The sequence below is a fragment of the Amphiura filiformis genome, chromosome 2, assembly GCF_039555335.1.
Source record: "Amphiura filiformis chromosome 2, Afil_fr2py, whole genome shotgun sequence".
NCBI classification, from domain to species: Eukaryota; Metazoa; Echinodermata; class Ophiuroidea; order Amphilepidida; family Amphiuridae; genus Amphiura; species Amphiura filiformis.
This window is the reverse complement of record NC_092629.1, coordinates 25,496,713-25,609,301: the sequence shown is the minus strand read 5'-3', so window position 1 is coordinate 25,609,301 and position 112,589 is coordinate 25,496,713. Positions and strand designations below refer to the sequence as shown.

Below are 112,589 nucleotides of genomic sequence, written 5' to 3'. Positions count from 1 at the left end.
TTTATGTGGTATCTCTCCAGTATGAATCATTTCATGATGAAGTTTCTCTCTCGTATGGATTCTTTCATGTCGTATCTTGTTTTCCAATATGCCAAATGATTGGTTGCAGTGTTTACATTTATCGGGCTTCTCTTTCGTATGAATACTTTCATGCTGTTTCTTGTTTCCCAATATGCTAAATGATTGGTTGAAGTTTCTACATTTAATGGGTTTCTCTGTTGTATGTGTTAGTTCATGTATAAGCTTGGTAGATATAAAATTAGATTTTTTTGTATCACAATCACGAGTACCTGTACGCATGTTATGTTCTTTTGAGTCCTGATGATGTGAATTCCTCTGATGTACACCGCCATCTTCACTTCTCTTTCGCACACTGTTGATTCGTAGCTGGACAAAACCAGCTTTTGATTTTATACCTGGGCTTTTGTACCAGTAAGGTTTAATATTTAACTCATGGTTGCGAAGATGTGATTTATAACGAGGAATATTGTCGATAAATCTTCTTTTACAATACTTGCAAACAGGATCTAGCAGTAAATCCCATCATAGGGCCTGCACTTTGGCTCGACATTTGAAAGGGGCGTGAATTCATTTTTGGATACGCCCCTATTATAATTAGGTAATACCATAGATGAACTCCTGGATGGGGCAGCTTTAATTAGCATGAGGCCACATTGATATGTAAATAGCGTATTGTTATTTAAATTTGCGCCCAGACGTATTGAGGGCGACAGTCAGGTTATCCAGACGGAGAATGGCTGCATATGCCGGGCATGTCAATTTGCTGAGTGAAGGCTGATAATCACCTTTCTGTATAGGTAATAAGCTAGTATATTTCGTGTACCAGTTGGTTATGACAAAAATTAGTATCATATTAAATATATTAAATGTATAAACTTTGAAATTTACATGAATTTGAAGAGCAGAGCTTCGAAATGTAGCTAAGTCAGGTGATGTGAAATTCTGCTGCGTGACCCCCTCTGCGTGGTAGAATTATATTCATAAAACATTGAATTTAACAGATATCATGGGTAGCCAACCACGATTTATCAGCATTTAAAATATATGTTAATTAACAAAGATAAATAATAAAGAGTACAAATGGCAATTAACTAGTAAACAAGCCTGAAATCTTAAAATGTTGCCACGTGATTTCCGGAACACATGATATGTTAACATGTGACCACTATTCAGATTTACCGTAAATATTTGGAGTATGCTTGCACATCATGCACATACACTGTGCATTTCTTTACTTCCGTATAAAATCAATAATTCGTGCTGGGAGCCAAGTAACATTGTCTGCTCAGAGCAGATTGGTATTTTATTTTACTTGAGAGCATAATAGAAATACATAAAGACGAATAAGGCGCCATGATGGAAGGTCAGGTCGGGTATCAAAGGTTATTATAACTTAAATACTACTTGTATTTCTCACCTTGCCTCTGTCACATATTTCCTTCATATTATTGACAGCAAGTCCTAATTTTGACTTTGCTATTGCAAAATGTCATTTCATATCAAATTAGTAGACTTTCTTTGAAAAAACATATAACTGGTGCCTGATGGGAATACCCGTCCGCCATTTCATTAAACTGGATCGTTTTCGCCTGTTTTGCGCCCAGATGTATTGGGGGCGCGCTATACTCTCATTGAACAGGCAAAGTTCGCAAAACTAACAACGTTGTTATTTGCCAAACTCAATTAACATGATCCAAGGGGTCGAACATGAATTATTCATAACGAGCTATAACGGATCGATAACTGGCCTCACTTTCTAGCTAGTAAACCAGCTGAATTTTTCATAGATTTTGCGTTGCTAATAGAACAACCGTGAATTTAGTGTCACCCCTTGGTAATACTCGACTCACACACATTCCCTATATTAATATGTTTATACATGTACCACATGTAGTCAATCTGTCTGCTTTATCTGTATTGTGCCGTTCTTAAGCAAATACGGTAGTTAAACACGATTTCATCAAACATTATAACAATAGCTCTTTTACAGTGTGCAATCATCCCGGGCAATAATTGGGCAATAATAGAGGATGTGCGTGAAATTATTGATTGGCTCCATACAAAGGAATTGAACCGGTGTCCTTCACCGTAATCATGGCACAATGCAGTGCATTCAATCAAACGTTGTCGTCAACCTATTTGATCGTATTTGTGCATTTGTTATGTGTGTGAGACGAGCTGTCGCGGTAGATTGCAATAGCTTGTAATCATGCTTTTGTTGAATGAATTTGAGTACTCCGCCATATTTACGGTATGATACGTCATAATCTAGGTGATTATTTGCATTGGATGGCTTGTATACGCTGGCGAGGTTGTGTAATAATCGGATTAATGCTATAACAGTAGGTGAATACAAGTTTTGAATATATCGCGTTGCAAAGCCCCATTCAGTGATCCCAGCGAAAGTGAAAAAAAAAAATCAAATTGTTACTTTTATAAAAATTTTAATGAAAAAATTGGCACAAAACCCAAGAAAACGGCAGTATTGACGAAGTTGAAGCCCCATTCAAATACATGTAGCTAATTTATATACTGTCAGTACCGGTATATAAATTACAGACTCACGTAAATGCATTATTTTTTGTCTTAGACACACGGTTTTCGGCTGAACCACTGCACTAGAAAGCTATGTTAGCACATCTATGACAATGACGAAAGGTACAAAATCAGCCATAGGCCTTTAGATAGCAGAAGACACAAAAGTGGTGTTTTATGACCTTTGACATTCTTTTGTGGCGAGTGACATGGCCTTTCAATTCACGCCGAGTGTCCTTGACAGGTTTAACTCTGCTTCGGTGGTCATGAAAGAATTCAAAAGATAACCTCTGCCCCACCAATCCCAAGCAATTGTCTGAAACTGCTCTTCGGATGATGTATCATAAGAACTCAGTCGTCAAATGATGATAGTCATATAATGACCAAAAGATTATTACTGACTATATCATTGAAGACTGAGTTCCGCAGTCTTGTACAAAATTTGAATTTTGATGATTTTTACGATCGTCCGGATGAAAAAAAATCACTCAATGGGCCGTTAGTTCCCTCCTCTCCTTACACTGGCAATATGGATCAAAGAAAAAAAAAAGAAAAAAAGAAAGAAAACAAGAAAAAAAAAAAGACAAAGAAAAGAAACAATAAAAGAAAAACAAATATGAAAAGTTCGAACAATATTTGGTTTATAAAATTAATGTGACCGTGATGAGGCTCGAACTCACCACCTTCCGATTTAAAGTTTGAAGCGCTAGTGTACCAAATTCTGATGCCTTACCAAGTGAGCTGTGCTCCTGAGATACGAAATAAATATAAAATAATACACTGTATACCTGCTTGTGTCGGTAATTGATTTGCTCAAATTCCATAATGGTACAGTGCAACAGAGCAAAAATGCCCAAAATTTAAAAGCTATATAATTTATGACCACTATACACTACACATAAAAATACTAATACAAGGGAATTTCAACGTAAGAATCCAAACAATTAAGTACCAACATGCACAGCTTTGTCCTTATATCACATTTGGGTTTTTAACAAAATGTTATCAAACCTCTACTGTGATTGGCAGCTGCACAAGGCATCTCTTTGATAGCTGATCATGGCCATCCATTCAGCAAGTGGCTACTAACTGACCTTGACAGGCTTGAATGAGCACTGTCATCTGCTACAAAACCATCACACTCTAGGACCTGGTCACTCCATAATGCTACAGCTACAGGGAGCACAGTACTTTGACAATGGAGTGAAAGACTATTATTATTGATTAGGCGCGGATTTTAAAAGTACAGCTCCTATGCGTGTATAGCAAAAAAATTGGAATAGAATGTTTGGAATCATGTAACTAAAGTACTAAATGCATTCTGCAAAATGCGCTCTGACCAATTTATAAAGCATTTCATTAGCTTTAATTTGACATATTGTTTGACATATTTGGAATTATGGTAAATCATTAAATGAAATATTAATTAATTAATCAATTATGTCAATTAATCAAAAATTTAATGCAAATGTGCATATTTTCTCTGACAGAATTGTAGGATTTGACAAGAGCCATCTTTCTTGTAAGTTTGATTCTTATAACATACCGGTATCGTATTGCGTCCCGTTATAGTTGCAGAAAAAAATACGCGTGCAGGACACACATACGCACACACACACCCAGAGGATCGTACCGTTTTACAATCGTATAACATTCATTGGCGCTAGTAGTAGTAAAGTTCAATTTTCTTTGCTTTACCTCACTTGTTCTGCTCAAAATTAAAAGGGGAACATATCTAGCTGACAGTAAAAGCTTACATTTTATGGAAATTATGTTTAACTATTTGCTTAAACAGCACAAAACAGATAAAGCAGACAAATTTACTATACATAGGCCTATACATGTATGGTATCATGCCAGGGACTGTTTAAGAATATAACATTAGAGTTATGATATTTACTTCGAGGACTGTTATTTATCAAAAATGTGAAAAATATCAAATTTTAATAATTTGTCATAAAATTTGTATTATATCGTGAATTTCAAACAATGAAATTTATTTGATATCAGAAAGACATTCTTCGTATTCTGAATGCAATTCGATATGTCTGATGTGCTCTCATGTCCCACAAAAAATACTATCGAAACGCTCATTCCAGATCCCTTAATTTGGTTAATTTTCTTTTCTTGTTTTCTTTCTTTATTTTTCTTTGATTTATATTGCCAGGGTAAGGAGAGGGAACTAAAGGCCCATTCAGTGATTTTTTGATTTTTTTCATCCCGACGATCGTAAAAATCATCAAAATTTTGGACATTATTATGACTATCATTTGAGGACTGAGTTCTTATGATCCGAGGAGCAGTTTCAGACAATTGCTTGGGATTATTGGGGCAGAGGTTATCTTTTGAATTCTTTCATGACCACTGAAGCATAGTCAAACCTGTCAAGGACACTCGGCGTGAATTGAAAGGCCATGTCACTCGCCACAAAAGAATGTCAAAGGTCATAAAACACCACTTTTGTGTCTTCTGCTATCTAAAGGCCTATGGCTGATTTTGTACCTTTCGTCATTGTCATAGATGTGCTAACATAGCTTGCTAGTGCAGTGGTTCAGCCGAAAACCGTGTGTCTAAGACAAAAAATAATGCATTTACGTGAGTCTGTAATTTATATACCGGTACTGACAGTATATAAATTAGCTACATGTATTTGAATGGGGCTTCAACTTCGTCAATACTGTCGTTTTCCTGTTTTGTTTTTTTGCCATTTGTTTTTCATCAAAAAAATTTATAAACGTAACAATTCGATTTTTTTTTCACTTTCGCTGGGATCACTGAATGGGACTTTATAGCGCGGATTATTCAAAACTTGTTTTTACCTACTGCTATATAGTATTAATCCGATTATTACATAACTTTGCCAGCGTATTCAAGACATAGGTTATGTAGGGATAAACTGTACATGGGTATAGAAGCCCTGCATGCTTTTATCGATTGGCTCCAAACAAAGGATTTGAACCGGTGTCCTTCACCGTAATCACGGTGCAGTAGCCTACAGTCCATTCAATCAAATGTTGTCAGTGTGCGAGACGAACGATGTATAAATCTGGAGGTCACATCATCACTTATCATGCTTATTGTAAAAAGTTTGTCCAATGCATATACTGTGCGTACGGGTCACGGTATTGTCAATACAGTCAAGCAAACAGGTATTATATTTTGAAAAGGCCGCTATAGTATATTCACAGGGGTGTCTTGAATGGCCAATCATATGGGACATAATCAAATTGCAGTGACTGCTTCCTTTGTTACCACATGTCAGTCATCTTGTGATTATTGGACCATGTAAACCTGCAAAAAACGAGCCAAAGTGCAGGCCCTATGTGTCGCTTAGGTCTAGTCATGGTGTCTGAAAAAGAATATTGCATTACGTACACCGTAAAAACTCTATAGTTAACATATGTTCTTACTATCGAGCGCGTTTGAAAACATGAAATTGTACCTAAGTCCGGCGCTTTACTAACTGAGCTAATGGGGTTGAGACACACATTTGCAGGTTTACTTGTTCGTGATAATCGATGATTTGCTTAAAACCCTTTACACTTTTGTGGATGGGGCTCTTCATGTTTGCATGTTTTAAAAGCGCTCGATAGTAAGCATATATGCTAACTATCAAGTTTATACGGATGTTTGAAATTTTACTGAGCAATTGTTACACGGGACCCTATGTACCGTCAGAAAGTGGTTTATCTATTTTTTTTTAATTTGCTCTCATGTTGATCATTGTTTCTTGTGTCCCTAGTATAATCCGATTGCCTTGTGGCAGGCAGTAGACACATTATTGAGGTTTCTCAGCCTTGTGAATCTTTTCATGCCGTTTCTTGTGTTCCATTCGAATGAACGATTTGTTGCAATAGCTACATTTATGAGGTTTCTCACCCGTATGAATCTTTTCATGACGTTTCTTGTTTCTCACTTTGCTGAATGATTTGTTGCAGTAGCCACATTGATGACGTTTTTCTCCCCTATGAATCATTTCGTGCAATTTCTTGTGCCCCATTTTGCCGAATGATTCATTGCAGTATCTACATTGATGAGGTTTTTCTCTCGTATGAATAATTTCATGTCTCTTCTTGACACGTTTTGTGATGAATGATTTATTGCAGTAGCTACATTTATGAGGTTTCTCTCTCGTATGAATCTTTTCATGTCCTTTCTTGTTTGCCAATTGGGTGAATGATTTGTTGCAATAGCTACATTTATGAGGTTTCTCTCCCGTATGAATCATTTCATGTTCTTTCTTGTTTCCCATTTGGCGGAATGATTTATTGCAATAGCTGCATTTATAAGGTTTCTCGCCTATATGTATCATTTCATGCTGTTTCTTGTGTCCCAATTGGCTGAATGATTTGTTGCAGTAGCTACATTTATGAGGTTTCTCTCCTTTATGAATCATTTCATGCTTTTTCTTGTTTCCCAAATGACTGAATGACTTGCTACAATACCTACATATATGAGGTTTCTCACCCTGATGTGTCATTTCATGTTCTTTCTTGTTTCCTGATTGGCTGAATGATTTGTTGCAGTAGCTACATTTATGAGGTTTCTCTCCTTATGAATCTTTTCATGATTTTTCTTATTTCCCAAATGTCTGAATGACTTGTTACAATAGCTACATTTATGAGGTTTTTCACCCGTATGAATCATTTCATGCCGTTTCTTGTTTCCCGATTCGCTGAATGATTTGTTGCAGTAGCTACATTTATCGGGCTTCTCTTTCGTATGAATACTTTCATGCTGTTTCTTGTTTCCCAATATGCTAAATGATTGGTTGAAGTTTCTACATTTAATGGGTTTCTCTGTTGTATGTGTTAGTTCATGTATAAGCTTGGTAGATATAAAATTAGATTTTTTATCAAAATCACGAGTACCTGTACGCATGTTATGTTCTTTTGAGTCCTGATGATGTGAATTCCTCTGATGTACACCGCAATCTTCACTTCTCCTCTTTCGCACCCTGTTGATTCGTAGCTGGACAAAATCAGCTTTTGATTTTAGACCTGGGCTTTTGTACCAGTAAGGTTTAATACTTAACTCATGGTTGCGAAGATGTGATTTATAACGAGGAATATTGTCGATAAATCTTCTTTTACAATACTTGCAAACAGGATCTAGCAGTAAATCCCATTGTCGCTTAGGTCTAGTCATGGTGTCTGAAAAAGAATATCAGAAAAGTAAATGTTAGGTTCAGCATGTTTGTGTTCAGAAAAAAAAGAACATTATACGATAGATGGTCAATATCCCGCAACTATTATGTATTTCCTCTCATGCATGACTTTGATGACGGTTACTTACGATAGATACCTTTAATTACTTAATCTCACTTGCATAAAGCCAGTGCTAGGAGCGATTACCGAATAGGGTCCAACTCTACTAGACTGCCCTACCCCAACCCGAAACCCTAACCTTAAAGTTCGTAAAGGAGGAGGACTGGACTCAAGTCTAGCAAGTGACACCTTGTTCGGTAATTGTACCCATGATTGCTATATGTACACTAAGAATTGTCAACATTGGCGGGAAATTTGAATTGTAGTTAAGGGCTGTGGTATGAACGTTTGGACAGTATTTATTTTGGGACATTAGAGCACATCAGACATATCGAATTGCATTCTGAATACGAAAAATGTCATTTTGATATCAAATAATTTTGATTTTTGAAATTCGCAATTTAATACACATTTTATGGCAAATCATTAAAATTGATATTTTTGATATTTAACAGTACTTGAAGTAAACTTTATAAATCTGATTATTTATACTTAAAGTGTATGTAGGTGGGATAAAAAGCCGACGATCAATTGAAAATTTTGACCTTTCGTATTGAAGATATGGATTTTTTTCCCCAAAACACCAAACAAAAATAAGGTCTTTTTGGGAAAAAATCCATATCTTCAATATGAAAGGTCAAAATTTTCAATTGACCGTCGGCTTTTCCTCCTGCTACATACACTTTAAGAATATATCATTAGATTTATATAATTTACTTCGAGGACTGTTATATATCAAAAATTTGAAAAATATCAAATTTTTATAATTTGTCATAAAATTTGTATTATATTGTGATTTTCAAAAATGAAAATTATTTGATATCAGAAAGACATGCTTCGTATTCAGAATGCTATTCAATAGGTCTGAGGTGCTCTCATGTCCCACAGAAAATACTGTCGAAACGCAATAAACGCTCATTTTAGATCCCTTAAGGAACGTGTAATAAAAAAAGAAGCAGAAGTATGTACCAAAATGATCAGTTTATTTGGTATGAGGTAATCTGAATAATATTCAATTGATAGCAAAGAATAAATGTATCCATCAACATTTACTGAAAGTGAAACAAAACAAATATAATTATTGCCTCTTACTTCCATGGTATGAGAGATCATAGCATGGAAGACAGCTCTTTCTTTCATGATCATAGGCAGGACAATAGCAATTGTTGCAATAAAAATAGAAATATGCGCATGCATTGATGGTATGCGTGATTAAAAGTACCAAAATGTATGAAAAAGAAAAATTTCATCAAAGAATTTGGCGCGGGATTTTCTTGACTACTTTTCACCATAAATCAGGCAGTGTCCATACGCTATTTAGTTTATGCTAATCAAGTATTCAACATCGTTAATACATATTTGTTTTGGAAAAAATGGTATAGGTCTAAAAATAAAAAGAGTATAGCATCAACTCTATGATATCGATATTGTTCTACAAAGTTGCAAAACCGCTCCTTTTATTCTCAAGAAATTTGGAATTATGTAACAATACCTCAATTTCGCGCGAAATTTTCTTGACTACTTTTTACCATAACTCAGGCAGCATACATACGCTATCAAGTTGAGTTTATACTAATTTCCTTACATAATCAAGTATTCAACATCGTTAATACATATTTGTTTTGAAAGACACAAGTACAAACTTGTATCTATCGTAAGTAACAATCATCAAAGCCATGCATGCATGCGTGGTACACCAGAGTTGCGGGAACTTATTGACCGTCCCTCGTAGAGAACAGTGACCAGAGTATAAAAATAAAGATACAGTCAGAAGAATGTTAATAAAAAACGGTAAGGGCTCAGATAGCAACGTGTTCACGTATTTTTGTGGGACCTGCACATCAGACATAATGGGTCTTTTGGGTAAAAAAAAAGAAGGGAATTTTGTGGACTTTGGCGATTTTAGTGGTGAGGGGCGTCCGCCTCCCTCCCCTAGTTACGGGCCAGAGTGTATACAAACTCACCTTGAAGTAAAATGTCTCATAAAAGCCACTCTTTCACTGATATTCGTCCTGAACAGAAGTACAGAACCCGGAAGTACGGAAAGCTTTAAAAAGAAGTCGACGATCTCCCGGGCGACGACTGGTATATATGGTACTCAATATCGAAAACGTCAAGCCTTAGTGGAGTTAGCGCTAGCGGTATATATCAATAGCAAATGATTTTGTAAAACCCTTCTGACGACAGCCCGGTTCGGCAGTCTTAGACCAAAATTATATGACTTTCATTCACCGCAATATCGATGTTAAAGATGTCAATTATAGTATCTAACAATTTTATCGTGGTTGTTTAATACACGAAGATGTCATGCATTACAACAACAAGTCATCACGGTATATGCATAATTGCATATGCCTATTATTAATCATAATGTGCACAGTCAGCAGACGATCGATTACCAAATGATGTAGAACCTCATAACATGACTTGCTTTAATATAAATTATAATCATCATAGATAGTATCTAGGCCTACTATGCTTATATAAATATTTACCTAATGAAACGTGAATATAGTGGCCCTGGTATCAGCTTTTACTGTATAATTATGTAACTTTTATTTACTTAGACCGTACATGTATGTAGACTCCGAGTATTAGACGTGTAATATTTCATGTAACATATCTACGTGATCTAGTCCCATTCTAAGTTCTAACGAATGTTTGATGGCGTAAAATCGATAATATGTTACCATGGTAGCTATGATGTTACGTATACACTGTAATATCTGGTAGCAATATAATTATTATTGATTTTACGTCATCAAACATTCGTTAGAACTTAAACATTACTGGAAATAGAATGGCAATGATAGATTAAATAAAGTAGATATGTTACTTTTTTTTACATGAAATCATATTTTACGTGTGATAAAAAGTCTGCATACGGCCTTAGGCCTACTAACTTAACTGAATAACCGTTTGGTCTGAATACACATCTCGAAATGCGGTATATCCCCCCCCACCCACACACACACCCCCAACACACGAGTTAAATAAAAGAGGAAAAATGAAGATTATAAATCAAGCTGAAAATCATTTCCGCAACCGGGGGTGACACTCCCCGAGTGGTGTCAAATGAAAGAGGAAAAGGTAGCCTATTATAAAAATAATTTCCCCACCGGGGTGATACTTCTCATAAGACCTGGAGCGATATTCGTATTTTGGGTCGTTGTTGGTGAAATGAAAGAGCAAAAGATAAAGAATATAGCATATTAAGGTTAGCAACTATTTCAAACTGTTGGGATTTTGAAGTTCACAGCATCTTGCGAATGGTAGTGAACTTTGGCAACAATTGCATTGATCATATACGGTATGAGCGTATAGAAGAATTCAAATACTAACTTATCACAGATATATACTTTTTTAGGTCCTGTATATAGATCTTGAGTTATCATGGTTATCAGGTTACGTTGTAAAGAGGGCTGAAACAACAACACTTTTGTAAAACGTACATAAATCATTAAATCAAGCAAGTTTTCCAAGCATATGATTATGATTTGTAGAATGAACTTTTGCAAAACATCAAAGTGTTATTTTTATATATACATTAATTTAGATAATGAAAAAAAAAATTGGCCAACAATAGGCCTACCTCGTAATGATTTTAAAACGTTGTAAACATATAAATTATTATATTTTGGGTTTTGGATTAGATAAAAACGTTTCAATAACATTAAATGTCGGGTTATAAAAAGGTCATGGAAGCGTTTTGAAACGTTTTGCATGAAATCACACAACAACGATATTTTTGAAATGTTTACAAAATGTTATTGTAAAATATTTTTTGCAAAAACATTGTTTGCCAAATATTTTGTCAACAATAACATTATGTTAAAATATTTGTTATTTACAGTAGGTTTAAACAAATGTTTTTGAATGTTATGAAAACGTTTTATACCCTTTATATACCTTTTATATAACCCGACATTTAAACGTTTTCTGGCAACCTTTTCTAACCTTTTGCGAATGATGGCGAAAACGTTATGCGTTTGCTGGGATGGTAGAAAACCCATCATCATTCGTATAAAACAAGAAATAATCATGCAGTATTCCTATTCTCGAGTCCAGTGTGTGATGAGCTTGTCTAATTATCAAGTCAGCTAGCAAATTAAGAAGAGACAATATACATGATATAGTATCATGTGTTTGGGTAATATTGCTACATTAGTGTAACCAATGTTTTTTGGTATCCTTATACCTCAAATAATAAAATTAGAATTGATTCCATTTTATATATCCCTATGCTTCCCACGAGGGGTCGAAAAGAAGGTCATAATGGGGCCAAAACTCAAAAACTTGTCCTATAATGTTATAATATATTTACAGGTTATGCATTTCTCAAACAAATAATTTTCCTATTTCGTTTTGAGACAAGTTACGATTCAATCGGTGCTTTTTTGAAAATTGGGCCTCTGTGCAAATATTTAACATTTTACCTATTTTACTCTGTAACTCCCGAACTAATCACCCTAGTGCAAAAGGACAATTGAATTTTGTAAATTGTATTCCTACGAATGCGAGGATCAATTTGAGGTATATTACAACAAAATAATATTAAATTTGGCCCTTCGACCCTAGTGGCCAGTGTGAAGTTTAGGGGGATAGAAAAATGTAGCAAGATACAGATATTACTACACAGTGCCATGTACTATACAATTTAGAATTTCGGTTTGTCAGTGTATCCGGGCTTTGGAAAAACTACTCTAGTGACACCATTGTGTTATTCCATTTAAAATCCCAACTCCCCCTATGGAAGATTTTGGAAATATCCTCCACAGGTGGAGTATAAATTTCAAAGAGAATGAACGCATTATCAGAGTCATTTGAAACTCGCCCTCCCTAAGTGGAAGATTCAGGTTGGATCTTTCTCATATAGGGTGTATGAAATGGAGCTGCTAAAATATGTTCATTCCATTTGAAATTCATACTCCATCCATGAAGGTATTTCCAAAATCTTCCACAAACAGTGGGATTTTAAATGGAATAGCCCATTCGGAAAAGAGAGAAACATTGTTAAAATTTTGCCGTTTTCTTTTGTTTTGTTGTTGAGACTGCTCGAGATTTTAAACACTGTGACTCTACCTCGGAGTTTAACATATTTAAAACAATATTTACAATAATTATGTAGGCCTATATTGTAACAACGTTTTGTCGAGTATATTATCTCGACTCAAATTACTCGACCCACTCTCTCTCTCGACTACCAAGCAAACACAAAACGTTTTTAATACGGGTTACAATTTGGGTTTTGGTAAAAACGTTTTAATAACATTAAATGTCAGGTTATATGAAGGTCCTGAAAATGTTTTAAATGTATGAAAACACACTGCAAAACTATTTTTAAATATTTTCAAAATATTAAATATATTTGCTGCAAACATTTTTTGCCAAATATTTTGTCAACACTTAAATAACGATATGTTAGAATGTTTGCAGTAAATTATCAAAAAATGTTTTTGAATGTTATGAAAACGTTTTATACAACGTTTCCAAATTTGCTGAATGATTTGTTGCAATAGCTTCATTTATGAGGTTTCGGCTCTTCTATATGGAACATTTTTTTAATTTATTTACATAATTGGCTAAAATACATCAAAAATACACAATAAAATAAAAATTATAAAAGATTGTCCCGGTAGGCTAGCCACCCGGACTAGACAGGAGGAGCCAGGAGCGCGAACACTATCACCCGAGGGGGGTGACCCCGCCAACCCACCGAGACAAGTGAACTCAAAACATAAATATTACATATTGCATATTATAATAAAAATAACATATTACATATTACACATATTTCATCAACAATAACATAAAATTTAGGAGTCCAGCTCCAGCTCTTGCATAGTCATTTCATTCAAATGTGTTTTAAGGTGGCTTATGGCCTCAAATTTTTATGCAGAATAAACTGATCCCTGATGGACACTGGAAGTGCATTCCAAAGACGAGGAAAATTGACATGCTGTTTCTTATTGCTTAAGATATTGAATGAATTGTTGCAAATAGCTGCATTTATGAGGTTTCTCGCCCGTATGTATCCCAGATAACATGCATATATTGGCCCAACGTTGGTTTTCGAACGCCAATCTTGGCATCGGCATTATTTTGCTGCCCATATTGGGCCAATCTTGGCTTACCATCGGTAATCTTCATATTGGCATTACAGTGGCAGCCTAAACTGGTCCAATATGCCCAATATTTGGCCCAAGCCCAATCTGGGACCAATCTTGGGCCCATGAGCAAATGATATTGGGCCATTATTAATTGAACATAAATTGGGCCACCATCGGACCAATATCGCCATGTTATGGGTCATTTCATGTTTTTCCATGTCATACAGTCGACTGATTGATTAGTAGCTACATTGATGAGGTTTCTCATCCTTATGAATCATTTTATGTCGTTTCTTGATTTCCAAAAGACTGAGTGATTTGTTGCAATAGGCCTATAGCTACATTATGAGGGATTTCTCCCGTAAGTTTTTTCATGCTAGATGTTTTCTCTTGTTCAAGATGTGGAATGACTTGTTGCAAATACAGGGTTCAAAAGAAATACCCTCATAAAATTACAAAACACAATTTTGCATAACTTGACGTACACTTTGTTGATTTGAAAAATTCAAAACGCTTTGAACATACGAATCATTTTGCTACCCTCTTCAAAAACAATTATTTTGAGAAAAAGAAAAATTATTTTGAGAAAGGAGAATTTTGGGAGGATAGAAAAATGTTTCCGGTATTCACAGGTTTTAAAGTTTTTAAATCAACAAAATGTACGTCATGCTATGCGGAGAAATGTTTTAGGGGGGGGGGAGGGGTTAACCCTTTAGCTACATTGATGAGGTTTCTCTTCCGGATTCCGTACAGGGACGGATTTAAGCAGTGGCCCGGTGGCCCGGGGCCAGTGGATTTTGCGTCGGGCCAGTAAACTTCCAACAACGCTGGCCCGGCGGGCCACTGAATTTTTGAGCCAACACATATGAGACAAGATATAATCAGCCATGGACATTATTTACACAGTTTCTGCTCCGCCTGTCACCTGTAATTTATATCTTTATTCAATGATTTTTCGTATATTTATATTCTTATTCTTGCATTGCTAGCAAGTTGGAAATATACGGGCGCTTTTCAGCACAAAATCAATTGAAAGAACATTTTAAGACGAATATTCAACATCTATTAACCAAAATTAATTAGTGTATAGGCCTTATTTGTTTCAAGAATGTTGCAATTGTTTCAAGAATGGGGGAGCATTATGTATCCTTAGCCCCTGAGCTACGCCACTGCACGCGTCTAAGATATTCTTGGGTGGGGAGGGGGTACGGTGGGGGGCAATTTTGTTTCTTGCCCAGGCGCTACCAACCCTAGTTACGCCACTGGGCAGGACTACTGACTGAACTCGTCTTAGTGACTACTACACTCTCTACATTGAGTACATTCAGTACAAAACAAATGTTAAGGTTTGCTTGACTTTAAGGGCTTGGATAGCGACGTTTCCACATATTTTTTGTGGGACTTGAGAGCACATCAGACATATCAAATTGCATTTTGAAAATGAGGAATGTCCTACTGATATCAAATAATTTTGATTTTTTGAAATTCGTGATATAATAAACATATTTATGGCAAATGATTAAAAATTGATATAGATTTTCCCCCAAAACACCAAGAAAAACATTAGGTTTTTTTTTGCAGTAGAACATATTGAAAAAGCTGGGCCAGTAACTTTATTGCAGGGCCACTAGATCTGCCATTTCACTGGCCCGGAGGGCCAGTAGAAAACTGAAACCTAAGTCTGTCCCTGATTCCGTATGAATCAGTTCATGTCTCTCCATATTATATAATCGATTGAATGATTTGTTGCAGTAGCTACATTGATGAGGTTTCTCTTCCGTATGAATCAGTTCATGTCTCTCCATATTATATAATCGACTGAATGATTTATTGCAGTAGCTACATTGATGAAGCTTTTCTCCTGTATGTAACATTCCGTGTTGTTTCTTGTGTCCCAATTGGCTGAACGACTTGTAGCTGAATTTATGAGATTTCTCTCCTGTATGAATCCTTTCATGTTCTTTCTTGTTTCCTAATTGGCTGAATGATTTATTGCAGAAGCTATATTTATGAGGTTTGTCCGCTGTATGAAGCATTTCATGCTGTTTCTTGTTGCTCAAGTTGTTGAATGATTGGCTGCAATAGCTACATTGATGAGGTTTCTCGCCCGTATGAATCAGTTCATGTCTATTTTTGTTATACATTCGACTGAATAATTTGTTGCAGTAGCTACATTTATGAGGTTTCTCACCGGTATGAATCTTTTCATGTTGTTTCTTGTCTCCCAATTGACTGAATGATTTGTTGCAATAGCTACATTTATGAGGTTTCAAGTTTTCTCCCGTATGCGTCTTTTCATGCTGTTTCTTCTTGCTCAATATGTTGAATGACGTGTGGCAGTAGCTACATTTATGAGGTTTCTCTCCTGTATGAAGCATTTCATGCTGTACCTTGTTGCTCAAGATATTGAATGATCGGTTGCAATAACTACATTGATGAGGTTTCTCACCCGTATGAATCAATTCATGTCGTTTCTTACTACGTAATCGACTGAATGATTTGTTGCAATAGCTACATTGATGAGGTTTCTCTCCTGTATGAATCATTTCATGATCTTTCTTGCTTCCTAATTGGCTGAATGATTTGTTGCAATAGCTACATTTATGAGGTTTGGGCTCTGCTGTATGGAGCATTTCATGATGTTTCATGTTGCTCAAGATGTTGAATGATTTATAGCAATAACTGCATTTATGAGGTTTCTCACCCGTATGAATCATTTCATGTCGCTTCTTATTATATAATCGACTGAATGATTTGTGGCAGTGGCTACACTTATGAGGGTTTTCTTCCGTTATCATTTTCATACTAGCTGTTTCCTGTTGCTCAATATGTTGAGTGAATTGTTGCAAATAGCTGCCTTTATGAGGTTTCTCATCCATATGAATCAGTTCATGTCTCTCCATATTATACAATCGACTGAATGATTTATTGCAGTAGCTACATTGATGAGGTTTCTCTCCTGTATGAATCACTTCATGTCTCGTCATATTATATAATTGATTGAATGATTTGTTGCAGTATCCACGTTGATGAGGTTTGTCTCCTGTATGCGAAAGTCCATGCATAGACTCTGCAGATATATAATTAGACGACTTGTCACAATCACGGGTATCCGTATACACGATATTCTCATGTGAGTCCTGATGATACAAATTCCTCTGTAGTACATCGCCATCTCCACTTCTCCTCTTTCGCACCGTGTTGATCCGTAGCTTGACACAACCAGCTTTGGGTTTTAAATTTGGGTTGTTGTACCAGTAAGGTTTAATGCTTAGCTCATGGCTGCGAAGATGTGATTTATAACGAGGAATATTGTTGATAAATCTTCTTTTACAATATTTGCAGAATGGACGTGGAAGCAAATCCCTTTGTCGCTTGGGTCTAATCATTGTGTCTGAAAATGAATATAAAAAATAAAAAACCCAAATGTTGAAATTAGTACCAATTGAGCTGTGTACAAGTAGACATTATAAGTTAGTTCAACGGCAAGATTAACGTATCGTTGGACTCGAGTACGTTGCCGTTTCTATTCATTGAAAATCATAAACTTAACAATCGGTTACGAAATGCAGAGACCTAACAAAAACAACACCAAACACTACTAAAATGGTAACTGAATTGACTTCAGCATGTATAGATAAATAGTGGATTATAATTTATATAGGCTACTACATTATGTTATTTAAAGCAATAATGTGTGATTTGCATAAAGAATATAGAAAACCATCATTCAAATGTTATTTTTCACTGATTACATTGTCCCCTTTTAATTTTAAGCCAAGCAAATGAAGTAAAACGAAGAAATTTGCTATTTCATTCCAACGCCTAAAATATAGCTCGCCGATCGTATTATTATCATGATTATTGGCGGAGCTTCACACAGCTGGGATGCCGTGATAGTGATATGCACACAGTTTATACGTCATTGCTTCAATGATGCACATGCACGCGGTGTGTTTAGCCATCACTCGATCGGTGAACTCAGGGCCGTCGCTATACCATTTGCTCGGTGGGGGTGTTGAGAAATAAATTTTGCTGGTATGGCCGCACAGATTATAGAAGGAATGTAGGCCTATCTTTTGATGGCCCCTGGGCACGGCAACATGATTGCCATCTCTGGCTCTTCGGATAAAAGACCAGGGGCGTAGCCAGCTTTCTTGGTCGGGGGAGGGAGGAGGGCAAAATAAAATTTCGAGGGCACAGACGAAAAAATTGCAGTTGCATCATACAATACATATACCGGTTTTGTTTTTTAGAGAGATTGCACATGTCTTCGAGACTTTGGGACATGCTCAGGATCATTAATTTTTTTTTTTTGTATTTTACACTATTTTTGCCCAAAATCAGGTTGAATTTTGGTGGAAAAGGGGCTCCTTGCCCCTTTCCTTTTCCTTTGCCCTCCAGATTTTCTCTTTTATTTTTTGTCAGAGGGGCATTCTTTTCTTTCATTTTTTTGTCAGAGTGGCACTGTCCCCCCCCCCCGGCTGGCTACGCTATACTGTAGAAGACACCCTCCCCCACAATTGTAACCCAAGCATATGAAAAGATTTGACTACAAAAACAATTCTCTTATACGTATATGCATCTACTTCTCTTATAAATGCATATATTTCCAAGCTTCTTACGCAGTCTGTGATTATTATAGGCCTAGGCCTACTACACGGTTGAGTCGATAGCATCAGAAGAGCTGTGTGAGATCTAGTGGAAAATGTGCATCTGTGATTGGTTTTTGTCAAAACCTCAAGTGTTCCCTTTATCCAATCAGAAACTTTTTTTTATCGAACGAAAGCTAACACTTCCCCCTAAAAACATTTTTTTCCCATTAAATCAACAGATAACGCAATTCGATGTTTATAGCAACGCGAATGTGGTAAATCTGATGAAAACGACCTATCCCAGCACAATTTTTGACCAAAATGTAGGTTTTAAAAGTCAAAACCTCAAGTGTCCCCTACAATATATTTCAAATTTTATGTCATCAAATGAAAGAGCACACGCTTATATTGTCCATAAACTGTATAGCTTCATTTCAATGAGCAATATGGCCAATTCTCTTTAAATTGCAAATCTTGTGCAAAAAGTTACTATTTTCGCCAGTCTTGTCGTACGGTTGAATGAACTATGACTTTGCTAAAGAGCGCTTATACAAATTGATATGAATAATTGAAAAAAAAAAAAATAATAATGCAATTAAATGAAACACAGGGGTCTAGTAGGCCTAGCCAGCTCTAGCCTACTCCTAATTTAAAGTGAAGCGTGCACTTAGCTGGGCCCACCAATTTGCGGTTCAACCGCTCTTGTTTGTACTGTCATACACAATTTCATTGTTATTAAAAAAATTATATAAAATTTTGGCCTTGGCCTAATGTATCATTGAATGCCTACAATTAAGTTGTACTTAGTCTGGAAGAATATGTTAATAAAAACTATAGGCCCTATGTTGAATCTTGAACACGTTGAATCAAATAATACAAACTCACCTTAAAATGTCTACAGATCCTGGAACTCTTGCACCGATGATATCGGATATTTTGACTGACAGAAGAAGCCGAGTATAGAAAAATGCAACGCTTGAATATTAATATAGGCCTAGCTAAAGCGAATAATGTGGTGTTTTATTATCAGAGTCAGACAGTCTTTTGTGGACTCGTTTCCTGCCCGATGTTCACAGTTCACGCCAAACATAGACCTAGAAAGTAAAACAAAGACCCCGTAGCTCCCCCTGGAGCGGAAGCAGGTCATCATTGATCAATAGCGAAAGATGTACCGGTACCTACTTCCGCCTTAATAAAATTAAAAACAACTTATTTATCGTATTAATCATATTTCCGTATCGATGACCAGATATTAGACCCGTGGCAAAGCAAAATTTTAGTTCCCCCGGTCAACTTTTTATCCCATGCATTTTTAGTCATTTTAGGGAATGTTCATAAATACTTTGGTAGAGGGGGCTGGTTTTCCTCAATTTTTTGCTCGAAAACTTTTTGACCCCTCGATGGACCGCTAAACTTTTTGATCCCCTCTTTTGACAGACCCCCTCAGCATTATAACAAACATACTTTTAAGTATGTTTGTTATAATGCGGTGTTGTTTCCCTTGTTTCCAGTGGTGTGGTATCTGGATCACATGTAGGGAGGAAAATATTTGAAACATTTCCTGTGCATGTGGGACAATTGCGCATGTAAGCACATAATATATTAATACATGTACCGGTATGTGTGCACTAAGTGCCATGCCACCATTTTCTCCAACAAAAGCACTGAAAACCCCAGCTTGTGATATAGAGAGTCTCAATGCGCGAATTTCAGCGTGGATTTTAAAGCGGAAAACTTTTGGCCCCTTTCGAACCACCTAAAACTTTTGGTCCCCCCCTCTTTTAAGGTCCAAAGCCTTTTTGCCCCCCCCCCCCCGTCCCCCTCCCTTTTTACCAGCCCCCCACCAACGTATTTATGAACACTCCCTTAATTAAGGACACTTTATTCTTTGCCGCCCCCATTTTATACCTGAAGATCCCCCACCCGTCTCCTCCTGGCAACGCCCCGGCCCCGTAAATTGTAAACTGAAAACTTTTTTTTTTTTAAATCTTTGGACAGCCATGGTGTTACTGTCTATGGTTTATTAACAAATTTCAGTTCACAAAATAACAAATGGCTGATTTTATGATAAATTTGTATTTTTTAAACACCAAAAAGGACAAAACAAAACAAACACTACAAGACAACAATGACACAGATAAAAGGACAAGTTTCCCGTGTTATTTTCATCAGGCGTATAGTGAGAAAAAAAAGGTTTAAAAAAGAGAAAATGAAAATACAAACAGAATGGCAGGCAAAGTGACCTCAATCCTCATTAAGGGGTATAATCCATACAAGATCCTGCCGAACGATTTTTCTTAAACTTCGTACCAATTAAATTTCATCGATATACTTCGAAAATCTAAAATAAAAAAGAGGGGTCACCGAGTTAGTTTTCGAGAAATAACCATTTTAAAAAGGCTGTTTTTGGGGAAAATTAGTACAGGCGTCCATGGGAAAATGGAAATTTTAGACATGTTTTCGATTATAACAAAAAATCTACCCGAACAATTTTGCTTATTTTTTGATATAATATGCGCACTGATAGGATATTTCATTAAAGCCAATAAAAAATAGGGGTCACGTAGTTACTTTTTTCGCAATTTGAGCATAAATGGCATATTTTTTGGTTCAAAATACCAGCTACGATATCATATATGATAGCGCGCCACTCGCAAAAACTTGTCGCAGCTCATACGCGCTAAATTGTCCGCGTATTGTAGGTGATATCGCAAACACCTGCAACATGACAGTGGGGTGATTTTATTCGGTTTTATTAACCCTCTTGATTCCAAAGTAATCTTTATATAGTTTCACTCAATATGAAGTTCTTCTGTAATTTCAAATTGAATTGAATTTGAACTTTGTCAATACTGCCGTTTTTCTCGTTGTTTTGCATATAGCAAAAATACTGGTAGGCCTACCTGTGACAACTTTAATGACTTATCCTTCACTCCTATGCAATTTATAAACAATGTTCATTTTTTGCAGGGTATCACTGAACATGCTGAATAGGCCTTTAATTATTAACTTAAATATTAGCGGATCCCGTTACAATGTATTTGTCATGTTTAGAATGATATTATATTACTCAAATATCATCTCATTTTAGGCATGTACCCAGCAAACACAAAACATTTTCGACATCATTCGCAAAGGTTAGAAAAGGTTGCAAACGTTTAAATGTCGGGTTATTTAAAGGGTATAAAACGTTTTCAAAACACTCAAAAACGTTATACTGTAAACATTCTAACATTCTAAGTTATTTCAGTGTTGACAAAATAGTTGGCAAAAACTATTTGCAAAACATATTTTTTACAATAACACTTTGAAAACATTTTAGAAATATTATTGTAGTGTGTTTTCATACAAAACGTATTAAAACGTTTTCATAACCTTTATATAACCCGACATTTAATTTACTTAAATCAAAACCCAAATGTTTAAAACGTTTTAACGTTTTTTGTGTTTGCTGGGAAAACATGGTTCTCGTTTTATCATGAAGTTATAAAGTCAGTTACGCGAAGTAAGTCAGATGTGAAAATAGACATTTTATTAAAAAATAAAATTGACTTCATGTGATATGTATTTCAAATTACAGAATTTTACCTTAAAATACTATTGAAATAATTTCATTATATTAATAATCAGTAAAATAAGAAACTACTTATAAGACAAATAAAAAAGGCCGTTTGATAGCCTAGGTCTATTATTTTGTTATCTTGATTATTATTTTATCTTACCTTTCCCTCATTATTTAATTCTATCTTCCTTCTTACTTAACTTTCCTTCTTCTGCATGTCTTTGTATTGTTTTCGTTTCCTTTCTTCTTTTTATTCTTTCTCACTTTCTGTCGTTGTTATTTATTTGATTGATTACATTAATTTTTTCAGTATCCTTTATTCTTAAATTTTCTGTTATTTCACTCTGTCTTTCTTTGTTTATCTTCCTTTTATTCCTTCTCTTTTCTTTCTTCCTTTTCTTCCTTTTATTAGTTTTCTTTCTTTCTTTCTTTCTTTCTTTCTTTCTTTCTTTCTTTCTTTCTTTCTTTCTTTCTTTCTTTCTTTTTCTTTCTTTCACTCCTGAACTTTTTCTTTCTTTATTTATTTCTTTAGTTATTTCTTTCCTTCTTTCCTTCTTTGTTTATCTTTCTTTCTTTTACAAAAATCATTGGTAAATAGCGATGAAAACACGGTACTCTTGCGTAGCTGAACTTCTTACCAGCGCCTGGCGCACACTCCACGCAGTTTTTAGTTTGACGCGCGCGTGACGGCAAGAACTGCGCGGACAAGATTTCACAGAAATATCAGTTAGAAACGAGTGCGTACTAGACGCGTGGATTATACCCCTTAAGGTCAAATGTAAATTTTTTTAAATGTTTGCCCAATTTACCTTTACCTTCAGCAATCCTGTATTCTGTATTAAGTTTCAATCTCACAAAGTTCATAAAAGCTTGGAAATTGGGGGAAGTCTTTTGAAATTTACATCTATGAATATAAAACTTCAAACATAATACAAGAAAATTGATTACAATTCTGTGCTCAGAGTCATTGACATTAATCCCAAACATGTTTTGGTAGTTAGAAATTGTAATATTATCACCAGTTTTGCTTTCAATAAATTGGGTCAGACTGTTCCACAAGCATTTGATTTTATCACAATCACAAAATAAGTGCACCAAAGATTCCTCAGAATTATTACAAAAACCACAAAGTGGGGAATCAATTCTACCAATTTTATGAAGGAACTTGTTTGTGCAAATTGCTCTGTGAAACACTTTAAAGTAAAAAGCCCTAAGTTGAGTTTCAATACTGCAAGAAAAGTTATTATTATGAACTTCATTCCAATCCGTATCCTGATCCATATTTAAAGCATCAATCCAAAAGCTCTCAGTTTTGGTAGGTCCATCCTGTGTTTTCAAAATAGTGTATGAATACTTGGTAATTTTGCCATTTTCAAATAAGCTTTCAACAATCTTATCAAAAATACTTTCTTGAACATTAGGGGGGTTATAAAACCAGTCAATCGAAATTCCTTTCATAAGATAGTTGTACTTTCTTCTGTCTTTAATAGAGATATCAAATTCAAGAACAAGATCTTCAAAAGATTTAATAAAATTATACCCTCTATTAAGATCCTCAAGGGTATGTATACCATGATCAAACCAATCTTGATAAAAGAAGAATTTCTTGGTTTTCAAACGAATATTGCCATTCCACCAAATGGAATCCTGAAGGAAATAATTATTATAACCAAGATTCTCTTTTATTTTCTTCTTATACAGATACCAAACCCTAAGAGTTTCAGCCAGTAGAGTATTTTTTAACATGGCAAGAACACAATTTGGAGCATTTGTTTTCCATAAAGCTGACGTGTCAGTATAAAAATTTGAAAGCACATTTGTTTCCAGATGTTTCCAAAAATCATCACAATTGGGATCCAGCAAATGCTTTGCCCAAACTAATTTTTGAGCTTGGGAAAAAGCCTCAACATCAATCATGCGTAACCCTCCATTGCTGTAATCGTTCAAAAAGTAATTTCGTTTTACCCGGTCATTCCCACCATTCCAAATAAATTTGAAAAACAAAGAATTCAATTTTTTAAAGAATACCTTTGGAATTGGAATACATAAAACTGAAAATAAATAAATAAGCTGTGGTAATAACAAACTCTTAATCACTGCAACTTTACCAACTAAAGACAAATTCCTTGAACGCCAACAATTCAGAATCCGTTGAATTTGAGTAAGTTTGGGGAGAAAATTAAGCTCATACAATGCATTCATATTTAATGAAAAGTGAACACCAAGTGTTTTGAAAGAATTATTTTTCCAGACGAGACCTTTATCACTAAATGGCTTTGAATCATTCCCTTTCAATCTTCCAATGTGAATAGCTTCAGTCTTTGACATATTTATTTTGCACCCAGAGAGTTTGCCAAAATGTTCAAGAGTATCAAATAGGTTCCTAAAAGATTCCAAATCTCCATGTAAAAAACAAGTTGTGTCATCAGCCAAAAGACTAACCTTTTTTTCTTTATCTCCAATCTTAATGCCATTAATTTTGTCATTTCCCCTGATTGAAATACTTAAGAGAGAAAGTCCAGTAATTTCAAATAAAATGAAAAAAACCTGGCCAAATTAAAAATTATCCAATTTCTTTAAAGTTTACCAATGAGTTACACTTTGGTCAAGGGCAACCATGATTATAATAATTTTGGTATTTGTGGCTGGTTACCATGGCAACGACCAAATATGTTATTTTTAATGAATATGGGCAAATTCTTTTAAAAAGTTGGTTGAAAAAAGTCAAAAAGTCAAATGCATGGGTACAAAATTCCATACAACACCCAAACCCTATCTTTTGCCAGATTGGAAGGCAAGGTTAGACCTATCATTTAAGTGTATCATCATTGTAATTGAAGCTTCCATCGTGGCAGATACCATTATTGCAAATAGGGGTGTTTTACTAAAATAAATTCATCTGAAAAAAGGCATACTTTTAAGTTACCCTTTACAATAAAGTAACACATCCTCAAAACTCATACCTGCTCCATGGATGCACTAAGCCTTTGGAAAGTCCTATAGGACAAAATTACTTTGGGACCTTTCATACTTTTTACACAGTGTTTCTAGAAAAAAAACATATTTTTTAAACTAATTTTCGTGTGTGAACGCATTTTTTCTGAATTTTTAAAGCTATGTTTGATCCTTTCACTGAAGGCATATCTATTTTGAGCCTAAAAATTAATATGTCCAGCTTTGGGACCTCAGATACTGTTTACACAGTGTTTCTAGAAAAAACAAACGTATTTTGTAGACTAATTTTCACGTGTAAACACATTTTTTCTGAATTTTTAAAGCTGTGTTTGATCCTTTCACTGAAGGCATACCTATTTTGAGCCTAAAAATTAACATGTCCAACTTTGGGACCTCAGATACTGTTTACACAGTGTTTCTAGAAAAAAACACCGTATTTTGTAGACTAATTTTCGTGTGTAAACGCATTTTTTCTGAATTTTTAAAGCTATGTTTGATCCTTTCACTGAATGCATACCTATTTTGAGACTAACGATTAATATTGAAATTTGGAAACACTAAAAAAATGGTTTTTTTAATCAAGTGTTTCTATATTATAGATAATTATATTTAAAAGTAGGCCTTGCCATAAACTCAATGTATACAATATGAAAAATCAAGATTTGTTCCTTGTGCATAAAATAGACATATAAGCTTTGATTGTGTGCCTTAAGTCATGCTTTTTCTATACTGATAGTTCCCTACCAGTGAAGTTATACTTAGAATTTCTTATAATGGGTTGGGTATTGAAAGTTGTGAAAACATCAGGTAGGTTTACAACTGGACAGACAAACTACTTGAGAGAAAAGTTTCAAACAGGGGAGGAAACTGGCAAAAAGCTAGAAACAAAGGAAGTTGCTAAGCGCATGAGAAAGGCACGGGGTGCAGCTGGTCAGAACCTTTTTTTTGTCCAAGAATACCTGACATGTCAACAGGTTAGCAGTTTCTACTCAAGAGAAGCAGCCAGGAGAAGACCGAAGTGTACAAGTGAAGCATCAGAGCTCATCAGACAATGATATAAACGCTGCAAACAACATTATGCTTGCAACACCCAGTGATGTTTCAAACATAGACATTTGCCATTTTGCTAATGAGGGTACATTATCAAACCTTGCAACAATTGGAGGATATCTGCCAATCATTTCAAATTGATACCACCGATGTTAAGACAAAGAGGAGACAGGCTCCATATATTGAGAAGGTTACCATATTTTCAAAGCAGTGCCCATGCTTTAAATAAGGAACAAGAGTATTTCAATCTGTCTATGCTTCAGGAACATCTGTATAAATACTAACAACACAAAATGAGAAGTAGACAGTGGTTTAACTAAATTTGATCATTCCCTCAAACGTTAAGGGGGTACTACACCCCAGCCCAATTTTGTGCCTATTTTCGCATTTTTTTTCCAAAAATTATAGCGCATTGGTGACAAGTAAGATATGTATATTATAGGGGCAAGGACTACAACTACTGCACTGGAAATTTTATTTCAACACAGCCAACAGTTGTGGAGTTACAATCAAAAATGAGGAAAACCAATATTTGATCAATAAATCAATAGCTACTTGCCTTGAGTTGCTGAATTTTCAGTGCAGTATTTGAAGTCCTTGCCCCTATAATATACATATCTTACTTGTCACCAAGGCGCTATAATTTTTGAGAAAATGCAAAAATAGGCACAAAATTGGCCAGGGTGTAGTACCCCTTAATTGACACGTAACTTCAGTAGAACAGACAAAGGCCTGTATTGGATCCAAATTGTGCCACAGAACTGCTGCATTGCCGGGTTATTTAGTCTGTATTATTTTCAATGCAAAAATTCAGGTTGTAAAATCGGAATAATACACACTTTGAAAAAAAATCAGGGGAACTGGCAACACTTGGGCCCACAGATGAGATTTTAGTGTATGATTTGTTGCATTCTAACTCTATTTACATAAAGGTGTGTTGTTGTATGTTCAATTGTGATGATCGGTAAAAGTATTGTATCTTAATAGTGTATCTTATAATCATGAATTTTCAAAAAATATCAAAGTATCTGGCAACACCCTGTCAAAGAGGATGCAGGTCCCAAGCTGATTTCTTATTTCATTTAACTATCAAGGTCCCTTTTACCTGAATCTATAATTTTAGATCAATCAAAGCGTTACTTTATATATAATGAGCTGCTCAAGTTGGCACTTAATTGACAATCCTGATAAATTGAAAAACACCCCTTTCTAAAAATAATGGTACATCCCAACTCTAGACACCTGGTTATTTTTTTTGATACTATCATGAAGCTGAGACATAATGCTAATACCCCCATGTAAAAATAAATATTCTAAAAACTTTGTTCATGTGCTGCAGATGTCTCAAAATCTTGATATTTTGACCTTTAAAATCTTGAAATGTGCCTAAAAGGGTCTAAATATTGAAATTTGCCTGTTGCCATGGAAACCAAGTGTGAATCAGAAAATTTTTATCACCTACTTTGTTGCTGGTCCATTGACTACTGTTGGGCAAAATATAAGAAAAAGTCATTTTCCAAAGTTGGCCATTGTGTGCTTTATATTTACTGACTTTTGCTCTTAACACTTCAATCGCGCAAAAAAACAATAAAGGGTGAAATCGGGCAACCTTGAAATATACCACGTTCTAAGAAAATCTCATCAGATAAAAACCCATTGTTTGAAATAAACCTTTTTCTATTGCAATAAAATGTTTTCACCCATTGAATAAAATTATTTCCAACATCAAATGCCTCCAAAACCTGAACCTGGAATATTGTTTGAATCACAATAATCAATAATATCAAGAATTGTTCTGATATTACTACCGATATTTCTCCCTTTCATAAAGCCAGTCTGGTCTTCGTGGATAATTTCATGCAAAAATAATTTAAATCGATTTGCCATGCTTTTAGCAATAATTTTATAATCAGTGTTAAGGAGAGAAATAGGCCTGTAATTTCTAACAAAATGGGGATCTTTATCTTTTTTGGGTAATAAAGTCACTACACCAGTACGCTGAGAAATAGGCATGAAACCTTGCTCAAAAGAGTATTGAAAACAATTCATCAACATATCAGAAATATCAGTGAAAAAGACAATGTAAAATTCCACAGGCATCCCATCATATCCAGGAGTTTTATTCAAGTTCATGGTCTTCAAAGATTGAAAAATTTCAGCTTTAGTAATAATTGGTCTATTCAAATTTGTTTTACTGTCACCAGAAAGTTTAGGAATATTCAAATTATCCAAAAATGATCTTACATTATCCTTATTATTTGGAGTAGATTTTGAGGTATATAAGGATTGATAAAAAGATTGAAGATGATTCATAATGTCTTTTTGATCTGAAATAGGGGATCCATTTTCATCTTTTAAGAAATAAATATTTTTCTTTTCATTGGTACGTTTTTCTAGATTATAAAAATATTTGGTACTTCTTTCACCATGTTCAGCCCATCTTATTCTAGATCTAACAATTAAACCTGCAGTTTCATTGTCAATAATTTTGTTTAATTCATCTTGTAATGAATCAAGATTATTAAGCAAATTTGAAAGTTTTTGTGTGTCACCATCATTGAGATTAGAAATATCTTGGTTAATCTGATCAATTTTGTTTTGAATCTCTTGTTTCTTTTTCATTTTCTCTTTTTTCTTTCTACTGCAGTATTGAATGCAATGACCAGTGATAGTACATTTTAAAGCATACCAAACAACATGTGGATTACAAGAAGTATCTTTATGAATGTCCTTAAAGTCTGTAATTTTATCTTTAATAAATGAAATTGTAAACTGAAAACTTGGTTGGGGGCTTTCCATTTTAAATTTGCCACCCTTTACAGATTTGGTGATGTGCGCCCTTGAAATCTCAGTCTGTATTTTCAAGATGGACGACGATATGGAAGAAATGCGTCGTCTGCGAAGTGAGTCATAAATCTTTGAAATTATATGCGTTTTATATTGAGAACGAACATAGCTTCGATGTATTTTCGTCAAATGTAATTGGTTTGATGTAATTTTACTGTTGGGTTCGGGTTTTTGTTTGTTTTTAAAATGTTATGTAAAGAAATAATGGTAAGCTTAATCGAGGTTCCGAATTCTGCAACCTTGGCTGGTTCTGGTTTGTTGTTGACGTTGACAAATTTGCCTATTGTTATTATAATTTCAAGTGGGATTATTTTTTTCTTGATGGCAGGAACTCAGTTGTATAAATATTTTGCAGTTTACATAAACCCTTTTGACGATCGGAGCGCGTACTGACTGCCGTGATCAATCAAGTCACAGAGAAAACAGACATGAGCCCTATATCCAGGCTGGACACATCACACTACCGTGTGATGTGTCCAGTTCGTCGCCGAACTCGCATATAACATGGAGAGCTTAGCATAACGGCCTGCCTATTTACGCTTCCTGAAAACACTCTTGCACATAACATACAAAACCACAAATTCACTAACTTCAACTTGCACTACCGACACCATGAAAAATATTTTAATTATTACCGATCCTTCAGAATACTTGCAAATATTGGCAGTTTCATAAAATCCTGCTGCTGAAAATCGTAAATTCCACAATCTTCTGTCAGATCCAGGTCAGTAATCACAGGTGGGCGAATCTACCAGCGTGACAAGACCAGAGATAATAAAAGGATGAGAGCTGGCCACGCCCGTACAAATAGCTAGCCTGATTGGCAAGCGTAAATCAGCTGGCCAGATCTTCTCGATCGTGTATGATGAGTAGAGACCATAGAGCCCTATATAGGGCTCTGTGGAAGAAACGGTTCTAATTTTGAAGCCATGGATAATATATTCATTTATCACGAGAACCATATTTTTGTACCAATCACAGAACAGAATTTCACTTAACTCACAGCTGTCAATCATTCTTGTGAAACGTAAGCTCCGCCTAGTATCAAGGTCTTCTTCTGCGCATTGGTTGTGCGCATTAACTAGCCTCCAGCACAAATCCTGTGCACACGATCAGGTTGGATGGGCGGTTTACGCCTGGTTTACACAACAGGAACTGCGATGCATCCTAAACTGGATCGTTTCCGTGTATTCGCATTGCATGGTGGGTAATCGCCTGCCAATTTGCGTAGCTCCACGTTCACAACAGTTTAAAATCAACACAGGTAAATCCATATAAAATTAACATGGACACAAAATTGACATAGCTTATGTAATTCAAATAATAAAATAATAAAATGTAATATTATCATGATAGATGAATGTTTTATTAAAACTTGAAAAAGATTATTAAGTCCAATAATTTGTTTGTGTTAGCTTGCACGAGTCACAAAATGGCGACCCATCACGCATTTTCTGCATGTGCCGACATTAGTAACTCATAGTGACTGTCCTCAAACTAGCGCCAGTGTGTCTCAGGCCTGATAACGACCCCAGGTAATTTTATGCAGAAAGTTTTCTTGCGAACAGCTGCAGGTGACAATTAAACAATGAACACGGCTTGTTTATGTACATGCGTGGGGAGGCTTGTACGTCAGCTGACGTGTTTTGGACATGTTCGGCGTAAAAAGTGTTGTTTTTCTTCATGAAAAATACCAGCGATGACCAGTTTTTTGTGGGCTATTTGATTTACAGGTATGTCGGTTCGTCATAGGGTAGAAATGATAGCTGTACAATTTGTATAACATACAGTTTAACATAGGCCTAAACATTTATGGGCACAAATCGACCTTCCGTATTATGCACAAGTATGTGGAAGTGGCAGGCATACATGAGCCCATCGATCCCATCTAATTTCTAAATATACTAGAAGTCATGTATGAAAGTGGATTTCTTATTTTTATAGTTTGGTTGTGCATTCACAAGATGCTAATTTCTATTGTGTTAATTTCTGTTATGACAAACACACACAATGCTAGGCATGATGATCACAAAATTTAAAAAGGTGATCATTTAACTTAAAAACACCTGGGAACCAAGGGAGAACAGTGCCAGTGCATTGATTGGTCACCCCAGGTTAAATAAGAAATAAAAAAATAAATAAAAAAATAAAAAAATGAGGGGTCAACCATGTCTGTACTGTAGCTCAAATATTAACAAAGTTATGGGCAAATGTCTGTTTTTAAAATTTTTCATTTTTCTGCGGCCATCATTGACAATGACTTAGGCTACTATACAAAAGAGCCAGTAATGCATCATTTTTCACCACGATGATCCGTTTTATACAAAGGCAATTTTATTTTATGAAATCACTGCATGATGACTTGTGTATCAAGGATATTGACCAGCACTTTTTAGACTACGTCTCCAAGTTTCTGGTGTCAAATTTTCAAAATTTTGTATTTTCCTATGCTGGGGATTACACAGTTAAGCCATTTACTGTGGTCGCAACTTTTTGAGCTTTTTGAGTTGAACGTCGCCCTCTATAATAAGCAATGTGGACATACCTATCAATGCACAGACGCATCTATGCAATTCTATCTCACTTCAGTTCAATGGACATATTTACCACTAAGAAAAACAGCTGATTATGATCAGCACTTATTCAGCAGGGCATGTCATGTCAGACATTTTTTGAGTTTCAATTTTGATTATTTCCATCTCAATTTTCAGATAATTTTTGAAGATAAAAATGACATACCATACATCTAAAAGCTGCAGAAGCATTTGTAAGAATAAAAACAGTCAATTGAGGCCAATGGAACTTGATTTAGTTTCCGATTGGAGGTTTAAAAATAAACGAGAAGGTCATTAAATTTTTCATTAAATTTGGTCTTGTTTCATTATCCATTTATAAGAAAATTGATGATTTTATGAACAGCATTCCTAAAATTTAGGTACAGGGCCTGTACCCAACCAGGTGGTGTATGACGTGCAGTCTCTAAATTCAGTAAATTTTCATCGTCAACCGTGCACAGTGTATTTTACCCATACGAAAAATCATTCCGTACGGACCGTACCGTGCATGCACGGATCACTGACAGTAACGCAATCAACCAATCAGCAGTTGGAAAATCGTTAACGCAATGACGTCATCGCTGCATTTTCATTGATAAAATTCAAAATCGTTCAAAAACACGAGTTTTTAATTGCAGATATTTAATTTTGTAATCATGAATGTCAATGCCTAACTCAAATTAACATTGTGTATTATCGTAGCGTTGAATGCGCTAAAGCTTGTGAGGCGGATCCTTCGCAAATTTGGCGGATCTTTTGTTTTTTGTGACATTAAAAATCCATCTTTCGCATGGCCGCTGTGTGTGTGTGTGTGTGTGAACGGGGTCAGCTATGCACGCATGGATTCTATTAATAGCGACCTGCATGCATAAACACTAGTATTGCTGACTGAGTGTACCAATCGTAGCAGGGTGTAAAATATATAAAATGTAAGCGCCCTCACATCCATATTTGGACGTAAAACAGCCATTTTAAGAAAACGACAACTCCAATTTTTATGCAACTTTCATAAATGGAATTCTAGACATCAATTACACGTGTATACAAATCAGCACCAACTTTAACATAATTAGGCATATAATAATGATTATTGTCAAAAATATTGATTTACAGACCCCCCCTGTCCAAATTCTTGTTTTTGCCGGCACCAACTCATTTTTTGGCTCGATCATGTCATCCGCCGCCTGTACCCAACCAGAGTACCAAATCACATGTGTGATGTCACCACAGACACCAGATATGAAGTTGGATTGAAATCAAAGGTCACCTAGTTGTCATTTGAGGTAATCTTACAAATGAATGAATTTTGACATTTTTGTACTTTTCAGCTGCTCGTAACTACCGTGCCAGACACCAAGAAGATGAGGATGAGGAGAGAGAAACAGCCAGTAGCAAGCCTCAAACCACCATCAAACCTAAAGCGTCAACTTCATCATCATCAACAGCAGCTGAACCTATGGATATGGCGCTATGATGGGATTTGCTGGGTTTGGTAAGAACTTTCTATTGGAAAAAAAGAGATCAGACCAACCAATGAACCATACAGACAAATTTGCATTTGTCGAACTTGATTTTTTAAGCCTGTAGTGACATACTCCATTTCAATTTCACTCATTTTTTTCCTTAAAGGATGTCTCCGGCAATCACAAGATTATGCCTTATATGTAAGAAAAACAATTATCAAGTACGAATCACACGGTTTTATTTAAAACAAACCCACAGTGACCATAAAAACGAATAAAAACATCCGTCTCTCAACACGCGATATTCAAAATTCCCAGGCGCCGAAATTGTTGAGTGCAATGACGTCCTAGTAATACAATGAAGGCTGACGACAATTGACCGCAAATAACCATGGCGTCATTGCACTTATACAATTTCGGTAGGAATTTTGAATATCGCGTGTTGAGAGCCGACTGTTTTTATTCATTTTATGGTCAATTTGAGTTTGTTTTAAATAAAACCATGTGATTCGTGCTTGATAATTATTTTTCGAACATATGAGGCATTATGTTATGCTTGCCGGAGACTCCCTTTAAGTTTGTTTCCCCATTTTCAGTGCTAATTTGGCAGCTTTTGAAAATTTCAAATGCTGTAAAATTAGCTCTGAAATTGAAAATGGGGAAACAAAGTTAAGAAAAAAATGCAAGTGCTTCATCGTCTGATGTAAACTTAAAATTTTGGAGCTTAATTAAGGAGCAACCAATATAAATAAAAACAGTGATCATACAGCATGAATCAAAATTGATTCTCGCTAATTCTGATGAGAGTGAAGTAAGAATTACTGATTGTTGCAGAGTGCATGCAGAATAGGTAAGAAGTTTGATGAATTCTTGCAAACCAAGTTTAAGAGGTTACAGGCTGATAGTCCAAAGAGTCATTAGTAGACAGGTCAAAATTTGAGAATTTGTGCTTACTGGAGGCATTTCGTGTTAAAAGTGGTTAAACAAGCTTTTTAAGACAATTCGAGGGTGCTGAATTCGAAACTACTGTTTAACCGGTTCAGTTTTGGAGTCTTAACCCTCAAAATTCAAAAAACAAAATGGCCGCCATTTTCAACATATTTTTGATAATAAATTGAATTTTAAACAGCATAGGAGGTCAAAAATGGTGGCAATATTCATGTTGATGATGCAGAGGGATCCAAATTGATTGTTACTGAAGTTTCAACTGGTATGGTTTTGCTGCCATGTTGCATTCCAAAATGGCCGCCATTTTCATCAAGTTTCTGCATTTTCTGCTATAACTTGGATAGTAGGCAGCATAGAAGTTTGAAAATGACGGCAGTACCCATGTTTTTAATACCAAGGATTCCAAATTATCTGTTACCTACTATCTGTTGTAACTAGTTAGGGTTGCCACCATCTAGAATTCCAAGATGGTCGCCATTCTCATCAGGTTTCTGCATTTCCTGTTGTAACTTGGATAGTAGGCAACATAGAAGTTTGAAAATGATGACAGTACCCACGTTTTTGATACAATGGGTTCCAAATTATCTGTTACCTACTACCTGCTGTAACTAGTTAGGGTTGCCACCATTTAGAATTCCAAGATGGCCGCCATTCATTTGGCAATTTCTGGGTGTATTTCAAAAAAGCAAAAATTGTCATCGTTTTCATAAGGGTATATTACTTTCTCTGGCTAAATGTACTTTAAATTTAAATTTAATATTAAATCAGTTTTCCAAGTGCATTTCAAAAGGTTAAAGATTTCCAAATTAGCTATTATATTTTACACTGTACAACTCATGAAACTGTTAACATTGGCACTTAATGTTACTTACGGCTAATTGTTCCCGTTAGGATCTTGGAACTATTGGATTCTTTCTATTTGACCTTTCACTTTGTAGTTCGGTGATTCCTAACTTTGATTGATGCCTTAAGTCTCTTCTGCTTCTGCACTCTTGTTGGCTATTAAATGCACATGCACAACCATCTGTGCATGTTAGCTTAGCTTTCATGCAGCTGCAATTGCCACTTATACATCCATTGGTACATTTGCATGTTGGTGGTAGATTTTCCTGTGGACAACCCTTTGAGAATAGTATCGCCCGTACCGTATCGCATCTGTCCACATCATCTGGCATGCACCTTATACAGACAGCAAACAAACTGTGCCAAGAGCTGTCAACTATTGCTTGAAACACCTTCAAGGCTGCCTTTTTGCCGTAGCCAGCAAACTGTGACACACTCTCAACCAGTTATGAAATAGCAGCAAAGCTTCCATTTGGCAAGGCAGCAGTTCCTGATGGACATTGTGGATTGGGATGTATTTGGGCTTCTTACAAGTTCCTGCCTTCATCCACAGCTTAGTGCATAGCATCTTGTCAAAATGAGCAGCCAGCAATAAAAGTATGTCAGTGTCAGGGCTTTACAATGAATCTGTCACATGGTTGTGATCGGGTCATCATTCAACTTCAAGTTCATCGATTGACCTCATCGAGTTATCATTTTGGACCGTGAACCATGTTCGTTTGAGCTGGGAGTCAAACTAGAAGCAGTGTTGGTACCAGCCGAACAACCCTCCTTCAACAGGAGCGGGGCTTTATAGAGTGAATCTGTCACATGGTTGGGATAGGGTCATCAAGCAACTTCTTCATCGATTGACCCCGGATGACCCTAAATCATCCATGGGGGATAGGAGGTATAAATTTCCCCAATATTTTGACAGGGGGTGGTCCATACAATCATCCCCATCCCGATGTTGACGCCTGTATATGTGTGTTTCCAACCAAATTAACGTGATATTTGGTCATTTAGAGACTAAAAAGTGCAAATTTTCGCGCGTATGTATTCCACTTCTAAACCATATTTCATCACTTTAGCTTAAATATGGCTCAAGTGATCACGCGATCCACGCGCATTTGTACCATACTCTTATTCTATTGCTAAAAGGTGCTGGATTCAGTATAATTTTTCGAACCCCCCAATGTAAAAAAAACCGACACCAGTCACACCACTAGCACTGGCCAAACCTTTGGTTGCAATATTCTACATTACGGGAGATGGAACTCCCTTGCTGAAAACATTGAATCGTCCGAAAGCTGAGACGACTTTCTCTTCATCAAGGTTGTCACGCTCTTTTCTGGATGGTGTAATCTCGTTTTACACATATTCACTTTCCAACTGGAGTATTCCATCATCAGCTATAAGTTTCATTAAATTATGTTTTGGCTTTTATATCTTGTTTCTTCCTGACATATGCAAGAAGAAGAAGCTGTAAGTTATAAGAGAGTACCTTTCTGCCTAATGCAGTGATACTTCTTGTGATACCCACAATCCCACCGCTCCTCTTCCCAGTGCCATTCAAACATTCTTGGCTATGATCAGGGGTTACTTGGTTGAATTTCCGACCGGACTCATTTACAACGAAATTTCCTGTCTGGAATTCAAGGAGGACTTCTGGTGGAAGGCATTTCATTTCTGCCATATGATATAACTGGTACCCCACACAGTGTCGACGCCCTATACGATAAATATAAATTTAATACTCCGTTGGTGAGCGACGGGCGAGTGGTAGTGAGCGACAGGCGAGTGGTATTTCACTGAACGCAAGAAAAGGAGTTCTATCTGATTGGCTAGCAATCGATCGCTTAGGTCGCTCAGTAGTTAACTACAAACTCAAAATGGAGCAAGGTGTTCAATTCGATTGAAATCGATTATTCTATTATTGACGTAGATAAAGAGAGTGATAGTGTGTCAATAATGTACATTGTATTGCACCTGGTTTTACATGCATTCCTTTATATAAATATTTTCTCAAAGAGTTGAATATTATCACATTTTTTACAGCGGATTTCAAATGTTTTACATCAAAATTGCAGTTAAACATGTCCACAGCAAAATACCGGTCCTCACTAATTAGTTAATTTAATTTCCAGGTAGTTAATTTAAACGAAACCTGTGATTTACGTGACAACAAATAAAATTTTCTTGCAATAGAAATATCATATGGGATACTGATATGGTAGGCCGCAACCGCCATTAACGTGGAGCTGCTACGCTGTAGCTGACTTTTTGCTCCGTGGAGCCAAATTGACCAATCATGATCATGTTAAGAGTTTTTCATTACTTGGAGGTAAAACTGACCAATCAAGTACGACTTACTCATTTTTTTTTCATTACGTGAAGCGAATTTATTCATTAAGAATTTGCCAGACGAGCGTCACGTAGTTGCAAGATAAGCCTATCCTCGGTCACGAAAGTTATGATTCAAAAAGTAGTTTATGAAAAGTATGAACCTACTTATTATTAAGATGGACATGCACTCATAAGAAACTCATACCGGGACTCATACAATATTGTACATAACTATATAGCTAGGCAGAGTGGTGGTAAACCATGCACACAGTTCTGCTATCTGCAGTGTATCGCCGGAGCTAATTTGTATAACTTATGCGGTGTGGCCTGGAATTCGACCTTCAGCAAACTGCAAACCAGTTCGGATTTACTTTATATACTAGTAGTAGGCCATACATACTGTAGTTACTGTCCGTTTTCCTATACACAATACTCAGTGCGCTCACCATTGACGCGTGACCTCTACAAATAGTGTATGTTAGAAGTATAGGCCATTGCCTAGTTGACGTCACTGTGTAAAAAATAACCGCCAATATTTAAAGTATTCTCTGAAATTCTAGAAAATATAGTTTTGTAACATGTCCTAAATTTTTAGCTAATTTAGGTGTTTGAAAATATTGGTACTTTTGTACCAAAAAATATGAAGAAATTATTTCTAAACCGTGTTAAGTCATTAAGCTTCTCATTTTCAAGAACGCTGGTTAACAATAAGCAGACTATTGTCTCATTTTGTAAACAAAACCTCACAGTATTGTTACCATGCGTTCGCTTTATAATCGTTCACCCAACTGAAACTATACCAGCTCATTGCTCATTGCACAGGTAAAACAGACACAAGTGCAGTGTGTATTTAACCAGAGAAGATATGATGTAACATTGTTGAGCTGTTTTCATTGAGTGTTATCTTGGTTTAATAGCTTTAATCATGATTATTTTAAAGTCAACAACATTCAACAATATGATCACCGTGATATGAGAGTATCATCAGTACCGTGGGTGTCAGTGATCCTGGCCTGACACAGTAGACAAACAAACAAACAAACACGCCACACACATGACACAAGGTAACATTGACTATACACTAATCAAACAATGGTATTGATCCTGTACAACTGGTCGTGGTTTATTTACAATCGATTCATTTAAAATCCCCATAGTAAACATTAATTTTGGCAAGAGTTTTCTCTCTCTGGAACGAGGATGCATCCACTGGCTCCGCGTTATGAAAAGATCTAACATGATAGGTCAATTTAGCTCCGCGAAGCGAAAAGTAAGCTACGCGTAGCAGCTCCACGTTGTGGCGGTTACGGCCAGCCATATATTGATCATGCGAAAATCGTAAAACATAGAATAGAAACAGTGTGGCAGGCTCTCAAAATCTCAAATTGTATGCTTAGCCTGAGTCGCATGGCCTATCTCGAACAAAATCACCATGCGTAGTTGTTGAAAAACGTGAGGATTCATTGTACTATCACGTCAATTTTTAACACGAAGATATAGGGACGATGACGGTGTGCCCCATCTAGCATAGTGGTATGATCATACCTAAAAAGAAAGGTCGCATTCTTCTGAAGGCATACAAGTGGAGATCCCAGACACCATCACGCTGTGCTCATGTCCGTATACTGCCAGATGTTGTGGACAGATGTGATAAGGCACGGGTGATACTATTTTCAAGGGTTGTCCACAGGATAATCTACCACCAACATCTGATACAGTAAGGCTTCACACAAAGTGTGCACATTTATACCAGGCTTGTATTTAGAAACAAGCAGTCACAATTTCTCCAATTCTACCCCCAAGTAACTGACATGGGACCTACATAGATAGAACCTTGGTTCCACAACTGATAACACTACCTCCAATTCCCAAAGCATGTCGCGAGATTGCAGCTGCAGAAAAGCTAAGCACATTTAACAGCCAACAAGAGTGCAGAAACAGAAGAGACTATAAGACATTAATCAGAGTTAGGAATCACTGTACTACAAAGTGAAATAGAAAAGAATCAAATAGTTGCAAAATCCTAACGGGAACAAAAAGCCGTAAGTAACATAAAGTGTCGATGTTACCAGTTTCATGAGTTGTACGGTGTAAAGTATAGGCCTAGTAGCTAAAAGGCGGCCATTTTGAAATCTTTAACCTTTTAAAATGCACTTGGAACACTAATTCAATATCACTGTTTTTTATCTAAATATATTAAAAGTGCATTTAGCCAGAGAAAGTAATCTACCCTTATGAAAGCGATGACAATTTTGTCTTTTGAAACACACCCCAGAAATTACCTAATGAATGGCGGCCATCTTGGAATTCTAGATGTTAGTTACAACAGACAGTAGGTAACAGATAATTTGGAATCCTTGGTATTAAAAACATGGGTACTGCCATCATTTTGACACTTCTATATTGCCTACTATCCAAGTTATAGCAGAAAATGCAGAAACTTGATGAAAATGGCGGCCATTTTGGAATTCAACATGGCGGCAAAACCATACCAATTAAAACATCAGTAACAATCAAATTAGGTTCTTCTGTATCATAAACATAGATATTGCCACCATTATTATCCTCCTATGTTGTTTAAAATTCAAGTTATTATCAAAAATATGTTGAAAATGGCGGCCATTTTGTTTTTTGAATTTTGAGGGCTAAGACTCCAAAACTGAACCGGTTAAACAGTAGTTTTGAATTCAGCAACCTCGAATTATCTTAAAAAGCTTGTTTAACCACTTTTAACACGAAATGCCTTCAGCATTTTAATAAAGCACAAATTCTCAAATTTTGACCTGTCTATTAGTCCAAAAATTCAGTAACTTAGTTATAAACAGGGACTGTCTTTTAAGGAGAGCGAGAGCAATAGCTCTCTACTGCTCTCCTTAAATATGATATAGGGGAGTGATTTTTCATTTTTAGGTTTTTTTTTCACTCTCCTTAGTTGACCATTGTCTCATTGTATTGTAAAGGCTCTAAACAGCTCTCCTTGAAGGCTCCAGAAGAGCTATTTAATGCTCTCCTGCAAATTTCAAAAGACAGTCCCTGTTATAAACTCTAACCCTTACCCTAATTTAACCAAAAACTTTGCCCTAACCCTATTAAAGACCTATAAGGCCCAATCCTAACCCTAAAAAAAGTTATATTACATATAACCGTCACCTAAACCCAAATCCTAAACCATAAACTAATCCTAACATTTACCCTAACCCAAGGCTAACATCAGTATCCCTAACAATAACCCTAATGCCAACCTAATTTTATCTCTAACCCTTATCCTAACCTAAAATGCCCTAAACCTTGCCCTAACTGTAATCAGGGGTTCAAATTCGCAATCAATTGCGGGAACCTGTTTAGGTTCTTGCAAAGGGCTCCTGCGAGAACCTTTGGTTCTCATCAAAACCAGGCTTCTGATTCCTGCAAAATATTGAGAAAAATAGGTAACCTTAATTTTTTTGCAGTTTTTCTGACAGACAATGCATGTTGCTTTCACTACCCTTTCACAACAATGCTCAAACTTAAAACTAGTTCTAAGTTCATCTGACCAATCGGCCACTGTTGCCTTTGTCACTGATTTAATTTTTGCCTTGGAACAAGGGATAGATTAACTACCAGAGCAATAATTTATGAATACAATTAATGTATATCGCCCTGCACTATCATATTTCTGCTGCAGAAAGGTAAAATATAATACAAAATGCGATCTGAGACTTGGAAGCTTAAGAGAACCAATTTTGGTTCTCCTAGTTGTAATGCAGCGAGAACCTTCAGGAGAACCGGTTCTCGGGTTCTCCTCGAATTTGAAACCCTGGACTAATAACCCTTATTGACCTTCTGACTAACAGGCTGTTCCCATGTCAGATACCGCTACTTAAAAATTGATGATGTACCTGACTAACATTTTACATAAAATGCCCTAAATCCCAACTTTAACCTTTTTGGACTAATGACCCTTCTAACTAACAGGCTGTTCCAATGTAAGTTACTTGATCTGTCACCTGTAGTATATAGTGATATCTGTCCATGGACATTGAATAAAGATGTACATATATATTTACATTATTTCTGAACCAGGCAAGAAGGCACGTACCTTTGATGTATCAGCCATGTTTGAACAGACCAGAAGGACAGCTCAAGAACGCAGTCAGCAACAGACCTCATCATCATCTCCAGAGGTATCAGTTCGAGAATCAGCACCAAGAATGAAGGATAGTGGCAAGAAGGATGAAAGCTCCGACGATGATGAGGATGATGATGATGAAATAGGTAGGTTAACAAATGAAGAGACCATGTGCTGCCTTTTGGGGTTTTATAACAATAATGTATTTGACAGTTTTATGGTGTTTTAGCGTACGGTACAGTTCTTTTTTGATGTACTGTAAAAGTGGAAATTTTCACCCGATTATTTTTTTGCGCTTTGTCAATTTTGAATTATTTCCCTTGTTTTTAAATTCGCAATTCTAAGTTTCCTTACATTAGCCTGTACACAAAAGGAATATAAAGTTTCCTTACATTGGCCCATGCACAAAAGGAATATATTCGCTCATTGTTATTTTTGTGGTAGCAGCTTGGAACGCAAAAATAAATGTAGCCGAAAATTTCCACTTTTACAGCTTTTATTTCAATAAACCATTTCAAATCAAGATCAGAAATATCTTACCCTTCCCAGAATCATTTGCAACATTTGCAAATCATTGCCAACATCTCACAATTACATCACATGACATTCCTATACTGTGTACATGTTCCTCTTTTTAGTTTTCATGTTAAGAATAGACTGGCTAAATATGGGTTGATAGTCAAGAAATATTAAACATAATTTGCAAGATCTAGATGCGTTCTGTTCATTGAGGAACTTTTTGTCACTATTGACTAGGCATGGGAATGTTAAACGCATGTACCGTTAAACGCACGCATGATCCGTTAAACGTTTAGCAATTGTGTGGTAAATGGGTAACACGCACATCATTTTCAACCTTCAATTTTCCATTTTTCAATGCTAATCAACAGTTGAAAGTAACAAAATCTGAAGACGACCTTAATAATTTACATGAAACTTGCTCAAAACATTCATTATTTAATACTGATACGTCAAAATAATGCATAGTTTCTGACATTTTTGGGCTGTTGACTTCGTGAATTTTACCTTATGTACGGCGCCATTGGTATTAACATATTCTGTTAGAAATTCCGGTTTTGTGAGGTGCACCGCACCTATCGTATATTCATGAAATCTTGCCGCCAGACGGGGATGGATCAATGCGTGTTAATACGTTAAAGGCACGCATCACTGATGCCTTAAATGTGTAGGAAAATAAACGGAATAACCCATCCCTACTATTGACCCATGTTGCACTGGATAGCTGAAATGGAAGAAATGCATTGTGGGAAGTGTAAAATATCTTCTCTGGTCAGGACTATTCTAATCTATTTAATTAAAATCTTTATTATATGTGTAGGTCCACCGCTGCCAGCTGGCTTTGTTTTACCATCTTCATCCACATCCAAGAAACAAACAGATGACAAAGATTCGGATTCAGATGGCGACGACGATGATGAAGAGGAGGAGGAGGAACTGGTAGGCAACTACAAACATTATTTTAAAAGTACCATGTTTTAAAAATTCAAAAATTTCAGAATTGTACATTTTCATTTGTACCATATTTGGAATCAGCATGAAAAATGCATTAAAATGAGTACAAACAACCCTAGTATTGGTTCAGTGGTTCTTGAGATAGCTCTTGATATTTTGATGAGATAGCTCTTGATATTTTGAGAAAATAATTATCTCAAAACTTGGGACTTTTTATGTTGATTGTACACATAACACGGGCCACTACTTTGAAAGTTTGTCTGGAATCTTCCAAGACCTTTCCATTGTTTTTGGATGAAAATTGTTGGATCTGGAATGTGTAAAACTGCTGAAGGGGGGGGGGGTGGTTTTCAAATAGCCCATATTTAACAGATGTCACAAATAGCATCCCATATTGTACATTTCACCATTGACCAATATTATTACAGGGCTATTTTCTGCCAGAGAGGGGAAATCACCCTTAATAAGCCCCAGTTTATTTTGAGCCCAGACTGTTTTTAAGCGTTTTTTGCTTTTCTTTTTTCAGAGCCTCAAAGACAGGATCCCTGCTACTCATGAAATTGTTCTTGAACATGGAAACAAGACTGTAAGTATTGAATAAAACTGTCTGATTGTTATCGTTGGGCTATTCTAGTTGAAATCCATACACGCTGTATGAAAGATGTGATCCTTATAATCTCACACACAGGGAGTGTAGATTTCAAATGGAATCTCCCATTCAGGTAACCCCCATTTGAAATTCATACTCTCTGTGTGGAATATTAAGAGCATGCCCAAATTGACCATGTTTATTATTGAACACCACGTTTTTAGAACACAATCTTGTCACAATGATGTGGTACACAGGTGCCGATAGTTGGTCGTGCTATGGTGAACAACCAAAGCCACGCAAGAATATTTTCATTACAAGCATAACATGCACAGTGTAGAAGACTGAAGGAGTTTAGAGGAATTATAGATTATATGATTAGTCACATGTTGCTTCAAAAAAAGTGCAGTGATTTATAGTGCACAGGCATATTACTCACAAACCTCTACACACTTTACAGAAATTTGATAACCACTGTGGTCCAAGGCATACCATATAAACCATTTTACAACAATCAGTGACTTGAAGCTAAAAAGCACACACCCTATGTATACCACAATAAACATGTGTAGGCAGTAGTTCCTTGCTCAGGAGAATGTCAATTTAGCTCAATTATGATAACAAGCAGAGACTGTGCTGGGTTCAAACTTGCATTGCTACACACCAATGCACCCATAGTCTAAGCCTTACCAATTGAGCTAACATGGCAATGAAATACACTGGAAGTAGTAATCTTTTTAAATATCTGAGAATCGGTTAAAATAAGCATAGGGAGAATGTGTGGTGCGCAAACCGTGGATATTAAGATTTTCCCAAAATAGCCATTTGTCAAGTAGCCTTCTCATTTTCCAAAAACCTGAAGTTTTTGCTATCAAAGAATCCATAATGATCTGCATCACAATCCATGCTAAAAAAATATAGAAGAAAAAAAGTAAAATTTGTTTAAATTTTGGAAAAAACTGGGACGAGCATATTGATCTTAAAAAGTTCAAAGTCTTACTGTAGTAAGATAATTTAACAACTTGATATTCTCATCTCCAGGTGTCAGCAGTCAGTTTAGATCCATCAGGGTCAAGATTAGCAACTGGTGGCTTTGACTATGAGCTGAAGCTGTGGGATTTTGCAGCCATGGATGCTTCACTGAGGTCATTCAGATCTATGCAGCCGTGTGAAAAGTAAGTAGGGATGCCAGACCAAGTTCACTTAGTTATATAAATGAGATAATACCTTTTTTAACTTTGCTTATAGAGGCTGTCAGCCTTTCGCCATTTTGTGGGTACAAATGATCTGAGTGTTCATGCGTGACACTACGCGCAGGGCGCAGCTTGCCACACAGCTGTTATCATGCATCAACGCAGTGATTTTGCTGTTCACTCATGGAGACCGAATGCCCATCACAGCGTGTACCCACAAGATGGCGGCATTTGATGTCACGCTGACGGCCTGTATACCATTTGTGTTACTTCCTGCTGGTTGCTGAAATCATGCGAATGTCTTATCCGATTTTGTGTTTACAAGCTACAATCCTGGAACAATATGTGGTCAAACACCTACTGTAATTCCCATGTTCTTCTTAGTAAAGTGCGCAGCCGCGTGCTGTACGAGTCACTGGAAAATGGAAACTAAGAATTAGAATAGTGTTATTGACTAAATGTTCATTTAACACATATCCCCTCCCCTTTCCCCACCTGACAATGTTGGGAGAAGATATGGTGAAGATGAGCACATTTGACATGCCAACATTGTACAGGGGTAGAAAGGGGGACCACGGCCATTAAAGTGTTTGAACAATTATTATTTCTAATATTGCCGACCAGGCCCACTGAACAAGACAGTGACTGGCTTTAAAGTCTTGAAGGCCTTGTTATTGAGACAGATTAGCTGCATGTAACCCTAGTAATAAGTATTTTGTAACCTTTCAGTAAATATTGTAACAAGTATTTTGTAACTTTTTCAACATTCCAGTCATCAGATCAAGACAATACAATACAGTATCACTGGAGACTGTATACTGATAGCAGCAGCAAACTCACAAGCTAAAGTGGTCGACAGAGATGGCTTCCCAGTCATGGAGTGTGTCATGGGTGATCAATACATCGTAGATATGGCAAAAACAAAGGTAGGTACTGGCATATATTGGCAGACTTGGCTATTCCAGTTGAAATCTATACGCCCCCTGTGGAAGATATGACCTTAAGGCCCGGTCACACTATGACGGACGATAAGCAACGGAAGGTGACGAACGTGAAAATCACAAAATGTTGACGGCAAAGCGACGGCAAAAAGAGGAAAAACAAGATTAGCTGACGAGTGGGAACGACCTTCATCGACAACACGACGGCAAGGGACGAAAGGCTGCGGCAGGAAACGGAGACTTGCGACCAAAACCGGACGTTGTCTGGGCGGCGAGTGACGATGTCGCGACGGAGCCCGACAACAAGCAACGAGGTCGGACGGCTGGCAGCGGATTTGCTTGCGGCAAGGAACAGCAGCTGACGGTGGATTGCGGCGATGATGACGTGACTCAGCGGCCGACATCAAAGCCTGTGTGTGTGCGGGTCGTATAGTCCACTTTGGCGTTTCCACTCTTCACAACGTTCTGATCACCCACTCAAAAATATCAATATCAATGATAATCAAAAATATTAACATCAATATGAACAATAATCAAAAATATTAAAATCAATATAAATAATAATCCAAACTATTAATATCTATATCAATAATAATCAAAAATATTAACATTAATATCAATAATAATCAATAATATTACACATATCAATAATAATAAAAAATAGTAAAATTAATATCAATTACAATTAGTGTAGCTCTGACTTCCTCAGGACAAAGTACCTAAGAATGAGACATGTAGACAGCCTCTTGCCTACTGATGACTCTGAAAAGAGCCGTTCACCGAAGACTGCCCCTTGTCTACAGAAACAAGCAGACCTCGCCTATCTGCTGATTTGAAAGGTTTGACGGCTCTGAAAAGAGCCGTTCACCGAAGACTGTCCCTTGTCTACAGAAACAAGTAGACCTCGCCTATCTGCTAAATTGAAAGGTTTTGTGGCTCTGAAAAGAGCCGTTCAATGAAGACTGTCCCTTATCAATAATAATAAAAAACAATATAAATATCAATAATAATCAAAATATTAAAATCAATATCAATAATAATCCAAACTATTATATCAATATCAATAATAATCAAAAATATTAATATCAATATATCAATGATGATCAAAAATATTATCATCAATATCAATAATAATCAAAAATGTTAATATCACTATCAATAATAAATAAAAATATTAATATCAATATCAATAATAATAAAATATCAATATCAATAATAATCAAAAATATTAACATCAATATCAATATTAATATCAATAATAATCAGAAATATTAATATTTTTGATTATTATCGATATTTCTTTTTATATGAACTTCAAAATTGCATCGTGCTATTGAAATCGAACAGACGTCAAAAAATGTCAAAAATCGCACCAAAAAAAAATCGTAAACCCATCACAGACCACCGTTTCAATGCCGCAGGTACTCACAAACGACCCGCCGTCAACAGTCAATATCCGTCACTCTGCGGACAAAATTTGCAAGTCACTGTCGCACCAAGATCGTTACAATTTTGTTACTTGCCGCAAGGTGTCGTCAGGGTTCGAGATGTGACGTCACTTGCCGTTGTTTTTTCGTCAATGGTCGTTGACAACGACTACCAACGAAATTGTGGCGACCTCAAAACGACTAGAGACGGCTTCGCACGGTATGGAAACGTCAAAGAAATGAGGGTTGCGGTCTCACAACTACTTTTTTGTCGTCACAAAATTTTCAACATGTTGAAAATTAGCCGATGAACGCGACAAATAATTTCAGCCGTCTGCAGTCGCTAACGGATTCGTCAGCGACAACTAATGGCAACCCACGATGAGTGACGGTAAATTCAAAATTGCAATTCGCAGCTTAACGTCGCTTGCTGTTCACCCCTATTCGTCATAGTGTGACCGGGTCTTTAATCTTCCACACAGGGAGTGTGAATATCAAATGGAGATACCTGAATGGTTTATTCCATTTGAAATCTACACCCCCTGTGTGAGATATTAAGATCATGTTTTCCATAAGGGGTGTATGGATTTTAACTAGAAAAGCCCAATTCAAGTACTGTCAAAATGGAACAAAGGCACGCTACATTTATTTATTTAAAAAGTGCACACCATGAATCGCCTGTGACATAATATTGAAAAATATTTGTTGGATTGGTCATGTTGGTGCATTGGCGTAGCTGGCAAGTGAGGGCATGTGGGAGCTATCTTAGGGAAGCACCGAATCGACCATTTCAACACCACCTAGATTCTGCACCCTCTCCAAGTGGTGGATGTCAAATTTTTTGTGCGGGGTTCAAGTGTACTTCAACATAAATACCCATTTGAAAGACCATTTGAAGACCAATATTCAACTTGATTATAACAAATTAGTGATATTTGTGCAAATTTTAAGTGTATCAGGAATGAGGGGAGGGGCGCCATTCTGTTTTCCGCCTGCCTGCAGGTGTGTTGATAAACACACCATTTTGCAAAGATATGTCGCACTGTGCGACCGATAGCGAAAAATCATGCCTGTGTCACATGATGCTACCGGCGAATGCCACGATGATGATGTGATTCAATTAGCCAATCAGAACCAGACTTCATGTTTATGCCATTTACTGGGCCAAATCGGGCAGTGTGAAAGATCTTTGTAATTGTTTGATTTTTCCCCATTGTTTATGCAGGGTCATGTTGCCATGTTGAATGGTGCATGCTGGAATCCACGGGTTAAGGAAGATTTTATAACATGTTCAAATGATGGGTAAGCATGAAATTATATCACATTTTAACAAGCTTTAAAATGATATATCACATTGTTATAATAATTGTTTGGGAAATATGTGTTTGAAAAGCAAATTTTGCTCTTGGTTTTTATTGATTGATTGCAATGCATTGTGGGACAGTTTTGCAGTTTTCGGACACTTAGCCCTATTGGGAAAATTGGTTTTTGTGTGTACAAAATACTAAATGTTTTACTAGTCTTATCAAAATTGTTAAAAAAATATGAATATTATATAGATTAATTACTTTAATTAGTTAATGGTAACATTATTACAATAAGAAATGAATGAATAATGATTAGATCAATTTACCCAAAATTGTCCCAAAAAATGCTCTAAAAAACCAGAAGTTACAAATATTAATTAATTATAATTATTGGCCTATCTCTGAATAATACAGGCAACCTTACATTGGGTTTGTGGTGGATGGTCACAAATGTGTTTCATTACCAATTTACCCACTCGATTTTATTTCAATTTTCCACAGGACTGTTCGGATATGGGACTTCAATGTTTCAAAGAGCCAGAAACAGGTTTTAAAGTTCCGTGCACAGAATGGTCAGAAGACTATCCCCACATGCTGTACATATAGTAGGGATGGACAACTGATTGCCGCTGCATGTCAAGATGGCAGTATTCAGATTTGGGACATTAGAAGACCATTTGTAAGTATAATTACTGAGTTGGTTGCCGGGGGGTTGTGGTTGGGGTGTGCGGCATAGCGGGCCAAACTTTGGGAACTAAAGAACTGATTTTTTGGGCAAAAGGGGGGTTTGAAGAACTAAAAAAAAATGGGGGGGGGGTCTAGTGAGCTAAAAAAAGTCTTTTTCCAAATTTGAGCTAAAGAGCTATAATTGTCACAGTTGAGGCTAAGAAACTGGAACATGATCCAAATGTGGGTCTTCAGGAACTGCCTGAGAGCCTGAAAAAGGGACCCTTGACCGCCTCACATACCCGAACCACCTTTACATGTGAGAGGGTTGCCTGGGGTTGGTTGATAAAGGGGTTTTGTCAGGGCCAGATTTACCCTTTTGGAGGTCCTGTGCCAGGCCAAAATTTGGAGGCCCTAAACGCACCGTGAGAAAGGCATGTGCACTTAAGTGTCCAAGTTTTTTGATTTTACTAGGACAGCGAAGGGCAAAAAACTTTTTTAGACTATTTTGGCAAAATTTTGCAATTTTTGTACCCTATTTTGGTCCAAAAAATGGTGTTTTTCGGCTTCAAGTACAATGGAAGATGCACACTGCACAGGGCAATTTTGGGGGCCCTGGGCTCGGGCCCATCCCCTGGCCCTAGGGTAAATCCGGCCCTGGGTTTTGTTTTAAGATAATGACCACCAGAAACTGACAATACTCCATGTCAGGCTGGAAGCATTCAAGCCTGCTGCTTGTCAAGATGGAGGTATTCAGATATAGGACATCAGAAGACCAAGTGTGGGAAAAGTAATATCTCCTGTCAGTCACCAACTCAAGATGGTTATCAGAAGAACAGGGCCGTCTGTTTGCTGCAGTTAAATGCCCCCTCAAATCAACGTTATTGTACGGTACAATATATTAATGATTGAAGTAACTAGACCATAATTTTTTGGGTTACTTCAAAAATGAGTATAAAAACAGGGAAAATCTGTTGCAACTGACCAGCAGGGAACCAAAGGATGGACCCAAAAGGATACAACAGTGTTACACTAGCCATGGATAAAATAAAAATTTAAAAAAATTCACTTTGGAATAATTATCATTACAAGAGTACAGAAATAAATCAAATACTGGAACTTACGTTTCTTTAACACGACATTTTGTCCGAAACCATCGGACATCCTCAGGTGACTGAATTATGTTGGTTGGTCACGTGAGAGACGGCGATCATCATCAATTCCTTTCAGTACCTGGTCCCACGCGTAATTATCATTACATTTCTTTCAGGTAAGACCAACCCACACTCAACGCACAGCTCATGCCAATGGTTCAGAAGCATCTTGTATCAGTTTTTCGTACGACAATAAGGCATTTGCAACAAGGGGTGGTAAGTCATCCTTTTAAATAATAATGAATAATAATTTTGAGGTTTTATAGTACTCAATGCCAACCCACATGCTTGTGTACACTTTTTTTGCATTCTCCTAAACCCACATTTAACCATCACAACCAGCATCAGCTCCCCAAGTAACTTAAGCATATAAACCAAGACTACCGTAAAACCCCGTCTACAAGGATATACCTAAGAAACGCCCTCAATAAAATTGGTTGCTTTTTGTATTTGGAGTTTGAGCAAATATATACTGGCACTGGGTGGCTATGCATTCCATCTAAGTATGTTGTCACACCAATCAATTGTATTGACATAATAACGTCTGTTTCGTATATCAGGATCGTATAGCTCAATTGATAGAGCGTCAGACTTTGGAACTGAAGAGATGCTGAAGAGAGCATGGTCCGGGCACCGGTTCCGTTTTCATTCTCGTTTAATTTTAACTTTTTGACATGTTCTTTTTATCTTTCTTCTTTTCTACCTTTTTTTTTTTAATTTTAGGTGCGGTTGTTTTTTTTTTTTTTTTTTTTATAGTTTTTTTTATAGTTTTTTTAGTTTTTTTATAGTTTTTTTAGTTTTTTATAGTTTTTTTAGCAATTTTGTGGTTTTATAGAAACTAGTAAAGCATTTATTCTAAATAAAAGCGAAACCCACAGTTAGACAGATGTGTTGTAACTACTTGTCTGTCCTCGTCTTTGCAATAAAAACCTATGTTGCACCTTTGTGCCATCCCAATTCTTGAGGAATGGTAGGTAGGGTGCGTTTTTGGCTTAAGCACGATTTTGTTTCTACTTGAAATGAAATCAAAATAAATATTGTTCTGTTGCCACAATTGCAGTTTTTTCAATAAAAAAAATAGATGAGGAATAATAATTATTCCATATTTGAATCTATTGTCCCATCAAGAATAGAGTGTCTTCAAAAACTTCAATCAATTCATCTGACAAAGGAAACTATTCTGGTCATTCAATTTTGTTTCGCTTGGGTTTCGCTTGCACCTGTTATATCACAGGCGTTGGTAGAGAAGGCACACTTCTCTTATCTTCACCGAAGTAGTGATGTAAACACTAACATGATTAATTACCATAGCTAGCAATGGACATACACTATTTTTAGGTGCACTTGAACCAATAATCATAGGCTATTCGCGGTCGATGTGACGTAATTAATCGGATTAACTACCATAGCAATTGATGAATACAATTTGAATATATAGCCCTGCACTTCATCGTTCACGTGGCACCTATGCATTGAACCATAGTTGTCAAAGAAATGCTAATCACTCGCCATGTAAGATTAGTATTTATGAAAAGAGTGGTATTCAATCTATGTTTGGTGACATACGCGCGTGATTAGTGCAATCTGCTTGATGGTAGTTATTGCGATTATTACGTCACTTCGACAGCGAATTGTAGTATAGACGAATCCAACAAGCCAAGTGATGGTCAGAATTTATTCGGCCATTATCGCTAGTGAAGTTACGTAATGTCGGATTAATTACCATAGCAATAGGTGAAAACAATTTTGAACATATCGCGCTGCGCTACAAGCAGGTTACACTCATCACCTGTACTGTGTATGTCTGCAATCATAGATTGAATACAATACTGGTCTTTTCAAAGATACTAATCTTACAGGTGCAGCATGATATGGTTCAATGAAGAGGTACCGCCTGAACGTATCAGTGTATAACGCGGTATATTCAAAAATTGTTTTCACCTATTGCTATGGTAGTTAATCCGATTATTACGTAACCGCCAGCGTATTGAAATAAAACAGGAGGATGTGAGTTCATAAGGGCAATGTCGGGATTATAGGTCACAATCGATGTGGAGAGATGAGAGGTCCGACCAACAGCCATAGCGAATGGTTCATGTTCAACTAATTCCAGCCAGACGGTCTGTGGCTAGTAAGGAATCGTCTTTGACCACACGCGCAGATCTGTCTCGTCAGGAAGATATTTAATATCCCGAATTTATAATAGGCCTATGCCTACCAGTTCCATCGTATAACCGATCTGCTAGAGAATATTTGTTACCATGTTTAATAAATTCAGTATTTATCGTATAATAAAATGTAGCCAAATGTATATTATGTGTCACACGGTTTTCTGCTGAACCACTAGCAGGCTATGTTACCACATCTATGACAATGACAAAGGTGAATTTTGATGATTTTTACGATCGTCCGGATGAGCAAATCACTGAATGGGTCTTTAGTTCCTCCTCTCCTTATCCTGCCAATATTATATGAATCAAAGAAAATAAAGAAAAATAAAATTAAACAAGAAAAAAGACAACGAAAAGAAACAATAAAAGAAAAACAATAGAATAAATTAAACTAAATATGAAAAAAAAATGATCACGAAAGGAGTCTTTAGAAAATGCAAGAAAATATAAATGAAAAGTTTGAACAATATTTTGTTTATAAAAGTTTGTGTGACCGTGATGAGGCTCGAACTCACCATCTTCCGATCTAAAGAACCAAAGTCTTATGCCTTGCCAAGTGAGCTATGCTCGTGAGATGCTAAATAAAGATAAAATAATACATTGTATACCTGCTTGTGTCGGTAAATGATTTGCTCAAATTCCATAATGTTATAATATTGTGGAGGGCGCTAGCGTGAAATATGCTATCATCACAGTCGCTACTATTCCTTACAGACGGGTTTCTACGGTATTAGGCTAGCTAGTTCCTTGTTCTAGGGAATTTTAAGTTATTCACAATTATTTTCACAAGAACATTTTCTAACCACACCTTGGCTTGAACTCGGGACCTCTCACTGAAGTCTGCTCTATCAACTGTGCGTGCTTGACTGCCTAGTCAGATTCATGGTAGCAGAATACACAGCTACAAACAAGCTCAACATTCTCTTGGACATTTTTTCATATGTTTCATTCATGGGTAAAAAAATAAATAATTACTGTCCATGTGATATTTTAACAATATGATATTTTATTTGTGTGACTCACTATGAGATATTGAGACAGAAAACCACACTGAAACTGTAGAGTAAAACTGAAAATTATACAATAGATAATAGCGCTGAAATAGCACTGACTAGAGTTTTTTTGTTATGTCTAATGAAATGGTGCTAATCACACTGAAATGTGTTGGGCCATACTATTGTTATGAAAAATAATCCTTGGACAATAGCCACACTAAAAATACCTTGAGTAACGCTGAAATGCTGAATGTAGATTTCAGTGTGATTTTCAATGTCAAAATTTTATAGTGACTGTAACCTGCCGACAGGAATCTTATCACTCTAAAAAGAGTCCCATGAGGAAGCCATCTCATCCCTGCATGTGATGCAATGAATGAAGACATACTAAACAATGGGAAAATAAGCGCCCACTATTAATGAAGTGCCCTGGGCTGATAAGGAAACAAATACGGTATTATGTCCATCATACTCTTATCTAAATTTAATGTTGTGTTTTACTTTCCACAGGTGATGATACACTGAAATTGTGGGACATTAGGAATTTCAAACGTGCTATAAATGTTGCTACAGGATTGGTCAATTTTTATCCAGTGTAAGTAGAAAGATGCATGAGGTTTTAGGCAGAAATATTTCTTCTCCTGATTTTAATTTAAATACATGAAAAGATCCTAATATTTATGGGAGTTGATTTTTTTTTTGTAGTTACATGAGACTCATCGGCTGTTTCACATAACAATGTATCCGGCATTTTTGTGAAATGTTGCCAAGTAAACAAATAAAACTCTCAAAAATTTTTCCACAATACTGTCACAGTACCAGTTTTTAGTCTAGAGCCATATCTATAGCAGGACCTTCATCCACTCTGCAGTTAAAGTTTGGTATAGCCTACCAGATGAAGTAGTCGGAGACATATCTGACAATGGCGCACCATCCTTCAAGAGCAGAGTGTATAAGCATCTTATTACTTGTGTCTGATGCTTTACTGTACCCCTTCACTCTTGTTCCTAAACTGCAAACTGCTGTGAATCACTTTGGGAATTTTTTGCTAGTGTGGTTGATGTCACTTGATTTTGTTAGCTACTGCTCTCTCTTTCTTTTGTCTGTCTGTAATCTCAGTCTTGTTAATCCCCTTTTCCATATGTGATGCGTCCAGCAGAATGAGTTGTTTGTCGACTAACATCAGACTTCAGATTTCAATTTCATCATATATCAGGGGTGTGAGAGTTCAGATTAAAATCTGAATTCAGATTTTTTGATCTCAATTTTTATCTCTTTTTCTGCTCTTCCTCTGTACAAAAGTATAGGAGCTTTCCAAATTTCAGACTTTTTCAGATTTGTTCAGATTTTTTTATCTGTGGTCACTCACACCCCTGATATATATATATATATGGCATTTTCAGAGCGTTATTTCAATGAAATCGGTCACAATTAGACTTACCATGCACATATTTTGGAGGGGGCTTTGAGGCGCCAGCCCCGGGGTCAAAAGCATGGGGCGGCCAAAAGCGAAGGCGGCGGAAGAAGAAGGCGGCAACAACGAAGGGGGCGGCAAAACGAATTAGCAAAGAAGAAAGGGCGGAAAAAATTGAAAAAAGTATAAAAAAATTTGAAAAAATGGTATTATACATCAAAATGTGTTGCTTTTAGGGCGCTAGCGCCTAAAATCCTTATGTTTGTACATGGTGATAATTCAAATCTTTTAAATTTGACAATCTAGAACTGACTGCCAATTTAGTCCGGATGATAAAATGGTGCTGACTGGGATCTCCGTCAAGAAAAATGAAGGTCCTGGTAAACTGATGTTCTTTGATAGGGAAACCTTTGATGTTGTGACAGAGATGGAGTGTTCAAATTCAGTAAGTATATGACAATTGACCTTTTCAGTAAATCCCATAGTTGATGTGACGTCAAATGACAACATCTCTGTCTAACTGCAAGGAATTATGGGATTTACCGAAAAGGTAAATCCATAATCAGTGATGCTACATGGCACCTAACTTGCATGTATATGGGTTGCTTTGAAAAGGCACACTGTGCCCGAGGTCAAGTCGCCACTCTCTGTCGGGCTACTATTTCCAAGTATCTTGGCACAGTTAGCATACCTTACAGGTAATTCGAGAATATTCATAACCTCATTAATATACGCGATGCGTGTAATCCAATCATATTATTTGTAAGAAGGCGAATGCAAATCGAGGTCATTAATATCTCACAATTGACCGCAAAATGCGTAATTGTTCCATCGTAAATATTATTAACCTACGTGTGCACCGTGTTGTTTTTGGAAAACTGGTTGTTGTATTTGGATTACGCGCTACCATAATTGCACAGATTGTGATTGGTCAACCTGTTTTAGCCTGTTCAATTTTTTTTCGTAAGGGAAAATGTAAAAATTGTTTACTTTTACAAACTTTTGAGGAACATTTTGTGTTATTTCGTAAAGTCAGGGATGTAAATCCTCAGGAAATTTTACTTGGATCTTCCCTGTGAAAAAAGTACATAGGTTCTTCCGTAACATGCAAAATTATAACAAATTTCAGAACATGATCTGAAAGACGTGCAGCCAAGTCGAGGGCGCTCTCAGCCTGTACAAAGTATAGGGAAATCTTTGATCTTTCCTGTACAAAGTATAGGAAAATACATATTTTCAGGAAATGTTAAAACAATTTCAGGAAATGTTAAAACAATTTCAGGAAATTATGCCAGTGCTTGTTTTCATCCATGTAGAAGTGAAAAGATCAAAGTGACGCTTATGAATGAAATTTGCATCAGTAATATGTCAAGCATTGTGAAAAATCTAAACATTTTGGTTTGGACCTCGGAATATCTCTTGGGGCTACGTTTAGATTTTTCACAAAACTTATCAGTAAATGACTTTAAAAGGTTAAATATAGAGAAGATATCTGACACTTCCTACAATGCATTTCTTCCATTTACTGATGTGCTATTCAGTGCAACATTGGTCAATACTAGTGACAAGAAATACATCAATCATAAGATCAGGATGTGCTCTGTTCATTGAGATACATTTTGTCATCCACCAATGTTGCACTAGATAGCAAATCAGTGCTGGGAAGCAATGTATTGTGGGAAGTGTCTTCTCTGGGTTAAATATAGAATAGAAAAACTCTTTGAGTTCTCATTTTGTTTGATTAAGTGACCTTTGACATTGTGATATACATTTTGTTGGAAACATTTAATTCAAGTATTTAGTTATGCTCAGGGTTTGAAATAAACCATCATTTTCAAGGGCCATTTGGGCCCTTGATTTTAAAATTGGGATTTAAAATGCAAAATCAGCAAAGTATATCAGACTGAATGCAGTGTGTGATGTGCCCTTAGCCTTGGGTCATTAACATCTCCTATAGCTAAAATAATATTTTCTTGATCATGAGAGCTCAATATGCACGCAATGACAACTGCGTCGGCATACAACACCTACCACACAGGATTTGGTTAGCGCTGCATTTCCTGTGCGTGCACAATCGATTGCGCTATCGTGTCATTCCACTAAACTTGCAACATTACGCATTGCACGCAGTACATGCATTCATACTCTCATGATCGAGAAACTATTATTTTAGCTATAACAAGTCTTACATGAATGTCGAGTTGTGCAGTAAGCTTATGCACCTGTAATTAAAAAAGCTACAATTTAACAAACCTTTGGGGCCCATCCGAAATAAATTTTCTGACCCTCAACAATTTTAGCGACCCCTGTTTATGTACCAAATTCATTGATGTTATTATAAGTTACTATTTGTTTTCCTTGATTACAGAGTGTTGTGCGATGTATCTGGCATCCTAGACTAAACCAAATCATTGTAGGATGTGGGAATGGTCAGGCTAAAGTCTTTTATCATCCGGATAAAAGCCACAGGTATTATAATGCGAGTCAGAAGTAAAAAAGACTAGTTTGAGTCTGACGTCACTGTCAATATCCCATTCCAAGGGTGTAGATTTCAGAAAGAGTCGCCCATTCAGTTAACCCCAGTTGAAATTCACACATCTTGTGTGGGTGATTAATGTAATGTCGAGGGGATATGTATGAAATTCAATTTGAGTAGTCCAATTTCTGCTGGATTAACCCTATGAGAACTACCTGCCTATTGATCAAAAAGAAGTTTTCATTATCAAATGGACCAATCAGCAACAATGTTAGAATAATTTCACCATGCAAAAAAATTGGGGTGAATTATTTGCAAAGCTCCATTCTGATTGGATTAAAGTGAAGATATCACGCAATTCTCGCTATTCACAATAAGGGCGCTGCCAGCGGTTTGCGATGTAATCGTGATGTATCATGGGAAAAGGAATATTACCATGCTATTACATAGGAACACGTGACAATATTTTTTTAGTTTGTCAATATAACGGTATTACACACAAATCGATAGAGAAAAAATTAATTGTGCACATTTCAAATCACATTATTAAGTATTATTGAGTATCGATTCGTGTGTAGCACCTTTATTTTGACAAACTAAAAAAATATTGTCACGTGTTCCTATGTAATAGCATGGTAATATTTGTATTTCGGACTTGGATGTCGACCTTTTCCGTGATACATCACGATTACATCGCAAAACTGCTGGCGCCCTTTATTGTGAATAGCGAGAATTGACCAATCAGAGGCAATGTTAGATCGGCAGGTAGTGCTCATGGGGGTAATTAATTGAACAAAAGGTGCAAATGAAATTAAGATGGTTGAATAATTGTCCTGTAGTGTGTGTGGAATTTAAATGGAATAGCCTAATTTGTGCCCTACCTAATAATAAGCAAGTACAAAGATACATTAGCAATATTAATGCAAAATATTATTCAAGGTAGCCTTTTCATAAAACCCTATCGATTAGAGTCAGCTGGAATGGTATAACAATTGAAGTGGCAGACATGTTGGCTCTAACTTTTAAGTGTCAGAGGGACTGGTCTCTAGTTCGCTTCCACAGCCATTTACACCTATCACCTGTTTTATTGTATTATCATGTGAATTGTCTTGTGGTATTTTACGGAGGGCAGAATTCTATATAAATGAGGACGAGTGACATTGTATTTGATGGGGTATGTACCACCAGGATTTGCAACTAAATTCTGGAAATGATTGTTGTATTTCAGAGGAGCCAAATTGAGCGTAGTGAAGAAGAAGAGGAAAGCCAAGGAGCCAGATGTAATGAAGAAAGAGCACATAATTACCCGTAAGTATTGCATTATTACTCCCATTGCATATAAGTAAAAAGCACATTTTAGATGGCAAGTACTATACCTTTTCTTGACAAACAGTTTGCCACAATTTTGCTCACATAATGGTCATAGGAATTTTTAATAGCTTACTGACAGAAAACCAAAAATAAAAAATAGGTCCTCAAAATATATCAAGATTACTAAATTCTTATCATTTGTGGTATATACTTACATAATGAACCCCAGATATTGCAACTGATTAAGGGCCCATACCCATACACAAGTGGGCAGCCTTTCCCAGCCAAGCTGCAGTTTACTGCAGTCCCAATGCTCAAGCTCCCATTGAACGAGGGATTCCCCAGCTTGGCTGACTGGTTTATGTATGGGCCCTAACTTTAAACTAACATTGTGTCAATTTCTGATGATGTGCATAGAAAATGCAACAAAACAATTAGGGGCTATATACTTATAAAGGTTGGTCTATTTGTATTTTTTTTCTCCAGCTCACATGTTGCGTATGTACAGAAAGGACCAGCCTAAAGCTGTAATGGCCTATAAGAAAGAACAGAAGGACAGACAGGATCCAGTTAGATCACATAGACCTGACCTGCCAATCACATCAGGTAAGTGAATATTAAACACATGTGTGGTTGAGTTATCTTTACCCCTCAAGTCCAGGTGGCACGCGGGGCGAACTCTCCCTCCGTAAAAAAACCAAAATGACAAAAATTGCTACTTCTTGCAGCGATTGTGTGCAAAATTTGTTGATTATGCCCCCCATTGAAATTCCCTTCTCCCCCATGCCCGCCACCCAAAAAATCATATTATGAACCACCAAAAAACATTCCTGGCGCTGACACTGCTCAAGTCATATTACAATCAAGAGGAATGAGTGTATATGCTGGTTTCATACTGTGACAGATGCCGAGGTGGGGAGCACATCATCCATTTTTGGTGGGTATGCTCCCCCTGGAATTTGGAGATGGTGGGTCTTTGGGCCCGAAAGAAATCCCTGGCGCTGCCACTGCTCAAGTCATAGTTCCTTTTAAAAAAATCTACCTGTACAAGAATAGAGAAGTTGAGACATTATAAAATAAAATAAAGTTCTTTTTAAGTGTTAATCTTCAAGTAGTATATAATACCATCCGCCCTCATTCAAAAGTAATACATTTTTGAAAATTGGTTGTAAGTTGATTTTGTAAGGATTCAATTTGACCTTTTCTTGCTCATTACTTTGTTTTACAGGTCGTGGTGGACGTGTCGCTGCATCTGGCAGTACATTGTCATCTTATGTAGCAAAGAATATTGCCATCAAGAAGATGGATGACAAAAATCCTAGAGAAGCTATCCTGCGACATGCCAAGGAAGCAAGCGATAACCCGTTCTGGATTTCACCTGCATATAAACAGTAAATATGGGGTTGTGCGGGGAGGGGTACACTGTAGTCACCCTCCTTCAAATGCAGACATTTTTGCAAAACTTTCCAACCAGGGATGTTAATGCAAGGGCTGTCACTAGTTGATATGTACATGTGTAAAGCTCCCAATGTCCTGGCTAGGTCCTGTTTAGTGGCAAACACTTAATGTTTTTTATGAAACTTGACATTTCAACTGTGGATGTTACTGCAAACCAGGGACCGTCCCCTTTAGCTAAGATGTGCAAATGATTGCAAACAACCTAAAAATGCATCTGTAGTTAGAGGTGTGGGGTGATCCAGCACTCAGCAGTAAAAAGCTTGAACAGTCTACAGTAAAAGTGAATGAAACTCAAATGTGTATGTCCGCAGTATGGAGATAAAATTGTGTAAGCCACTTAAAATTGTATGCCCCAGGAGTTATTTCCTTTTACATTTTGTAAAACTCATAATTAGCAAAAAACAGTTGGTTCTTGTTACTGCACGCATCATTAAAAGTCCCAACCTATGCTGCTGGACAAGTAACAGAAGTGAGCATCACTCATGCAACACACACTTGTGTGCTCCAACTGTTTGTATGGTATTCTCTTGTCAATCCACAATGGGATGCTAAGTTGTGCATATTACGAGCTGAACAATGTATGTCATGGGTGCCATAAATGCGATTAAATTATCCCTTCAATGAATTAATAGGATAAAAGTTCAATTCAAATATGTTTGTGAATCACATTGCTTGGTTGTATGCTAACATCCTTTATTTTATTTTATTTTTTCAGAACCCAACCAGAAGCCATTTTCCACGAATCAGATGAAGAAGAGGAAGAAGACACAACAGATGTACCTCACTGGACGAAGAAACAAAAGCTAGACAGCAACAACACCTGATGAGTGATATATCTAGGGTTAAGAATTATATCAGTTATTACACACTTTGTCAGTATTTTTTTCACACCGTTGTGAGGTGAATACTGTCTGTGTAAATATGGAAGTGGGATTCTTGTTGGCTAATTTAGCCGTACATTTTGCCACTTCATACGATGAACAAGCCATGTAGGATCGTGCGAATCTAGTGAAAGCGGATTCTTTACATGCGATAAACATGGTGTGCGCATCGGCATGTGCGCAAGGATCTTGGCAAAAAAAAGAAACAGGTTCACAGGAGATTGATTTTGTCACACTTTGGGCAATTCAGAATGAATTTGGCCCCAGCAATATTTATTTCTTATTTATGTCAAGTTAGGCGAAAAAAAACAACCCTGTTCTACAGGCCCAACAGACCCAAAATTCAAGTTTTGGAGATTTTTTGGGGGGGTTAATTTTGCTAAAATTATGTTGTAAAATCAGCCGTTTTTTAGCCAAAATTGATTAATTTTGGCTGAATATTTTTAGAAAATATGTTTGCAAAGAATCTTAAGATTTTGTTCTGATTTTTCAGATTTTGGGGATATTTTAGGGTAATTTTCGCGTCCAGAAAAAGCGTAGTAAAAACATCCGACTATCCAACCCTACTTGAAAGGTCTGTCTGCCCGTAGAACAGGGCTTTTTCGTCGCCTTACTGTGTTTTTCAGACATCTTCTATCTGTAAATGTGGACATGGGATTTTGTTGATCATGTCATGAAATGTTGGCACATCATATACGATGAACAAACTATGCAGCTTCATGTGACCCTGGTGAAACCTGGCTGCGTGCCTCAGCACATGCGCAAGGTTCACAGCCCGGGGGGGCACTCACATTTCCCAGCTATACGGGTATGTGCCGCGGCGACGACCCCCTTTTTCAGAGCCACTGGCCGTTCCTTAGACCCTCTGAATTCATTGTTTGCCCGCTCTGAAGCCCCAAAATTTTTCTAGCCGTTCCATAGACCCTCAGATCATCGATTTCCGCTCTCATCGGCATCTTGAGAGATGTGTTTTCTGTCCTACTATTTCAAGCCCAAAAGCAGACCCAAAAGCTACTTTTGCGAGCCCAAAAACTTCAAAGGAATTTTCCATTAATTTCTTCCCCATTGAAACACATTGTAAGGAATAAGGTGAACTTTGGGTGGGATTTTGGGCTCCTTTAGTAGTGGCAACACTGGTTGACTGATAATAAATAAACATTGCAGCAATGCCGATCGCGAGAGTCCAGCTGGTGAACATTTAGCTAGAAATAAATGATTTTGAGATCTCTTTTTGGAATAAAATTGCCAATATGAGGAAAAGTACCTTAATAATTATGTACACATCCTTGCAGCTCTCCATAAACAATGAATTAAAAGGTAATTTACGATCTACTGGTCTAGTAAAATCGGGAGTGGAATGGCTGTCAAATTCTGCACACTTCACTCAATCATCTCATGGTATAAGCATGACAGTTCAATGTACCGGTAGTCTAAATGTTTTTCTATTCGGCACTGAAAAAAATAATTCTTGTGGGTTTGTTTTTATGGTGGGCTTTTGTAATGCTGCTATAATTATCAGTAGGCTAATAGCATAGATTGTAGGTCTACAGGGTCTAGTAATTTTGATTTGAATGCTGTTTTGCTTTGTTGAGGTTTCCATCGTAATGGGCCAAACCAGACCTATTTTGCATTAATGATTTTCCTGATTAATAATTTAATGCACAATTCAAAGTGAAATCGATTCCTTCAAAAATCTGTGGCAAAAACGCATAACAAAATTGAACCCTGGTTTGGCCTGCGGGTTTAGTTTCGAGATTTTTCAGATTTTGGCGGCCGATCAGTTCCCAAGACCCCCTTTTGGCCAGTCAATCAGTTCCCAAGACCCCCTTTTGACCGGCCAATCAGTTCCCTAGACCCTCCTTTTGGCTGGCCGATCAGTTCCTTAGACCTCAAGTTCGAAACTGGCGGTGGCACACCCTACCAAAAAAATTTGAGTGCCCCGGGGTTCACAGGGCTCGGTTTTTGTCACAATTCAGAACGCAATTTTCCCCAAGCTATTATATATGTAATTGTAAAGTTACTGTGTTTGTCTCACACCTTACTTTGTGGATGCAATATGAAAACTGTTTGTAAATCTGGACACAGAGTCTTACTAATAATACCATGAAATGTTCGTACCTCATATACGAAACTGTGCAGCTTCAGGTGACCCTGGTGAAACCTGGCTGTGTGACTCGGCACATGCGCAATGATCTTGTCAAGGATAAGTGAGCATATTGCAGGTTCACAGGAGCTAGATTTTGTCACACTTTGGGCAATTCAGAATGAATTTGCCCAAAGTAACTATGTATGTCAAGTTACTATGGAGAACAATTGTCATTGTTATACTTTGTCCAACTTGTAATAGGCAAGATTCATAACACACAATTTGATAAAGCTTGTTTGAGTAATGTGTAACTGGCGTACGCTCTTGTAAATTTATGCGGGTGTAAATTGGGACTAATTGATGTGCACAGTAACAAGAAGCAAATATTCTTTGCCACTTATAGTTGAACAAAGTATAGGCACCTGTCAGCGAGTTGTTCCTGTAATGAGATAATACAGATTAGATTGACAGCTGTCATATCTGGGGTCTCACTAAACTTTTAACCCTCCGTAACTCAAGTAACCGTTAAGTAAATTATGAATGCCCAATACTAGATGTAACTTTACTATTACTTACAAAGGGTAGGCCTACCGTTCATAAGTAAGTTTAGTGAAATGGAACCTACCACTCATCAACTCAAGTTACAAATGATTTCAAGAGTTATGAAGCTTCATTAAAAGTTTAGTAAAATGCAACCCAAATTTATTCAACTTTACCTCAGAATATCTAGAAATTTAGGCACCTTATATAGGAGGAACAAGCTACATGTATCATGATGTTGCATTGTGTGACCCTGGTGTAACCTGGTTCTTTTTATGCAATATACATGGTGTGCACCTCGGCACATGCACAAGGATCTTGCTTAGAATAATAAATGTTACAGGTTTACAGGAGCTTAATTTTGTCACACTGTGGGCAGATCAAAGTGAATTTGACCCAAGTAATTTATGTTAAGTTACTATGTAGGAGTTTGTGTCTTAGCGAGGTACATTGTGCAAAATAGGCCAACATTTTCAAGCCATTGCTTTTTGAAATCTACAGGGCCGGAATTCAGATGTTCAAATTTTAATGTTACATTGGTCCATATCTGTGTGACACTTTTTAAGACTTCACAAAACTCACAAATCAACAACAGCTAATGCCATGGATTGATGTACCATTGAGTTAAGTCAGCATTGAGTCCATCTTGCTGACACAATTTCACAGGCCCTGTAAGCCTGCATGGTAGCATATAAGCATGCCCTCCATTATTTTTTCGGGCTTTTGACCCAAGGGTCTGCCTTGTTTCGGACATAGGCTAAACACCCATCCAATTGATGGTTTCTAAACACTTTCCACAGGGGTGTTGACTGCAAATGACAAGTTTCAAATTTTCTTTAAAAATACACAACTTTCAGAATTGCACAGTTTTCATGACCACATTTGGAATCGTCATGAAAAATGCATTAAAACAAGTACAAACAAGCCCAGTATTGGTTCTGTAGTTCTTGAGATAGCTTTTGATATTTTGAGACAATAATATAAACTTGGATTTTTATGTTGAAAGGCTATGGCTAGCACGCAGAGCATTAAATGAAGGCCATAACAACCCTTGTGCATTTAGTGCTAGCCACTCATCCAATTGATAGGGAGATTGATCCTGGAAGGGGCAGTATGTATGCCTTTGATGGGTGGTGAATTATATTTACAGTTGTTGTAACAGATTATTCAACTTGAATTGGAGTTAGATTGAATTCTGAAACAAAGGTCATAGACAGTGGTATGATCATGAGGAGTGATTCTAATCCCAGCAAACAAAAAATGCAGTACAGAAGAAAGCATATGGTACATGGAATCTGATAATGGCTCCATGGTTAATTCCTGGTCAGATTTTAAACATCAATTTGACGTACTGCATCCATTTCATAGAGAGATTCAACTGTGTGCATCCTATCATTGATTAATACTTTTTGTTTTCCTCTCATGACTAAATAATATTTTTAGTCAGTGTCACTGGTTTAGCTAGGATTTGTGGCACTTAATTTAATTGGTTCATGGGTATCGCCTATGAGGCAAAAGACGACATGCAGTGGTCATGTCGTCGTGGAACATGGATGATCGTGAAGCCCATGCACATGTGTAGTACATTGATGATGTATGAGTGGTACATTATTATGCACACACAATTCCTTTTAGAGTAAGGGGTGTTTTCATGCGCCAACATCAACTACTCAAAATATCCTATTGTATATCCTCTAAATATTTCAAATTATGCCACTTAAATTAATTAATAATAATGGCAGGAGCTGCAATAAGTGAGGTAGCATAATGTCTATGTTCTGCCCATTCTAAGGAGAAATAACGAGGTAAAGTGAAAGTAACACCACTGGCATTTAATGTTTGACATTTAACATGGAGTTCAATAGGAACTTTTATGTGCAAATTATTGAAAATTACTGTTGACCTATGAACAACAACAAAATGGCTGATTCTATTTTTAATTATTTTTAAGTTGGGACATGTGTAAACATATTGTGATGGAGCTACATTTTACCGCAAAATCCATAGTGACCAATGATGAGCTCTCAAAATAATTGTGCAAGACATAGTGACGGATAACTTAGCTATTATATTATGTGAGATGTACGATTTTACTACATTTTAACATTTTGAAAATATCTTCCAAGGGTCTACTTTTAATAGACACATGAATTGCTGAACATTAATGGCAAGTTTATAATCTATGCCCTATACAATTTTCCTACTCAACATTTTCCCAATGCCCATTTTATGATAAATTTGTGATCAACATCCATCACTATGTAATGCAACCTGGGTTTGACATCCGTCACTATGTAATGCACCTGACGATATGATCACAAATGTAGCAATAAATTAGGTTTGACGCTGAATTAACCAATTTCATATTATAAGATTGTACAATATGACTTTAAAATTTATATTTACAAATTGAACTGACTATAATAAAAAAGAAGTGGGAAAATAAATTTTATATTCCTACAAGCAGCACAAAATTGACAGTGAAAAAGGTAAATTACTTGTGAGTTCATAATCCCTTAGCATATCCTGTTCGGCAACCGGCAGCCACCATGCTTCTTCCTCTAAATTTCTGATATCGTCAAGTATTGGGCTTAAATTGCTCAAACTTTCACAATTGACTCGATCCAGAACCGTATACGCTTGGACTAAGTTGTGCTGCTTGTTGTTATTGGTATGGTCTTGTGATGTACTTTCTGGTGTAAGTTGATGTTATCAAATACTATTTGCAGTCAGTCTTAGTCTGAAGTCCCATCCAAAGAAAGTATTATATTTTGTTGTGATGTTACCAATGCTTCTGCCATAGGCAGACCAGTCAAAGGACTTTTCAAAGTAAAGTAAATCAATAAATAAATTATATCTGAATGATTAAGCCATTTTTTTGTTGCTCATCTACATTAAAGCCTCCATTTCTCCGTTTTACAAAATCAAAATTCCGTTTTGCAATTTTGCCATTTTCCGTGATTTTCCGTTTTACTCATAAATCCCTATAAAAACACCTTACAAAGCAAAATGACAACATGAACTTGTTAGTTATTTGTCCTACCTTACTGAAGCCGACCTTCAACATCGCCATTGAAGTATAACATAAGTAAATCCTTGGTATGTTTTTCTGTGTTTTTCCAATCAACACAATGTTTATAAAAATTGCAAAACATCTGACCGCCGTCAACGTAAAAATCCCCCTTGAACTGCGCTTCATCTGCTCTGTATTTTGCTGACAAAGTAGCACCTCCAAGTTTAGCACTACCCGACCACTAGCCGCCATTTTCATACAGAATAAATTTAAAAATTCCTGATAAAAACTTCCTACCAATCAGCGAATTGACTAAGAACGTTACACAAACAAATCGCACATGGCATGCATTCAGTCAATCACTACTGAAAGCGCACACTCCGTGATCTAGTTTCAGCCAGTTCACTGCTAATTATATGCGCCACGAGGAGGTCATACGTAAAGCACGGTACGCTCGCACAGTAAACCAGTACAGCACATGTACAATGTACATGTACAGTGTAGTACACAGTGTAGTGTTTGCGGTCGGTCGATCATGAGCTGTCATGATCGACCTGGCCCAGTTATTTTCCAACCATGTTATGCAACATCAACAGCGCTCGTGTACTGAGACAAGGGGTTGTATCGGGTGATTTAAAGTGAGTTGTTATGCTTGGAAATTGTATTTTTTATTTTTTAGTTCAGCTATTTCATGTTTGACAAATTTTTGTATAGTTTTAAATATTTTTTCAAGAAAATTCTTACTTTTCTTGTATTGAAATAATAATCAATATTCAAATTGAAGGACATAATTGAAATAATATTATTGAATAATAAAATATTGAAATTTAAACCTAGTAAGTCTAGTAAAGTCATGCATTTCTATTTGAATGCAAACTTGCCTTTTCAAGATATTACACATCAGTAACCATATATTATATATTTGTTTACATTAATTAACTGCTTTGTAATTTTGCAAATAATATGATCAAAATGCCAAGAATCTAGTGCATCTAAAATATTCAAAGCCTGATAGGGTTGCATGTGTTTCTTCAGGTGCTGATTTGGATCCTCTTAAGGAAGGATTTGAAATAATTTCATAGCGCGTCGAAACCCAACATATGAACAGAATGACTGCATTTCTGTCAAAGAAAATCGTTCCACTGATTCTTCAAGACCCTGTCTGTTGAACGTAGAAACACCTTGTTGAGAGATAAGTTCTCTCATGTGATTCTTCAGGCTCTGATTTGGATCCGCTTTTGGAGGCAGGGATTGTGAGAGGTATAGGTAGGTACCAATGAATCATCGCCAACAGAATCCAAGTCAGATTTTGCTACTGGCTTCTGAAAAGAAATCATACAGTTCAGTTACTTTCAAAATCCTGTCCGCTGTACAATGTTTTTTGGGTGTTTTTTAAGGGCGTCAAGGGATTCATACCTGTCCCCTGGTCTTCAACTGCAGCATCCTATCTTTCGCTGCCTTTAGGCGAAGCCATGTCCAAATGTCTGTCATTGCTGTGATTTGTGTTGGCACCGGTTCTCCAGCAACATGTTTGCTGGCATGTTCATTTAATGTTTTAGTTGCGTACGAAAGTGGTGACAGAAGGACAGCTTCTGGTGGTTGTTGGCGCATCAGATCGTCCAACTGGTTTTCTGATCTGAGTCCGTCGTTCATCTGCTTGGTAGGTGATGCGTAAATAATCGCAGAGCACACATGGTCTTGAAGATTTTGATTTAATCCTTTGGAACCGCACTTAGTGCATTTTACTGGTATGGATGCCAATTGAGTCATTAAAATGTTGGGGGATATTTGAACTGATTGAAATTGAATTAATTGTGAACAGACTGGACAGGAAACAGAAAAGTCTTGGAACTGAAATAATTTAGTTAAACAGTCTGAACAAAATGTTCAGATGCTGACAATTACTTTGAATGGGATTTGAAATTACACATAAGCAAATTGGACCGGTGAAAAAGTGATGTTGATTTTGTGGAAGTGAAGAAATATCTAGTCTATGATCGGATGAGTGATTAACAAAATAGAAATTAAAAATGTCACTGTCAACAAGAAATTGAAAAGAATTGTTTAATCTAATCTTAAATAATAATCTTATTTAGCCTGTCACTGGCATCATCGGCCCTTTAATAAAGTCTAATGGTTCCTGTATTGAATAAATTTATTTGTCAACATTGTGTAAAACATACTTACTCGTTGTTGTTGAACTCTGGGATGTTTGAGCGGAGTACAGCTCTGAATGTCTTGGGCATGAGGGCCTTGCTCTTAGTTTGTTGCATCTTGTGGAACAAGTTGATGAACTCTATATAAGGTCACCACCCACCATTATTCTTTATGTTCTTTATTCTCAAAGGGAGCTACCTGAATCCACAGTCTGAAGTCCCATCCAAAGAAAGTATTACTGGGGAACAGAAAAGTCTTGATGGAACTAAAATAATTTAGTTAAACAGTCTGAACAAAATGGATGCTGATAATTACTTTGAACGGGATTTGAAATTACAAATAAACAAATTGGACAGGTGAAAAATTGATGTTGATTTTGTGGAAGTGAAGAAATATATCTAGTCTATAATCGGATAAGTGAGTAACAGAATAGAAATTAAAATTGTCACTGTCAGCAAGTGAGTATGGCAAATCCTTTGCCTGGGGCTTGTCCAAAGAAGTAACTGTTGTACGTGGGCGGTTCTTCTTGTCAAATCTCCACCGATTTCCTTTGGAACCTTTTTGCACAGTTTTTTATTTCTCGCACACTTCACACTCTCCTGTTCAGAGTGTTTTCTGAACACCGAGACTTTGAAGTCTGGATTTTATGTGAAGAAATATATCTAGTCTATGATCGGATGAGTGAGTAACAGAATAGAAATTAAAAATGTCACTGTCATGTCAGCCAGTGAGTCTGGCAAATCCTTTGATACAGGCTTGTCCACTGAAGTTACTGTATTAAGCTGGTGGTTCTTCTTCACTCATTTCCAACTGTTTCTTTTAGACCTTTGTGTATTTAAGTTCAGTTCACCAGTTGCTGATTTTGTTGCAAAGATTGCTTGCTTTAATAACTCACTGTTCTGGGGCTGCAACATATCCTAATTACATGTTGAGCTGTCTGATGATATTTTTCTGTAGTTGAGGATGCTCTGAAATATTGGAGATGATTAAAAAGTAATTTTTAATTAAAAAGAATTGTTTATATTGATTAATCATAATAAAGACCAAAAATCTACAATTAAGCCTTAAATAAATTAAATAAAAGTGCAAGTTTTTAGCGTAAAAGTGGGAGATCCTGTCAAGTGCAACATAACATTTGTGTTACTCTGCATACTCTTTATCGTTGTACAGCGACCATTTATCGTCATCCCTGTTGAGAGATGTGCAGTGGCCAAGATAATGTCACTGTAAAAAATTTAATATAGATTAGATTCAGCAAAGTGTTTTCTGGTACTATATGGAAAAACTTGATGTTAGGAAGTTATATACCTGAGGACATCACATTTCAGCTGTTGCATCAAGTGTTAGCCTCTCAGAGGCATCTGATAAGGATGGGAACCTGTATTTTGTTGCATTGTGCTGATGAGATGTCTCAACTCCTCATAGGTGGCACTGTCTGGATCTTGAAGTATTGTTTCGATGCGCTGCTCGATGTAATGGTTGAGTGCATTGACATCTGATTGGCGTGGTAGCCGCTTCCACTTTTGCAGCACTGTCCTCTTCTCCACAACATTCGCACATGAGGACCTAAATAGCGTTTTTCCCTTTTCATTCAGGACTGTGAGCATTCTGTTCATTGTGTTTGCCTCGGCGAAGTTGCCTGCAACATTCATTTCAGCTTTGTATGCCTTTGTTGCATTTTTTAGGGTTTGGGATGTATTTAAGTTGAGTTCACCAGTTGTTTTTTGTTGCAAGGATATTGCTTGCTTTAGCAACTCCCAGTTCTGTGGCTGCAACATGTCCTTACAACTGCACTTGTCATCTGATATCTTCCTGTAGTTGAGGAGGATGGACCACTCACATAGTGGTGTTGCCGTTCTGGGGCTGCAACATGTCCTTACAACTGCACTTGTCATCTGATATCTTCCTGTAGTTGAGGAGGATGGACCACTCACATAGTGGTGTTGCCGTTCTGGGGCTGCAACATGTCCGTACAACTGCACTTGTCACCTGATATCTTCCTGTAGTTGAGGAGGATGGACCACTCATATAGTGACGTTCCTGATCATTGCAACATCTCATTGTTTGCCATGAACTGCATGGGAAATAATGAGAGCTTTTGGTGATCGCAGTGCTGTATGAATGTGTCTTGAAATTGTGTGTGTTTGGCTATTCCTAATATTTTAAATATGAAACATTTGAGATGATACACTAATCTAATCTTGTTTAATTAAGTCATTTTTAATTGAAAAAAATCACAATAAAGACCAAAAATCTACAATTAAGCCTTAAATAAATTAAATAAAAGTGCAAGTTTTTGCGTACCAGCCCACCATTATCCATCACATTTCAGCTGTTGCATCAAGTATTGGCCTCTCAGTGGTTTGTTGTTATTCATTACCTTTCCTGATCTGATTAATCATTCGGTTATCTCTTACAGCCTGCAGACTGACAAAGAGGGTAGTACCAGCCCACCATTATTCATCACATTCCAGCTGTTGCATCAAGTATTGGCCTCTCAGTGGTTTGTTGTTATTCATTACCTTTTTTGATCTGATTAATCCTTCGGTTATCTTTAACAGCCTGCAGACTGACAGAGAGGGTAGTACCAGCCCACCATTATTCATCACATTTCAGCTGTTGCATCAAGTGTTGGCCTCTCAGTGTTTGTTGTTATTCATTACTTTTTTTGATCTGATTAATCCTTCGGTTATCTCTAACAGCCTGTAAACTGACAGAGAGGGTAGTACCAGCACACCATTATTCATCACATTTCAGCTGTTGCATCAAGTGTTGGCCTCTCAGTGGTTTGTTGTTATTCATTACCGTTTTTGATCTGATTAATCCTTCGGTTATCTCTAACAGCCTGCAGACTGACAGAGAGGGTAGTACCAGCCCACCATTATTCATCACATTTCAGCTGTTGCATCAGGTGTTGGCCTCTCAGTGTTTGTTGTTATTCATTACCTTTTTGATCTGATTAATCCTTCGGTTATCTTTAACAGCCTGCAGACTGACAGAGAGGGTAGTACCAGCCCACCATTATTCATCACATTTCAGCTGTTGCATCAAGTGTTGGCCTCTCAGTGCTTGTTGTTATTCATTACCTTTTTGATCTGATTAATCCTTCGGTTATCTCTAACAGCCTGCAGACTGACAGAGAGGGTAGTACCAGCCCACCATTATTCATCACATTTCAGCTGTTGCATCAAGTGTTGGCCTCTCAGTGTTTGTTGTTATTCATTACCTTTTTTTGATCTGATTAATCCTTCGGTTATCTCTAACAGCCTGCAGACTGACAGAGAGGGTAGTACCAGCCCACCATTATTCATCACATTTCAGCTGTTGCATCAGGTGTTGGCCTCTCAGTGTTTGTTGTTATTCATTACCTTTTTTGATCTGATTAATCCTTCGGTTATCTTTAACAGCCTGCAAACTGACAGAGAGGGTAGTACCAGCCCACCATTATTCATCACATTTCAGCTGTTGCATCAGGTGTTGGCCTCTCAGTGTTTGTTGTTATTCATTACCTTTTTTGATCTGATTAATCCTTCGGTTATCTCTAACAGCCTGCAGACTGACAGAGAGGGTAGTACCAGCCCACCATTATTCATCACATTTCAGCTGTTGCATCAGGTGTTGGCCTCTCAGTGTTTGTTGTTATTCATTACCTTTTTTTGATCTGATTAATCCTTCGGTTATCTCTAACAGCCTGCAGACTGACAGAGAGGGTAGTACCAGCCCACCATTATTCATCACATTTCAGCTGTTGCATCAGGTGTTGGCCTCTCAGTGTTTGTTGTTATTCATTACCTTTTTTTGATCTGATTAATCCTTCGGTTATCTCTACCAGCCTGCAGACTGACAGAGAGGGTAGTACCAGCCCACCATTATTCATCACATTTCAGCTGTTGCATCAAGTGTTGGCCTCTCAGTGGTTTGTTGTTATTCATTACCTTTCTTGATCTGATTAATCCGGTTATCTCTAACAGCCTGTAAACTGACAGAGAGGGTAGTACCAGCACACCATTATTCTTTGTGTTGATGAGCCTCATTATGGTGACCACTTCTCTCCAGGCATCGCCAATATACAGGATGTACAACTAATTTTGTTCACAGATAATAGATTACTAGTTTGGATATTCCCCCCCCCTCCCCCATGGTTGGGTGGCCTGGTATGTCCCTGGTTACATCTGAAAGTGCGGTACATAGTTTTCTATGACTAGTTGTCTAAATGCTCCAACAGTACAAAGGGAGCTACCTGACTCCACAATCGGAAATCTCATCCGAAGAAAGTATTATATATTGTTGTGACGTTACGATGCTTCTGCCATAGGCTGACCAGTCAAAGGACTTTTTAAAGTAAAGTAAATCAGTAAGTAAATTATATGTGAATGTTTAATATCACAGCAATGTGAATAATTAATAAACATTAAAATGATTAAGCCATTTTTTTTTTTTTGCTCATCTACATGTATTGAAATAATAATTAATGTTGAAATTGAATGACAAATGCATGGCAAATCCTTTGCCTGGGGCTTGTCCACTGAAGTTACTGTATTAAGCTGGCGGTACGGTTCTTCTTCACTAGTTTCCAACGGTTTCCTTTAGAACCTTTCTGTATTTAAGTTCAGTTCACCAGTTACTGATTTTGTTTTTCTGTAGTTGAGGAGGATGCTCTGAAATATTGGAGATGATAGTAATTGATACGCCCATTTAATCTTGTTTAGAAAGTCATTTTTAATTAAAAAGAATTGTTTTCATTGATTAAAATCATAAAGACCAAAAAGCTACAATTAAGCCTTAAATAAATTAAATAAACACATAAGCAAATTGGACAGATGAAAGAGTGATGTTGATTTTGTGGAAGTGAAGAAATATATCTAGTCTATAATCTGATGAGTGAGTAACAGAATAGAAATTTAAAATGTCACTGTCAGCCAGTGAGTATGGCAAATCCGTTGACACAGGCTTGTCCACTGAAGTTACTGTATTAAGCTGGCGGTACGGTTCTTCTTCACTAATTTCCAACGGTTTCTTTTAGAACCTTTCTGTATTTAAGTTCAGTTCACCAGTTACTGATTTTGTTGCAAATATTGCCTGTTTGAGTATCTCGCAGCTCTGGGGCTGCAACATATCCTTACATGTTGAGCTGTCTAATGATATTTTTCTGTAGTTGAGGAGGATGCTCTGAAATATTGGAGATGATAGTAATTGATACGCCCATTTAATCTTGTTTAGAAAATCATTTTTAATTAAAAAGAATTGTTTTCATTGATTAAAATCATAAAGACCAAAAAGCTACAATTAAGCCTTAAATAAATTAAATAAACACATAAGCAAATTGGACAGATGAAAGAGTGATGTTGATTTTGTGGAAGTGAAGAAATATATCTAGTCTATAATCTGATGAGTGAGTAACAGAATAGAAATTTAAAATGTCACTGTCAGCCAGTGAGTATGGCAAATCCTTTGACACAGCGCTTGTCCACTGAAGTTACTGTATTAAGCTGGCGGCACGGTTCTTCTTCACTAATTTCCAACGGTTTCTTTTAGAACCTTTCTGTATTTAAGTTCAGTTCACCAGTTACTGATTTTGTTGCAAATATTGCCTGTTTGAGTATCTCCCAGCTCTGGAGCTGCAACATATCCTTACATGTTGAGCTGTCTGATGATATTTTTCTGTAGTTGAGGAGGATGCTCTGAAATATTGGAGTTGATACACCCATTTAATCTTGTTAAAAATCGCTGGACTTGGTAAAGACGTCACTACTGGCCTTGGTGACGCTGCAGACATCGCTGGACTTGGTAAAGACGTCACTGCTGGCCTTGGTGACGCTGCAGACATCGCTGGACTTGGTAAAGACGTCACTACTGGCCTTGGTGACGCTGCAGACATCACTGGACTTGGTAAAGACGTCACTGCTGGCCTTGGTGACGCTGCAGACATCGCTGGACTTGGTAAAGACGTCACTGCTGGCCTTGGTGATGCTGCCGACATCGCTGGACTTGGTAAAGACATCACTGCTGGCCTTGGTGATGCTGCAGACATCGCTGGACTTGCAAAGACTTCACTTCTGGCCTTGGTGACGCTGCAGACATCGCTTGACTTGGTAAAGACGTCACTGCTGGCCTTGGTGATGCTGCAGACATCACTGGACATGGTAAAGACATCACTGCTGGCCTTGGTGCAATATGTATTGGTATGTACATTCCATTGTTGGTTGCAGTGGAGTGATTATTGTTTTTTCGTGTAGTACTAGTTTTTCAATTCAGAAGAATTTGTAGTAATGATAATACCGTTAATAATAATAATGATAGTTAACAACAATACAAATGAACATGATTATAAATAATTATAACCAATTAACTAACAATAATTATTAGTTACCAATATTAATTATAATACAGTTGTAATAACAATAGACCTCTTGTCCTTTGCTGGTTTGTTTTAGTTACGCAAACTATTCTGTTCTGGAGTTAGTGTTCTTTGGATTGGTTTCTTGTCCGATAAGCTTGATGAGTGCCTCCGATATCAAAATCACCAAATGCCGTACAATTCATGCTGTTTTGCAGGTGAACAAGATTATATGTGGTTGATGCTACCCTGTATCATTTTCAACTTGCTCTTGTATTATCTTTACTTTTTGTTATGAAACCTGATCACCTAAGTTGTTTGCCACTTAGTTATATCATGGAGGTATATAAATAAATGGAGAATGATCCAGCCAAACCTCTTTTGTACTACGTTGGTTATGATCAATTATTGTTGAATAGGCAATTTCAGGTTTATATTGATTATGCTAAGCTGATTACATTGTGAAGTCTGTTTCACTGGCCATTGATTTCAATGGGGAAAAATGAAGTTTATACTTATTGGAAAGTGCTCATGTTTCATAAAATTTTGATATCAAAATCCCATTTTCGCCAAAAATTGAGTGCTTAAATTGCAACAAGAAATCAGTCTTTTGAAAAAAAACACCTTAAATCTGTTGTCATCTTGTGACTCCCTACATTTTGGTCATGAAAAATTGAATTATGACTTATGTATATTTGGAACCCTCCCTCCAAAGAAAATGATAGCCTCCTAATAATATTAATAATCATTTAGGCCTAAATACTGATAATTATTTATTATACAATGAGAAGTTTAATGATGATGATTTAGGCGGCCTATACGATTTCATGACAATACAGAATTAAAAGTTTAAAAACAATAACATGCCATCCGTCATGGCACTCAATCAATTTGACCCGAAGCTTCAACCAAAATCACGGTTATCATACACTAAACTATGAGAAACTGTTTAAACAAAGTATGTAGGGCCTATACATTCCGTATATCAATTTCTCTCTAGAAAAGATTGTCTGATCATCACTTTTGCTTGAATTCAAGTACTTCCGGTTAATTTTGCTCGTCAGAACTCAAATGGCCCAAATTGGCCCAACATAATTTTTTTCACAATCGGAAGGTAAAAACGTCTTGCTTTCATGTGCACTATATTTGAACTCCCTCAGACCCCTTAAAAGCTTAATATATGAACATGAAAACTAAGTATATTTGTCAAGTTACGGCACAACTAGTGTAGAAAACAGTTTCATAACTGGAGAACAGAACATCCGAATTTCTTCGGGTTTCGCATACGATCATACATTGAAACTATAAGCTATCAAAACTGGTGACTTTGAACTAGCTGATTGACTAGCTGACGCCATTATACAGTCTCTTTTACAAGGCTTCCGCACGGTCAATGTAGGGTCAATTCCTATGAGGACATTTTGGGAGTGACAATCAATGAACCATGGTAGAGGCTCATAACCATCGTGGAGATCAATAGCTTGGCTGAAGTGGCTGGTCAATTCAAGTTTGGTGACTCATTGAATAGAGGTAACGGGATAATCTCCACTTAAGAGATTAGAATTCTGGCGATCATTCTCCATTTATTTATATACCTCCATGGTTATATGATACCTACAGTTCATACACTGACTGGAAGCATCTGACTTAGGAACGGCGATGGAGGATTTGGAGAGCTGTTGTGGTTCGGGAAAACCACCCTAAATAAGCAAGCAAGCAAGTACAGTTCATAATCATGGGGGTGAGGCAATTGTAAGCAATCATTCAGCCCTTTGAACAAAATGGCTGTTGCTGTTATGACTGTATATGATTACATTATTTTCATCATAGGAATAACTGTTGATGAGTGATGAGGCTGGTGTTTGCTGATCCCAGTACTAATATCATTTTTTTGCTTAGGTGAACTTATCACAACCTTGGTAATACATGTTGAATAGAAACTATACAATATGTATTAATTACCTCTTATGCTTGTGTTATTTGATCTGAAAATAGTTAACTGTTTGATTCTGCCAATTGATCCTGCTGCTGTCTCACAGTTTGTACATTTGGTGCAAAACCCATAAATCGTCCCACATTGCCAGGTAAAATCTTGAGTCCTTCATCTGGAGACTGGCTACCTTTTGACATTTTTGAGAAAGAAAGTGTTGAACTTTTACTTGTGTCATGAATATAATTGTTATGCTGATGTTCACTTATAATTGAGAGAAGTATAAAGAAGTACAACTTTACTTAAATCGCTGTACAGTAATAAATAATAAAATAAATAATTATAAATGAGATCCTTGCTTCCACACCTCCCTGGTTGTTCAAGTGCAACTAAGCAAGGAGATATCAAACAAATGCCGGTGACATCATAGCTGTGCTCATCTGAAATTTGTTTAAGGAATTTGAGATTTTTCATCACCTGATTTTTCGAAAGTAAAATTATCCTCCTCATTTTCTCCATCTGTGCCCAAGAAATATGATTCAGGTAGTTTATCTATAGCTTTATGATCGAGGTCCTCTTTTTTGGTTAAAACTCATCCTGTGATTTTCCCAACCATCTACGATTATTAACTTCTTTTCCTTGAGAATTTGGATTGCTAATTTACATGCTTGAAGTTTTCGTAGCTTTTGTGACATATTTTTTCTGAGGATGATATAATGGTTCTTTGTGTATTGCATGGTAATGTGCTGTTGATGAACTTCCACACAATTGTTGCAAGGGACTTGTTCAAATGTTAAATTTTTTCTGTTACATCTACTTCAAGGAATTTCCTTTCAGTTCAGTTGTTAGTGTAAATGAGGGAGTCGGCTCATTCTGATACCGGGATCGAGTGCAGCGAGAGTGGAAGCAGTAAATGTTTTTTTCCATATTGAGCAAAACCAGTATTTTTGTAAGTAATCTAACAATTTTTTCTTGCTATTTTTGTAGTAAATTTTTGATGCAGAGCACACCTTGCTCAGTCAGTTTTAGTTCTATAACAAAATTACAAGAATATAGGTAAATATGAATAAAATCGTAATACAATAATGATAATACAATAAAAATGATATATAATCACACCACACAAGAATGATGCACTGGAAAATGTCACGATCCCAAAAGATTACAAGTTAGGAGTTGATGTTCCTAAAACTGGAAAAGTTCCTGAAAGTACTTGCACCTCCAATCAAAGTATTTGCTCCAATTAGCACAAGTTGTTTGTGGTAGAGCGGTAGAGCTCATTGTTTTTGGTTTATTAGCCATGTTCCTCTGCTAGTTAGGTTGGTGTGGTATATATATTGGTATGTTCCTTCCATTGGGTGCAGTGGAGTGGCAGCAAATCTTGCTCAGGCAGTTTAATTATAGAACACAATTACAAGAATATAGATACAAATTTTAGAATCACAAGAATACAATAATGATGATACAATAATAATAATAATAATAATAATAATATGATAATCATACCATCACAAGAATGTAATTAAATCTTTATTCCTGATGCACCAGAAAATGCCACAATCCCAGAAGATTACAAGTCAGGAGTTGAGGTTCCTAAAGCTGGAAAAGTTCCTGAAAGTACTTCGGCACCTCTAACGAGCAAGTTGTTTGTGGTAGAGCTCATTATCTTTGGTTTATCAGCCATGTTCCTCTGCTAGTTAGGTTGGTATAATGTTCCTTCCATTGGGTGCAGTGGAGTGATTATTGGCAGTGCAAATCTCGCCAAAATGAGGGTTTTTCAATATTGCCGTCCATTTCTAATCGTCTCCCCCACTTTACATGTAAAATAAAAAGGCTCATAAAAATTTAATAGCACTAGTGTGGATGTAAAATTCACACAAAATGCTTTTTGAGTGATTATAAAGATAATTAAATATTTTTAATTCGGGGGCTATGTGGAATTTTTTAAATGTATTCCTTGTACAATGACATTTCACAATAAAATGTCCATTGAAAACAAAGGTGCAAAGCACATCTTGCTCAGGTAGTTTTAGAACACAATTACAAGAATATAGATAAACAATAATAGAATCACAAGAATACAATAATGATGACAAAATAATATATAATCATAACATCACAAGAATGTAAAAAAAAAAAAAAGTTTATTAAAAAAGAAGTGTATAAAAACCGTATCTTAAACCAAAGTAAATTATTGATAATTGAATACCTGAGTGGAAGAAGGGCCCAACTCCATTTGACAAAAATGAGTTTATCATGTCTTAAAGGACCTGTACCGTTGCTATTGCAACATAAATCATTTCACATGTATGTTATCATGTATGTTCATGTACCAGTACTAAAGGTCCCCTCAAGATGAAAAGAGTATGTCACTTACAACTTTTCCAAATATTGTGTTTTTTGTTAATATCTCAAAAAAAGTGTTGATGGAGTTGGGCCCTTCTTCCACTCAGGTATTCAATTGCTTCGTAAGACTCTGGCTTCCAGAATTATGGACTGATATATTTAATAGTGTGCCTAACTTTATAATAACCAAGATCTGATTTGCCTAACTTTGTGACTTAACTATCAAGATCCAAGTTTGCCTAACTTTATGATAGCCAATATAGAGTTCTAAATTGGAGACAAAAACAGCTTTCTAAAAGCATTTCATCATGTATGAAGTTCAGTTACATGTATATCCAAAACCAATTTTGGCTTATAGAATGCATTCTTTTGATGCAAATCTCTCAAATTTATCCTCGGATAGTCATGTCGCCCTTTCATGTTTCACATGGCAAAGTACATGAAGTGAAAAAATAGTGCATAAAACCAGACTTGACATGAGATGAATCAAATGTGTGAATCCAAGTCAAGTTGCATTTCACACATTTGTATGGAATAATTTCAATGCTTTTAATATCATCATGAGCTCCAGGTCTTGCAGAACAAGCTAGGATATTCCAGATGAAATCCACACTACCCCTGTGGAAGATTTTGGAAATATCTTCCACAATCCACAGGGGGAGTATGTTTTTCAAATGTAATTGGTCAGGGTTAATCATTTTGAAACCCATACTCTCCCTGTATTATGGGTTTACCTATATCTACCACAACTGGGGTGAGTATTTTAAATGGATGTTACCCAATTGTGTATTCTATTCAAAACTTATACTCCCACTGTGGAAGACTTGCGCTAAATCGTCCACAGGGGTAGTGTGGATATTAAATGGAATAGCCCAATGCTTCTCCATGCTGACATATCCAATTGACAAAAATTGGGTAAAACTAAATTGTAGATGGGATAATCAATTACTGATTGTTACTTTCAAGTATCTGAAACAAATAGCTTCATCTCACCTCTCATCTTTTTTCACTTTTACACACTCAACTCATGACAAATGTACTCAAGGTCAAACTCATAATGCCTTAATTGTTCCTACATGGAATATTTTTGCTGGTAAAAGAACCTTCAAATCAATTGCAGAGCTGCGGTACTCTGGAATAATCTTCCACTGAACATTTGTTCAAACTATATGTATGCGTTCATAAATGCTATTGCTGTTTAACAATATTGTGTATATGTTTTGTAATTATTTTGTTGTTTTTTAATGATAATAATGTTGATGATGTAGTTCCTATTATTTTCATCTTATTTTCATGCATGTGTATATTATTATTATTATTATTTTCATATCCTTATTTGTATTATAGTATTCTTTGCATTTTGATTGTTTAATTATTGTCTAATTATATATTGATATTGTCTGATCTGGACCTCTTGGGAGATCAGTACATATGTATTGAAAGAGCTAAACCGGAATAAAGATAGATTGAATGAAATGAGTGAATGAATTTGAAGGAGGTTGTTTCTTTGTGTCCTCTCGCAATGCACAGGGCATTTTTAACATTCTAGACATGTTGATACAATCAGCTTCGACGATTATTTAGAGGCAGAAAATCAGAAACTTTCCAATAATTATAAATGGAGATATGTGATGGTACCAAGCCGTAAATTCTGCCCCTGGTCAATTTTGCTTTATTTCGTATTTAAAAAATATATATATCATAAGCTTTAAAATGGTGTATCATTTGACTTCCAAACGATATCAAGAAGTGGGGTTATTTTTGTTGAACTTTTCTCCTTCAACAAAATAGTACATTTTTTGGTTCTACATGTGTCTCTTTTTCCACATTACTGGTAATAGATATCAAACAGTCATAATTGGGGGTTCAAATCATCCCCATTCAACAAGGTTCAGGAATGTTGTCTCATTGTTAATTGTTGGTTATACATACCTAGACAAAATACAATGCTTTGTATGTAACCCACCACTTGAACAGCATTTAGCCAACGCAAACAAAGAGCAGAGCTATTTAAGAATTCTATAAAAGTGTATTATCCTCTTCAAGAATAGAATTATTGATTGGCCCAAAATGAGATAAATGTTGCACCAACTTTTATTCTGTAACTCGGAATACAATTTAGGACATCATTCGTGATGTACAGTCACATATATGATCCTGATCCATGTTTAGGGATCATATGACAAGATTTGCACAATATTTTTGTTGGGTCTGAGAGCACATCGAACACATCACACTGCATACTGATGAGGAATGTCCTTCTGATCAAAAGATGCATAGAGAAGTGGTTCCAAGTTGAGAGATAATACAGTGTAAATTGGAAAAACTGCAGTTCAAAAGTTTTGTAAAAATACGTTTGAGCTAGTGTGACTAGCTATATCATAAGAATGAGAAATATTCAGATCTAGAGACTAAATAAATCAAATAAAATAGCTAGTCGTAGAGAGCTAGTCGTTTTTATCATGAAAAAGCATTGTAGAATAGTTATAGGTTAATTTTTTGGTGAGGGGGAAGGAAAGAAGGAAGAAAGAAAGAAGAGGAAGAGTTGGAAGTAAGATGATCAGAATATTGTTAAACTCATCGAAGCAACAGGACCGGTTATAATGAAGTAAATTTATTTTTATTGGCAACTAGATATCTGATGTTTAGCAAAGCTGAAGTGTTCGGAAACTTTGCCATATTGTTACTGTTCTTAGATAGGCTATGATAATTGCAAGTTCGAAGCAAAAATTAATTCTGGTAATTCAACTAATGAATTATCCTGCAATTCCAACTCTCGTAAATTAACCAGATCTTGGAAAATGTGGACAAACTTGTAATTTGATTGTTAGATAACAAAATTTGTGTTAGCTTAAGGGGTGGGGTATGAACCTTTGGACAGTATTTATTGTGGGACATTAGAGCACATCAGACATATCGAATTGCATTCTGAATACGGAGAATGTCCTTCTGATATCAAATAATTTAGCTTTTTTGAAATTCGCAATGTAATACACATTTTTGGCAAGAGATTAAAAATTGATATTTTTGACATTTAACAGTACTCATGGTAAACTTTATAAATATGATAATATTTACTTAAAGTGTATGTAGGTGGGATGAAAAGCCGACGATCAATTGGAAATTTTGACATTTCGTATTGAAAATATGGATTTTTTCCCCAAAACACAAAAAAAATTAGGTCTTTTGGGGGAAAAAATCCATATCTTCAATATGAAAGGTCAAAATTTTCAATTGATCGTCGGCTTTTCCTCCCAGCTACATACACTTTAAGAATATATCATTAGATTTATAAAATTTTACTTCGAGGACTGTTATACATCAAAAATATCAAATTTTAATAATTTGTCATAAAATTTGTATTCTATCGTGAATTTCAAACAATGAAAATTATTTGATATCAGAAAGACATTCTTCGTATTCAGAATGCAATTCGATATGTCTGATGTGCTCTCATGTCCCACAATAAATACTGTCGAAATGCTCATTCCAGATCCCTTAATCAACTGACTAAAAATACTGCTGGTAAAATATTGATCTCTGGACAATTTGTTGTGACCCAATGAACATCAAAACATGTTATGTTTTTCGCAAATGTTAAAAATAATTTAGTTTAACCTGATCACCAAAGATATCCGTAGGTAACGTTGTCAGTCTATATTACTACTTCTAAGTACCTCAATTTGGTCAGACCATTAAAAACATGCCGAGGCAAAACTTTAATGTTATTGCGGCTCAGTTCCAACTTCTGTAAGGACTTTTAACACCAAAATGATTCTGGTTCGATGCCCGGGTTCGATGTCATTTATTCTATGATCGTAAAACGATAGACCCGCTGTGTTTCGATCACAAATGAGCAAATCATTATCCGTGTCCTGGACAATTTGTTACCCACAGTGTGTGACCCAATGAACAAGTACAATTATTATCAAAACATCTGACTTGGTACTCGTACACAACCATTGTAACAGCCATATTTTCAAGTCTGCCCTTTAAGGTTCAAGGTGGCAGCCGAATTGCATGCAGAAAAAGCTGCCAAATGTTTTGAAATTCAGTAATAGCAATATTGGGTTGTTGAATATCAATTGTATTACTGATGACATGAGAAACGATGGTAAATTGGATGTGCATCCTTGTGAAATGAAAAACTAAGGATGTCCCTACTAGTGTGGCAGCTGTACAAAAATCGAACGGGAAAGAGTAGATTTTTTTGTATATGATGCTGAGCTTGTACCTTTGTTAATTTGTTCCATGATAAAAATGGAGTAATTGAAAAATACATGAATACAAAACCCACCCAAGTCCATACTTAAAGCATGGAAAATTGTTGCTATACTTAGGCCTGTCATAATGTATGAAAGAACAACTCAAATTCATCCTCTGTGTCTATAATTGACCATGTGAAAAATAGGTATGTATGAAAGAACCACACAAGTCCAGGATTTGAGTCTTGTAACACATGTGTATTAAAAGAACACATTCATTGCTGGAGAGTGATTTTTGGAGAAAAAAATGGGTTTAATCAAGGAAAGTGTGTGGTTTATATTACTTGGCAGTATGTTTATCAACATATACTGCGCCAAGAAAGTATCCTTACACTTGGAAAAATAATCACAATTTTAAAACTGAACAATATTGGGGTAACTTTGTTTTTGTAATAGATGCACTATCTAATCCTGCACCTTATGACACCACATTGAATCCAATGTAACATCCAAAAGTAAAGTTACAAGCAATTGAATATACAAAGGTCCAGTTTTAAAAGTGACAAATTGGCCTATACAAGGCGCAAAAAGATCCAACAAGCGCCTACACAGTTTCTTCAATGAAACTTTATTTAAAGCAGTATTTATTTCAGTTTTTACTTCTCTGTTCTTTTCATAACTTGCATTTTATTTGTCAGCTCTTTTGTTTCAGTATTCTTTTGTTCCTTTTGTTTTATATTAAAGGCACACACAAATTAGACATTTCTCACTCTCAAACCAAATGTCTAGTCCGTGGAGTTTTGAATAGGCCAGTGTGTCACTTTTAAAACTGGACCTTTGTCTAATCAAATGTTCGTAACTTTGCTTCTTGAAGTCACATTGGATTCAATGGGGTGTCAAAATGTGCCGGATTAGATAGTGCATCTATTAAAAAAACAAATTTACCCCAATATGGTTCAGTTTTGAAATTGTGATTATTTTTCCAAGTGTAAGGATACTTTCTTGGCGCAGTATATATACCTGTGTGCTTTATTTTGTATTATCTTACTAGTGGTAATCTCATTCCAACATTGTTGTCTTTGTATATGATTCTAAAACCACCCAAGTCCAGCATTTAAAATAAACCACCACGAAGTCCCTGAAATGTTAATCGTCATACCTAATACAGTTGTAATTTGTTGTATGTCGATTATGTTCCAAGAACGAGAGAATGCGTTAATCGTAATAGTACATTCTAATTCGGTACCAGCAACAAACATTCTTGTTCTATTCTTCGCCGAAAGGTGTGTCTTAAAACAAGCATTTTCTCTGTGGTTCAAGTCATGATTTACATCATACGAATCAAATAGTTTATTTCCCAAAGGTTACATACCGCTAATAGGCCTGGGCGATACATTGAAATACGACGAGTAACTATTTGTTTTCATGGTATCTGAAAAGACTGCATTAAAATCGCTGAAATTGATCATGTTATATAGCCAAAAAAGTACTTTTTAGGGTTTGATGCTTCCAAATGGTATATTTTCTCTCATTATATGACATTTTTGTTGTAATGGTACCAAAATTCATACGCACGGCTTCGGTAGTAAATATTCGCCCTACCATATTGTAACTTTCAGCTTAGAGGGCGCACTGTCATTTTAAGGTGTTTACGGTTCAGTGCGTTAAAACAAGAAAAGTCTCAGGTCAACCTATGTTGAATTTTTGATCATTTCGCATCTAAATCATATAGTTTCACCTGATATTAGTGGCATTTATGTTCTGAATATGAGAACATTCCACCCGAAATTAGCCATTTTCCCATTGAAACCCGTGTAATACATAATTAGTGGTATTTAACCCAAAACGCCCAAACCCCCGGGGCCCAAACTGATGAATAAATATCATCGTTATCAGCATGTTGAGAATTAATATCAAATAGAAATTAAAGTAAAATAACCCTAAATAATAAAGAACACGAGGAATAAGCGGACAGTTCATCACAGAGCATGAACGGCATAATTAATACGATGATGGGGACATGATCTGTAGAAGTTTTTTTTTTTTTACAAATTCAACAATTTCAAAATTGTTAATTCTCATGACCATATTTGAAATCAGCATGAAAAATGCATTAACATGAGTACAGTACAAACAAGCCTAGTATTGATTCAGTGGTTCTTAACTTAAGATAGCTCTTGATATTTTGAGAAAATATCTCAAAAGTTGGACTTTTTATGTTGAAGCCTATGGCCAGCACACAGAGCTTAAGTGTAATTGTCCTAAGATATCTATTAAGACACAAGTCTCCGTCCGTAGCACTTCACAACGAGCAATAATTTCCATCAGTGTCATCTATATTTTTAGATGTTTTGAGCAAAAGTGTGAAAAGTTATGACGGTTGATTAAACCATAGATTATTAAACCCATCAATAGAGAAAATTTTGCTCTTCAACCATCCTTGTTATCAAATTAAGCATTTGAGAATTTTCTCTATTATTATACTTTGGATGGCGTGCTCTCAAGTTATCCATTAAATACTTGAGGCACAGCAATGATGACTTTTTACCTCAAATTAAAGGCACTGTCAAAGATCAACGCAAAGCAGTTAAATATTATTAGTTATTAGGTTCAGCGTCGGTATGGTACGGTAAATTATCGTGCGCGAAGTAGTCAACCCAGTATGACACTGAGCGCACGATAATTTCCCGTACCATACCGACGCTGAACCTAATAACGAATTTATCATACCACTAAGTCATTCTAAATATTGAAATAGTTACGTTTTTAAACATTTTATTGCTGCTAAATAGGAAAAACATTACAAAAAAATAGATGACTGTTCCGCGTATTACAGATTGCGTGCATTTTACGCGCCCGGTTTACGCGAATTGCCTTTATACGGGTACCTCGCCGTGCACGCGTATCGGGCTTGCGAAATACGCTCTCACCGACTTGATATAAAGCGTAAAATACGCACTCACTGACTAGATACGAAAATATATCAGGTTAGCGGTGTTCTTTGATGTTTCCCTTAGTGGTATGATAATTGGTCTTCTTAGGAATGGCTTCAAAGTGAATTATATTAGTCAAAACAGTTGGGTGTTAGGGGGCCGGTTCAAACTTTCAGGAGTCTACGAGTCTGTTATCAGGTCAAAGGTCAAGAAATTGCGACCTGATACAGTCACTCACTCGCTGATGAAAGGTGGAGTACCATTTGAAAATTCCGAGGTAGAAATTATCCCTTGTGTTTGGATCAAAAGTTTAAATCAAAATCATGATTTATACCAACACATGAACTTTCATTTTACGACAGTTAGGTGTTTCTTCATTTGAAAAAAAAAATCCGCATTTTGGAAATATCTTCCACAGGGGGACTATGGTTTTCAAATGTAATTAGTCAGGGTTAATTCTCTTGAAACCCATACTACCCCTGTATTTAGCCTTATTTATATCTTCCATAACTGGAGTAAGTATTTCAAATAGAAGTTACCCAATTGTCTATTCTATTGAAACTCATACTCCCCCTGCGGATGATATTTCCAAAATCTTCCACAGAATAGCCCATTTTGGCCTTCAACTATCCTCCTTAAAAAATTACGGGTTTAATAGTCTTTTAATACTTTGATTTTCTCTATTATTTCACTTTTGCGTGGTGTACTCTCAAGTTATCCATTAAATACTTGAAGCTACCTGAGCAGAGCTACTCCTGACGAAAGCTTGACAGTTCTACTTGTCAGACGGCGAACCGCTAAAAACCCACTAATTGTTATGAATTCCCGTCGTAAAAGCCTATCCCACAATCTACTTGAGCATGTTGAGGCACCACGATGGTGACCGTTTAACTTCAAATTAAAGGCAATATCAGAGATCAACGCAAAGCAGTTAAATATTCGGTTTTCTTAGGAATGGCTTCAAAGTAAATGGTATTATTCAATTAAGTTTGGTGTTTCTTCATTTGAAAAAAAAAATCCGCAAAAGGAAGAAAAATGCTGTGTTGACCAATAGGCCTATATGAAATGACATTTGTAATATTTTCCGTACCGGGGTTCAAGTGCAAGGAACCAGATCTGGTTTCTTTATAAGAAATCATTTACGGGAGATATTCATCATTTTCTACACCGGTATCCAAAGATTTATCGTCTGAATATCAATCGTGCATAGCACATTTACGTGTATCGATCCCGTGTATTCATTTCAGTGTCTCTGGTTGTATAATGTAATTATTAACCGGGCGATGTCGGTGTGCGTGGCTTACTACTCTTTCTTCTTTCCTTCTTTCCTTCCTTCCTTCTTTCCTTCCCCTTAGCCAAAATGCAGAGAGGGAGTTGTGGCTACCTACGTCATTGCATAGCTTCTTGCCAGTGGCGGCGCCACGGTGGGATGGGGGTCAAATGCCCCAGTCAGAACTCTTACCGCCCTGTTTCCCAGTAAAACCCCAAAATTACGAAAATTTCCACTTTTTGCAGCAATTCTGCGCAAAGTTTGTTGATTTTTTCCCCACCCCTTAAAAAAAGTCAATCCCCAATGCCCCCCAAAAAAAATTCCTGGCGCCGCCACTGCTTCTTGCCATAGCGGATCACCTTCTGTTATCGCAGATACTGGAGGCCGGTCGACTGCATATCCGTCAGTACACGCTTTTCAATACGGAATAAATGCTAATCGTGACATCATCCAAGCAAAATTCATTTCCCATTGAAAAAACGTGTATTGACGGATATATTGACGGATATGCAGTTGACCGTTCTAATTGTATACGGTCAGCTCTCGGTAGTCACGTGATACTGTCCACGTGAGCCTCAATTTAATAATCCAAGGTTTTGTCTCTCGTTTTTAGTAATCTCGTTTATTACTGAATACTCTGCTGGTGTAGCATACCGGGTCTGATTGAAGTGACGTCGAGAGCTATCGAGTTCAAAGCATCTCATTGAGAAGCGCAATATTATTGGATTCAAAGTATTGGTAAGTAATCAAAATATAACAGTAATGCCAGTACAGTTTGATCAGCTCTTAATCGGCGGGCCTTATAACATCGCGGATTAATATCAATATATATCTTTCGAGATTGTCCTGTGACAACTCGTCAGAAGTGTCACAAATTATTAATTCAGGTCCTATACTTTACCGATTTTATTTAACACGCACATAGACCAGACAGGTCAACTATATTTCCCGCCGATTACGAGCAGATCAAAGTACAACTAGTTTTTGTTTTTTTAATTTCGAATTTTACGTATTCTTTTTTTTTTCTTCATATTGTTGTAAGAGAAGCAATTGTATGAATAGAAAAAAGATATCCCACAAAGGAACCTTTTCAACTTCAAATAACAAAATAATTTTCAGACAAAAAAAGTCTCTGCAAAATTCTTTAATTGGCCTAAAATTAGAAAAGGGATCTTAATTCTGATTTCCTAATTTATCATTTAATAACTGTTAAATAAAACTCAATCCTGTTTTTGCAAGGAGGAACCCGACAAACATAAATAAAATCTGTTCTTCTTATTTTTCGTATACCGTAAAACCCCGTCTACAAGCATATATAGTGTTTTTATAAAAAGCTTAATTAATTCGAAGCCAGCGTTAATATACCAATACAATAGATCGGTCTTAAAATAATACTTGTTTGTATATGCTTGGATCCGTAATTTATTTGCTCAAACTCCATAATGGCGACTGGATGTAATGTAGCTTTCATCAGAAGCACTATATATGCTTGTAGACGGGGTTTTACGGTATTTATATTTGCTTCAATAAATTGAGCACTTATACTAGTCTTCAACTGCATGATTCGGAAGGATAAGGCAAGACAATTTAAAACTAAATGTACTATAATTAAATATTCAAATGATCCTTAAACCTCTTAATTTACAGATTCCAAGGCAATTTAAATTATTAAAATGCAAATACGTGCAGACCGTTAGCGCATAAGAATGAAAATTGTTCGTTTCAATTATAATGATTGCGTGATGCAGTTAGTTTCAACCTCAGATACAATGGCCCGCTCCAAATCAATTTGTAAGCGTTAAGCGCTCTTTAGCAAAGTCATAGTTCATTGAATTTGCAACTTTTTGCACAAGATTTGCAATTTAAAGAGAATTGGCCATTGCTCATTCTAGTGACGCTAGTATATGGACAATATAAGTGTGCTTTTTCATTTAATGACATAAAATATTGTAAGGAACACTTGAGGTTTTGACTTTTAAAACTTACATTTTGGTCAAAAAAAATGTGCTTGGATAGGTAGTTTACAACAGATTTTCCACATTCGCTTTGCTATAACATTGAATTGCGTTATCTGTTGACCTAGTGACGAAAAGTGTTTTAGGGGGAAGTGTTAGCTTTCGTTTGATATTTTAAAAAATCTGATGGGATGAAGGGAACACTTGAAGTTTCGACAAAAACCAATCAAAGAGGCCCATTTTTCAGCTAGAAGCTCCACATCTCTTACATTGCTATGCACTCAACCGTGTAGTGTAATCAAAGACTGTGCGGAGACAATTCACTGCTTGCTTGAGAGATCTGGGACGAAAATGTGTGCTCAGGACGGTGTATCAAGGTGGAAATTGTACACATGATGGTTTATAAGAGAATCGTTTTTGTACAGAAACCGTTCCATATGACATGTGAAATTCACGATTAAATATTAATTTAGATGATAAAATAGGATGTTTCTTTTTGGTTCGCTAAAGGCCAAAATATAGTCCGATATTTTTGCGGGCGTTTTACCACTAAAGTTTTATTCAGATTTCCTTTGACAGCTTAACCATCGCGTATACGTACGCGACGTCAAGGGTGTGCATTGGACCTTGTGCAAATAATACCCGCTGGACGGCTATCAGTACGCTTAATTTGTAAAAGGAAATCTGAATAAACCTTTAGGTTGGACGTCGTGTGTTGCGTTCTCTTTTGCGATTTCTGTTGTCCATTGTGACCGTTGGCTCTTTCTGGTCAGATGGTCAGCTTTGTAGCCTTTGTTCGAATTTAAGCTGCTGCGGCAGAGGCTATGGAAAATTAGCCGCCACGTCCATTGCAACTGTGAAATGTCCGCTAGACCTCCGATTATATTTTGAATTTTTAACGGGTTTCCCCGTTACCATTATTCTGGGCTTTGTTTTGTTTATTGACGTCTACCGATGACAAGAAAGAACGGAAAAACACCCGCAAAACCCCGGACTATATCTCAGCTTAAAGGTCAAACTATAGTCGAGCGTCTTGCCGTTGCTACAGACGAAGCGCGTAATTTTCCATTGCGTCTTCCCCAGTTGCGTCTAGGGTTTACTTTAACGCACAAATCACGCACTTTCCGTAGCGCTAGTTTATAATGCCAGATTACAAATAAACTGAATTAGTCAAATAAAATTCACCTATAGGGATATTTTTAATTTAACAGAGTCATAATCCTACTAATTACGAGGACAATTGAAGCTTGCACTCTCTCACTGTGTAGAATTGACAGTCACAGACCACACATAGTTACATTTATACAATACATACAAGATCTTATGATTTGAAAAGACCGCCACTTCAGTTAATTTTATTCATAGCTATAATTGGAAAAAGAAAACACGTTGCAGCGTTAAGGGATCTAAAATGAGCGTTTATTGCGTTTCGACAGTATTTTTTGTGGGACATATGAGAGCACCTCAGACCTATCGAATTGCATTCTGAATACAAAGCATGTCTTTCTGATATCAAATAATTTTCATTTTTTGAAAATCACAATATAATACTAATTTTATGACAAATTATAAAAATTTGATATTTTTCAAATTTTTGATATATAATAGTCCTCGAAGTAAATTATATAAATCTAATGACATATTCTTAAAGTGTATGTAGCAGGAGGAAAAGCCGACGGTCAATTGAAAATTTTGACCTTTCATATTGAAGATATGGATTTTTTCCCAAAAGACCTAATTTTTTTGGTGTTTTGGGAAAAAAAATCCATATCTTCAATACGAAAGGTCAAAATTTTCAATTGATCGTCGGCTTTTTCATCCCACCTACATACACTTTAAGTATAAATCATCAGATTTATAAAGTTTACTTCAAGTACTGTTAAATATCAAAATATCAATTTTAATAATTTGCCATAAAATATGTATTGAATTGCGAATTTCAAAAAATCAAAATTATTTGATATCAGAATGACAGTCTTCGTATTCAGCATGCAATTCGATATGTCTGATGTGCTCTAATGTCCCAAAATAAATACTGTCCAAACGTTCATACCCCAGCCCTTAAACCATTTCTGTATTTATTCTTAGTTTTAGGCCAAACGAAAAAGAGAATACTTGTATGGTGATGGTGGTGCATTTTCCTTTAATATGTCAATGTGTGATTATAATCTTAAATCATAGAATATATGCCGTTATTTTTGGACTGTATTAAAACCTATTGCTTGACTTGCAGTTGAATATGTGTTGAAAGAATATGGTAATGTAATGTCGGCGCTTTGAACTTCCAATCGGCGCTTTGAAAACAAAAACTGACAAAAAATTTCTAGAGTTATAAACGTTAAAGAGGATAATGAGCATGCGCAGATCGTAAAAAATGAGTCATTTCAGATGATGAATGGCAACGCTGCACACCGACATCGCCCGGTTAATAATTAGGCCAAAAAAAAAAGATGTTTGCTTGCCCTCAACCGACTGACCCTAATTTTGGAAATCAGAAAAAGGTTTTTTTTCTATTTACTGTACAAAAGAATACCGACCCTATTTTTGGAAATTCCTGAAAAAGTTTATTTTTCTTTTCAAATTTTTGCATTCTAAATATGTAAAAACAAATGTATTTTAGAGCTTGTGTTCAACATTTTAGTTGTTTTGTAATGTTAGTTGATTCATTTGACACCAGAATTGTCTGATTTTTCATATTTTGAGCCTTAATTAATACAAACAGTAGAGTTTGCTAGTAATTAAAAAAAAAAAAAGAAGAAAAAAAAAAAAGAAGAAATCCTGACCGACCGACCCAATTTTTGAAATTCATTTGACGATTGATATTCAGACGATAAATCTTTTGATACCGGGGTGGAAAATGATGAATATCTCCCGTAAATGATTTCGTATAAAGAAACCAGATGTGGTTCCTTGTACTTGAACATATATGTTCAACATATATTATCGTCGTTAGGTTGCGCTTTGAAAAACCAGCGTGCGTCTTGAGATGAAAAAGTGACCAACATCATCAGATTTTATATAGCGCAGCGTAGACCCTCGTGGAGGTAGTCTCGGCCCAGACTGTATGTGGCTATCACGAACATACAGGATCGACGAGTGTCAGACCGACTGACACAAACTAACTATGTAGAAGACTATCGTAAAGGCAGTTAAAAGCATATAACAATGGCATATGTATGCTCGCTGACCGTACAGAGGTCAGTCACAGGCTAATATCATTAGCCTTAGTCGGATGTCCTTCAGCCTATTATGTGTTTTATAAACAGGTGGGAACACCCATTCATGGCTGTGGATTCACCCTACCATGGCATTTTCTGCCATGAAGATATCGGGACGATGACACTGTGCGCTGCATTCGTATTAGGAATGTGACGTATCTTTTTATCGTACATGGTAGTGTGCTTAGCCTGGGTCGCTCGGCCTATCTCGAGCAAAATTGCCATGCGTGGCTGTTGAACATGTTGAAGAACTAGTGGATTCGCTCTACTATCACGGCCTTTTTTGACACGAGGATTATAGGGATGATGACGCTGTGTGTCGTGTATAATATTATACGCATCCTATGCGTTTCAACCAGAAAGGGGTATATTAGAAATGTCGTTCGCGTTTTAGCTAAAAAAGGGCATTCTTGAATGACAAAAAATTCTCGAAATCGCTAAATATAGGAATATTTTTATCCTAAAATCTTCACGAAATGAGATGTAAAAGGAGTGGTGTTTGCTGATGAGCTGGAGTATCCGCGGATACAAGAGCTTACAAGGAGTGCCGGAAACGAATGACCGGGGTTGGCTATCGTCATCTGGTTTTACCCTGATTTTGTCATCGCTACCTGCGCTCACACATAATGTTCTCTATAATATTAAGAGCAGTTCATATTAATACGGTATTTGGAAACCTCAACCAGTGATTGTAATTCAAGAGGGAATCTATGCTTTTAACTCTCGGTGTTTATTTTTAATTTGCAGATCATGACAGCCATCATCATAATTATGCCGTCCATGCCATGATAAACAGACGACAATCCTGACAAAAATGATGAACTGTCCGCTTATTCCTCGTGTTCTTTATTATTTAGGGTTATTTTTACTTTCATTTCCATTTCGTATTAATTCTCAACATGCTAATAACGATGATATCTATTCATCGGGTTGGGCGTTTTGGGGAAATAGACTATTTGATTCGTATGATCTAAATCATGACTTGAACAACAGAGAGAATGCTTGTTTTAAGACATATCATTCGACGAATAATAGAACCATAATGTTTCTTGCTGGTACCGAAATAGGATGTACTATTACGATTAATGCATTCTCTCGTTCACGGTTTATAATCGACATACAACATATAGAAGCAAATTACAATTACTCCATGTTTATTATGGAACAAATTAACAAAGGTAAAAGCTCAGCATCCTCTACAAAAATCTATTCTTTCCCGTTTGATTCTTGTACAGCTGCCACACTAGTAGGGACATCCTTAGTTTTTCATTTCACAAGGATATACATCCAATTTACCATCGTTTCTCATGTTATCAGTAACACTATTGATAGTACTATTGATATTCAACAACCCAATTGCAATCTTACTGAATTTCAAAACATTCGGCAGCTTTTTCCGTATGCAATTCGGCTGCCACCTTTAACCATAAAGAGCAGACTTGAAAATAGGGCTGTTACAATGGTGATGTACGAGTACGAAGTCAGTTGTCTTGATAATTGTACTTGTTCATTGGGTCACACACTGTGGGTAACAAATTGCCAAGAGGAAACAGATAAAGATTTGCTCATTTGTGATCCAAATACAGCGGGTCTCTCGTTTTACGATTGTAGAATAAATGGCATCGAACCAGAATCATTTTGGTGTTTTAAGTCCTTACAGAAGTTGGAACTGAGTCGTAATAACATTAATGTTCTGCCTCGGCATGTTTTTAATGGTCTGACCAAATTGAGGTACTTAGATTTAAGTAGCAACAGACTGACAACGTTACCTACGAATATCTTTGGTGATCAGGTTAAACTAAATTATTTTTAACATTTAAGAATAACATAACATCACTATCAGATAGTATCTTCGCGTCAACTTTGAATCTTCGGTTATTGCGACTGACTGACAACAAACTCACTACCTTACCATCGCACGTGTTCAATGGCTTAACAGTCCTGACCGATTTACACTTACCGTCTAATCAACTTGTTACCTTATCAAGTGATATCTTTATTAATCTTGTTCGATTAGAGTTTCTTGACTTATCTAACAATTATTTGACCCAATTACCGAAATGTAACATTTCAACTCTGATTATGGTGTTTATAGATAGAAACCATTTGACGCAATTGAAAGCAGGCGTGTTTAATCTCACTGGAGATATTTCCCGATTGTATCTCTCGTATAACAGTCTAATTGATCTACCAGAGGGGATATTCAATTCTACCATTAACATTAATGAGCTACGTTTGGGATACAATAATCTTATTGTATTAACACCTCAGTTGTTTAAGAACCTAACACAATTAAGCCAAATCTCTTTAAACTCTAATAACATAACAAATTTACCAGTTGATATTTTTAACGACCTTGAAAATCTAATTTTCTTGAACCTGTCTGACAATAAATTAACAACATTACCAAAATTAAACTTAGTAAACCTAGAAATATTGTTTGCATCTGATAACAGTATATCGTCAATCCCTAGTGGTCTTTTTAACATGACTTTAAAATTGAGGTCTGTAAACCTGAAATACAATAATCTCAATACTTTACCAACAGGTATCTTTAGTCAGTTGATTAAGCTAACGCAAATTTCGTTATCTAGCAATCAAATTACAACTTTGTCTGTCCACATTTTCCAAGATCTGGTTAATTTACAAGATTTAGAATTGCAGGATAATTCATTAGTAGAATTACCAGAATTAATTTTTGCTTCGAACTTGCAATTATCATATCTAAGAATTGACAGAAACAATATGGCAAAGTTTCCGAACACTTCAGCTTTGCCAAACATCAGATATCTAATTGCCAATAAAAATAGATTGACTTCATTTGCAACCGGTCCTGTTGCTTCGATGAGTTTAACATATCTGATAATCTCAAGCAATTTGTTATCTTCGATACCTATGAATCTTTTACACCATAAAAATGAATTGCTTATTCTTAACATGGATGATAACATGATTACTACGCTGCATAACGAAACATTTCGTGATCTTACCGCATTACAGCAGCTAACCATCAGTAATAATTCGTTAAGTGAATTACCGCTACGAATATTTGATAGACTGCACAACCTTGTTACCCTTGACTTAGGTATGAATAATTTACGAGTAATACACAATTCAAGTTTTGAAGCCTTGAAAGTCTTAAAGGCCTTATTTCTGCATTATAATGACTTGGAAGTACTACCGCGCAATATATTCATGTCAAATACGGAACTTAGAGTCCTTTCAATTAAGTTCAATAAACTATCCGTACTGCCTGATGGTATATTTGACACATTTGTTAAATTAGAATCTTTGGAAATGAACTTCAATTACCTCAAAGAAGTTACAGTTGACTTGCTTGACGCACTCCAAGATTTAGAAACATTCATTTTGTCAAATAATCACATTCTGCACCTTTTGAGAACATGTTTGGTGCAACAAGGAAGATACGTACCCTACATTTATGTTGCAATGCAATATCTAGTTTACCTATGGAGATCTTCACACCGTTAGTTTCCTTAGGATCGTTAAACTTAGCAAACAACGCTTTGACCATGTTGCCTCCTCTGTGTCAATGCATCCATTTGATACATCTTGAACTTCAAAACAACCTTATATTAGAATCAAGTTTTGACAGTTTTCAACAGTTTGAAGAATTAAAAATGTTGACATTACAAAATAATAGCATTAGACTGCTTCCTACGGGAGCATTTGAAGGTTTCTATAGTCTTAAGGTACTTTATCTGAATTCAAACAACATTTCTAGTGTTGAGAAAGGTGTTTTCAAGCATCTAAACAGTCTTTCAATCCTCGACATGTCCAATAATAACATTTCCGAACTTATTGATGATACCTTTATTGGATTGGAACGTCTTGTTGTATTGAAACTTCAACATAACAAACTAAAACACTTTGACGCAAATACATTAGAGAATACCGCACATTTGAGTATCTTAAATTTGTCAAATAATCGTATTCAAGATGTATTGAATCACAATGGGCCGAAAAAAGAGCAACATAGGATCGATTGTGATTTAAGGGGTAATTCTCTTAAGTCCTTAACTATAAAGTCGTTTTCTGGTTTGCGTAACATGACGATTTTTGTTGATGAATACGCCCCATGTTGTTTTATGAGTAGAAATATTACATGCCATGCAGGTAGTGCCCGGCCCTCGTATATGACATGCAAGCGAATGCTACCCAATATAATGTTACGATTGACTATGTGGATTATTGGCTTATTTTCAGTTGTTTTTAATATATGTGCCATCGGACAACGCTTTGTTTCGAAACTGGATAATAAGGTACAAAATGCACTGATATTAAATCTTGCCTTTTCGGACCTTTTAATGGGAATTGCCATGGTTATCTTAGCCTCTGTAGATTTATATTACGCCGATTACTTTCCAAGTTTTTCAGTTGCGTGGATTAACGGCTATCTTTGCAAGGCAGTTGCTGTGTTGTCCACTCTTTCAAGTGAAGCGTCGGTATTTTTAGTTACACTTATTAGTATTGATAGATACCTTGGAGTCGCATACCCGTTAGGTATCCACCGTGGATTAGGTTATACCAGGATGAAGATTTGTGTCTCTATTTGTTGGCTTCTTTCATTAATACTTTCTGTAGGATCAATTATATTAGAAATATATGTTCCAAGAGGTTACGATATTTCAGAAGTATGTGTCGGTTTACCGATTGTTAAAAGGGTAGTTGCCTTAGAGAACCCGGAATTGGTTTCGCTTACAAGGCACGAATACAAGCTTGACTATATAATACAAGTCGAATATCGTTCCAATAGTTTGTCTCAAAAGACTTATGCACAAAGATACGGGGAATGGATGCTCGTCAGTAGCTCTTTTATTGAATCTATTACTTACAAAGTTTCTGAAATTTCGGGACATATATTGGCCAGTTACTTATCAATAATCATGTTTGTTGGACTGAACCTGATATGCTTTTTGGCAATAGCTGTATTATATATCCGCATATATGAAATTGCGCGTGCTTCTTCAGCTAAAGTTCAAAGCACAGCAAAAAGTAGAGAAATGCGGATGGCTGTTAAAATGTCTGGTGTCGTTCTGACGGATTTCTTCTGTTGGGTGCCTTTAGCTTTGGCTTGTTTGCTTGTACAGTGTGGTGCGTTTTCAGTTGGGCCAGAAATGTATGCTTGGACAGTAGCTTTAATTCTACCCATCAATTCAGCCTTGAATCCGTTCCTTTATACCTTTGCTATCGTATTAATTGAACGTTTTGGATGAACTATAAATTCAGTGTTTTACTTATTTATATACCTGTTGTTATACGAGCGTACATGTGGATAATGTATTTCAGTTATAGGAATCATAAACCATTAACACTATGATAAAATTCACTTCTGCACGCGCAGCTTTGTATTCACATATTCACAAAACTTATTATCTAACCTAGTTATAATAATAATAATAATAACAATAATAATAATAATAATAATAATAAATTTCGGATTTATATAGCGCCTTTTTCCAGAACTTGAAGGATTCAAAGCGCTGTAATTTATCGCTGCCATGGTGAATCATCACAATCAGATCGTATCAACTAGGTAGCAGCCGAACACGTCGCAAACCTACCCGCCCTTAGATTGAAACATCCATCAAGTATTTGTGCAGTTCTCCAAATTCCATTGGGTGAAGGAAGTTTTTGATAACCAACGACTAATCACCGATTTTTTGAAAACAGGAGGAAACCGGAGATCCCGGAGAAAACCTGCGAGAGCGAGCATGGAATAGGGATAAACCAAGTGCCCATACAGTCCTTGGGTACGGCCGGGGCTTGAACCCGGGACCTCAATAGCGCAAGACGAGGGAACAACCGCTGCACCACCTCGCTGTCCCTAAGGATCAGTCATTCCACAAGGATCAAACTTTAAGGGCTACTGCTCTTTACCATATACAGTAGGCCATATTGAAGACATACCGGGCAGTCATTAATTCAATGTACACATCTTTGCAGATGAAACACATGGTTTTCTTCTGTATAATCTCAACTCACCTGATGATGAACTCTTATTAGGAGGAAAGTGGAATGATGTATTCGATATTAAGATTATATGACTCGTCTGGTTTCATACGGTCATGCCGCTTGTCGCTGAACGGAGTGCTGAGCGCGCATTGCAGACAAAAGGAAACATTCAAGGCTTGTCATTGGCTGATGCCGGTTGTAGTAGCGAAAGGAAAGTCTGACTGGGTCATCATGGAATGTGGCGAAACTAAACAGATATGGAACAATATTAAAGAAAGACACATTCAAGTTGATCATTAATATATTTGTAGAAGTGTGGAACTAGTATTTGCGTGATAAATATAATGAAATAAAAATATAGCACTCACTTTTTTTTAGTTTTTGCCGTTTGGACTATACTGTTATATTGTTTAATTGCATGTAAAACTGAGTCGCTTTTAAGAAAAGTTGAACAATGATGGCGCTATTCATCTAAAATCTTGTTTGCATCTTTACAAGGGGTAGACACTTGTAAAATGGATTTAGATGATCAGCAAATAGGCTAACAAAATATGACAAGGGAATTTTCAAAACACTTTTTATCATTAAATGTAAGGTAGAACTCATATTATTTGGCTAATTTAAATTCAAAATATATGTAAATAGCGCCCTCAGTTTGCACACAAATGTGCAGTTTATAGAATTAAAATTACCACAAAAAGCAGATAAAGTGGAATAATTTGATATAGAAAGGAATATCTATGCTGAAAATTACTACAAAATATATGTGTATATGCAGTTTATTAGTGTGATAGCTGTCGGTATTATTCAGGTCTAGAATTGAACATTATAATAATGTTTTATTAGAACAATTAATAAATGATCACATCAAACAAATTATATAAGAGCATGTTGTAAAGTGATTTTGTCCAGGTGGGTACCCATTATAAATGATTATGGTGATGGGTCGCTTTGGCCGCCCTTTGGTATATCACGTAATCTGTAATTGAAGACCTGAGCCCAAGAAGACCGTAAGTCCACTTGGCCCCTCAACATGTATATACATAAATTACGTATAGTTTCTTAGGGTTTGATAATGTGTAATACATGTTCCAGGGTCAAAACCTCATGAAAGGTTGTGAAAGATCTGTTTTGGCCCCTGAACATGAATTAAACAGTATCAAACCATAAGAAACTGTACGCAGCTTTAGTGTATACCTGTTGAGGGGCCAAGTGGACTTACGGTCTTCTTGCGCTCAGGTTTTCAATTTTAAACTTTTCAAATCACATCAAATTCCATTCAATCATAAATTTCTGGAATATTCTGAGTTTGCGTGTTTACAAGTTACAGGTTTGACATTGATTATGGAATATTTCTTCACGAAGTGCCAAGACTAATCTGAAAGGGGTTTGTATAAACCGCACGGGTTGAATATTAATTAGTTTATGAGATGGTGTCAAGTAATTTTGAATACAAAATGTGCTTACATGTTGGCGAGTTCATTGGACAGCCAGGAATCCGCACAGTTGTTTTTGTACCGTAAGTTTATCACATTTGACCCCAGTAAACTCATGGAAAGGACATTTTCTATCAAACAATTATTTTACACTATCTCCCGACACCCACCAATTAATATTAGCCCGTGCGGTTTTTGCATACCCCTTCCAGACTAGTCTTGGCGCTTCGTGAAGAAATATTCGATACTTAAAGCCATATTATAACATTTGCTGAGGAGAACGCCCTCAATTTGTTTTGTTTTTAAATTCTGGTTTTTACACGATTGTAATGTACTTAAGTCAATAAAGATACTCTGCAAAAATCAAGACTCTAGGTGCTGTAGTTTTGTCAAAATCCGAGATTTTGAATAAAACGATGGAACCGGCGTTTTATTATTACGATGGAAATATTAGTCGCACACGTATGCACAGTACGTACACGGCGTGCGGGATACACATATGCACACACCCCTAGGATCGAACCGTATTACAACCGCGGGAGTAACATGCATGGGCGTTAGTAGTAAATTCCAATTTTCTATGCTTTACCTCACTCGTTCGGCTCAAAATTAAAAGGGGACATATCTGACAGTAAAAGCTAACATTTTATGGAAAATAAATACTAATCTATTTTTACAGAAATGTTATAATATGGCTTTAATGTCAAGTCTGTAATTGTGTTATGGCCCTCAAAGTCCTAATGGGGACATTTTTTACGTGTTTAATGATAAAACAAGGATGCTATCAAGACCTCGACTAGGCAATAGGTAAATAACTTTTGGATTGTAAAGAGCAATTCAACTCATCATGCAATCTTCAATATTTTCAATTTTCAATGTAATGACAAACAATAAAAGAAATTATATGAAAATACTTATAATAGAAAGTTCTTAGATAATTGATTCACTTTCTTTAACACACAAATAGCACTCTTAGCGTGGATCTACTTTTCGGCGTAATGGTAAAAGCCTAACATTTCCCGCCTATTAAGAGCTGATCAAAATATACCTTCAGAGTAGAGGTGCCAAAACTATTCTGTGTTCCTTAGAGCAGAAAGGGGCTTAACTGGTCTGTGTTCCTTAGAATAAAGTGGGCCAAAACTCTTTTGTGTTCCTTAGAGTAAAGAGGGGCCAAAACTATTCTGTGTTCCTTAGAGTAGAAGGGGCTAAACTCTTTTGTGTCCTTTGAGGAAAGTGGGGCCAAAACTCTTTTGTGTTCCTTAGAGTAAAGAGGGGCCAAACTATTCTGTGTTCCTTAGAGTAAAGAGGGGCCAAAACTCATTTGTGTTTCTTAGAGTAAAGAGAGGCCAAAACTCGTCTGTGTTCCTTACAGTAAAGTGGGGTCAAAACTCTTTTGTGTTCCTTAGAGTAAAAGGGCCAAAACTATTCTGTGTTCCTTAGATTAAAGAGGGGCCAAAACTCATTTGTGTTCCTTACAGTAAAGTGATGCCAAAACTCATTTGTGTTCCTTAGAGTAAGGAGGGGCCAACACTCTTCTGTGTTCCTTAGAGTAGAAGGGGCTAAACTCTTTTGTGTTCCTTAGAATAAAGTGGGGCCAAAACTCGTCTTTGTTCCTTAGAGTAAAGTGGGGCCAAGGCTCTTTTGTGTTCCTCAGAGTAAAGAGGGCCAAAACTATTCTGTGTTCCTTAGAGTAAAGAGGGGCCAAAACTCATTTGTGTTTCTTAGAGTAAAGAGGGGCCAAAACTCATTTCTATTACTTAGAGTAAGGAGGGGCCAAAACTCTTCTGTGTTCCTTAGAGTAGAAGGGGCTAAATTCTTTTGTGTTCCTTAGAGTAAAGTGGGGCCAAAACTCGTCTGTGTTCCTTAGAGTAAAGTGGGGCCAAAACTCTTTTGTGTTCCTCAGAGAAAAGAGGGGCCAAAACTATTCTGTGTTCCTTAGAGTAAAGAGGGGTCAAAACTATTCTGTGTTCCTTAGAGTAAAGAGAGGCCATAACACTTTTGTGTTCCTTAGAGTAAAGAGGGGTCAAAACTCATTTGTGTTTCTTAGAGTAAAGGGAGGCCAAAACTCGTCTGTGTTCCTTACAGTAAAGCGGGGCCAAAACTCTTCTGTGTTCCTTAGAGTAAAGAGGGGCCAAAACTCATTTGTGTTCCTTAGAGTAAAGAGGGGCCAAAACTATGCTGTGTTCCTTAGAGTAGAAGGGACTAAACTCTTTGTGTTCCTTAGAGTAAAGAGGGGCTAAAACTCGTCTGTGTTCCTTACAGTAAAGCGGGGCCAAAACTCATTTGTGTTTCTTAGAGTAAAGAGTGGCCAAAACTCGTCTGTGTTCCTTAGAGTAAAGAGGGGCCAAAACTCATTCTTAGAGTAAAGAGGGTCCAAAACTCATTTGTGTTTCTTAGAGTAAAGAGAGGCCAAAACTCGTCTGTGTTCCTTAGAGTAAAGAGGGGCCAAAACTCATTTGTGTTTCTTAGAATAAAGAGAGGCCAAAACTCGTCTGTGTTTCTGACAGTAAAGCGGGGCCAAAACTCTTCTGTGTTCCTTAGAGTAAAGAGAGGCCAAAACTCTTTTGTGTTCCTTATAGAGTATAAGAGGGGTCAAAACTCATTTGTGTTTCTTAGAGTAAAGAAAGGCCAAAACTCGTCTGTGTTCCTTACAGTAAAGTGGGGCCAAAACTCTTCTGTGTTCCTAAGAGTAAAGAGGGGACAAAACTCATTTGTGTTTCTTAGAGTAAGGCCAAAAAATTGTTGCCTTCAGCGATTGAACCCAAATCCTAATGGCGATTATACAGGTACATTGTATATTCAAAAAATCAATGTTTTTCCCCTAAATTTAATATTTTATTGAAGGACCCATTTCACATGGGAAAACGCGGTAAAATCGCCCAAAACTGACAATAATATTGCTGGACATTACAGTAAATAGCCGAAAATTGTGCTAAATTGTGACCTACCACTAAGAATCGTGTTAAATTTTGATAAATCACAGCAAATTCAGGTAAATTTTACAAAATTGTTTCAAATTTTGATCAATCGGCTAAAATTGTCGAAAATCACCAAAATAAACTGCTAAGGAAGCTAAAATCTACAAAATAGAGATAACTGAGCAGATTTTGCAAAAATAATGCAGCAATTTACTGCGTTTGCCAATGTGAAATGGCGCCTTAGTGAAAGCCTAGTCTCAAATTGATTATTTAACAAGTATCCGCAGTCAAAATTGAAAAGCATTATTTTAAAAAGCGCCCTTTATCATTGTTTTTCTTTTACAAACGTACGCTTGAGTAAATATTACACCATATTTGCAAATAAAATAAAATAACAAATCTCACAGTTATAGACAAGACCCTAGGTTACATTCATGCAAAATATGAAAGGGCTACTATATGCAATAACTGAGATATAAGGGTGGAGTAGAACTTTTTGAATGACCCTCGTTTATAAGAAGTAACTTTAATCAAAGAAATTATGCCCACAGATTGTCAAAGCAAAAAGATTAAACTTCTGATAGGCATAAATAGTCGCAGAGCCTCGGAATGCCCCGCGGGCTTCGCCCTTGGGGCATTCCTCGGAATAAAAACAACCAAGTCTCAAATATGACACAAGGACCGAATAATACAACGCGCGAGGTGACCAACATCATTCATAACCGACTTTTTGTTTGTAAAATTTAAAATTTGTGTATTTTTTAAAGAAATAAAAGGCAATTATTTTCAGCCCATCTGACTCTAATAATGGAAACACCCCTCAAAAAGAATACAGCAACCCAGTTAATTGGGGTATTCCCCTCTACGTCACGAGTTTAAATACCTCATTTACATACAAAACTGTAACCATCTGTCCAATCACAACGATCGTTACATTTTAATTGGATGAATTTAAAATGCATGGTACGGGGCCATTTTACATTGCGCTGACCTGGCGCTCACAGAATTTACGCTGTGCGCTGAACATGTGGTTACTGTCAGTTTGAACCAAAACAACTATGTTCGATTGATCCTTTTGAACTGTTTTCATTCTAATTAATGTTTTGGAATGTATCCAACAGTAACATTTATGTGTTTTTGTCATCTCGTATTGAGTTTAATGGACATTTGCCTGAGGGGAATGCATTTATCATCTTGCTAGATCTGGCCAAACTTGGATCAGACTTCGCGGGGAAAACTTTTGCATGCAACGGAACGCGAAGAAATCACACGAGACTACACACGTTTTGTCAATAATACCATGGATAATACTGGTTAAAATTTACTGCACTGTACAGCCATCTTCAGCCTCAGATCAAAGCACTGTATAACTCGGGATATAATCATGGGTTTCAACAGTCATGAGAGTGATTCTACACATTTTTGTACAAGTACAAGTTTCCAAGTTCAAGAGTTCAAAGCTCTCCATTCATCATTTCATGCATTGTGTTTGCATTTACATAAACACTACTACCATGACTACTCTACAGTACAGCTACTCATGTGAGCTACTACAGCTCATCCGGCATCCAGCTGGTTCCATGGAGTATAAATTATATTTCTGAAGGTACCTGTCAAACCTTTTCTCATGTTTTTACTGTGGAATATATTGTGTGGAATATTATGTACACCAGATCAGCATGCCAGGAAATACTCAGTCAAAATTCATGGAATGTTCATGACATCGCACGTGTGACCAAACCAGACAAAATTCAATCAGGTCAGGAATACAAATCAATGGCAATACATTGGTAAGTGCATGTACTATAATACACAGAAAACATCAACATATTAATAAATTCATGAATTTATATACAATATTTTTGCCATTCAGGTAAGATCCCAAATTTGCTGGAAAATAGAAATATTAAATTTTAAACGAATCAATGTTTGAAATTAAAAATTTAAACAAAATGTACATGTGTACAATGTAGATCTGTTTACCATGTTAGTATTTGTTTACACAAACATAACATACCTGGTACTGAGCATGTGAGACTTGACAAATTAACTTTAAGCAAGTTACAGATCTACGTACACTATTGTCAGCTGTATTGTATTTACATTTACCATACATTTATTTTATCTTTCTAGTTTACTATGGTAGCACATGCATGCATGCTACTGTTTTGTTGAAATTTAATTTCATGCATACATTTTAAATTTCACCAAACACTAAAATCAGTAGGCCTACTAGACAGGCCCTATACAAAATTTACAATCTTTTTTAACTAATGTTGAATTTCAGAAGTCAGGAATGGTACTAAAACTTCACTGGTTCACATTATGACCAAAGTTAAACAATTTTATACTCTGGCAACAAAACCCAAGTCAATATAAAATATATACAATATTCAATATCATAATAATTATATACAAAATAGGCCTAGCCTAGGCTAGGCCTAATCCAGCTTTTGCTAGGTCTAGGATTAATAATTTCTATTCATTTAAAATTTGAAATGATATGGCATCATGGCATGTATATGGATGCAATCTCTATTTATAGTTGTTTTTGATGGTCCTATTTAAGCAAGGGTTGTCCTTTTCAGTTGTTTTTGAAGGTAATGTTAAGGGTTGCCCCTTGAAAGTTGCAATTGGCAAACAGATGACCAAGACTGGCAAGAGGAAACGATTGAGCCTGCTGCTGATTAACCTGTGGTCTTGGTGCAACACTGGTAGGTGGAGGAGGTTGCATGCAAGATGTAGGTGGTCTTGTGGTTGCGCTGGAAGTGGAAGCGAAATGAATTGATCTTGATGGTTGACTGAGCTGCAGATTCTGCGTGTTGACTGATGGCGCTAATGTGCGAAGGGGGGTACGAGTCGGTTGCATGCAGGATGTTGGTACAGTAGACATGGCAGACGCTGTTTGCTGTTGTTGGATGCTTGTTGTTACAACATTCTCTTCTTCAGGTGCTCGTGCAACTGTACTAGCTGGTGCCGAAGCTCTTTTCCTACCACTTGCAAGGATTGAAGTCATCCCCCGTTTTTGACCATCAGATGCATCACTGCAGTAGATGCTCAAGCTGCTTGCATTGCGATGACCCGAGAGGCTACATCTCATTCTGTCGGATACCCCAGCATGGGACAACACTCTGATCGCTGTGGCTTTGATAGAGTGGTTTGTGTAGATCTTACTCAGCTTAGCATCTATAGAGATGTTCCTCATCATGGATCCCAGAGTGTTATGACCTAAGGGCATGTTGTCGTACCAGGTCAAACTCTTGGGAGATGCAGATTTCTTAGGCCTCTGATATAGGGCGTCACATTTAGGATTTAGCTTTGAGACATATGATTTGAATGTTTTGACTGGGCAGAAGATGTCTTCTGTTGCATACAACTTCTTCTTGCTGTTGAATTTCTCATTGATTGTTGCGGGGTGATTCTTCTGGTGCTCGTTGTAACTTAAGGTGAGATATTCCTTATTTGCTGCGTCTTTCAGAACTTCAAAGTCATTCTTCTTTAAGGTGCGCAGACCTTCCCGGCCTCGTCGACAGAACATGTATTGGATGTTAAAAAACACCAATCTTTGAAGGCCTAGGGGTGTATTGATATCAAAGACATCGGAATCGAACAACTGTTGCATGTCTTCTTCCGAAATTTCTGGATAACTCTGGGTCTTGTCTTCTCCGCTACGCTTTGCTATTTTTAGTCCACCGTCAAACACGTTGTTTGCTGCAGCGAAACTTTCTCCCTTTAAGATGTTGATCTTGCGATTGTTGGGTGGGGAACTGAGGTAGCGCTGAATTGCAGCACGAATGTTGCATAAGCTGGACTTTGAGTACTTTTCCCCATTGGTTTTGCGAACTTCTCCATAGAATTTCCTTAAAAGCTGGCAGAGCTGCGGTTCAGGAAGTTGCTCGAAAGCGTCAGATGTGTCAATCGATTTGCACCATTCTGCAAGATTTATGAAAGTAAACAAAAAGAAAGAAAGAGAACTGATTAATGATTTGGGCAGTAGGCCTAGTTTTCAAATAATGGCGTTTTAGGAAATTGTTCATATACTCGCATTTAGGCGACAAAAAAACACACCCTGTTCTACGAGCCTGACCGACCCAGAATTTGCATTTTGGAGAATTAAAAAATAAAATTGCTAAAATCATGTAAATCTGCCGTAGAAAATATGTATGCCAAACATTTCAGATTTTTCATATTTTTTTGAATTTTTTGGGTAATTTTACTTTAGCCTGACCGACCCTACTTGTCGGTCAGTCGACTCATAGAACAAGGTGTTTTTTGTTGCCTTATTAAGCTTGATTTTGTTTTTTGTTTTACACTCATGTTAATATTTTTGTAAACAAAATGTTATCTTTTGATAATGATAAATGGTGTCGTAGGCCTACTCTAGTTTTATATTTGTCTCAGCTCAGGTCTAGTTTTCTCCCCCTCCCCTTTTTTTAGACTTTTTTTTTTACATGACAAAATTGTTGGGTTCCAAATTTCATTGCTCTGGTCATCACCCAAAAGTGGGATGGGGAGTAGGGTCGTGTCAAAAAAATTCTGATTTTACTCTCCCTAACAGGGCTCATATTAATTATAATTGCACAGTCCCTTATTTAGGATTTCCAGTGTACAAAATCACGTAAACATGCACATCAACATGCACGTCGATGTACACGCACAACATACACAGGGTTGCCAAACCCGCGAGTGGGTAGCCCAATACAAAATGTTGCGGTATTTACGTCCGTGTTTACTTGTTTGTTGTGGATTTTATTTGGTGTGGATTAACCTTTTTCAGTGGAATTATCACTACACAGTACATAGATTTATGATCATGTGTCAACTACCTTTTATCAAACGAACTGCCCATATAGTGGAGTCTACTGTTTTCTTCTCATGTCTTGCCGTTTCCAACGCTACCAGATCATCTTCACTACATGAAGCGAATCGTGCTTTCTTGGGCGATGGAGCCGAGTTTTCCTCATTCTTCTGGTCATTTTGAGTCGGAATAGGATTCAAATCTAGCATGGATGTTAAAACTGCGTCATTGTCCCAAGACTCCCAGAGATTATCTAGCTCAAAACCGGTAAAAAACTCTGGAAAACTAAGATTATTATCTTCGGTTTCGGATACCGGCTCCATATTGCTTCGGATGTCGGGAAGCTTACGAGTGGAACAAAATCACTATGGAAATAAAACCCGGACAAAACTCATGATTTCAGTGGTAATATTTTTATTATTTTCCTGGTCATGATACAACAAGGGTATGTGGGTTATTTTAAATATACCGTGTTATTCTCATTTAGTGTATTATGGATATTTCTAGCATTAAATTCTCGATATTGTTCACACTTTGGTTGCTCGGGAGATGTCGCCCAAGTCGCTTGGTTTGTCTACTTTTTGGCACTAGTCGCCATTTTGAATTTGGCGCTAGCGAATTTTAATCAGATTCAGGGCCCAAATCAAGTAAATCTGCCGCTTGTTGCCATACTACGTCATCGTACATGTATGCAAATGAAGACGCGGAGGTCATTGATGGATATCAATAACCTCCGCGCCTGTGTGCGTGTATCGTGTAACAAGCAATTTGATTGGGGTGCACTTGTGGTGTGATACGCGGAGGTTATGAATTGGTTATAAAGAGATAACGTGATTGCTAACAGGATCAGACTGATATCAGACTATACTTTGATCAGCTCGTCATCGGCGGGCCTTATAACATCACGGATTAATATCAATATATTTTATTTTGAGAATTGTCATGTGACATCTCGCCAGAAGTATCAGAAATTATTAATTCAAGCCCTATACTTTATTTAACATGCACAGTATACACCAGACAGGTTAACTATATCACTCTAAACGTGGGTCTACTTTTTGGCGTAGTGGTAAAAGCCTGACAACATGTATTTAGCACACAGCATGCAAAATAATACCCTATAACCGCATGTTTTGTCCTCTGTTTCTAAAGTTAGGATTGAGCTATATGTTTTATTTAGTAAAACATGATAATATTTTTTTAATCACAAAAAATTTGTACCATTTTTTTGAGGCCTCGGGAGTAGTATTAAATCCTGATTAAATCACAAATCTTAAGTGTAATTTCCCTTAGATATCTATTACTACAATAGCTCTTTACAACGGGTGATATTTCTCATTAGCAATATCGTACTTTTATCAATTTTGAGAAAAAGTATGAAAAGTCATGGTCAAAGTCATTCATCACGGTTGATTTGACCCATCAATAACGAAAATTTTGCTCTTTAACTATCCTTACGAAATCACGCGTTTAATACTTAGATTTGGCTTGCTCTTAAGTTATCCATTAAATACTTAAAAACACTGCAAATATAAAATTCTCTCATCTTCATTGCCACACCCCTACGGTTCAAGTCGTAATTGTGCAAAACGCATTCTTAGGTTTTTTTCTTGTATTTTTATACAGATTGTATTCCCTGTACTTGGAGCTGGTAACGGGAGAAAACGGCATCTAATCCTCTAGCTAAACACACACCTTATATTACTAACCATAATAAAAAAAAATTAACGGATTTTTAGAATTTATAATTATAATATAAATAGCACAAATAATTTAAGGCATCGGTAGCTCCGGAACTTGTGTCCATGAACGACCCTCAATCATTTTAAGGTAAAATTCATAATTTGAAAGTATAAAGCATGCGGGTATTTGGGGGGGGGGCTTTGGGGGCGCCAGCCCGCCGGGGTCGAAGTAGGGGCGGCAAAAACGAAGGGGCTGCGGAAGAAGAAGGGCGGCAAAAACAGGGGCGGCAAAAACGAATGGGGCGGCAAAATGGATTAGCAAACAATAAAGGGCGCAAAAAATTGAAAAAGCATAAAAAATTTTGAAAAAAGGTTGCTTTTAGGGCGCTATCGCCTAAATTCCTTTTCTTTTTTTTTTCTTTTTTTTTCTTTTTTGCTCTTCACTTTTTCAAACGACCGTGAAAAAAATTGGGTCAACCTTTTCGGGCTGTTAAGGAAGGGGCGGCAAAATTGTTTTTTCTTCAGCCCCCCCTGGTTGGGGCAACCACGGTACGCCACTGTAAAGCATTTCACAATTTAAGGTAAAATCCATGCATCTTAAAAGCTTCCGCGTACCTACCCCATCCACGTCTCCCGCCTTCTCTGGCCTCTGGACATCACAAAATACAGACAGGGAAAGAATTCAGAAACATTCAGAAATCATGTACATAATCGCATTACGATCTAATTGCGAATGACTTGAATATCATCAAATTATTCATTTGCCTGCGATTCAAAGTCGACCCAACCATCTCCTTCTACAAAAGTATTTAAGTGCCAGAACCATGAGAGTTTCCACACATAAAATACAATTCAGATGCAAGTGTGGTGTAATTGAAATCCGGGATAACTTGAGAGGGAGATCTGTAATAACTGAGTCAAGATTTTTCGTTTACGGTAGGCTAAAGCTATTTATTTTTTAGTACATTTATAATACCGTAAAAAATCGATAATAAGCATATGTGCCTATTAACGTGTTGCTCGGACAAGGACACATTTTTTGGGTAGTTGGGTACACCCATCGTATGTGTGAGTTACGGCTTTTGACAATTGGACAAGCCTTACTCACACACCCCTGTACATACCGGCTCCATACATTCGATGTATGTAGGTAGGTAAACTTTTGCATTTTTTTCTTTTCATTTATAAATATCTGTGTTATAGATATTAGTAAATTAAAAGAAACAATGAAAAAGTATAACAAACTACCAAAAAAGAAATCGTTTTGTCCGAGCAACTCGTTAATAGGCACATATGCTTAGTATCGAATTTTTACGGTAATAAGCTTTTGGCTTAAGGGATCTAGAATGAGCGTTTATGGCGTTTCGACAGTATTTTTTGTGGGACATGAGAGCACCTCAGACATATCGAATTGCATTCTGAATACGAAGCATGTCTTTCTGATATCAAATAATTTTCATTTTTGAAATTCACGATATAATACAAATTTTATGACAAATTATTAAAATTTGATATTTTCAAATTTTTGATATATAACAGTCCTCGAAATAAATTTTATAAATCTAATGATATATTCTTAAAGTGTATGTAGCTGGGAGGAAAAGCCGACGATCAATTAAAAATTTTGACCTTTTACATTGAAGATATGGATTTTTTTCCCAAAAGACCTTTTTTGTGTGTGTTTTGGGGAAAAATCCATATCTTCAATACGAAAGGTCAAAATTTTCAATTGATCGTCTGCTTTTCATCCCCCCTACATACACTTCAAGTATAAATCATCAGATTTATAAAGTTTACTTCAAGTACTGTTAAATATCAAAATATCAATTTTAATGATTTGCCATAAAATGTGTATTACATTGCGAATGTCAAAAAATCAAAATTATTTGATATCAGAAGGACATTCTTCGTATTCAGAATGCAATTCGATATGTCTGATATGCTCTAATGTCCCACAATAAATACTGTCCAAACGTTCATACCCCACCCCTTAATTGTACGAGGGTCATTTAAGAAGTTATACCTCCGCTATTATATAATTGAAGACCGAATTAAAAAGACTAGTTTGCGTCTGACATCAGGGCAACGGCGCAACATGATTGGTTGCTGTACGGCATTTTTGGTCTTGTTGACAGGGCGTCATACGCAAACTAGTCTTTCTGGGTTTTTTTAATTCGGACTTCAATAATAACTTTGGTCCTGTAAGTTGTAGCTTCTTCAAACACAGCCTGATTATACATTGAAATGTCACCTACAAATGAGGGCAAATGTATATTGATACCTTTTTCAGGTTTTTTAGGTGATCTCAGCATCAAAAATTTATTAGATTTGATACACCGGAAACGGTAAATATCGTAAAACATTTACATGAAAATATGTGTGTATCCATCCGTGATACACGATTAGCTCGATATGCAAGTGTTATGATTATGCTAACAGATTGTAACTGAAACAACATCAAATGTGTAACCAACAGCAAGAAAAAATTATGCCAGCATCCAATTTTTCCTGTTATGTATGGTGGTCTTTTAGAACATGGGAATTTGCTTGGGCCCATCTATATGAAGTGTATTTGAAGTTCTGTAAAGTTAAAAGAAAAGACACCAACAACTTTTTGCACTTGGTATTTGCAAATTAGTTTCATTGACGTTTTGGTATTTAATTACCAAGTGATATTTTCATGGTAGGTTATTTAAAATGCTCCTGATAAGCCCTTTTTTCTAATACATCAAATTTCTGCATAAATGTCTTTTTGGATTTTTTAAGAAAAACAACAGTTCTTATCAGCTCTTATTTTTTCTTCGCTAAAATCAACGTTTTTTGTTGAAGTGAACCAGCTTTTTTACCATTTATATGATTTTCAATATTTTCTTTATGTCAGCTTCAATTTACGCAAACTGAAGTGACCAAATGGTATATTACGACCACTTCAATTGGTCTACTTATGTCTTCTTTGTAGATATAATTATGTACATATTTTCTTCATTTCCGTGACACAGAATCCTAATTAAATTTTTACTCTGTCTACAGCAAATGTAAGATATGAAACCAAATTTTCTCACAAACTAGATAAGACGCTAGGTTACATTCATGCAAAATATGAAAGAGCTACTATATGCAATAACTGAGATATAAGGGTGGGGTAGAAC

General features: G+C 36.5%; 2 protein-coding genes across 2 annotated transcripts; one reads left to right on the top strand and one right to left on the bottom strand.

The window, feature by feature from the left end:
* Positions 1–11,804: 11,804 nt before the first annotated feature.
* Positions 11,805–19,598, bottom strand: LOC140139347 (uncharacterized). Its single transcript, XM_072161127.1, has 3 exons — positions 19,414–19,598; positions 15,609–17,327; positions 11,805–11,923 (listed from the first exon to the last, which is right to left on the bottom strand). Exons 2-3 carry the CDS (start codon positions 17,320–17,322, stop codon positions 11,805–11,807), a joined length of 1,833 nt encoding a protein of 610 aa, XP_072017228.1. The 5' UTR covers positions 17,323–17,327; positions 19,414–19,598.
* Positions 19,599–28,927: 9,329 nt separating this feature from the next.
* LOC140146024 (WD repeat-containing protein 70-like) lies at positions 28,928–62,344 on the top strand. The gene is given in 18 exon segments (XM_072167763.1): positions 28,928–28,998; positions 32,826–32,963; positions 32,966–32,989; positions 41,139–41,330; positions 42,524–42,642; positions 43,184–43,243; positions 44,288–44,421; positions 45,212–45,365; positions 48,033–48,109; positions 48,616–48,793; positions 50,051–50,150; positions 53,611–53,695; positions 54,821–54,959; positions 56,883–56,983; positions 58,219–58,298; positions 58,788–58,907; positions 59,530–59,692; positions 60,475–62,344. Coding segments are annotated over 18 exon segments (2,010 nt in total). The 5' UTR covers positions 28,928–28,961; the 3' UTR covers positions 60,584–62,344.
* Positions 62,345–112,589: the final 50,245 nt, after the last annotated feature.

Coding starts and splice junctions, on each gene's coding strand:
- LOC140139347 (XM_072161127.1), bottom strand. CDS start 17,322: ATGATTAGACCCAAGCGACAAAGGGATTTGCTTCCACGTCCATTCTGC. Junction 11,924..15,608: donor GGAATCAGGGACAGACTTAG/GTTTCAGTTTTC, acceptor TTAATTTGCTAG/CTGACTTGATAATTAGACAA.